The sequence below is a fragment of the Pygocentrus nattereri genome, chromosome 5 (assembly GCF_015220715.1).
Source record: "Pygocentrus nattereri isolate fPygNat1 chromosome 5, fPygNat1.pri, whole genome shotgun sequence".
NCBI classification, from domain to species: domain Eukaryota; kingdom Metazoa; phylum Chordata; class Actinopteri; order Characiformes; family Serrasalmidae; genus Pygocentrus; species Pygocentrus nattereri.
In genome coordinates this window covers 7,345,122-7,477,000 of record NC_051215.1, presented here as the reverse complement: position 1 = coordinate 7,477,000, position 131,879 = coordinate 7,345,122, and the positions used below count along the sequence as shown (strand labels likewise).

Below are 131,879 nucleotides of genomic sequence, written 5' to 3'. Positions count from 1 at the left end.
ATCTCATATCAAATGTAGTTGGTCAGCCAGGGCATGTCTGGTGTAAAGGGTATAAATAAATAATTGGATCACTGTTAAAAGAAGGTACATTAATAAATATAACAACCCCTTAAAATCCCAGACTTACTACATACTAAGGCTTATTAATTAGTAATTACATGGAGTTCAATGCAAACTGGTTGAGCTGTTCTTATGTTACAGAAGTGTGTAATAAAACATTGGGGCTGCTGCAGGTCCTGCCCATTTAAAGGGTTAACCAACCATAATGAAACTACAGAACTAATGAACCGAGACACGTGCAAATAAGTGCACTGTTACCAAATTAAAGGCCTGAGTAAAAAGTAAACTCATCGCATTTAAAAGCAGATACAGTGCTAGCAGTTTGCAGGTTATCAGGTGGTGTTTCAAGACCATGATTTTGGATTTTGTACCTATCTTGGATCACCAAAAGTCCAGAGCCTGATGGCGTAGGAGGTCTAATAAACACACAAAACAAAATGAACTTGGAAAACTGAATCCAGAGAGAAGTCGAAGTGAACAAATGAAGTGTGTATATTCTAAAGTGGGGATGGGGCCCAAAACTAGCACTTACAATGTTATTGGTCACATCATGCAGAAGTTCATAGTGCAGCCTCGTCGGTTTCTCATCGATTTGTATAAATTACGTTTTCATCCTCTGGTGGTTTCTCACTACAATACCCAGCATGCATTACACAAACAGGTCATACAACCATTTGGAATCACCCCAGCAGTCATAAAGAAATCCTGACTGCTACACTCATTAAAAAGATGGTGCTTTAGGGGTTCTTTAGTAAAGAAAATGGGTCTATATAGAACTATGAACACTCAAAAAACCCTTTGCAAGATTTAAAGGTTCTTTGCATCATGAAGGGGTTCTTCACATTGGTGGAAAATGTGCATAAATTTGTTACAAGCTTGACACTGTAACAGTACAAGAACCATGTTGGGTGCTATGAATGTGCTATAGATGGTTCTACATAGAACCGTAATGAAAAGGGTTCTATATAGCACCCAAAGGGTTCTTCTATTGTAACGAGCTTGATACCATAACAAAACAAGTATCATTTTGGGTGCTTTATGGAACTACTTTGAAAAAGGTTCTAGATACAGCCACCTACAGCACATTCTCCATAAGTCTGAAAAAGCCTTTCATGATGCAAAGAACCTTTTAATCATGAAAAGGGTTCTTTGAGTGTTCATGGTTCTAGACGCATCATCAGAAGGTACCACTAGGCGTGTTTACAGCACATGAAGTAGTGATTTTTGGCTTGAATAAAATTAACTGTAAAGTACAGGGGGATTCAAAAAGATTCGTTCGATTTCAAAATGACTTATTCCACTTGTAAATCACTACAGATCGATCCAGTAAATTGTAAATGGTTTAATGAGCATAAAGTTTATAATGTAATTTTACAAGTGGTCAATATGAACCTCCTCCAGCTGTATGGACATCAACGCCATAGTGAAATTCATCCCGTACTCGACTGAGCACGTCAGGTGTCACTGCACTCACGACTCTTTCAGATCATCCAGTGTTGTTGGGAGTGGCAAATAAACAGAAACCTTAACGTAGCCCCATAAAAAGGCCACATGGTTTGAGATCTGGTGATGCTGGAGAGCTTTTTCTGGGACCTGCTGGTACCAAATGTTCTGAGCCGTTGAGGTTCACTGCCACACTGACAGTCAGAAACTCTATGACCCCGTCTTTCAGTTGGTATGTGATTGGTTCCTAGGCACCTCTTGCTTGTACAAATATGGCGCTTTGAAATTGGATTCATCTTTTTTGAGTCACATTGTATAAATGTAAAAATATAGGATGCAATCAGGATTTTTAACCTTCTAAAATCAATATGGGCCACATTATTTTTTCTACTGCTCAGGCCTTAGTGAGTGTGTTTGCGTGTGCCTGGTCATGCAGATCTATTTATAAACCCTCTTATTATTCTTACGATAAGCTACTCTTGACTAGGAGGCCTAGGATTTGCTGGAGAGTCACAGAGGAACTTCTTGATGACCTCAATCCAGAGATGAGTTTGAGTACGTGAAGAGTATCGCCAATCCCTCTCTTCACTAAACTCTCTCTCTCTCTCTCTCTCTCTCTGTATCTCTCTCTCTGCTTTGCTTTCTTCTATGAAACACAATTACTACAAAGCACACACAGCAACAGCTCTCCCTGTTGAGCCCTCAGGCCAAATCCTTCCTCAAACTGTGTGTTTAGGTGGCAAGAAGGGAAGAAATGAGGTGTTTACTGAGCATCTTCATCCTTGGCTCCATTTGCTGTCATGAATAAATGACCACTGCACTTCTAATAGTGAGGCTTTATGTCCAACACCTGGAAGAATGAACGCAATTAGCCTATTTAACCTGGCATGCAAGAAGGTGAAGACGATCTCTCTGTACACTCTTAATATTCTCAAACTGTGTTCTCTTTCCTCACATTAGCTGAAGTTGCTAAAGGATTTGTAGGCGATGTAGAACTGTAAAGTGTTTCTACTTCACATAATACTACAGACTGCACACTACAGTACAACGCAAAAGTCAGAGACCACACGTCATATCATTTGTAGTCAAACAAGCAATTAAGTACAAGTTATTAGTTTTCAGCAACAGGGAAAAAGCAGGAAACGTATATTTAGCAGAAATATGATACCAGCAAGTTAGCCAGCAAGTTGTCCAGTGCAATAGGCTTTTAACAGGATTATGTGGATTAAAATGAGAGTGTTGTGAGGCCATAAAATATACTGAAAAGTATTAGTAGGTACTGTTTTTTTTTCCATCGTAACCAATTACCATCGTTGTAGATTTCACCAAGGGTCACTTTTTTGTTAGGGGTCGCTTTTAGTTGTCATTTTTTCATTGTTCTTCTTCACAATTCCTTTTTTAAACTCAATTTCCCACCTAATTTAAGACCATGACCATCCAACCCACCCAGAAAGAGCAAGACTTCTGGCAATAGATGGCTGTTCTTACTCGCACGAGCACACACACACACACACACACACACACACACATATACACACATTTTCTAAGCCACTTCTTCCTCAGGGTCACAGGGGGCAGGGGTGGGGGTTGCTGGAGCCTATCCCAGCGGTCATCGGGCAGAAGGCAGGATACACCCTGGACAGGTCGCCTGTCCATAGCAGGGCAGACAAACAGACATACACACTCACACCTGGGGGCAATGTAACATGTCCAATTGGCCTGCTGTTCTTACTCATGATTTCTCAATGATACAGTCAATGGTTAGACAGTTGCACCATTTCACAATTTCTATGGCAATGCCTTACGTTCATACTCCCTCTCAGTAGCTTCTCATTGGTTCCTTCTAGTGCTCAGCAGGTGACTGAAACAACAGGAAAGAACCTCTAAGTCCAAGAAAGGCAGAGAAGCATTGTCTTCACTGGCTGCCGAGTCTGCACTGCCCATGCTACTAGGCTTTTAGAGGGATTATCAGGATTAAAACGAGAGCAGCGCAAGACAATTAAATATGAATAACCGTGAGCTGACCAGAAGGAGCTCAGGGGGCGAAACAGACCAATTGGGCAAGACTGGATGACAGACACTGAGGGAATATTTCAGTCTCAAATCCCTCTAACAGCAGTTCAGCACTCAAACAAGACGCACACAGAAGATTAGAGATCAGATCATCGTGAGCTCCAGTGTGTCTGTGTTCACAGTATCAGAGTAGCTTTGATTAGCATATGGATGCATTAATAATGTACAGGCGCGTTTTACTTTATGCATGCATTTCAAGACTCCCCTGGAACGGTGGGATCTGGGATGTTTAATTATTACTGAAGGCTTTATTCATCCAAGGCTGCACACCCTGCTTCCCTTAAAACCTACACGCTCACGGCTCATATGTAGTGGACACGGCGAGAAGAACAGAATGGAAAATTTGCCTCTCTCTTTGTTAGGCTGGAGCCTCATTGGTATTCATTATGGAAATTCTTTACTCTTTATTCTGAGCACTCCTTCCAATTGTACTTTTCATGTTTGCTTTCTGGCCATAACCATGAGCTAATTCCACACAGCAAATGCCCCTTAGCTTGGGTTATATATTTAAAGAAAAAAAAATATCTCATTTACACGTTTTTTCCACTAAATGCACATGCAGTTAGTTAGCTAGAACGTGTTTAGTGTCTGAAGTTTGCTTCTTCAGTTTTGCACTGGAGCTACATTGCTTATGAGCAATGGAAGCTTATACCTCACCAATTAGCATCATGCAAACTGCATTCCTAAGTCACCAAACACTACAGACAAAATCAGAGAGTTTGCAATACTGTGGCTAAAAATATAGTCCTATTAATAGTTCATACACTGTAGAATCATATATGAGAACCCCTTCCAAGCCTGCTGACTACTGCTCACACTTAAATGATTGAATGTCTACTATTAGCGCTATAGAGCAGTAGCAGGCTACCAGAACAATCACAGCATTTTTCACAGCAGCACTTTGTATCAATTACAACAAGAGCAGAACAAGATTTATGGTCAAAGCATCACTCAAGGACTCCCAGATAGCAAGCATATATCGGCCCACTGGCTCGATAAGGTTGGCACCGTGCACACTATACGCCACTGCTGGTCCAGTCTGGGACCACCCAGATTATCGTCCTGCATACAAGGTCCAAGTAACATTTTGAATGTACATAGACATTTGCAACTATTATTTTGGGAAATAAATCAAGACAAATAGGTCACGCTTTGTGTGGATGGTCCCCTCTAGATGCTCTACTGCTGCTTAAATCATTAACAAAATTTCTGGTGATCCTCAGTTGATTAGGGTTTTGTTAGGGCTAGGATTAGGGGTTAGACCTAGGAGTAAATGTAGGTTTTGCCTTGAGCTTAAGGTTAACGTTAGGTTTAGGCTTTAGGGATAGATTTAATAAACTCTTTCACACTGACCCTCACGTTCAGTTGAATTTAAAGGATGTTTAGTTGAAAGACAGACTGAGCATTTACAAAACATCTGTCATCAACCATGTAAGTAACATTCAACTTCAAGTTCAGTGGCATTTAATGACTATTCAGTTGATTGTTATTTAAATATATACTGAACATTTACAAAGAATCTACAGTGGACCAACCACATAAAGTGTTACTGACAAATATTACAAAAAAACTCATGACCAGCCCTAATTATAACTTATTTTGTTGAAATGTTGTTGCTGACACTGTGCTACATTAAAATGATTTGCTAAGTTACAAACAACAACAAAAGAAATAAATGAAGAAAACTGAGCTTTCTTCGAAATTAGCTTTCTCCGTAGGGTCGCTGGGCTCTCACTTAGAGATGGGGTGAGAAGATCTGCGATTCAGGAGAGGCTTGGAGTAGAACCGCTGCTCCTCCACGTTGAGAGAAGCCAGTTGAGGTGGTTTGGGCATCTGGTAAGTCTGGCCTCTGGATGCCTCCCTAGGGAGGTGTTCCAGACATGTCCGATGGGGAGGAGACCCTGGGGAAGACCCAGGACACGTTGGAGGGATTATATCTCTCGACTGTCTTGGGAACGCCTCGCTATCCCTCAAGAAGAGCTGGAGGAGGTGGCGGGGGGGAGGGAGGCCTGGGCCTCTTTGCTTAGGCTGCTGCTCCCGCGACCTGGACTTGGATAAGCGGTTGAGGATGGTTGGATGGATGGATGGATGGATGGATGGATGGATAAATGAAGAAAACCAATAAATTGCACTGTGAGTGGAAAATAAACGATAAAAAGTGGCAATATGTCTAACACTCCTGGAAAACACTGAGCAAAAAGCCGCCAGCTTTGCCGTCAGTGGGCCAACAGTGGACCCCTATCCTCCTGTTATCTGGGGAAGGACAACAATAAATAAATATATTGTTAAAATATATTATATTACCTGAATATCTGCTACAAGCAGTTATAAGCATTAAATGACAATGTTTTATGCTCTGTGTCTATGTACAGCTGCTATAGTAGTCCTCTTGGCATGGTGCTAATATAATATTGTGCATCCCATAGGGTGCCTTATTTAAATCAGCAATATGACCATTGCTGCATTCATGCTAACACTAAGCAACCACACCTGTGCATTGCAAAGACATTGAAATTAAGTCTACTATTAAACTTCAACAGTATGACATATTAACACCAGCCACTCCTAATGTTCTCTACTACTACCAAAGCAACTGAACTACCATGCTCGACAAACTTCGTTGGTTTGTTTGGGGTATTTTTTGAGTGCTTGCCTGTCTTATGATGTCCTTTCCATGCGCAGCAGTGCTCACTCGCATGTATCAAAGTTGTGTCAGCTCCTTAATGACCTTGCAATTCACTAGATATCAGTGACAATCAGCGGAAATAAGTATCGAGACTGGAATCATTTGTTTGCCACAGAAAGTGATAGCGGCTATTTTTGAAAGCCGTTCATTTTTGCATTAGAGAAAACCAGCTTAGGCCTGGAGTTTCTAATGTGGGCATGACGGCAACTACAGAATGATGAACACGGTCTCTAGATAACAACTCTAGTTATACATCACAATGCATTTAACACAGAATCACAGATTGGCAGAGTGAATATACAATACAACTTGGTCCAGATGTAAGTCAGTCCCATCTAAGTTAACTCCATAGTGGGCTGGAGGTTAGGGAACCAGCCTTGTGACTGGAAGGTTGCTGGTTCGATCCCCTCGGCTGACAGTCCGTGACTGAAGTGCCCTTGAGCAAGGCACCTAACCCCCAACTGCTCCCTGGGCGCTGTGGATAGGGCTGCCCACTGCTCCGGGCAAGTGTCACTGCCCCCTTGTGTGTGTTCACTAGTGTGTATGTATGTGGGTGTTTCAGTGCATGGATGGGTTAAATGCAGAGGTCTAATAACACAGTTGGCAAAAATGTTTCTAAAATCTAAGCAGGCCCGAAGTTTTATTACACACTTCTATGACCTAAGAAAAGCTCCATTAGTTTGCATTGAAGTACCTGTAGTTACTGAATAATAAGCCTTAGTATGTAACAAGTTTGGAATGTTAAGGGATAAAATTCAATTTTTTATTCTACTGCTTTTACCACAATTTTTTGACAGCAAAAGCTGAAAGCTGCAGCTGTCCGTTTTGTCTCAGCACAGCCGTCTTTGTGGACCTTTTGTGACTTGTTTTCACAGCCTATCCCCTCCTCATTGCTCACCGGCAGCTCAACATAAGAGTTACATAGAAAAAACTATTTCATTTGTTTATATCTGTCATGATTGGCCCCTCCCGGTCCTGTCCATGTGTTCGTGTTTTGGTTTAGCCCATGTGTGTTTGTTTTGGCTTCCTAGTCCGGCCCCCTCGTTTCATGACTCCACCCCTGATTGTCTCCACCTGTGTCTCCACCTGTCGTTCATTTTCCCTCATGTATTTAAGCCCTGTGTTTTCCCCGATCTGGTTACTGGTCTGTGTTTGAACTGTTTGAACTGTTGTTTGAAGTGTTTGATATTGTTTGGTGTTTGTTTCTTCCGGCCTTCGTTGTTTGTTGATCCTGTGTTCATTTTGTCATGTCTGCTCTTCGTGTTGGATGTTTAAACCTGGACTGTTTCGACTCTGATTTTGGACTTGCCCACAATAAAAGTCGCTTGTCTCCGCACATGCGTCCGCCTCCTCGCTCCCAACCGTTCCAATATCAATGTACAAATATATGAGCTGAATTCCTTTCCATAGTAGGAGCGGCCACAAGGGGTCCTACAGAAAGAGCGGACTAACTCAAAGCATATGGCAATTTAGACGTATGGTTTGGTTATTGCTAATTAGACCTAAGCTTCCTTTACATGTTAGCTACACTAGCCTCAGAGGAAGCTTGCTTGGTTGCTGAACGGTCACTTTAATACCCCCATTATCTTCATCCCTGACACTTGTAGCACTGCCTTTAGGGCAGAGTGTACCAATATGTTTACCCTCTGGCGAGAATCCCAAGCCATCTTCTGAGCTCTTCTACCATCTCGTCTTCATCTGTAGATGAGATTATGTGCATCTGTGTACACAGTGTGTATCTGGATGGTGCTGACCTCAGAACATGTGCTGATCCTGCAGGGCTGAAAATCAGTCAGAAGACATGGTGTGCGCCACGTGCTGCTGTACTAATCCCCTTGGCATACGCGGTAGTTTGGCTTTAAGTCTTTCACTTAAACAGAAGTGTCCAGTGAAATTTTGACCTGGACCATCTTTAAAACCTGTGAATGAACATGATACACAGAGCTTGTGCATTAAGTGTGAAGCACTTTCTGCTGTAAGCAAAAGTGACAAGGGGTCCCTCCAAAGAACCGCAGGTACCTTGATTTTTAGATGCCATAGGTTCTCTAGAGTGATGCCATAGAAGAACCACTTTTGGTTCCTTAAGCAGCAGTTTTCAAACTATATTGTCAAAAAATTAACATAGTATTTTTGTTAAATGCTTCACATACTGCTTCACAATTCCATTGGCTATTATTCTTCAACTACTGTCGATATCCACAATATGCACAGAAAAGCATGTCACTGTTGTCGGAACAAAACCTTGTATCTCCAATATGACTTGACAACTTTACAGGAGAAGGAAAAAAACTGTGATTTTTATTGTAAGTCAATGGAACCAGACTTCCTTCCAAGTCATTTTGGACCATTGTTTTTGGTCCATTCTCCATGAGATTTACACACAATGTAAAGGGCAACGGATATTTTCAAATGGCAAAAATGGACATATGAGGTTTTGTTCCAATAGTGTGATGCAGTTTATCATAATAACATAAGCATCATCATATTGCCCACCCTATTTAGGAAGTAGTCGTGAGTATTGGTGGTTTTTCCTGTGTTGGGAGCTATTAAGTAAGGAATCCAATTTGGCCACTTTAAGTGTTTTTAACTACAAAAAACACAAATTGTTAATCGGAATTATTGAAATGTAAATTCATTATCAGCTAAAATGATCATAACAGGCATTACGTGAAGGAGACTTCATAGCATATTTTCCTTCTGAAACATGGTATTAGGGAGGGTCTCTGAGCTAGTGATGATAGATTATTGGTTAACATTATTTTTTAGGTTGACTTTAAATCCAGATTGAAAACTTCCGCATCGAAGACGTTAAACCTCTCATACAGGTTCGATCAGACACCTTTCAAACTCCAGGTCTCTAAAACTAGTACATTCTAGTAAAAGAGAAAGTTTGGTTTTTAAGCAGAATTTTACATCACTAGCAACATCTACTAATAGTGGGCTGAGGCCAAAACTGCAATCAAATTATATGTTCAAAAGCCAACATTTCTTCTGAAATCAAGGATATTAATAGGAACTTTGTCCTCCCTTTGCTGCAGTAACAGCCTCTAGTCTTGAACGTCAGAACATTGCTGTGAGCATTAGGTGGCAGCCACGGTGGCATTAGTGAGGTCAGGTACTCATGTTGGACGATCAGTTCTGGATCACACATGCCACTCCAGCTCATCCCAAATGTATTGGATGGAACTCCATCACCCCACAGAACGCAGTTCCACTGCACCACAGCCCAGTGGAGGCTCTAGCCGACGCTTATGATTGGGCATGAAGACCTCATGCTCATGTGTGGCTGATTTAGTGTCTCATTTTATTGCCCATGCTTTTCTATGGACATTATAAGCGCTGTGTGTGCAAATGAAAGATCAACAATGGGTGCAACTTAAAATAGAGAAATTCAGTAATTAGAGTGTCTGGACACGTTTGATCAGCATCGGTCTGAAAAAGGTTACTCGAGGCATTCAGCGTGGCCCTGATCAAGGGTAGGTGACATGGTGGTTACAACACTGACTTACATGCTCTCGCTGTTCCCACTAGCCAGGAATGCTGGAGGACAGGATTCTTTCAGTGTCAGCTGCCTGAAGCAGGTGGGACGGATAAGGGACATTGTCTGTTATCCATCCCACCCCCACAGGAAGGTTCACAGGTTTATTGATTGTTTCTAAGAAAGCTGAATGCTTAACTAAACAGTCTTTGGTGGATTGACCCTCCTTGGCATCCAGAGGTGGCCAGAAGAACCTGTCACTCCCACCCCTTTCCTATATGACCTTGTGAGACCGGGGCCGTTTGACATGCACCATGGCCTCCTTCTCCCAGAAATGCCTGTCCTCTGTTTCCCTTTGTGTTCACTGGAAAGCCACTCATGTGGAATGACTGCAAAAGAAGCAGGAATAAACTTTAGATAAGGCTGAGTGGAGCGGAAGACATTTGCTCTTAAAATACGGTTGTCTGGAGTTGTTCTCAAGGGATGAAAAGGTTTGAATCAACATCTTGAAGCACCACCTGTGAGTCATAATGTGAACATTACAAATAAAGAAACGAAGCTGTTTCTCTGCTGCAAGGTTTTATATTCTGTTCCTTATTAGACTTCAAGATGATCCATTTGCTACCAAGCTTTAAAGCTCCTCATCATCAAAACTAATCATTTAGTTTATAAATGCTGTTAAAGTTTTGAAACACGACAGCTCATATGCTCCATACATGGAAACCAGACTGCAAAAACATCCCATTTTGAACGAATTGTTTTTGTAATGTCACACCACATTCAGCCGACAACAGTTTAGCCCCGCCCATTCAGTATACAGTAGTTTAGCCCCGCCCAGTCTACAGCAGTTTAGCCCCGCCGGTTCAGTCTACAGTAGTTTAGCTATGCCCACTCTACAGCAGTTTAGCCCCGCCCATTCAGTCTACAACAGTTCAGCCCCACACACTCAGCCTCCAGCAGTTTAGCCCCAAACATTCAGCCTACAACAGTTTAGCCCCACCCATTCAGCCTACAACAGTTCAGCCCCACACATTCAGTCTACAGCAATTTAGCCCCGCCCCTTCAGTCTACAGGAGGTTAGCCCCGCCCATTCAGTCTACAGCAGTTTAGCCCGCCCGTTCAGTTTACAACCGTTTAGCTCCGCCCATTTAGCTTACAACTGTTAAACCTTATCCATTCAGCCTAGAAAAGTTCCGCCTTGCCCATTCAGTTTAGCCCCGCCCATTGTGCCCACAGCAGTTTACCCCCGCCCTTATCTGCTGAAGCTAGATTTAGACTGCTTTTTGAATGAGGTATAATACAGCCAATCAGAGCAGAGGATATTTACATAAAAATCTTAAAACTCACAATATCCTGAAACATGTGCTCAGGGATAAAGACGGGTTAGAAAATAGTCACGCATTTGATTAAAGTTACAAATCGATTTTTATCCGCGCAGGTTATGGGTTTTTAAGAAAATATTTTAGAAGATATTTTAATGTCTTCTTTCAGACGCTGATGAAGGACTAGAGGATGACCAGCACAAACGGTGCAGCTACTGCCTTTGACTTTACATCTACAAGGTGGACCAACAAGGTAGGAGTGTCTAATAGAGTGGACAGTGAGTGGGCAGTGTTTAACTCTGCTGTACCTGATCCACTCGTACCAGCACAACACACTCGAATACGCCATCACCAGGTCAGCGTGCTGAGAACGACCCACCACCCACATAACACCTGCTCTGTGGTGGTCCTGACCACCGAAGAACATGCTGAGAAACAGAGGGACAAGAGTCTGTAGCTGTGGTGCTGCAGAGTGCTCCTGTATGATGAGTGGAGCTGTGAGTTCCGCGCCATATCGGTACGTTCCGTTGAAGCCTCGTTCAGCACGTGCCGCCACGTCACGACGCTACGCGATCGGTTTCATTTGCATACTCGGCCCCGCCCTCCTGCCGCCAGCATGATAATCCATCCAGACTGGATTCTCTACAGAGGAGAAAACACGGGAAGGAAGCGCTGCCGGCCAAAAAAATTAATACATAAAAAAGTTTTCGCCCGAGTGAATCGTCGAGACAGACGTTTCGAGACGTGGTCGGAGGAAGACGGAGGTCTGCGGGCTCTGTCCCCCTCCTCATAACGAACTATGGACGCTTTAAAATCGGCTGGCCGGGCGATAATTCGGAGTCCCAGTCTGGCCAAGCAGAGCTGGACCTCTGGAAAACACAAAAGTGAGTTTCGCCTCTCCAAACACGACGTGTCCGTTTTTTTGTGCGTGTCTTTCTGTAGGCAACGTTAGTAACTATGGTAACTGTGCAAGTTTGCTGTCAGCGGCAGCAGCAGATTTCTATATTCGCCCAGTGTAAACACTAACTTGGGCTACTTCAGTGTGGTGTGAAGTTTACAGTTTACAGTAAAGTTAACGTTCGCATGGTGGCGTTGAGTGGCAGCTACCGGTGGGTAAAACTGTAAAGTTAGGTTTACGAGCACGCCCAGCTCTGCTCTTTCCGTCTCAGCTTTATTTTTAATGTTTTATTTTACAGTTCATGTACTGCCTGATTAAGTACCGCAAGCTGAAGACAGCTTTAGTCCACTTTTCTGTTCCACCTTAAACGGTGCAGCAGTTACACTTGAGCGCCTCACTATTTAAGGTGGAACGGCGAGTTCGAATCTGAATAAGAAAGAAACTGACTTAAGGGCTGACTTCGAGCTAACTTCAGCTTGTCTGGTTTGCTTAGTTTCGTGGATAATGACAGTAGCTCTCACTTCGGTGTTATATTAGCCAAGTTAAGTGAAAGCAAATTGTCCACAGAAGAAACGCTCGAGCGTGGTTAGCTTTCTAGCTAACTCGTTGAACTGGTGTGTATTGGCTGTGTTTGGATAGTGAAGATTTAGCTAACTCTTCTGCTCGTCTTTAAGTCTCTAACGTTACTGTTTACTATTCCTCTTGGTTACGTACTGCTGATATACTCCTAGGCTGGCTTCTTGGAGCAGAAAGCTTTGCTGAATGAAGACTTCACTACACCCTGGGTCCCCACTGTATACTATTCCTGTTATTATAATATTGCTGACTTGCTGTTAGCTGCCTTTCTCAAGTTCAAGCCCTGTTATTTCGAGCAGGCTCGTTTGGTTGCAGCCAGTCGTGGCTGAATCGATCCTCTCTTTGTGTGGACATTCATAGTGGTCTCCAGCTCAAGAAGCATGCTATCTGAGTCTGGTAAGTGATAGATCCTGTCTGTGTCTCACAGATCAGCTTGGGGGTCCCTCTGTTTTCATTCATCTCGCCACATCGTTGTCAAGGTTGTTCCTCATTCTTCTGGGGCTTCCTCAAAAAATCATGCTGGAGAGCCTGGGTGTTGCCTTCAGCCCAACGGGAGGTGCTTTGGAAGACCATGTGTAATCAGGACTAAAGCCTGTGTCGGGCATTTCAGATCTTTCCAAATCCATATTGGTAGCAGACATGACTTCTTGGCAGCCCAGTGTTGCTAAGCAATGCCTTTTTGGCCTTCACTGTAGGACAGTTCATTGCATGAAGGATAAGATTATATGTCGAAGCTTGCTTGCATCTTCACCCAGAAAAGCTTGGATGATATTATTCTTCGTATTTGGCATTTCCAAGTGGAGGAGGAATCCCAGGGACCATAAAACATGCCTTGTATTCACAGCCATCGAATGTAAACGCAGTAATGTGTAACTACTAAGTCAATACCGCAGTGGTGGCCGGCTTGAAAAACTCTGTTTCTGCTGCCCTGTAGGATTCAGCTAAAGCGTTTGATCTCCAGCTCTGTGTGTAAGCGCTCCAGACAGCGATGCGTGGCCAGTCAGCTGGTTGGCTCGGGTTAGTCACACTACAGCAGTGTGGCTTTCACAAAAAGAAGATTAGCTGCCTGGTGACCCTTTTGTTTGACTTGGTTTGACACATGCCTCCGCCCCTTTTTTTTCCTGATTGAAAGCTGGGGGCAGATGCTTGTGGCCACGCGTGCCACTTTTGGGTGCCATCGGCTGTTTTGTTTACTATCGCTTGCTTTTGGCTCAGGGAAGACAGCAGTCTTTTCAGAGGACGGCTGCTTGTTCCAGAGCTCTTTTAGAATAGGTGGAGGAATGTGTGGAGAGAGGCCAATGCCCGAGGCTTGTGCCAGCCTTAGAAACTATACAAATGGGTTGTGGGTGTGGTCTCTGGAAGTGGGTACCACCCGTCTGTAAGGTTAAGTTTTGGCTAAACTGCAGTCAGGAAACACTGGAGCTTGTATTGCTTGTATTGCTTCTTTTTTACATTAAGCTCAATGCGTGTAGTACTGCATATCATGGTGGTGAGGCACCCAAACGTTAGGTGTTGAAGATGGAAAAGCCCTGGTTGCATCACGGGTGACCTAGTGGCATGAAAAAAAAATTACGTCTGAAAGTCTGATGTAATTTCACCTATAGTCAAGCTTTTGTTGTACGTTTTACTCTTTCTGTATGTTACGTTTGTCAAACCAAAACAGAAAAACACACTCGGTCTCTTTCTTCCTTCACAACGCTTAACCAGAAGTCCTACCTTAACTCTTACAGACCCTTAAATACCACATTTTATTTAGAATGCACATTCCTCCTAGACACAGCCTAATTCTAGGAGAGTCAATACTGCAACACTCATGGGCACAATGCATGGATCTTCAGCTGCAGTTTCAGCACACGTCAAACAGTTTAGTGTTTTCCTTGCTGCACAGTACTTGTTTCAACTCATCAGCTAATTATCCGAGTCTTTACTCGCTGAGTCAGCCATATTAGAGCAGGGAAAACATTGCACTGTACAGTCTTGTGAAGTTGGACTCTGGAGTTGGAGAAGCTTGGTACAGCTTGGTGTACAAAGCAGGACAAGCATGCCTTTTGTGTGTGGGTGGAGAGGAGGTTGATGCCTAAGCAGGGCTATCGCTATCAGCTGTGTTGGTTAGGGGTTATAAATAGAATTCATTCTTAGATGCATATTAAAAGATTCTGAATCGATTAAAAAACGTCATAGTCAGATATTTTTTATATTGTGTCTGTGTTTCTCCTACTGTAAAATAAACTCACGGGATGTCACCGCCTGGCTTGGAGAATGAAAAGGCCAGTGTGGCTGCAGGTTTTCACTCCAGGCAAGCTGAAGCTCACCTGATGACCGCTTGTTTAATCAGCTGGTCTCAGTCTTCAGACCTACAGCCACGCCAGTCCTTTGTGGATAAGACTGCACACTCCTGAACTAATGCATGCAGGTTTGCAGTCACTGATTTTGTGTATATATAGTAAAGGGCCCAAAAGCATTGTAAATATACCCTACATTGAAAAGCAGCATTCACAGCTGAGGAGATGCTAATCCAATAAAATTCAGTTGTTTCCAGAGTTGGAGTTTGAGCAGAAATGTATGCTGCAGCTTTACTGTTTAAACAAAGTAAAAATGTGCTGAGCGTTTACCAAAGTGTGGCACACCATCTGAGGAAAATCAGCATCATACATAAAGTTTAAGGGTCTCTGCGCTTCAGATGTTGTAAAATGATTTTCACAAATGTACATGTTTTCAAAATGAAAACATTGGGGGGCTCCCGAGTGGAGCAACCGTCCAAGTGTTGGCCAGGAGATGGTGAATTCAATCCCTGGTGATGCTACAGCCATCCTTGGCCAGGAATCCAAGAGACCGCAATTGGCCTCACTTTCTTTGGGTGGGTAAGATGCAATACTCGGTGTGATGCTAGCCAGGGCAGGCAGAACTGGCATTTGATGCTTTCCTCAGAGTGTGTCAGCAGTGACGTTGCTTTAGTGGTAGGTCGAAAAGATGTGGTGACTGGCTTCACAGGTCTCTGAGGAAGCCTGTGCTTACTTTTGCCCCCCTAGCGTTGGAGGTATTGTGTGACTCAGGGAGTCCTACCCTGGGGGGGTGGAATTGGACTTGTCTAAATTGGGAAGAACATTGGTAAAAAAAATTTGTTTTTAAAGATTTTAAATATGTGATTGTCAAAATGAAAGATTTTCAATAAATCAGTCAATGTGTGTATAAAAAAAGTCTATAAGCTACATTACAATATAAAAATATCATAATGTAGGCTATAGGAAGAAATAGAGATGCACCGAGAATCATTTCATAATCGCAGGTACTTTGGTGTTCCCATCTTTAATATTAGTCTGGTCAGACAGATCAATAACAAAGCATTCCTAGCCTTTCAAAGATCCCAAAATGTTTATTGGAAAAATGAAGCCATTTATAAAAGGACCAAGGAACGCGCAACTAAATTGGAATCGTATCGGCATCTGTAGGTAGTTCCTTTAAAAAAAAAAAAATATCAGGGTCAGACTGGTGACATGTTTTTCGTGCTCTGGAGGAGAAAGTTTAGGCGACAATGGGCTGTTGCACCAAATTTTTTATTAATTTTTCTGTTTTAATATTGTAACCCTGCATAAGTGGCTTCTGTTTCTTTGTAATGCTGTTCCAAGTAGTTTTAGTCCCAATTCCTAGATCTTATAAACGTGTAGGCCCCTTATGTCGGAATTGGCAGATGTATGTCGCACAGTTTCCTAAAGCGTTCCTAAAAAAAAAAAAAAAATTAAATAGGTGTTTCCCTCAGGCTCTGTTTTTGTTTTGCTGTGTGGAGTAGATTTTAAAATATGCAGTCATCATGCAAATTGCCGACTAATCTTTACAGATTTATATAGAAGGTACATTTTAATAACTGTTTGTGTTGATAGCTGTTTAATTAAGTTGATAGCTGTTTAAAAGTAAGTGGGTGTGTTTTATGTTATGTTGGTGGTTTCAGAGATCATGTTTGACACTCTGGCCTGGCTTGTTTTTAGCACACTCTCCCCTTTTGACCTTTTATTTACTCCCTCATTTTTCCCATAAATGATCTCCTCTGTGTGAATGGATGCCCCATGAGCTCGATTGTCTGCATGTGTTTGTGAAATGTCAGGTGCCACTGTAAGCATGTCAGTAGTGGCTGTACATTTATGTGTCAGTCTGCCATAACAGGAAATGTCCCACCACAGTAGTTTCGCAGCTCAAATGAAGCTAGCATTCAAAGCCTCTTCCTTGCATGTTGGATGAACAGATCTAGCCACAAGTCAGCACGGACGCTGGTTTTCTAGCATGACGTATAGTTGCACCTGAAAATAAATGCTGACCACATTTTTTTTGTGTCTAACGTGTGTTTGAATAACTGGATCAACTTGATTTGTATTCGTGAAGACTGTCACTGGAGCTTTCTTGTGGCCGAAGTTACATAAATTATATACCAAAGTAGTTCACTGAACTGCAGGGAAAACTCAAACATGATCGTCACCCCAGGGAGTTAGAGTGCTTAAACCGTTTTAGCCGGCACATTGTTGTTTTTCACAGCGACGAGCCTAATCGGCAGGCTGTGAACATAATGGCAAAGCACATTACATGCATCACCAATCAAGGACAAATTATACTTAAATTTTTATATTATTTAAACAAGGTCATGTATTGACTTTAGGACACTTTAGGAATGTGCTGTATGTGATAAACTGGGTTCAACGGCGATAAAGATTTTAGCAATGAAGAATTTAATTTTTTTAGGAATTAACATTTAAAGATTAATGCCAAAGCCTTGTTAAACATTCATAGCGAAGCCTTTTGAAAACTACAAAGCAGCTCTAATGTCATATGTCATTATCCCACACTAGAATTTAGTTAAAGCTGCCTTTTTAGTCCAGATCTGAAGGAAATCTTCTGTTAAACACTGGACACATCTTTACTTCATGACTGTCACAACAGAACAGTAAACTCTAACCTAAATACCCTCAGTCAGATAATAATATGTAATGTCAACCTAACATTTATTACGCTACTATAAAGAGAGAACCACTGTAGAATACATAATCTGTTCTTGTTGAAGACAGATTTTTTTTCAAAAATTAACTCTAATGTAATGTTTGAGATGTAAACAACGTCATTCAGAGAAATGTCTGAGGTGAGATTATTTCATGGCTGAGAAACTTCCAGACTTTAGCTTTCTTTACAGTAGTGGTGATGGGAACGAAGGCTTGCAGAGTCTACAAATATAGCCATATAGTTTACCACCCAAAAATAAACAGTGAACCAACAGGTTCTGTAATATATGTAACCTGAATTTGTGTATTATGCTGATAATGGTAAAATAGTGGCAAAATAAATTTCGTTTGGGAACTATTACAGCACCCTGCATACACCTCTTTTAAATATATGTTTTATGCCAAATTCCAAGCAGTGTCTTAGGGGTCATGCAGTGTGTATATATAACCATTTCATGTAATGACGTTCTATGAGAGAGATTTTAGGGGGCAGTCGTGAGGTTAGGGAATTGGCCCTGTGACCGGAAGGTTGCCAGTTCGAACCCCAGTGACATGACTGAGGTGTCCTTGAGGTGTCCTTGAGGTGTCCCTAACCCCCAATTGCTCCCCGGGCGCCGTGGATAGGGCTATGTGTGTATTCACTGGTGTGTATGTGGTGTTTCACTTCACGGATGGGTTAAATGCGGAGGTGGAATTTCCCTGTTTGTAGGATTTAAAAGAAAAAAAAAAGTATCACTTAACTTTAAAGCACTAAACTCTTCAGATGTCTGCTTCCCATCACCACCACTGTGAACAATTCTGAGTTCTGATGCCGATTTCACATCACTGAGTGACTGTTTACATCCTAACTATTTAATTATTCAGAAATTTTGGAATAAAAAGGTGGAATTCCCCTTTGAGAATAGTTTTTTTTTTTTTAAACTGATTTGGCTGGTGAACATCAGACCGGCATGAGTAATGCCATTTAGTCCTCCAGAAGAATGTGAAGAATTTTAAATACCAGCTGCAACATGACGTCTTTTCAAATTAGAACTCATTTTTTTGGGTTCACGCTGCTAAAAATCCTATTGTTACTACATTTCTTCAGGGTGTTTGGTTGGATGACATACCTGTGGGTGAATCCAGCTGCTGTGATTTCAGTTGCAGTGACTGACAGGTTCCTTCTTCTCTGGAGTGATGGAGGAGCAGGCCGTTAGCACTGATCTGAAACCCACTATAGCATCACAACTTTGACAGCTTGACATCTCCAGGCATGCCAGCACTTGCCTAAACTGTCATGGTACAGTGCATCGAGTCTTTTCCTGCTCATTCTAATTCTATGTTTAAACCACTGTTTCAGCTGCTTGAGCTGTTTAGGCTTATCATTTATTAGCGCCAGACCAGGCTAATCCAAAATATTCTTTGAATACATATTAGGGAGTCTGTGGCTTCGTAGTATCTTAGAACATCTAATGTTTAGGCTAATTGAATGAATTTTAGGATGTTGAGTCTTTGCATTTATATTTTCTTTCCCAAGATCTCACATATTTATCAGTGTAATGTCACTGTATCTACTGTGTCTGATGTATTTATCTGCAATTGTTTCCACTCTTTTATACTTTTACACTCTATTCAACTGGAAAAATTACCTTGCTTAAAAGTGCTGACTATGCACTTGAAGTTGTTGCCAAGATGATGTCTTTGTCAGGCCAGCTACATTAATTCTGCAGTGCTTATGGTCTAATATTGCTTTACAAGTGATGTTTAAAAAGCTCTTAGAAAGTGTGACATTTAATTTGCCTAAACCTCAGGGTGGGCAGGTTTCCGTTTCTTTAAAATGCAGTGTTTCACATTAGCTCTCTGCATGACTTTGTTTACGATTGAATTGTGTTACATTTTTATGAAAGTAGGATAATATGTGAAATTTTGAATTGGCATATTGTATATTGTGAATTGTGTTATTGAAAATCAAGTACTGTGATGCCATTGGTCTGCAATATCGCCCACCCTTAGCTAAATAGATACCCTGTGATCAATAGCAAGTCATGCTGGTCAATAGCATTTGCCTTTGCCAGAGTGTTTTAATTCAAACCTGGGCCTGCCCGTTCCCAGCCTGCCCATAGTCTTTACTGACCCTTCCGTGGACTAAACAGATCCACTGTAGCAATGGAAAGAATGTTCTCCAAAATCACAGTAATGTTTAATGTTTGAGAGGAACATTCTTAGACCTCTTCCCTGCTTCCTGTAACTAAACATTCTCTAAAGCTCCATTCAAACATGCTTTACCATTTACCACAGTGGGTTATCAGAAGTCATCAGCACTTTCTGTAGCCATGTGCATCCAACCGTGGAGCCACTCCATGTTGAAAATGGAGCGAATTCTATTTTGGATGAACGGCGTTTGACAAGAAGCCAGGGAGGCAGAGCACTTCCTCTTATTTCTCATAGCTTGTTATTAATGTCAGTGGTAGCCTTGATTTCTAGTGTTGGTGTAACAGATTGTGTATAAATAGGGTGTTTGTACATTATGTGATAAGGTTATGGTGGCGTACACCTTTTATTAGACCTTTCAAAGTGGTGTTTGTATGAATCACAGCTCTTTTACCTTCAACTTTTTGATAACAGATTCTCCCAACATGCTTGTAATCCTAAAATCAATGTAATGTATAGCAGTGCAGTTGATACTGGGAACACTACTGATATGAACCGTAGCAGTTTGACAGCCTTGAGGTAGAGGATGCCTCTTTCTCAGATCATTACCACTACATATTAAAATATACATAAAATCAACCGTATAGAATGGCGTGTAAATGAAACGTCACCTAAACGTTTATGTGTAAGGGTGGTGGTGTTGGGGGAGGTTAGGGTGGAATTGTTGAATATCGTGCAACTTTCTCCTCTTAAAACCTCATCACTGTCATCAGCTGCTCTTACCCTTAAAAACTGCCTAATTGTTATCAGCATGTTGGTAATTCTGGTTGTCAAACTTAAAGTCTGAGTGATTATTATTATTATTATTATTATTTATTAATTAATTAATTTATTTTTAGGTTTCATTGTGTTTGAGAGCAGATCTCAACTGCACAGGATGCCCCAAGTGTAAACTACATGCATTCCATGAATTTATCAGCTGTGAATGCACTTCTCTACTGGGAACAACCATAGAGAAATGTGGTGGTTAAAGTAATAACGAATATTAAATGGGATTGTTTGCTTATTCGTTTAGCAGTATTTGGTCTGGTGGGACTTCTAGCCTGACTCTCTTGAATGGGACTCAAATTTCAGCTTTAATTCGTAGTAGAAGACTCTGAAACCCATCTGAATCCTTCATACTAGGGGTGTAACAAAAGTACATTGTGACACAAAACACCACAACACAGAAATGTGATAATGCACATTGTGGAAATAGCAGATGTCAGTTGCAGCCAACGTAACCCACATAAACATAGTCGTCTTATTTATTCATTCAAAATTTGTTAAATGTTTTGAAAGCTACATCGTACACCCAGTATAGTGAACTGACCTGAATCGAATTGTGAGCGGAGTGTGTCGTTACACCCCCACCGGCATCGGGGGCACCGTGTTCTGATTTTGTAAAGTGATCCTGGTTTAGTTATTTAGACTCTTTCCTACATTGCAGTGACTCTCTGTAACACTACCCTGAATTTTTTGTGTGAAATCGTCCGGCAAGTCTGTGCCTTGTGTTGGTTAACCCCGTTACTGTGGTTACAACCACCAATGAGGGTAAAAACTCCTTTACAGTAGGGCTGGGCATTATGATAATATTTATCATTATAGTGATGAATTACATCTAAATACGTCACTGTATGGTTTTCTGAGCATATGGTGAAAATCGTCAGTAATTTTATAACACTAAACAACTGCATGTTTCATAATAAAGAGAGCATAATTATTCCTGTTTAACTGCATTTAGTGAAGTGTCGTATGAGACACCTTGAATAAAAATCATTGTACTCATAGTTTTTGATAGTGTTTTTTTGAAAAGGTGGCACTGATTAATTTACAGATTTTTATCGCTCATAGGAAAACACTAGTATTCCCACACTTGAGCATAATTACACTTCTGATGTTGAGTGATATGATGGCCTATATTAATAAGGCGTTAATTAACTAATGTAGATGAGAGTTTTGTAGAAACACAGCTGTTGAGCTGCACCTGTATGGTATGGTGTAAGTTTTAGAATATCTCTGTAGGTTTCAGACCTCAGACAAAACAGCTTCGGGAAAAACTTGTGAGTAGAATCATGTCTCGGCTCTCGTACGTCAGCTGAAATGAGCTGTTTCAAAAGACCTCAGGTGAAGTTGCTTCAGAGAAGAAGGCATCAGGCTAAGCTAAGAACCCTCACATGGTAAAGTTTGTGGGACATTCACAATTTTGTTCTGTGTTACTACGTTAATTACAGTTTTGTGGTCAAATTAGAGATACAAATATACTACAGTCACCTTTTATTTTGTGTTCTTTCATAAAGTTCACGAAGTTTTTCCATGCTTCAGTGCCAGGCACTCTCTATGGTTTAACTGTTTGTTTTCCTCATATTTACCTGAATAAGAACAAACTGTTTCCAGCACAGGCTAGTCTTCTCATGTTAAACTTGTTGAGTTTCACACTCAATGCTCTTTTTCGTGTTTGCGTGCACCAAGTTTGGATTTGCTGCTTGGTGGTGTGGCAGCGAAATGCGTACCCTGACTGAAAGTCAACCAGAGGACTCAGTGGTGCTGCCAGGACATAATGGAGATTGTTTTTAGCAGAGTTCTGTTTTATTGGGTAGTGAAAGGAAACTAAATTTATGATGTGCCAAAGATATCTCCACTTGTGTGACTGTGAATAGGCAGAGTGCAGATCTGAAAGATTTAGACGTGTTCCAAGTAATGAAGAAAGCAGTCTGACTAGTCTGTGGGAGAACATTAGGGGGGTTTACTGGATGCTTCTTTTTTGAGATTTATCATAATCTAGATCTATATTTGGCTGAGGCATTGGGGGTGAATCAAGCTTTGTCAGCCTAGAGAGGCCCTTAAAGAGCTATTACTGTGTTTACTGCTTTAAAAGAGGTCTCCAAATGCACATTGCTGAGGGCAATTATGACCTTTAGAGAGGTATGTTAGTTTGTCTGTAAAAGGTATGTGTTTTTTTTTTTTTTTTTTAAATAACTTCCATCCTCCACATTAGTGATTGGTTTCTTAGACACTGGGTTCTTATGTGAGTTTGAGTATGAGTTTGTGTTTGTAGACTATGTGTGTGTCCAAGCACTGCCCACCTGGGGCTATTTACAGCAACTCCCCAGCCTTCAAATCCCATTAAGCAGGGGTTATTTATGGGGACTCACGGCCACAGGTACTGTGAATTTATTGACTTTCTGCTCTCCGTCATACCTCATTTCTGCCTTCCCTTTCTATCGACTCTCTGAGATCAGGTTTGTGGTCCCCAGATTGCAATTATAAGCATTCTAAACCTGGAGTGCAGTCAATAAAATGTAGTTGCGACTGACTTTTTTTGAAGTTACAGTCAATGAATTCAGATTATTGCAAGGTTTTGCTGAGGCTTTTGAGCCCAGCATGTTTGCTTTTAGTGTGATATTGTGTGCAGTAATGTTTAATCTGTTAACCTGTTACACCACACAGGTTTTGCAATATGACGTTTGTCTTTTGCCACAATACAATTCATTTACAGTTATTTAAAATATTGAAAAAAAGCAGCGTAGTGACTTCTAAAATTTAAACATACACAAAGTGTAAATGTTTTTGAGTGGGGAAATTTTCTCTTTTTACTTTTGTGGTTGTCCCGGTGATGTATTCTTAATAGAACAGTGGAAATTCTTCATATTTATATTTTATATATATATATATATATATATATATGCGCGTGCACACACACTCCCCAGCCACTTTATTAGGTACACCTTGCTAGTAAAAGTTTGGAACTCCTTTTGCTTTCAGAACTGCCTTACTTCTGCGTGGCATACTTCCAACAAGGTGTCGGGAACATTCCCGAGAGGTTTTGGTCCATATTGACATGGTAGCATCACGCAGTTGCAGATTTGTTGGTTGCACATCTATGATGCGAATCTCCCGTTCCACCACATCCCAAATGTGCTCTATTGGATTGAGATCTGGTGACTGTGGAGGCCATTGGAATACAGTGAACTCACTGTCATGTTCAAGAAACCAGTTTGAGATGATATGAGCTTTGTGACATGGTGCATTGTCCTGCTGGAAGTAGCCATCAGAAGATGGGTACACTGTGGTCATAAAGGGGTGGACATGGTCAGCAACAATACTCAGGTAGGCTGCGGCATTTAAACAATGCTCAATTGGTACTAAGGGGCCCAAAGTGTGCCAAGAAAATATCCCACACACCATAATTGCCAAATTCTGACCCTACCATCTGAATGTTGCAGCTGAAATCCAGACTCGTCAGACCAGGCAAAATTTTTCGGTGAGCCCGTGCGAATTGTAGTCTGTTTCCTGTTCTTAGCTGACAGGAGTGGCACACAGTGTCTCAGTGGTCTTCTGTTGTTGTAGCCCATCTTCTTCAAGGTTTGATTTATTTTGCGTTCAGAGATGGTATTCTGCATTCCTTGGTTGTAACAAGGGTTAGTTGAGTTCCTGTTGCCTTTCTATCATCTGGAACCAGTCTGCCCATTCTCCTCTGACCTCTCACATCAACAAGGCATTTTCGTCCACACAACTGTCGCTCACTGGACATTTTCTCTTTTTTGGACCGTTCTCTGTAAACCTTAGAGATGGTTGTGCATTAAAATCCCAGTAGATCAGCAGTTTCTGAAATACTCAGACCAGCCCGTCTGGCACCAACAACCACGCCACATTCAAAGTCACTTAAATCCCCTTTCTTCCCCGTTCTGATGCTCGGTCTGCACTTCAGCAAGTTGTCTTGACCACCTCTACATTCCTAAATGCATTGAGTTGCGGCCAGGTGATTGGCTGATTAGCTATTTATGTTACCAAGCAATTAAACACCTAATAAAGTGGCCAGTGTATGTGTATATCATAACCATAATTTAACCTCTCACTGTATAACCTGGGCCAGCTGCAGTATTGTGAGTGTCCAGTAAGGTGGCCTTAATTGTGCCATTGTGCAGAATCCATGTTCCAGTTGAAATGACACTGTTATACCAGTCAGAGTCTTTAGGCAAGACTGTGCTGCATTCACTTGCCATTGTAAATCTCGCTGTATAAGAATGTCTGTTAAATAATACAAAATATTTCCAGAATAATGTAAATGTTTACAGTAGTGGTTTAAGTTAGCTGTGTAATATTCACAAAATTCTTTAGTTTTAATCTACTTTACTTTTCTGCAATTCATATTTGGATTGCAAGAGAAAAGGAAATCTTGATATTGGCTGCAATAAAGTATTAAGTGTTGGTTATAGTTATCCACCCAGAAAGCCTGGATCAGTTCACGCCTAGTATAAATCACAGGATCTCTGGCTATTGCTATGATGCCTTTTTAATCCTTCCTCCCTCTATTTCCACATTTAGTCTTTGTCAACCATCAATGTTTCTGGTTGAAACATTGACTTATTGCACTTCAGCTCAAGTGAACAACAGTGACCAAAAATGAGCTATTTTGAGAGCTTTGTTTAACAAAGTCTGTTACTCTGTAACTTTAAGAATCCGTTTTTTAGAAATGATCTCTGAAAGAAGGAGAGCATAAGATGTTATTGACACAGTAGGTTGTTTTCCTCTTGCCTCGTGTCCGTCCAAAGCTAACCCAGCCGTGACTACAAGTATACTGGAAGTGTCATGGTTTGGATGTCTTAGCCTTCGAACTCTTACAGCATTTTTGGTTTTAATCCTGAAATGCTTTAGATTAGACCATATAAATATTTTAATAGCGCAGCACATTTGATCAGGATGTTTTCCTGCTCGCAGAAACTTGTCCCCAAGTTCGCCTAGAACTTCTAACATTTATACATTTTGTGTAGCAGCTGTACATTTGGACATCAAAGAGTGGTAGAATTATTCATCTAGGCTAATACATGTAAAAAGAGCCTTCCCTTCGGGCTGCACTGCAAAGTTGTGTTTTTTTTATGGTTGCTCCTGGTTAAAACTAGAGCAGAGTCACTTTATGTGAGCAAAGGGGAAAAAGCCATTGCTATAATAGCCTAAGCAGTGCAGCTTCAGAGTGTGTTTTGATATTGATTGATTAACTGCATGCTGGAGATCATGTACCACATGTGAAATCAGATTTACAGCTGACCATTTGAGTATGTACTTAATCAAGGTTTAACATTTATTTCAATGATTGCTTTTAGAAATTGTACCAGTATGTAACAGCTGTACAACTTATGGCAACTTTTGAATTATTAAACACCAAAATAATTACTCACATTTGAAGCGGATGCATACTTTTTGGATCTCTTTAATGGTTACAGTGTTTGAAGCTTACTTCTGCTCTTTTCAACACTATTTTCTCTAATCTTCTTCAAACAAGTTTGCCAGTTTTTAAAAACCAGATCTTATTAAAATGAATCATTATAATTGTATATAACCTTGCCTCACTGCAGCTTTTCGGTCAGCTCACTGCAGCTACACTGCAATGGGGCAAAGTCTACAGAAGCCTGAAGTTTTTGATAGATTTAGATGAGTCTTCTAGATATTCTGTCATGTTGCAGGTTATTCTTGGCTACGCTGTATGGACAAAAGTATTGGGACATCTTCACATTACACGTACAGGAGCTTCTATGGCATCCCATTCTAAATCCATAGGCATTAATATTGAGTGTATCCCCCTTTACCGCTGTAACAGCTTTCATTCTTTTGGGAACATTTCTATAGATTTTGGGGTGTGTCTGTGGGAATTTTTGTTCATTCATCCAGAAGAGCTTTTGTAAGGTCAGACACTGATGTTGGTGAAGAGAGCGTGGCTCGCAGTCTCCGTTCTAGTTCATCCCAAAGGCGTTCGATGGGGTTGAGGTCAGGGCTTCTGCACCAAACTCACCCAACCATGCTTTTATGGACCTTGCTTTGTCCACTGGTGCTCAGTCATGTTGGAACAGAAAAGGTATTTACCAAACTGTTCCCACAAAGTTTGGGAGCATATAATTGTCCCAAATGTCTTGGTCTGCTGAAGCATTAAGATTTCCCTTCACCGGAACTGAGGGGCCTAGGACAACCCCTGGGGAAAAAAACCCTAGCATTATGCCTCCCCCACCAAACTTTACAGTTGGCACAGTGCAGTCAGGCAGGTAACCTTCTCGTCCATTAGACTGACTGTAATGTATACTTTTGCCCAATGAATAGCCCAGGACATGCTAAATAAATGTGAAATACATGAAAAAAATATTAAGACTTAAGTAGATGCCCTGTTGAATTATGTTTAAACCCAAGTTATTGAAGTGTTTTCACAGTACTAAAGTTATCTGTGAAGTCACACTGTGCACAGTCATAAATGCCGAAAATAAACTGTGGGTTGAAAAACGGTGCACTGATCTTTTAAGACTCTGTCCTACAGTCTGTACTAATGGAGGACTAGATAAATGGGAATCAAATGTTGCTTTCAAGAGCTTTTTCCATTAGCCTGATTTGGAGGACATTACAACTGAAGATGGGTCAGATATGGTTTTAAATTGGATGCGTTTGCTCACACTCACCAACTCTGTCCCTCTCTCACACACATCTCACACACTCATTCATATACTCACAAATGTGCTGTTTTTTGGTTATTATCCAAAATAAATAACCCAATGTTGTTTCCGTATGATGGGTGGATATAATGTTTCCACATAATGTTTTCCGATGTAGACAAGTGTTCTAGAGATATGTGGAAGCCCTCGCTTTACCAGAAATTGTTGTATGACTGTGGACAGACACTTTGCACTGGAATGCACCTAAAATTAGGCTTTTTAACTAAGCTGAGAGAAAGCGAAAAATAGTAATATAATACAATATTTCTGCATGCTTTAATCCCAGTGTGGTGCTTCTGTAGCATGTAGCATGCAGCTGATTTCACAGACAATAATATTGACTAGAGCTGTCAATTCAGTTGGGTGATAACATGACACATTTTGACACCGTTAACACTTTCTCATAGTAGGACTCTTCAGACGCATGTGTAGTAGTTCCAGGCTGAAGCCCAGCTGCTCGAGCACTGTATGTTGCTCTGATGGAGTCTGTGATGGTAGCCCTCTCATTCAAATACAGCTTTTAAAAGGCTTTGACAGTGAGGCCTTCAGCACTTTTAACACACTATGCTGGACAGTGTTTGCAGAAGTCTGTGGACAAATCAGCCTTGTGGAATGCATTCATTAGGGTCACGCAGGCTTGATAAGGACTGTTGACTGTAGCCTTGAAGTTCCAGCTTCAAACTATGCAAGCAAATTTTGGACACCACGTCTACATCTGGGGTGCGTGGAAAATTGTAGTGAGATTTTTTTTTTTTTTTTTGCTGAATTATTTATTTCAAGAACAAACTGTTCTTATGAAATGTTTGGTCTATGGTAATCAGCTGTGTGATGCTGCACTATTCCTTTAATTAAAGGTCAGCTGAATTTATGAAGACGGATTGAAGATTGAGTAGAACAGGAATGGCAACACCCGGCTGTGATGTGTTTTATAGCAAGCTTGTGTCGCTACCTGTTAATTTACAGGAAAGAGCAGTGAATTAACCTTTTATTTAAGGGTCACAGCACTGAAAACAGTGGAGGTTTAAACTTGAGCCCGTCATGGTTGAACCAGCTGGTGCTGTGGTTAGTGAACATGTTCTTTTCTGGACCACCCAGAGTGAGGAAAGAATAATGCAGTAGAGGCCATAAAGATGCAGACTTTGCTGTATAAATACTACATCTGATGATTGTATTTGGCACATAAGGCAACAATTCTCACTAGTATTGTGACATTTCGTGTGTTTTAGCTCCACCGGCCTGTTTGCTCGTCCCCTCACTGGACATTTTCAGTTGGGGAATGGGCTTTATAGCGTGTCTAATTTCTCTCCCATTTGATAACTTCCCTCATCTGCTGGTCATTGTGTCCTCTGCCTGCAGATGTGCATGTATTCGTGCTGTATCAAGTTGTTCAGAACTCAGAAGTGGCATTGTGTGCTGAACTGGTGGAAAAGGGAGATATGCAGGTGGGCTAATGGGCATGTTGCCTTTAGACAATGCCCCATTCACTGTCCAGTGCTCTGACCGAATGCATTATAATCCTGAATCACTGCTTTTCTCACCCTCATTCTCGCTGCCCTTCTCTTCCCTACTTTTTCTGTATCTTACTGTGTCATTTATTTTGCTACTTTCTTCCTTGTGATGGTTGCTTTTCTGTTGCTTTTGGCTCTGGAACAGGGATGAGAAATTAGGCTTACTCAGCCCTTCTCCTTTTTCTTGAGTCAGTATCCTCCCACCATCAGTAATGTGGAATGAGTCGAATTTCACTTCCCGAATCGGCACCATTTTTTTGACAATCCGATTTTTGTGCATATTCCTTCGCATGAGGCTCTTAAATGTTTCACAACAGGAAATATAAGGTCATCAGAAACCTGAACGATCAAAAATACATAACTGTTTGATGCAATGTGCTCACATTGTTTTAAGTTTTTAATATAGTTCCCTCCACATTCCACTTGATTCATATATAGAAAGTAAGCCTGTTTTGAGTTAATATTTTTATATAATAAAAAACAGCACATTTACATATAATACTGTGCAATGGTCTTGGGCACCTGAGAAAATAAAATTCAACAAGCTATTTATCAGAGCAGTTGGCTTTTTTTTTTTTTTTTTTTTTTTTTTTTTTGCTCTGGGGGCAAAACGGTTATTTCAGAATATATGCGTAAAACGATTTTATGAAAAAGGGTTTTTGTTTAAATATTTCCAACCGTCCCCTTGAAGAAGCCCAGTATTATTTGTAGTTATTATCTAATACCTGGTTTGGCTCAGGCAGTGCTTCGTAAGTTCGATCAGGTTGCTGATCATGAAATTTAACAAATGAATGCAGTGACAACTTGTAGCTCTCTGGTTTGCGTTTTATATTTCGTGAGGGGTGTATTTCCGACTCCTTAAACAATAACCTTGCTATTCAGAGGATCTGCCGACGTTCAGAGCAACAATGTTCGCATAGCAAAATGTATTGACTTTGGAATATTTTATATTTCAATATTATATTTAAAATATTTTTAATATTTCCATTCATTTCTGTCGTGTAGACAGTCAGCTTAGACTCTGGCTTCAGAGGTCTGTTCAGCCTATGGCAGTTAGCCCTGCCCATTCATGCTGAAGTTATCAAGAGTGTTTCAGTTCGGACTGTTTTTGAATGAGCTACAGGGCAACCAATCAGAACAGTAGTCATTCATCTTTATATATAGTATTTATATATGTCACAGTAACAAAAACAGCCTCTTTATCAAAAATAGACCTCAGAGGAAAAATAGTGACTAAAATACCAGAAAAAGTAGTGCATGGACTCTAAATAAAGCCAGGACTCAAGTCTTTGGGTGTTGGAACTTAATAATGTTGACCTTAAAGTTGACCTTCTAGGAATTAAACCTGCCTTTTCCCTCAGGGCTGATTTTACATCTTATTCTTCAGGCTTCTTCAGACTTTGTGCTCAGTCTGAGAAAACATGATCTTACAATAGGGAGCTCTGTCTGTTCAACATGCCTACTTTATTCCCTTGCGTGGTGTTTTTTAGTTTGTACTGTTGACTGGGTGGTGATTTTTCCTGTGATGAGGCCAGTTCAGCTGCACGCAGTGAGACACATAGGAAGGGAATGGGGTCAGGTGTGATGTTGGTGATAATCTCAAATCCCTGCCTGACGTGCACACTCATAAAACGGTAAGCGTGCTTTAAACTGTAATGTGTACACTGGATCTTTGCCCTGACTGCTGACAACTGGCACACACGCATGTAGATGATGCTCCTGCATTGGCATTTAGGTAAATCAGGACGTGGGCTTTCAGACAAAATGGTTTGGTTTGACCATGTAATAGTAATAAAGTGTACAGCAGTGCTTAAAAATGTCAGATTTCTGTTCCATGTTTTGACAGTCAAACGAACACATTTCACCCGTTTATACTTTGTTGACTTTGTGCTCTCAGATATCCTCTAAACGGGTGTTATTAGCATCAGTTAGTTGGAACTAATCCTGTCCTGTAGTGTGTAGGGGGAAGCTAAGATATCGCAAATTTAGCCAAGATGCTACATTTCCAAATGCCACAGAACAGGCTTAATGTCATCTTTGTCACTCCAACAGCAGCCACTCTACTTTATGCATTGTTTTTGACCTCTAAACTTGTTTCAGCAGAGCAGCTGTTAGTCAGAATACAGCCTGTACTGTGGTGTGTGTGTGTGTGTGTGTGTGTGTGTGTGTGTGTGTGTGTGTGTGTGTGTGTGTGTGTGTGTGTGTGGCACTGTTTAAGTTACGGATCCAAACGCCACAGAACAGGTTTAATTTCGCTTTTCTGTCTCAACACCAGTTGCTCACCTTTGCTTCCTTAGATTTGAACCTTTACCAAGTTCTGGGGTGAACAGAGGTGCTATCATGCTCGCTAAGGTAATGCTAACTAGCTTCTATTTCCATTACATTTGTCAATTGTTAGATAGTTTGACATTTATTGAGTGACGGATTAAACATCATGCACTGCATTCAGTTATTTGGTGACCATGTAAGCAAACCAAAGATCACTATTTAAACTTGATTATTTTCGATGTTGAAGTAATGCAGGGTGGTCTGGCACAAAAGCTTCTTACCCAACCCTAGTGCATGGGTGCTCATGTACTCATTACATCATCACGATTAGCCTGATTGATGGTAATTAACTCTTGCGAACGTTTGAATATTGAATTATTCAGAATGAATGTCTCTGATATGTGATGGTTTGTTTTTCTGAGGTTTGCAAAATTGGAACAGACAAAGAAGCACCAGTAGTTCCACCTTTTAAGGGAGTGTTTATATGTGTTGGTTTGGACCAAGGAAAAAATGCTTTGTCACATTTTAGTTCTGGTTTGCGTAGCGTTTGTGCTGGCATATTTGGCACTGAACCAAAAGATGTAAACCAAAGTTATATGGATAAAGTCACAACTGATTGGACCGATTTGGTGACAGTAACTGGGATGATATCCAGTAAACTCTCTGAACCACATTGTACACTGGCCTGACTGATCTGGTCTTCTTTTGTCTATTTTGAGATATTTTAGAAGTAACAAGCCTCAAGAGGCTGTGTGTTGCTATGGTTTTCCCAAGCAGGCTGAAATCGCTGTAGAACATCTAAATATCTAAAGTAGTGCTTTTATGAAATAAAACATGACACTATAATACATAAAATGATTGATGTGTGCAGCGAGGGGTGTGTGTATATGGAGTTTCTAATGGCTTTGCGCCTCAGCCTCTTTTCCACTCTGTAATTACAAATTCAGTTCATAAAGAGATGATCGAATTGATCCAAGTGTCAAAACATCAGAAATTTGTTGCTCGTAGCAAAGAGGGTCTGCAGAGACAAGTTAGCCTGGTCATTCTGTGTTTAGGTGTCTTTGGTCCATATTGCATTCAGACTTTAAACAAACTACACAGGTTGTGGTCCATGTATTTCAGGCTGTTAGACGGAAAGTGCTGGTTACGGGTGGGCATGTTTTAAGAACTATGAGGTGAGAAGTTCTAATTTTGTTCCTTTCCACCTGCTGTTTACTACAGATTAAGACAGGTTAGGTGGTTGTGATCTCTTGTTTGGTTTCTCGTTTAAATCAGCTAAACCAGAAGCTGTGTTGATCAAAGACCAAAAGATGCTGCGATCACACTTAGTGCTGGGACGTATAGATAGCATTGTCTTAATCTGTAACAGTATCAGATGATGTTTAATAAAATAACATTAATTAAAAAATGAACCTATGCTTGCTCAGGGCTCTTCATACCAAAAGAATGTCTCACAAACCTGACATTGCTTTTTAAAATGGATTGTATAGTTTTCTTTTCTTAACATTTCACCACACTGGAAACCAGTTCTGTATGTTAATAACACACAGACAGCATTTCCAGGAAGGAAACTTTGTTTAATAGCTTTAAAATGTTTATATTTTTTTTAAAAACACCCAGCTTCCACATCATCAGCTTCCATCAGTAATGTGTACAAACAAGTTTATGGGCATCATGTCATGGATATAATGATCAGTATTGATCATATATATCATTAAAATATGGCTAAGACTGGAAAGGATATCATGATGTGTCAGAATCGCAATATGCCAGAGTAGATGATTTATATCCTCCACTTTCTTACGCTGAAGCTGCCCTGTCAGTCAGTGTTGTTGATATGCAGTATCTGTCAGTGGTAAGTCAGCATTAAGATTTGGGCAGCTGTAATAATATAATGCATTACTCTGTATGAGTGTGAGTGTGCAGTGTGTATCTGCCCTGATAAGCACAGTAATTGACTCTCATGCCTGGTGACCCCTGCGCACCCTGTTTACACCAAAACAAATCATTCGTCTTACATCCTCCGCTCAGCATGCAGCAACAAGGACGGCCCAACAGTGATGACTGCTTTATCATATTAGTATACAGTGTTAGTTTTATTGGACGTGATGAAATGTAAGACTGTAATTATGGAGGTGTGTGTGTGTGTGTGTGTGTGTGTGTGTGTGTGTGTGTGTGTGTGTGTGTGTGATTTCGATGGATTTTTATCCGTGATGAACTCTGAGGCTGGCCGAGGTCATTGTCAGGGGAGTGTGTGTGTGTGTGACTCTGTCTCTGGGGGTCAGGTAAAAACACCTGCTCCTCTCCTCCATCTTCTGTAATATGGAGAATGTGTATTTGTCTTTCCATCCTCATCTAATCCTTTTTTTTGGGTTCATTTTACTGCGGTTATGGATTGATGAGTGTCCTCTAAAAATAATTAGCATAGTAATAATAATGGGCGTAGAATGGGAAAACGTTTTCTGTATTTGGGTGATAATATTTTATAAATATCATTATAAATTATGTCATGATATGCAATTCTGCAAATATCTCAGTAAATAAGCAACTTCACAATATGACACATGGTGGAAAGGGTTGCCTGACAATGAAACGAGACGTATTTGACTTTTTTCTCAGTTTAAAATACTTCCTCATCCTCTTTAAAAAGACATCTGTGATGAGGTGTGGGGAAATGCTTTAATTCAGCTTTTGTGTAGTGTATTTTATGCTCAGCCATGAAGAAAGGGTTGGAAACAAAGACTTTTTTTAGAAAATTAACCTTAAAAATGTAAAAGCTTAAATACAGGAATAGGGAATGCATAAACAATGCAGAAGGTCTTCTAGGAGCTATATTATGCACTACTCACAAAAAGTTAGGGATATCAACAAAAAATGTCATTTACATTTACAGCATTTAGCAGACGCTCTTATCCAGAGCGACTTACAAGAAGTGCTTGGTCTATCTAGAGAAAGTATCTTTGCTAGTTACCAATAGGTTAGAGAGAAAGACAGTCCTGAGCTCAGATGCTGCTAGAAACAAGTCACTGTAGATACCCAGAAAAAAGGAACAGAGTTGAGCACAGAACTCTGTACCATGCAATGCAATACAATAGAATAAACTACAATACACAGTGCAATACAATAAAATATGATCTATAAGTGCAGCACAATATATTGCAAACAATACTTATAATACTTATGTCAGTGTCTCAATAACTCACGTGCCCTTTAGCATCAATTACAGCTTGACAAGGACATCTCATACTGTTCACAAGTCGACTCATTGTCTGCTGAGGCAGGGCCCACTCTTCTTGAAGGGCAGTCCTCAGGTCGTTGAGGTTCTGGGGTACAGAGTTACGAGCCTCTACACGGCGACTCGGCTGATCCCATAGGTTTTCTATGGGATTCAGGTCTGGAGAAAGTGCAGGCCACTCCATTTGAGGTACCACAGTCTCCAGCAGCCGTTCCCTAATGATGTGACCTTGATGAGCTGGAGCATTGTCGTCCATGAAGATGAAATTAGGCCTGTGTTGTTCATGCAGAGGAACAATGACTGGATTAATGATGTTATTCATTACTTTGGGCCACTCGGTACCATTCACAAAGTGTAGGGCAGTTCTGTATTGACTAGACACACCTGCCCACCACTACCATCACCACCTTGCTGTTAAGCTCCTTGTTAGAGAACAGCAAGTTGTGCAGAAAGTACTGAAACACTGAACAGCTGGACATGTGCATTGAAAAGTTAGAGAAGGTCACATTAAGTTCACCTGTAAAGGTTAGAGTGCATTTTAGGTTAATCCTGAAATTTCACCCGAAAGCCTAATATCCTTGACTTTTTGTGAGTAGTGTAGATGAGGTTCACTGTGAGGTGCTGGTCAGACCTGTGACACATGCCACAGATCACATGCGACATAGTGACATCTTCTGTTTAGTGTTTAAAAGAGCAATAGTTTGAAGCAGCTGGACAAACACATTACTGAAATGCTTTTAATCAAAGCAGTACATCAGTGAACCATACTGAGTCTTTGAAAGTGAAACTAACTCAACTACACAACTAACAAGGAGTTAACAACAGTAAGGGATGTTCCCTTCATTTACACACAGGACAGCAGGTGGTTTATGATTTTCTTCTGTCTTCACTCTCTGCTTAGTTTTGCCATGTAGATATTAATTTGCCATAATGATATTTTATGTATTGCCTATCATTATTTTAAACACAGGAATCATAATGGGTATCAGGACTGCTAGAACAATGAGCTGCGTGTCAGATTTAGGCCACTTTTAGAGAACCTATAAATGACTAATGTATATTAACTTCATAAACTTTATACTTGCATGGCCTGTTGTGCCATTGTCTTAATGTAATGGACTTTTTAAGTTGTTTAATTTTGTAATTGTTGAATAAAAGAAGTCAGTCATTGCAGGGGAGGGGATGGCAAAAACTGTCATGAGTAAAATGTAACATGCTGTTGGCCATCTGATCATATTCTCAGTGCAATGTTATCTACAATAACCAGATAATTCTCAAGATTCTTTCTAAATCTTTTCAGTGTTATAAGTCAGTTTAAAAAAAAAAAAATCAGTCAAATCTGTAATATAGCACCATTTTCAAGCATGTGACTGCTGGTGCAGTTTATTGTTTCAACTTGTGTGCAAATCTCAGAAATACTACATTTTGAGATCCATACCATACATTGTGAAAACAACCATTGTTGTATTTTTGCCATAGTGACCTTATTTTTCTTGCCTTGGACACAAACCCATATCTGTAGTGAGAGCTTGATTTTGTCATTTCTCACACCTGGCTTTGAAGATCAGTGGCTCAGAAGGACCTCATCCTCCACCTGCAACACAGCAGCGCTCTCTGTCACACCTGCTAACACCCCCCCCCCCCCCCATTCATTTACTGCCTGCTGAACTGAAATGCTGCTGTGGAGGAGACCTTTCACTAAGTGTGAGTCTCACGTGGAAAGGAGACAAAGAGAGATGAATCGAATGATTTTGCTGTGTTGCCCTTTCTTGTTGCTATGAAGTCAGTGTTTGACCTTAAAATAAAAAATATGCTTGTGTCACACTCAATCATGTGGCATGAATGAGTCAGATGAAGGGCAGCTGAGAACATGATGAAGTACCAGTCATACAATATTTTGACAGAGAAATTTCTCAAGCAAAATTAGGTTCACTTATATGGAAGTCAAGTTTCACAGTTCAGACACCTGGACCACAAAGATTTTACATGCAAAACTGCTTTGAGTTTAGCTTTGCGTCAATAACCAGCCTCGCAACTGCTTTAGCCGCATTGAGGGGTGTTTCAACTCGGGAGACGTTCCTTTATTTATTGAAATGGACATTTGGTGAAAGGAAAAGAATAATTTTTTCTGTATTTAGTCTTTTTTTTCACCTTTTTCAGCCTTCATTACAGCTTCTCTTCTGCTTGGGAGACTTGCTTTGAGCTTTTCCAAGAACTCAGCAAAGATATATACAAAGATATATATATATATATAGATTTCCATACTTCGTAATTCAGTCAAAAAGTCCGAGGTTTAGTTTTAGAAGTTGGTTACATTTTCACATTCAGTAATGTTCAGGTCTGGGCTCTGGGGTGGTCTGTCCGTTGTTCTGAGAACACCAGCATCTTTATTTGATTTGCAAATTGTCTTTTATGTTTGTCCATTTTTTTTCCCCCTCAGTGGCAGCTTCTTGACCATTACACATCCTTTCAGACCCATAGCATTGAGTCCAAAGTGAATGATCTTATCTTTTATCTAATCTGTTCTGAAGTATCTCATGAAATTGAGCATGTACATAAAGTTTGATCTCTGGCACAGTACTGTAGCAGCACTGAAAATACAAAATAGAGGAAGCACTAATTTTAGCAGCGTCCGTACATGACACTTTATTTGATACTAATTCACTCCTTTATAAAATGTGCTGGGTTATTTAGCTGATCTGCGTTAGATTTGATGGTGTAAGTAACTTTCACTTGGTGCTTTGACTGTTAATGGCTGGCAAACTGCCAAGTCTTTCATTTTTTTTTTCCCCTCTTCTCACCACACTATTGATAGCCACAGCTACAGTGTTAAGTCACTGGCCGTTAATTGCAATGAAAAGGAAGTTCCACTGTAGTTATACCTGTTTCACAAGACGCAGACTACTTGTGTGTAATGTGACTGCGGCTTAGCTCTGAAGAACACTTAGAATTTCCTCACAGCAAATGGTAAGTAAATGGTACAGTGGTTCCTCATAGGAGGTGGTTGACTTTTCAGTCCTTACGCTGGTCACACGCTTCTCTGCTCCTGTATACGCTGTGTACAGTGGGAGTATATGATCAACCTCAAGAACGTGCGCGCGCGCACACACACACACATACACATTCTAATCCGCTTATCCTTCTGGGTTGCGGGGGAAAGCTGGAGCCTATCCCAGCGGTCGCTGTGTGGAAGGTAGGAAACACCCTGGACAGGTTGATAATCCTTTGTGGGGCAGACAGACAGACTCACAGCTTGGGGCAATTTAGCATGTCCAGTCGGCCTGACTGCATGTCCGTGGACTGTGGGAGGAAACCAGAGCATCCAGAGGAAACCCAGGCAGACACCGGGAGAACATGCAAAGTCCACACAGAAAGGACCCTCGTCACCCAGCCAGCAATCTGGAAAAAATATGTCTTAGGTCTTGTAGCCCCAGTGCTATATAGAGTGCCTTGCAAAAGCGTTCGACCACCTTAGAAGTTATTACATTTGTCTGGATTACCACTGACACACAGATTGTTCTAGCCAGTAGGTTTGTTACAAGCCAATATTCTGTCAAAGTCACTTAAAAATGTTAAAATTCATTATTTGTCAGCAGATCTTTTTGGAAAAAAACTCCCTGAAAAATGCTGTTTGCATTGGTGAATGCTGAAGTATTCAACCCCATCATGCTAGTACTTGGTATAATCACCTTTTGCTGCAGTAGCAGCTTTAAGTCTGTTGGCGTAAGTTTCTGCCAGCTTTGTAAACTGGGGTGATCTTTTGCTAAGTCCTCTTTGCAGATTTGTTTGAGTTGGTTGGATGAAGCTTGTGGACTGCAGTTTTATAATGCCACAGATTCTTGACTGGATTGAGATGTGGGCTTGGACTTGGCCAATGTAGAGCCTTCACCTTTTTGTTCAACCACTCTTGTGTGTGGCTTTGTGAAAGGTGGGCACTGATTTTTGCTTCGTACTCAAGCTCAGAAAGTGAGTGCTGATTTCTTTGCATGTGTAATAATGAGGAATTATCAGTACATTCCCGTGCATTCATATATACTAGTCCAAATACACACTCAAAGAGAAAATCCTAAATCTTTTGGCTTTAGATTGATATGGCACATGTTCACGTTATGGATTTGTAACTGTAAATCAGCTCAAATTGAGCTACAAAAGTGAAGTGTTGCTAAGCTCTTTATACCCCTCTGTATTAAGCTCTTGTGGGCTGAGCTCAGGACATGTGAATGGTATGGCATTTCTGTCAGTCTGCACAAGCACGTCAGCAGCTTGCCCTTTTTGACAGCCTGAGAGGAGTAGCAGTTTAATTTTACTGAGCTTGTAAATGACCTGCTCTTGCTGCTTGGTTTTGTTGGAGCTTTTCTCTCCGTAGATTTATTTTCTAACAGTCTAGCACTGAGAGCTGAGCGAGGGGTACAGAAGCAGAGATTTGAGCTGACTCCAAAATTGGTATTGACCATGTTTAGATGATCTCAGTCTGTTCTGAGACTGTACTTTATTGTGTGGCCCAGTATAAGAATTTTATGATTTTCACTTGCCAAAAAGACAAATGAATGTTTTTGACCTTTCCACTAAAGACAGTCTGAGGCCCAGTCTTGTTTCTTATTTTTACCCCTACCCCTTGTTTTTGAGTGCCACCTTACCCTTTGGAACGGAGTTATAAGTTGAAGTGGTTGAAATCTTCACCTACGTAATGGGACCCTCAAGTAAAAAGAGCATTACTTCATTAACAGCTACTAGAGCTGCTTTGTAGGCAACTCTGCCCGTCTGCAGTGACAGCAGAGGAGGGTAAATTCAGCTCCTCACTGCTGGGCGTTAGTTAGAGGGGGACAATTATTTATTGTCACCCACACCTAATTCGTCAGTGATATGAAGCTGAAGTCAGTTATTCACCAGCTTTCTGTTTGAATTTCTCCTTCCACCATAATTGGTGCAGCAGTTACTTTCTGGTGCCTCAGGCGTCAGAATTACTGGGCTAGGAAGGTGGATGGTGGAATGGGAAATTTATCTGGCTTAGCTACCAAGTCATTAGTATACTATTAGCATTTGTTTAATGTTTCTTATGAAGAAAAGTACCATAATACATTGTAACAGCATTAAACTAAGATAATACTGTGGTTGTCATAATTTTTAATGGAGAACATTCTCACATTTGTGGGTTTCTCTGCTCATATATGCCACCATCAAACCGCTGACATAATAAAGTTAAATAACATGGTCAAATGAATAGAAAAGTGACAGAGAGAGAAATACAACATACTTTAAAAATATAAAAAGGCTGTTTAGAACATTGCATGATTGATTGCTTACAGTGTCAAATAACAGGTTTTTGATGTGTGTGAAGAAAAACCAGTGGTTATTGGGGGAATAGAATTTGCAACAGGCCATATGGAAGAATAACAATCAAAAGACAAAGGTCCAAAGAAAAGGAAGGAACTCCACATTTAATATTTAGAGTCAAGAATCGCAGCAGAGGAATAATCTGTACACTTAGCCATACCACTATGGCTTTGTGTGAGATGATGTGCTGTAAAATGAGAGCAGATATGATGTGGAAATACATTTAAAGTATCTATTCTTGATCCACCCATTGTTGTAGGAAGTGTTCAGTGCTGTAGGTCGCTCACACCCAGCTATGCACATCTTTGTTCCCTTAGAAAAAAACAGGTGTGACAGTTTAGTGGCACCCAAATGGTTTCGGACTCTAAGGAGTAATGAAACCAGATCACAGTGGCTGCTTTTGACTTTGACAACTTCATGAGTCGTCCAGTCTTTATATTCACACAGAGTTCTGCATTGATGGTGAATAATTTCCTATACCGGCTTCCATTTCTTTCTATCTGTATTTATTTATTTATGTATTTCTGTCACAGGAAATCAGCAACAGTGATGAATTAGTTTGCACCATCTGAACACAATATGAATGAGCTAAAGAAAGCATGGCTATATATCGCTGCTGTCGGAAGAAAACCTTGTATCTCCATTTTCATCATTTTTCAGTTTTTGACAATTTTAAAGGACCTGTTGCCCTTTATATTGTATGTAAATTTCATGATGAATGGAGCAAAAGAAATGGGCCAAAATGACTTGGGAAGACGTCTGGTTCCATTGACTTGCATTAAAACTACAGTATGTTTTTTCTTTCTCCTGTAAAGTTCCAATATTGGAGATACAAGGTTTTCTTCCGACAACAGCTATCTGTGTGTGTGTGTGTGTGTGTGTGTATGTGTATGTATATATATATCTCCATCCCGATATTGCCTAGACAACATCAGCCTTTTGCTCTTGTGGTGAATTTCAGGAAGTCTTTAAAACCTTTCTGTTTTCCACTCTGAGTTGCCACCATCTTACTGAGTTATTCTTTGTGTGTTGAGGCTTTCAAAAAGGGCAAAACAGCAGCAGAAATTTCACCTGTAAGATGTGAAAAATGGAAAAATGTCCGTTGTGGTGTAAAACCAACCAGGCTGAGTCCAAAAGTAGTTTTGCCAGTTTATTGAATGAAATGCTGGACAAAACAATTTTATGATAAATGAAGAAAAATATGAAAAATCATGCTAAATATATTTAACAAAGGTGAAAGAGAATAAATGAAATTGGCTTGAGAGCCGTTAAAGCGCCCGTCACCCCAGTAAAACTGAGCGTGTGCTCCGCTGCGCTCCTACTCCCCTCTAGGCCAAAACAATGAGTTCAGGCTTATCTCTCAAGTCTCAACGATCCGTCCTCCCCCAGAATTCTCCACCTCCTATGTTTTCACCCTAGGAATTTATAACACCGGCGTATCCAAAGTGGCTTCTTGGCCCAATCAGCAATCGCCACAAGACAAGCACTCATTGTCAGGGCCTACAGAGACGCTGACTGCACACTCAGAGTTTTACTCCCTTTAGAAAACATGCATACAGAGAACTCTTGACCTTGACTCTCACCTCCTGACCGGGAGCACAAGATTCATTCATACTACCTAAAACTAAAGATGAAATGTGGTCAGTTGATTTGAAATGTGTAAATATATATGTGTGTGTGTGTGTGTGTGTGTGTGTGTGTGTGTGTGTGTGTGTGTGTGTGTGTGTGTGTGATGTGCAGACTTCCTGGAGCCTGAGTGTACATGGCATTCTCCCATTCCCTTGATGGAGCGACCATGAACATCTGCTTTGACCTAGATTAGTTGGCCACAGACACCGTAAAGATAAACTCAAGGCATAGAAAACATCTAATCTAACAATTTTTTAAATAACTGGCACACTTTTTTTTTTTTCTTTTGCACAAAAAGTGTGTTAATCTACATCTTGCACCATCTCTTGTGAGCTCAAGCTTCACTTTCACAACCTCCGTTATGAAATGTAAAGTGCATTTGACTCAGCGGTGACGTGGCTCATGTAAAAGAACAAACTGAACTTGTTCTTTGACAGCAGTATGTGGTTGTGCATTCTATGGCTTCATGACAGCTGAATTCTGTGAAGCAATCTTTTCTAAAGACTGAAGAAGCGCCTGTGTGTTTTTTGTGCAATGTTTTAGTGACAGTGACAGTTCCTCCAGTCAGAGTCCACAGAGGTTGTGTGCAAACAGAGCAGCTGCTGCTTCACTATTCATGACTTCCACTGCACAGTTGTGTGAACAGCATATCTATTTATATTTCAAGTTGCGTTGCTGGAGGTGTCTTGGAAATCAAAACTTTTCTCTTTCAAGTACTTCAGTCAAATGCAAAAGTTATGAGCAAATGCATGTTGTGTGGATTATGGATTGAAGTGAAAATAATACATCCTCTACAGAGAACACAGTTCTGCACATTTTAGTGCACAATTACTGTTTATTTACTGACTTCAACCCTTGGGTGGTGTTGATGTTTTACGTGTTGTTTTTTATATTATATATTCATATATATAGATATTTAAAATATCACACGTGGTGAGCGTATGGTTCTCCTTTTAGCAGCTCTCGAGGACTGATCTGAAAGGCTCACTCACTCACTCACTCACTCACTCACTCACTCACTCACTCACTCACTCACTCACTCACTCACTCACTCACTCACTCACTCACTCACTCACTCACTCACTCACTCACTCACTCCTTTTGATGCTCTACTTGCACTATCTGGAACATTGCTGCTAACACTGTTTACTCAAGTTTTCCTACCCTAGTAACTGCTGTGTTTATGTATGTTATCTGACTGTGTGACTCACAGACCACACCATGTTTTATGTCTTTGCACCTTATTCTCACTACCTCATGTCCGGAAATGAGTGCTGTGTCGGTGCTGCACTGTCCTGTCTGTTTACTCTGTCTATTGTCTGTTTGATTTAACGTATTTATTATATTGTGTCTAGCTTAATTTTTTTGTTTGCACACAATGTCTGCACTTTGCACACATGTTCGCACTGTTTGTAGCACCGTGTTGTTCCTGGAGGAGCGTAATTTCACTCCACTGTGTACTTGTACATAGATGGAATGACAATTAAAGCCTCTTGATTTGACTAGACTTGACTTGAGCTGTAGCCAGTCAGCAGCCATTTCAGCCAGAGTGAAGGACTCAGCACCTCCACACCTTCATTCCCCACGGGTTCACCCAACACCATGTGTAATATAAATGTGTGGGGCCCTGAAAATATGTTCTTCACAGAAAATGAGCAAAGACCAAAAAATCTGAGGTTGAAGTAGTAATAGATCATTTTTGGTAGCCACACAAGGGTTAACATGTTGGAAAAGGAGTTGGGAGTTGCAAAAGTTATGACACATTTTATTTTACTTCCCAGAAACGAAACACTAAAATTTTCAGAAAATGCCATGTTGAAGTTTGAAACTTTTGCATACGACTATATGCACAACAGTACAGTGCTGTCTCACAAACTCAGAAACCTGTGACTTTCAATGCTTTTGAGAGATTTTGAGAATTATCGCTCTGTGAGTTTGGATTTGGGCCTGACAGTTCAAAACAATATTTCCAAATTCAGTGCATTATTGAAACAGTACACCGAAATTTAAATTATGATTGCTTGTAATACCCTCACTCTCTTCTGGGTGTCTCAGGCGACACATTGGTTTATTTTTATTTATAAAACACTCCCCAGCCATATTCCATCATATTACTTCAATGATGTGTCAATAAAGGTATTTATCAGACTCGCTCCAGTGGTTGGGTCACATGCCAGGTACTGAGAATTATTTTTAATTGAAAATCTGCCTTTAGTTACAGAGCACCAGAGTGGAGGTGGTTAGAAAGTAAAACTGACACCAGCAAGCTGAGCTTTAGTGTTTCCTGTAGTGAGGTCCATCTTTTTTAAACACTTAGTTTCTAACCACCTCCACTCTGCTTGCAACTGTTTTACCTGATTTTTTTTTTTTTTTTAAACCAGATTTTTACTTGATTTTTACTATTGTCTTATTTTCATTATTTTGGTTATTCCATTTTGTTGTTTAGATTTATTTATTATTTTTATTCACATTTCTTGCTTTTGTTTTAATAATGATTTATTTTATTACTATTTTTATCATTTTAGTTTCCTTTTTTTTTTAACTTGTCCTCCTTTTGTTTTATTTATCTGCTTTTGATTGGATTGAACTCTTACATTTTATTTATGCTTTATTATTGTTTTATATTTTCTACCGTTATTTGATATGTTCTTACACATTTATCAATCCATTTTTTCTGGGCTCTGCAACATTGTAAATGAGGGTCACCCTCAATGTTATCAGAGGTTAAATAAAGCTTGATTGATTGTTATTTACTGTCTTTTGTGAAAACCACTGTTGATAATCAAAACTAGGGATCAGGACACATCTTGTAAGAGTAAAGTGGGCAGAAAAGTGATTGGGTTTTTTTTTTTTTAGTTTCTGAAGCTTTATTCTAGGGCAGGGCTAAGGTCCAGTTATAGAAAATTTCCTCAAGCAAAGGTCCAGAGCCTCCCAGTGTCTAACTTGCATCACAATTCAGTGCCATATACTGCTTACTGAAGTAGCTTAGTAGTTATATCAGCATCTGATGTAGTCAACACCTGAATATCAAATCAAATAAAGTACAATTCAGTCGTATTTCAACAATATTTGTCAGTTTTCTCTTTTTAGACCCTGCCATGTGAAGTAACTTTCCTCTGGCTCACTTTCTTCTCCGACTTTGCGGTCACTCACTCGAGTCTCAGTGCTCATCGTAATGCACAGATCTGATTGGCTGTATAGAGTCTGTGATATTTACAAAACATGTTATTGGTCTGTGAGTTTACCGGGCCGCTAAAGTGGTACCGTAAAAGCTAGAAAAGCTACGCCGATCAAAATAGGAGAAGCCTGTCGAAATGAAATATTCTCCATAGTTTATCGACTATAGGTCCAGGTCCACATAGGGCAGCGTCTCGGACCGTGGTCCACCTAATAGTGACCTCTGTTCTAGGGGGTGTGGTATTTAGGATTTTTTACTTTTTTTTTGGTCACAGTGACAAACTTCTGTTTGAGAGGTTTTATCTAAGCCAAGCCAGTCTGTGTAACATGTAACATGCTCTGTATAGAGGCATACAATGACGAATGGCTATATTACCCTCATGATACAGAGTCCATATGATGAAAAACTTGATTTTTTTTTCTTCTTACTTTTATGAACTTACTGAAGTAAAAAGTTTCCAAATGTGCCGCTTACTCTTCAGTGCATATATGGAAAGGAAACTGCAAAAATAGCCCAGTTTTAAGCCACTGTTTTTTGCAAACTACTTTACATACATTTACATACATTACCCTGTTCAGCCTACAACAGTGTAGCTCCACCCATTTGGTCTGCAGCAGTTTAGCTCTGCCCATTCAGCCTACATTAGATCTGCCCTGCACGTTCTTTCTAAGGTCGTAAGGGGTGTTTCAGCATGGACTGCTATTTGAATGGTGCACAATACAGGGCAGTCAATCAGAACAGAGTTGAAAATGTAATGTGAAAGTTAATTTTGACTGTTTTTGGGACATAAAACCACACAAATGTTATAAGTGGACCTGTGGTACCCCATTACATCGGTCAGGTCCTAGTTTGGATTGGTTTGCTCCTCATGGGTCTACACAGGCTTCAAAGTGACAGCAGTGTCAGAGTAGCAGGTCATGCAGCAGACTAAAGTGCCTAAAATCAGTTTGTGGTGTAACAAAGAAAGAGAGAGGGCAGACTGGAGGCAAAATCCTTGACCCTGAACTTGACCCTGTCATGGCTGAGCTGTGACTTTGCTCATTAGAGCGAGCGAGAGACAGAACCTGGTCATTCTAACACACTGAGAATGGGGAATGTGGCTGAATCCCTGCGGGAGGCAGTCACAGTGAGACGCAGGATGGATTCTTTTTATTTGACTTGGCTTTGCCTAAAGACGTACTGTTATTTAAATTATTTTAGTCGCAATTTAAATCCAGTGTGAATCTTCAGTGTTAATAGTAAGTAATGCATTGTGTGCAAAAATGTCCAGACATTGAGCTGCTGTAAAGCACACCCTTAGCTGATACAGGCGTTCAGTGGCGTGCACTTGCAGCTTGTATAATTTCCATAGAAATGCATTACCCATAAAGTAGGATGCTCCGAAACAAATGCGCATGAACTTAAGGTCACTGTGCCATGTGTTCTCTGGAGTGATGGAGTGCAATCCAATACATTTTTGGATGAGTTTTGTGATCCAGAACTAATCATCTAACGTGACCTGGCCTCCCTAATGCTCTTGTGGCTGCATGCAGTCATAATCTCACAGCAATGGTTAAACATCTAGCACAAAGGATCTATCTGTTAATGCAGCAGAAATGGGCACAAGGTCCCTATTAATACATTTCATTTAAGACGAAACATTGCATGAGTGGGTGTCATTCAAAAGTTTGGACGTATAGAGCCAGTTTCCCAGATCCATATTTAGACTAAAAAGAATTTCCAATTCCAGTAGTAATACTTTGTTCACGTTGAAATTTAGTACGAGGCTTAATCCATGCTTGAAAAAAATGCCATATAGTGTAATTGTGGAGCACAAGATTTTCTGTAATTTGCTGAATCCAGAGCTCCTAACTAATAGTAGTCCTGTTCTAATCTACGCTAATAGAATAACAAAACCTGCTAATAGACATCCGTGCTATGGCCTTTTACTCCAGGATATCTGTGCGAGGCTTGGGAAATGACACCGATGCTTTATCCTGCAGCAATTAGCCAATAAAATGACATTACACGACCTCTTCTGGAAAAAATAATCTAGCTCCAGCAGTGCCTAACACTTACAAATAGTAGTTATTATTATTTTGTTGTACTATTTAAATGCAATTATGTACAGTTACATGATTGATTATATGGTCATGTAAGGAATTATGTTTAATGTTTTATGTTGTACATTGGCTTATTTCAGTCTGCACTGTGACCTTTTCTCTTACGTTTTGATGTCAACATATGACTAAGACCTGTTAAGAATGTAAAAAAATGGGCTTTGGAGTGTGATAATGCCACAGTTATCCGCGGCTGGGAATCCAACAGAGCATAATTGGCCTCATAATGGGGTGGGATGGCCCTCCTCATTCCCTCATCACTCATTACTAGTGTGATGCTAGCCAGTACAGGCATCTGTCAGCTGATGTAACAGATTTGGAAGTTAATATTCTCACTCAGCTGTGTTAGCAGCAGTTTGAAAAGATGTGGTGGAGATGGACTTCTCCCTCCAAGCTTGGTAGCAGCGTGTAGCCATGTCTAAATTGGGGAAAAAATTGGGTAGAAATTTTAAAAATTCTCTTCTCATTCTGCAACATCTGCCCCACATTTTAAGGGTGGAATCTGAGATGCATCCATCTTGTTTGCTTCTCTCAGTTTCCTTCCCTCTGATTCTCCCTTGCAGTCACTTTTCCTTCTTTAGGAACAGGCCATGCGGGTGACATGGAGTGAGAGTGTGTTCCTTGTTAAGCATCAATGCTTCATCTTTCTTCCTCTTACTGATGGGCTGCATACAAAAAACCCAGCGCTGGTTTTCCTGTACGTTGGCTATGGCTCTGCAGGTTTTTACCAGCAGTGCGCGTTGTGGCTGAGCCTCAGAGAGCCCCTGCTGAGCCGACTGCGATTGGCCTGGCTGTGGAGGACGAGCTGCAGTGTACGAAGCATTTCCACAGACGCGTTCGTCTTTTGTGCGCAAAGAGCGCAGGTGCAGTTAAACAGGGTCTGTTTCAAATCAAGGGGGATTATGCTGGTAGAGAGGTCCTGATTGAAGTGATTGTGTGGGGTGTTTTTCGGTTGTTTCATGTGTAAATGGTTTAGCTCGTCTAGCGTTGAGGTACATTTAGTTATTAAGGTTGAAGGGTTTTATTGCAAAATGCGTTATAGAATAGAAGAGAATATAGATTTTTTTTTTTTAAATATATATTTCTGTTGCTGGTAGTGGGCTTTACATTTACAAGAAATATCAACCATATTATGATTTAATGCTGCTTTTATTAGAGAAATAAAAATGTGTTTTCTATTAAACATCAGGTGTTATTCTTGCCCAAAAAGTGACAAATGCATATACAGCATTTGGAATAAAGTTCTTTACTTACATTCTTTGAGTTGCATTTGATGAGATGCAGAAGTGTGTGTGTGTGTGTGTGTGTGTGTGTATATGTATGTGTGTGTGTGTGTGTATGTGTATATATATATATATATATATATATATATATATATATATATATATATATATATATATATATATATATATATATATATAATTAGTATGTGTGTGTTTGTTTGTTTGTTTGTTTGTTTGTTTGTTTAATATAGTGATATTCCAAAACTACAAGAAGTGTTAATTATATCAGGATATGAATTTTTTTGCCATACCGCCCACCAGTCAATAGGCTTCATCGCAAAGCTCAGATTTTGCATGTGCGTGTTTCTGTAGTTTAATACTCCCCTTTCTCTTCCCAGAGCTTCCAGAAAACTGGACAGATACGAGGGAGACCCTGCTGGAGGGGATGGTGTTCCAGCTGAAATATCTGGGCGTGACGCTGGTGGAGCAGCCCAAAGGAGAGGAGCTGTCAGCCGCGGCTGTCAAGAGGATTGTTGCTACGGTGAGCTCACCATAGAAACAGCCCCTGACAACACAAAACAACTAATGGGATTTGACTCCTTTGTGGATTCTGTCTTTTTTTTTTTTTTTTTTTTTTTTTTTTTTTGGGTCACTGGTCCCATTTCTGTCAGTATCAGATTAGGGCACAGAGTTCAGATCGAGGGAAAGTGTTTTATTTCCCATGTTAAATTCAGTTCTTGAACTGGACCTGGTTAATTAAAAAATGAATTGGTTCAATAATGTCAAAAATGATCTGATGATTCGGTTTTAATGACATTAAATACACAGCACTGCCAGTGTCTTTAATATTTGATCACTGTGCATTGCTGTAGTAGATGATGGGAACTCTTCTAGAGTGAGCTTTAAGGCCAGGCAAGAATTTCCTGTCCATATTCCTCAATCTCTGCATTATCCATATATCAATGTCACAAACTATATACAGATTGTGTCAAACTAAACAAGTAGCTTGAGTATTGTCTATAATTTTCAATTATGATACAATTTCACATGAAAGCAAACCTTTTAAAGTGTTTTACAATGACATATTTATTACACACACACACACACACACATGCACGCGTTATCTTAGCCGCTTGTCCTTCTGGGTCGTGGGGGTGCTGGAGCCTCTCAGCAGTCATTGGGCAGATTGGACAATTCACAGAATTCATATTTTGGTTAAATACATTTTTAATTAATATTCAAAGTAACGAGTGCCTGAAAATGTGTCTTACATTTATATGTTAATATTTCTATTTTCACTTTATTACAGTGTGCAGCACTGTAAAAGTACAGTATTTGAGATTTAGAGAGCGGAGTTTTATCTGATCCATTCAGGCTGATTTCTTAGCAGCATTCAGACACTAAACAGATGTGCTTTAATGTGCTCAGAGCTAGTGCACTGGTAGGGCTGAAAGATGAATTGTTTTTAAATTGAAATAGCACTGCAAAAGAAGCTGTTTTCAAATCGCAAAAAAAAATTATAGCCTACATTATCAACATTGTTGTGTTCGCTAGTGGGGACCTAATAACCTCTTATCCTCTAAGTTTGTGAACTGCCTGTAGATGAGTTAGACCAATCAGAAGCAACCAAACACCCACATACTGAGACATCACAACCACAACAAACTGTCAGTCTGGCACATTATGTTTAGCATTCAAGGCTCAAAGCAGAAGCAGGTCTACAAGGACCCTACGCACCCCCTTCATTCATCATTCCAGTTGCTGCCATCAGGCAAGAAATTTAAGGTTCCACTAGCCAGAAAGAATGGGTACAGGAAGCATTTGGGCCCTCTGCTGTGAGCGTTCTGAATAAGGACATGATATATGACCCCCCCCTACATAGTTCATGTGCGTTGTTGCTATAATTGTTTTTTAGTGTTTTACGTATGTGTCTGTTTATTTATGTGCCAGATTGCCGAAGACAAATTTCCATTTCATGCAAATTTAGTGGGCACTAAATTTTTTCTTTTCTTATCTCATCTTAACCCAGCAGTGGTCTGATTTGTTTGTGGCCTGGTAGTTTTAGACCCATGTGGATACACATCTGTGATTTTACGACCCCTGCTATGTACTGTATGTGGTGTCTTAGTGTGAATATCCATAATAAACACACTACGAATAATCAACGATGGATGATTTGCAACCTCTTACTTGGTCTGGGTAGTAGAACTTCATTTCCATCATCTCTTTCTGCACTGGGAGAGCATTAGCAGTAGGAGAAGAAAAACACAAGGCTGATTAAAGGGGCTATTATGTTGGTAACTACAGGTATAAACCACTACTTTGTAACAGAGGTCGTCAACAGGTGGATCGCAATCCCAGCAAAGTATTTCTGGTCTGAGTAGTGAAGCGACAACCTGGCGTGTTTTTAAAAAGGAATGTCAACAATGAAAAAAAATGTGTGTAAAAATTAAGTTGAAAACATGTATTTCATCTGTTATAGTGTCTGTGGTGCATGTCCAAAGGAGAAACACTAATTGTAGTGGTACAGCAAATCAAATTACTATATTTAAAATATATGCTTATAGTTATTGTGTGTGTGTGTGTGTGTGTATGTATGTATATGTGTGTGTGTGTGTGTGTGTGTGTGTGTGTGTGTGTGTGTGTGTGTGTGTGTGTGTATGTATATATGTGTGTGTGTGTGTGTATATATATATATATATATATATATATATATATATATATATATATATATATATATATATATATATATATATATATATATATATGGGGCGTGGTTGTTTTCACCTATTCACCTTTTAATTTTAAATAGTGTAAACGGCTAGTAGTGCTTTTGGGCGGGCAGAGCTTAAGAGAAGATCCTCTCTCAGAGGTTTGGTTAGACTGTGATGGATATGTGTGCATATATTTGTGTTGTAGTGTTTCTCTGAAGGTTCTCTGGTAGTCGCAGCTAATTATAGTGAGTATAGTGTAAGTCATAAAAGTTAACTACATGCTAGAAGCACTACCCTGTCGTTATACATGCATTCATGTATAAAGTCTCTCAGCACATGTAAGCTGAGAATCGGGGTCCGCAGTTCCTTTTGAGACATTTGGGAATAACAGCACATCCGTCTAATGGTATCTAAAGGCCTTTCCTTGCCCTTTTTCACTGAGTCATGCCAGAGCACAAGCTGGAGTTTGAACAAATGTAAACATCCATTTGCTGTTGCACTAAAAGTCTTTTATTCTATTTTTATCTCGCTCTCTCACTCACTCTCTCTTGCTCTCTCTTTTGTCTCTCTCAGGCCAAAGCAAGTGGGAAGAAGCTACAGAAAGTAACATTAAAGGTCTCTCCAAGAGGGATCATACTTTATGACAGTGCCTCAAATCAGCTGATAGAAAACATCTCTATTTACAGGTCAGACTTCCAACATTTTCCCTTTCTTCTCGTATTAAGCAAGACAAGCATCTGTCTGTCAGTTCCCGATGCCCAAAATTAGCTTTATGGTCACTCAGTAGTGCACATTCATAAATTCATCGCTCAGTGAGCTATTCTAATCTCGTTTTGTGAAGACCACAGTTCAATACACAGTCTGTTTTACATATAGTCCTACCTGTGTGGGAACAGGAAAGACCCCCCCCCCCCCCCCCCCCCCCCCCCCCCCCCAAAAAAAAAAAGAAAACCTCTACTGCATGGAAATGAGTCCGTGTGGCATCAACACATGCTTGTTTCCTCTCAAGCTTGGCCAGAATGAGGGAGCAGAGTTGTTGCTTCCTCTCAACACTGCCGCCCATCATTTATGGTGTCAGACTGTCCAGTGTTTTCGGTAGAATAGTAGAGCCAATTCAGCTATAAAGGGCTACTAAGTTGAGTGATAATTACAGGGCATATGCTTTAGTCTGCCATGTCAGTGGGTGTAAATGCACCTTGGGGAAGACAATATAATGAAAAATATGTCCAAAATTTTGTAGATACCAGTTTTTTTTTTTCTAAGTCAAGGGTGTTTGTTCCCTTTTTCGTGCAGTAACAGCTTCTACTCTTGTGGGAAGGCTTTACACTAGATGTTGGAACTATGACTTAGAAATTATTCAACATTATTCATAGTGTTGGCAATAAAAAAAATTCAACAGATATTTTGTTGACATTTTTTAAAAATAACCTACACAGAGTGAACAAATGAACCTGAAGAGGGCAGCAATTTATGTATAGAGTTGTACTTATGAGATCAGATGTCGAAAGAAAAAGTATGATGAAATAAAAAGGAAAGCGCTGAAGCATAAAGTTGGCACATACAGTATATGCAAATCTGACCTTACCTTCCACAGAAGCACAGCATTACAGCAGAAAAGAGAGAATACTGGTTCATTTTAGCTTTTCCTTCATGCTGGTGCTTTGACAAACCAAACTTCTCCCTAAGGAAGGGGTCAGCAACCCAAATGTTGAGAAGAGGCGTTTTGTCCTTTCAACAAAAGTCAAAACACCTTGGGAGCCGCAACATTTTATGTTCAATTTATTGAAGTAACATTTTGTCATCTTTGCTGTAAATATGTCTCGGCATGTGCTAATGTACTAGTACAGGCTAAAAATATAAATGAAAGCGCAGACTTACTTTGCTTTGCTCTAAGCTTTAGCTCAGCTATAGCTGCTTTTCTCACATCTCCGACAGGAACATTTTCTGCAAAAGTGGAATGCTTTTGTATAAAATGTCTCTCAATGTGCAATCAGTGTACTGAAATCAGCTTCTCATTCGTTCAAAATTTTCCATTCTACCTTAAACATATAACTGCTGCACCATTTAAGGTGGAACATGGAAAGCTGACTTCAGCTCCGTGACTTTTTAGTGTTTGTTTCTGGTTGCATATTTAACGTATCAGGAAACCAACTGGCGTGTTTGTAAATGCAAATAATTCTCCAAATTATTGATGTTGGTCTTAAATCTTTCTCTTTGCCATTCTGTTAGCTACTAGCTAGGCGAGATTGTTGTCCCTGTTGCTGTGGGATCAGCAGTCTATGTAGCAATCTTCAGGGTTAAAGGGTGAATTAGCAGTTATACATTAACTCCATTGTTTAAGACCATTTATTGTTAAGATTCTGTTAGAACAATCAGCCGAGCTTTATTTTACTACAAAGGAAAATATGTTTAACTAGAAATCAAATTCTGCTGTGGAGTGGCAACAGGGCAGTAAAAGAGCATGTTGCTAAACCCCTGCTCAAGAGGAACGCAGTTCCACTGCTCCACAGCTTATGCTGGAGGCTTTATACCCTTCTAGCTGACACTTGGCATTGAGCGTAATTTTAAATAATGCAATATTGTATAGTTTTGCCATAGCATCCTCCTTTTAATGCTTCACTCTTTCATTTGGCTGTAAATGGGTTTAACCTGAGTGTTACATGAATGCTGTTAAAAGTAGTGTAACACATTACATTTTCAATTCTTGTCACATTAGTTACTGATATTTCTTTTTTTTTTTTAACTTCTAAAATTTGTCTAGTCTGTTACTCATTCAGAACGCATCATCCATCATGTTGGATTGTTTAGCATATTAGCTTATCTGATCATGCAGCATCCACAACACATCCAAAACAAAACCCTAATAACTTCCCTCAGCTAATTGCGAATAAGAGATTGGTTACTCTGCATGCTGCTACTCAGTGCTGTCACCTAGAAGGTAATAACGTCCGCTCCAGGTTTTTCCCTAATTCCACATTGGTGTATCCATGGTCTGTTCAAGTTCTAACAGGTTAGAACAGGGAGGATGAAACGCCATGGAGTGCTGTGGCCTTCCAGGGCTAGAGCTCGTCAGTCTGGATTTAAGCTGTCACAGCCTGGAGATTTTGAGAGAGTGTGAGGAGGCTGGCGAGTGCACAAGGACTTTCCATCAATCTCCTTCAGTGTGTTGTCTGTCTGAGACTCACCTGGGCCTGGAGTTATTAATAGAACTACAGACAGACAAGCACACATGGACACAACACAGTCTCAGACTTAGACACTCCCTTAGTTCCCCTGAGTCTTTCTAACACCTCTGTTTGTGTGAGTTACAGGTAGAAGTGAGCCTTAGATTCTCATGATTTTTTCAGATTGTTTTCAAATTGTTATATATTTTGTTTTATATCCTGCTATGCAAATAATATCTACATCTCCCAGTTTGATAGTAGATTAGAGATTGACACCATTTATGGTTAGTGGGCAAGATTAGCCAGCTTTTGTGTGTATGTAATGCACAGAAAGTTCAAGTCTTGGCTAATATAATTATGTGATTTGGGATGGTGTGATGTAATGTGTTCCAGGCCAAGAATAAACATTGTTTACATCTCAAGGGTTCACTTTGAGACACAGGTAAAGAAAGGAAGAGATGGAAGAGCAAAATCTTTCAAAGTCCTTTGATAGGAAATGCTCTGTTCTAGAGAAATTATTCACAGTGGAGACGATAGGAACCAGACGTCTGAAGAGTTTGTCTCAGAGACAGTTGTGATGTAAAACTGTCATGAATGCATTGCCTGATGCCTGCGGCAACATGGTTTTGAAAATATTAATAATACAAATTTAGTATATATGTGTAAAATATATATTTTTTTTATCCATTCATGGAGGAGGGCTACATTTAGGCAGTGAAATGGGTAAAATATCCCCCCCAAAAACATATTTTTTTTCTTCTTCAGATTTAAAGCTACTTCATCATTGTCAACATGGCATATAAAAATGCAGAAGACACATGTAGGTTTGCTTTTTTGGGAAGTTAATAAAATGGCTATAACATATTGTTACTGTACAAATAAAACCATGTATCTTCAAAATAAGACAAAAACATTATTTGATTTTAATTAAGTTTATGTAAAGAGATTTTATTCCAAGTAATTTTGGAGACTTTCTACTAGTCAAATCACAACATTTCTCTAAAGGGCAGCTACTGTGTTCAAGTAATGTAGAAAAATAAAATAGACAGTGCAACTTCTGGTTCCTGTATGATTCTGAATGACTTTGCATCTAAACCATTGCATTATGCACAGATTTTGACACCAACTTCCCTTTAATTTATCATATGTCAATGGTACACAACATATAGCTGCATTTCCCTCTGTGAACATACTGCTTGCTGTAAAAGTGGTAGATGCTCTGCAAAAGTACTCAGTTTAAGACAACTTTTCTCTCAAACCAAGACCTCCAAGCAGTCAATCATGAGCCATCCATCTAAATAAATCCTCTCTACCACATAAAATGTGAAGTCTATAGAACATCTCTGAAGTTGGGGAATCTATAGCACTTAGCTGTCATCCATCACTCGCCCCACCTTGCTATTTTGAGCCCACTCTTTGATGGCTAAGCTATCTGTCATTCTGTCACTCTTTCTAGGCGAAAGTTGTATTAAAATTGCTATAAAAAGCTTTTAAAAAAAGCTTACAGTAATAAAGTTAACAGTACAACTTCATAGTATTTATATGTGGAAATAAAAGGGAAAAGTAGTATTAAATGTTAAATGGTTAAAAGGCAGGCCGACAGTAAAATGAATTGGTTGAAAAACAGTGATTGCAACACAGTATAATTAAAGAAAACGTTAAATATGGATCTTGAAAAAGTGACCGTATACAATGAAAGAGTTATTTCTGCAGGAATGTTTTTGATTAAAAAGTACAGGAAAGTTATTAGAAATGGTGCAGAAACTTCTAAAACTCCATTTAAAATTCTGGATTTCTTTTTTCCTCTTTCCACTTAGAAGAGATATTACACATCTCACTTAAGGTAAAGGGAAACCTTCTCTGTTTCTGTCCATCACTGCTTTTTCCAAGTTTCTGCATAATTAAATGGTTAAAAGGTTAATGTAACCAAAGTCGTCCAGAGTGATTTGGTGTGATTATACTAAGTCAGAATATCCGCAGTGGTGGTGATGGGAGCCAGACGTCTAAAGAGTTTAATGCCTCTGAAAGATATTACATGAAATGGTTGTGAATATATTGCTTGATGTTTTACAACTATTCAGAGATAATGTTTTGACTTAAATTGTCTTAATTGACTTAAAATGTATATTTTAAGTATTTATTCATTGTGAGATACATACAGGGTGTTGTAAATAAAACCAAAGAAAATTCCAAATTTACCATTAATTTATCTTCAACATTACAAATAAATACTTAGATGTGTAGGTTTCTTGGTGTTTTTAGTTCGTAAATAAAATTAAGTGATACTTTTTTTTTTTTTTTTTTTTTTGATCCCACAACTGGGGAAATTCCACCTCCGCATTTAACCCATCCGTGAAGTGAAACACCACATACACACTAGTGAACACACACACTAGGGGGCAGTGAGCACACTTGCCCGGAGCGGTGGGCAGCCCTATCCACGGCGCCCGGGGAGCAGTTGGGGGTTAGGTGTCTTGCTCAAGGACACCTCAGTCATGGACTGTCGGCCCTGGGGATCGAACCGGCGACCTTCCGGTCACAGGGCCAGATCCCTAACCTCCAGCCCAGACAGCTGGCTGTAACACCACCACTGTAAAAGAATCTGAGTCAGTGAATCTCTCTAATGAACCATTTCATGCCAAACCAGTCTGAATCTCTTTGTTCAGATGTCAATAACTGAAGTATGCAGATTTTTTCTAGTATTCTAGAATTTTTTTAGTTCTTGGAATTCCCCTTTCAATGTACACCAATGTGACAAGGTTTTATTTCAGATTATTTTGGACCATCTTTGTTGGTTCAGATTGATTCATACCACACAATGTAAATGTTTTCAGATGGTGTAATCTACTTTTTGTTGTTTGTTTGGTTTTTTAAATGTATTTATTAAAGAGCTTTTATGACTGTGATTGTGCCCATCACAATCATGAAATTATGGCTGACAAATGAATGCTTTTTAAAAAATTTTTAAATGCAGGTATTGAAACACACCCTGAGGTAGACAAATGGTCCGATTAGCTGTCCTGGTTCGTAGCTGCTGACACTTAGTAGCTCAGTATGACAGGCACACAGCTCAAATAAACATCACTCAGTGCTGCTTTCTAGAAGTGTTAGACCGTCAGTCAGACCGTAGAAACAGACTCTTTTCCTAAGACTTGTTGTGTCTCAGTAAATGCATCTTCTGCGGTCTTTCATTTACATGCATTTGCCTCATTCCAAACTGCACCCGCTTCACATTCTGTTTTATGATGTAAACGCAGGATTGTAGAAAGGTAACTGTGTAAACTAATTGTAATTGTAGGCCTCAGAGTTAGTACCAGTCTATAGTATGGAGTTGTAAGGGTTTAAAGAGTGTGTAACTGCGTTGAGGTCATTTTGAGGTCTGGTAGACGTACAGTTACATGTGTGAAAAGGACGGCCAGCTGATGAGAGAGACAGAGGGAGAGAGAGACAGAGAGTATAGTGGTGCCTCTTGGTCTCTAGTGACGTTTGGGTGCACGACAGGGCCAAAACACAGCTGTGCAGAAGGTTTTAATGCACAATGAGGAGATGAGGTCATCGCTGTCTGCACGCACTCCATGTGTAAGTGTATGTGTGTGTGTCTGCGGGCGTGGGTGTGCGAATAGTTTTCTCGCTGGGTGTGGAAATGAGAGATTGAGGAGTTACGAAATGAGATCGCAGCTTTGGCTTAAAGGCTTAGCAGGACTAGACTTCAGAAAGCTGTAGAGATCCCTTTTCATTCATTTATTTATTTATTTATTTATTTATCTGAACATGTCTTTGTCTTTGCTACTGCCCTTTTGGTTAATGTGGGATATACCTGTATTGGTGTAATTGATTGATCGATTGATTTTCAGTTTTAGCTGTATTGCTAGATAGTACGTCATATCCATGTTAACATAAAAATGCATTGGATGTCCAAAAGTATTCAGACACCTACATTCAGCTACTTTAACTCATTGCCAATGGTACAGAACACTCTGGTGCAGCCTCACATGAGCCTCAGGTCACATTCTCTATTGAAAGGAATATGTAGTCCAAGATCAGGCTTAATCCCCTGTCCAGGGCAACAGACCAATACTCTAGCAGTGTCCTTACTGCTGAGAAGTTTATCAAATCCCTTGTGCTCAGTGGGGTGCTTCAGATTTTTGATTTTCAAGAATTTTTTTCTATGCGCATAAGTATAGGTTCTTAATTTTTTTTAACATTGGCGGGGGAAAAAAGGGAAATTATAAAGAAGCTCAACAACTAAATGTAGTGTCAGTTTTCTTAGCATTCAGTCCGTCAACTCTTTTGTCATTATTACAGCTTCTGTTCTTTCAGGACACTTGCCTTCATTTTTTCAAAGAAATTTGCTAATTTCCTTCTGTTTTTAATGGTGAAGAGGTGAGGGCTTCTTTGCTACTACACTTCCTTTCCTTTGAGTTGTCTTCTCACAGTAGAAAGATAGACAAACACCTGGGGATTTGGATCTGAAGAGTGGGGCTTGATTTTTCAATCATTCATTGATAGCAGAGCAGGCTAAAGTTCAGGAACCTCATTGCTGGGCTTTAGTTACATTTATGGCATCTTATGTCTTCAAAGGGGGGAAATGAGATAATTATTTATTATCGTCCACCCCAGATTCTTCAGCTGTTTTCCAGCTGCTAGTTCAGATTTTCCTTATACCTTAAATGGAGCAGCAGTTACATTCTGGCGCTTCAGGTTTCTGAACTGCTGGACTATTTAAGGTGGAATGGGAAATTTAGCTAGCTAGCTACTGAGATATCAGCATACTGCTGGTGATTTTTAATGCTTGTTATGAAGAAAAGGATCATAATACATTAAAACGATATTAAACTAAGATAATACAGTGGTTATACAGTGGTTAAAAATCGGGACACTCTACCCCTAGGTGTGAACATGGAAAAAGGTGGGGCTAAGGGTTCAGTGACAGGGGCAAGATGTGAAATGTCATCAGGCCTTTTAATCCTCCAGTTCTGGAAACTTGGTTTTTCACATTTTTTTTTTTTTTTTTTAAAGAGTTTTCCTTATGCAAATGGTTTATTGTGTATCTAATATCCTCAGAAATACCTCCTGAAAATGGGAAATGTGTTTGAAAAAGTTGTTGGATATTAAATAAATAATGCTCTCTAACTTTTACACAGTACTGTACTTTAATATTGAATATTATTAATACTGCCCAGCACAATCTTGATATGCTGTAGTGTTTTCTGAGTCTCTGTCTAGCCCGTGTCTCTTGTGCCTGTCTCTGCAGGATCTCGTACTGTACCGCTGATAAGATGCATGATAAAGTGTTTGCCTACATTGCTCAAAGCCAACGGAATGAAACGCTGGAGTGCCATGCCTTCCTCTGCACCAAAAAGAAAGTGGTGAGTGATTTTTTTAATTTTTTTTTTTTTTTACTCCTTTTGAATATTTGTGTGTGTGTGATCTCTAGAGAGATCGTTACATGGCCACTCCTTGCTTTTCCTTCCCTTCTCTAATTGTACTGTGACTCCGAATTCACATTCTTGAGAAGAAGGGAGAAGAAGAGGAGTATAGCGGCACCAAAGAGTCGCTAGAAATAAATATCTATTTACTTTAACTTAGATTTTTCTAGTTATAGATACTTATTATGGTGCCTCATTACTGTGTCTTCTAACCGATCAAGCATAACATTATGACCACCTCCTTGTTTCTACGCTCAGTGTCCATTTTATCAGCTCCACTTACTGTATAGGTGCACTTTCTAGTTCTATAGTTACAGACTGTAGTCCATCTGTTTCTCTGATACTTTGTTAGTCCTCCTTTTACCCTGTTCGTCAGTGGTCAGGACCCCCATGAACCCTTACAGAGCAGGTACTATTTGGGTGGTGGACCATTCTTGGTACTGCAGTAACAATGACGTGGTGGTGTTGGTGTGTTAGTATGTTGCGCTGGTCTGGGTGGATCAGACACAGCAGTGCTAATGTTTTTATCATTAATGGTGATCATTTAATGGTGATGTTCAGGTCACCCATTAATAAACCCATCCCCAACCACACCACCACCACCATACCTTGACAGACCCTGGCATTTGAATTTTATGCTGGTAAAAATCTAGATAGTCCATTACTCCTTTGGACCAGAGAACATGATATCCATAATTTGACGGAGTTGACTAGTCAGACTACAGTACACATTTCCACTGTGCATCTGTCCAATTCAGACGTGCTACAGTCCATAGAAGTGCTGTGTACAGCACAGTCTTAACTTGTATTTATGGATGCAGTGACAGACAGTGTTTATTTTCAAATCATTCCTGAAAGCATGTGGCGATATCCATCACAGACACAAGGCAGTTTTTAATTCAGCGCCATCTGAAGGGTTGAAGATCATGGACGTTTTTAGCCTTTTACTTCACATACTGAAAATTTTCCTGATTCCTGTAATCTTTTGAAGATGATGAGCACTGTAGAGGGAAAGTGGCGAGCCTCGATCCAGCCTTGCTCATTAAGGACTCTGCCTTTACTGGGTGCTCCTTTTTATTAAGTGTGATTGCATCACCTGTTTGAGATGTTTTTTGAATATTTCACAATATTCCTAGCCTTAAACATTAATAAGATAAAACATTAAATATCTAGTCTTCGCACTGTTTTTGTTCAAATACAGGTCAAAGTAGATTTATAAACCCTCTGCTGTCTTTTTATTGCATTTCATCTGCTCTCCCAAATTTTTTGGAATTGTGTTCATAGTTGGAAAAGTAATAAAGGCATTTCTTTTTATTTCTGCATCAAAGATGTATAGTAGTGCAAAAACTTACTTGTTTTCTCATAAACATATATGTTCTTCAGCTCTTGCTGCTACATATCCTGCATTCCTCCTATACACTCTTTTACATTGCTGTGGAAGGAAACTAATAAAAGTGTGAAAATATATTAACAGTCTTTCTCTCTCTTTCTCTCTCAGGCACAGGCAGTGACTTTAACGGTAGCGCAGGCCTTCAGGGTGGCGTTTGAGTTCTGGCAGGCTGCCAAAGAAGGTACGCTCTACTTGGTTGCCTCAAAGCCAGCCGAGTGATCGACATCTCATAGCCTCCCAGCGCACCCCCTTCTCTTTATTTTTTCTTCTTTGCCTTTAACTTCACCATTGTTCTAACTGTGATACTACAAGAATATCATTTTATAAGCTTTGAATACTCATTAACATTTACTTACTGGTAACTACTTGAGTATTCATTCTCAAAATCAGTCATATTATCATAGTAATGTATGGTTTCCTAATTCACCATCATTTTAATTATGTTTGTTACTAAAGTTCAAAGTATGTCCAGATGTGATAGTCAGGCTGAAGCCCTGAAGTATGTTGCTATAGGAGCCCTGGTTTTCGCCCTCTTGTTAAAATTTAGCATTTATGAGTCATTTAGACTGTAATGAATTAGAATTATAGAATTTTTTTTTTTTTTTTTTTAATCATGAAAAGCAGCAGTGAACGTGAGTTCAGTCCTAGCCAAACAACAAATATTGGAGTGGATGATTTAAAGAGCTTTTGAAGCTACAGACCTGTCTGAACAAGAAAAAAGACCACCCTGGAAACAGCAGCAGGTTCCCCTCCTCATCCACTGACATATTTAACCACGACAAACAGGTCTGAAGGTCTGAGCACCCCAGATTTAGCTTCGCCCTCACCAAAGTTGAGTGATACTCAATTAAGTATCAGTATGCTTACAAGTTTACCAACCCAGGTATACCAGCCTCTTACTATTGCAAATTTTGCTCTGAGCATTAAAGAAGGTCCGGCTCGATGTTTAGGCCTAGAATGCAAAATTGACATTATACAGATGATGATATGATGACAGTAGTAGATAACGCACTCGCATCTTCGGAAGATGTCCTTCGCCAAGAGTTCTTTTTAAATACTCTGTGTTTGTGTTCATACTGCCAATCCTCAGATTTATCCGGTTGGGGAAGGTGGCTGAAGCACATCCCACATTACAAAAAAATGCCTGAATATAACAAATTTCACATTTCCTTCAGAGAGTTCTCTAAATCTTACATTGTCAGAGAGTCTTGTATTGTGCAGTTTTAAATTTCCCACACATGATTTCTCAGGCATTTTAGCTCTTTTTGCTTCAAGGCCACTTGGGAAGTGGTGCAGGTCGCTCTCAGGTGATGAGACATGGATGTCTGAACTAAACTAGCTGTAATAACTTTTTACATATGTTAATAATCTCTGTCATTTTTAATGACCTTTGCTGATAAAATGTGTTGTAGTTTAGACTACAGTTTTTGTTGCTTGAAGAAAAGACTAAGCTTTCAATGTAATGAGCCTTATGCAGCAACAAATATGTATGGTTGATATGTTCAGGTGCAATCTATTTTGGAAGCTTTCCAGATGTGTGCAAGCTGGTGTGACTCCACTCAGACTCTCTGCATTTACAGGATATAATTAACTAAAATCGAGTTTCTGAGTGGTGTGTGTCTGTGATGCAGAAGACATTATTTCACACACTCCCCAGGATTCCCACAGGTCAAGGGAACATATAATTAACTGCATGTATGAGCACACTGCAGTTCTGTGAGCAGCCTGTGGGTATGTGGCATACAATAAAGGAGTTTATACTCTATACTGCTTTTCCTTCCTGCTCTTTACAGATCGTTTTGCAAATTTAGCAGAGAGATCAGAAACCTAAAGATGTTCCACTAGGATTTACCGCAGGCTTTTGACAGTTCCCTTCAGGGAGAAATTGGCCTAGAAATGTAGAACATTGCTGCTTGTTTCTAGTTTTTATTTTGCTGGAGGATCTTTTAAAATCATTATCACAACAGTAGCATTTCCAATATGGCCTAAGGCTTCATTAATATGTATGTACACACATCAGAGTTGGGTGGTACAATGGTAATAAGATATATTGTAGTATTTGAAAAAGAATACAGTATTTCAAGTTAGAGGGGTAACTGATTGGTGGCGTGGGAGCTCACCGATAAGTGGCAATGATTGAAAGAGGGGAAAAGTCAGAGCCAGGAAAACTTCGGCAAACAGCTGCACGTACCATGGAACAGGTTCAATTTTAACTTTGTTCCTCCGGCACTCGACATTAGTTTATCATTTCTGCTTGTTTCAACAGAGGAGAAGTTAGTCAGGAACGCCCAATACTGTGGTACAGGGCACTATTTGGGTCTGTAGTAGAGGTCTGGGTGGGACAATTTTTAAAGTCCTGCTCCTGCAAGATTTCATCCTGCTCCCACCTGTTCCCTCAGAAATTCGGTATTATGTACCTCACTACTGCTTGCAACCAAAATGTTTTGGCCCCCTCCTGCCCATGCAGTTCTGTCAAGGCCAACTGGCATCTAATATTTGACGTACTCTATTCACAAATACATTATGCTTTGGCTCTCTGTGAAGTAACTTCACCATATGATTCGTTCCCAGCAAACAAAAAGCAGGAACTAAACCACAGAGTGGTTATTTTTGTTATTTTGCTGAGCTAAGCAACGGTGGCCATCAGACTGAAGGCTCCGCCAGCTCTGTGAGCTACGAGAATTTGAATGTTGTTGACGTGATCATTTCCTTAACAACATTTAGAATGTCTTCATTCATTTTAACTGTCTTACTGTTATCATTTAAAACTGTTTGTATGTATATGATTTAGTGATTGTTCTACTTTATTTATGTTCATTAACTTGTGGGATTTCTCTTCATGTGTGCTTCAGTCCCGCTCCCGCCTGCAGCGGACTGGTTACCCGCCCACAACGCAGAAAATTAGTCCCGTGCTGCAAGATATTGTGGTGGGTTCCATGGGCTCAGCATGAATCCATGGAAATACAGGCCGCTGGTCTGTAGCCTTCTCGCTAAGCTAACATTCAGTTGACCGTTTGAGTTATAGTTGCAAACACCATGATATTCGTTGAATTTTGTCTTTCTTTAATGCCAAAAGCAAAAGAACCCCAACTAGAAGGGTAACCAAAATCACCGTGAGTACTTGGATATGGTACAGATCTGTTGGTAGTGGGCATGACAAAATGCGTGATCATGTTTTTTGTAATCTTGCCATGCTGTGGATAAACCGTATAAGCTTTTATACCATAGGCAACAAGGCATAGTCAGTAAAGCAAAGCTTAAACACAGGACAACCGTCCAAGTGATGTGGCTGTGATGCAGTGCAGAAGCAGAATGGTTAGAATATCCGGTTAAAATCACTTTTTTTTTTTTTTGACATGGAAAACAGCAACAGCAGCAACAATAAGTGGGATATTGAGATTGTAGTGGGAATGTGACAAACACTTTCATTGGCATCTTACCATTGCGGTGTGATCACTGCAACTATGTTTTGTAATACAGCAGGGCATATATAGCCATAATCAAATGAACATCAATGGTGGTATTGAAAATGCTATTGGAATTAAGGTAATTAATATTTAATGTATGGGTGTCCTACTCGGTAATCATCCAGTTAATGCTGTGTACAAATAAGAGTATACTTACTTATTATACTTTCTTATCGTTCAGCCTTATTTGCTGGTTTTCTATTTCACTCTAAATTGAGAGAGTGTATAAAGGACGAATGAAGGAGATGAACGGAGTGTCTTGGTGACGTTTTGACAGCATAGCTGACATCCAGGTAGACCTCTCGACAGACAGAGAGACAGGAAGAGAAAGTAAAGATAGAAATTGTGACAATATTGTTATCTTACATTGCACAGAGAGGGAGAGAAGCTGGGAGAGGAAAGAAATAAGAAGAGCATGTCAGGCCTCACTGACAACTCACATTGATCCCTTTCTCATTGAGATGTTGATGGAAAGACTGTTTACTTGTCCTTTAACACAACTCCCTGTTTTGCACTCTCATCTTTCTCTTTTATTCAAAGCCTTGAACGAGAGGCTTTGATACTGTTTAAAATTAGGTACATTTCCATTTAATAATTTAATTCCCAGGGAAATCAAGGCTGTAACTGGGGCTTTTTAAAAAATCGCCTCACATTTTTAATATTCAGATTAATATTTTGAATTATGCATGTCTTCTGTTTCACCTTTTCCTTCCCTTTCACTTAGTTTGACTGTCTCTTGTCTCCTTTACATCTCCTTCTTGCAACTTTTTGTTGTGATCATTTTTGTCCTTGTCATATTTTTCCCTTTCTTTCTTTTGAGTGATTGTGCTGTGTGTCTCTTTCTACATACGCGTATGAATGTGTGAGTGCATGTGTCTGTGTGACTGATATCAAAATCAAAGCCAGTGATATTGCTTTTCAGGGCATTTCTGGGCGCTACAAAGTCTCTGTGGGAAAGACTAGGACGATAAAAGAGATGATAGCACTTGGATCACTTCTGCCTTTTTGCGTATACACACATATACGTACACACAGACACACAAAACCAGCATAGTCAGTGTTTGGCTACTATTTCATGCTTGTCTTTGGCTTCAGTACTTAAAGATGAGGGAAAATGTAGCTGCCAGAAGCAATCTCGGGGGGCCAAGCACCACTTTCTGCATATGTTGAGTTCACATAAAGTCTTTGTTTACTTTTTTAACTCATACCTGGTGATAATTTTTTTTCTTTGTGATCAGTGGGAGAATGAATGCATATGGGTGGAAAGATCTTCCATGAAACAGTCCTGATTTACTTGTTTTGCTGTTGAAATTTGAGAGCCAATCATATATTGAATGTTATCAGTATAAAGCTGGGTCTAAAAGGCTAAAAACTACAATCTCTACAAATTCAATAACTACAGTTGTGATCAAATTTATTCAACCCCCAATGCTGTGAAGGGTTTTATGGAATTCAGTGCACATTTGTAATTGCGTTCATAATTAAATCTTACAAGGACTTGTTAAAGAACTAAATGCAACTAAAATAGCATCAATTGTTTTTGTCATAAAGTATTAAATGGCCTTTTTGGGATTTCTTCATTGACACAATTATTCAACCCCTTTACGACTACCACTCTTAAGAACAGAGGTTCATTCCAGTGTTTTCAATCAGGTATTAAAACCACCTGTGGATGTCAACGAGCAGCAATCAAGCATAATAAGCACCAATTAGGCAGATTTAAAAGGACTGTGATACTCAGCTCCTTCTAGACATCTACTGGTGTGTTTACAAGCATGGTGAAGGCAAGAGAATGGTCCCAGAAGACACGAGAAGAAGTTATTTCTCTTCACAAGAATGGCAATGGATATAAGAAGGTTGCGAAGTTGTTAAATATTCCAAGAGACCCTATCGGAAGTATCATTAACAATTTCAAGTTAAAGGGCACAGTGGAAATGCTACCTGGTCGTGGCAGAAAGAAGATCCTGACCGCGACTGCTGTGCACTAACTGAAGCGTAATGTGGAGAAAAATCCCTGCGTGACTGCTAAGGAACTGACAATAGACCTGTCAGATGTGGGCACCAAAGTTTCAGCTCAGACAATAAGGCGCGCACTGCATAACGAAGACCTCCATGCCAGAACTCCCAGGCGCACCCCCTTGCTGACTCCACAGAACAAGAAAAGTCGACTGCAGTGTGCCAAAAGTCATGTGGACAAGCCACAAAAGTTTTGGGACAGTGCACTGTGGTCTAATGAAACTAAATTAGAACTGTTTGGGCCAATGGACCAGCGCTATGTTTGGAGGAGGAAGAACCAGGGTTATGAACAAAAGAACACCTTGCCTACTGTGAAGCATGGCAGGGGGTCAATTATGCTTTGGGGCTGTTTTGCTTCTAATGGTACAGGAAAACTTCAACGTGTGCAGGGTACCATGAATTCCCTTCAGTACCAGGAGATCTTGGAGGAAAATGTGATGGAGTCAGTCACAAACCTGCGGCTTGGGAGACGTTGGACCTTCCAACAGGACAATGATCCGAAGCACACATCTAAAGAAGGCAGTTGCAGTGCGCAAGCCTAAGAATGTGACTGAACTGGAGGCTTTTGCCCATTAAGAATGGGCTAAGATACCCATAGGTTGCTGCAAGACACTTGTGTCAAGCTAAGTTTCACGCTTGAAAGATGTCATAACTGGAAAAAGATGTTGTACTAAGTACTAAAAAATAATGTCACTAGGGGGTTGAATAAAACTGATAATGATGTGAGCACAGAAAAGACATTTGTGGTTATTTCATCATAAATGTTATGTTATATTTGTCTAATTTATAAGTGCCTCTTTGATATAATTGTAAATAAGATGACTGAAATGATCAAAATCAATGTCAAACTGGCCAAAACACTTTATTTCAGTGGGGGTTGAATAAATTTGATCACAACTGTAAGAATGACCTATAATAACTCACGAGAGCACTAAATAACATGCTAAATGTGGTGAGGCAATATGTGTGGAAAAACATCCAAAATGGCACTGATCCCTCGCTCTAGGCTTGTATGGTGTATTTATGAGTGTGCATGAGCAGAGCCATCTGTCTGTACATGGCCCTGGGCTCGAGTGGGGTGTCATCATAGGACAGTAACGTTGGTTGACTGACTTGGATATTGTGATGTCTTTGGACTTTGGTACGAAGATCTGCACCTATAGCAGGGTTGAACCAGAGGGGCGCTGCAGAGGCAGAACTGACCATGATAAAATTGTTATTTTTACACTTTTGGCACTCAAATTTCAAGCAAGGCTGTTGAATATTATTATTACAGAACGGTACATTTCAGCCATTCATGGAAAAAAAAAAGTTACTAACTTTTTAATAAGTGGACACATTATGGCTGTAAATTCTGATCAGTTGGCATGTATTTCAATAACATTTAATAATATCTACCCTTTTTTTACCTCTTTTACCACTTAATGGCTTAAGCAGATTAATAAACTTACAAAACTGAAGTTTTGTTCAACTCAAAAAAATTGCATTGTTTGAATGAATCATTCATTCAAAGTATTTACATATTTGCATACATAAGCTAGTTAATTTACTTGTTACCCCACATGAAGTATTTTTTCTACTCACAAGCCATTTTTTGCAGTGTGAGGCCCCCATTTCAAGAACTGCTGCTTTAAAGGCTCTATATTTTTCTTTGATTTTTTTCCCCCTAACGTCCTCTTATGATGTGTATGTGGACTTATGTACCAAAATGACCCTTTGTCAGCCTCTAACCCTTAGAATGAAACAGGCTGGCTTTTTACTGTGCTTTTAAGACCTGCATGTTGTCGCTGTCCAGTGAATAACATGTATCTCCATTTGCGATTTTTACTTTTCTGCATCCTTTGAGCTCAGCAGCTGTCCTTTACATTGTGTGAAAATTTCATGATGATTGCACCAATAGAAATGGTGCAAAAAGGCTTAGAATAAAAACTTTTTCTCTCAGCTTACTTTGAAAGTAAAGAAGGTTTTTGCCCTCTCCTGTAAATGTACTATTTTGGAGATTCTTGTTTTTCCACTGGACAGCGATGATGTGTAAATGACATCTCTTTTGATCGTCTGTCCTGAATTGAGCCTTATTCAAAAAGCTTGGTCTGAAACACAAACACTACATATAACTACAATATGACAAAAACCACAGAAACAATTCATTTAAAACTTTATTTTTGTTTATTGCACATATCTTTGCTGTGTTGGCAGGGGAGCAAATTATGCGTTTTTAAGCTTTAATAATGTTTACATTTGCTAACTGGTAGGTGTTTCATTTAATTTATTGTTAGTAACATTTTTAACTGAACTTCTACTTTAACTATTTCAGAGAGGAGGGGATGGAAAGGAGCCTGGGATTTTTGTAGATGGCAATATTTGTAAATGATAATTATGTAGCTTTTATGTATGTGTGTGAGAAGTAGAGATTACCCCTCTCTCTCTCTCTCTCTCTCTCTCTCTCTCTCTCTCTCTCTCTCTCTCGTGCTCTCTCTCTCGTGCTCTCTCTCTCTCTCTCTCGTGCTCTCTCTCTCGTGCTCTCTCTCTCGTGCTCTCTCTCTCTCTCTCTCTCGTGCTCTCTCTCTCGTGCTCTCTCTCTCGTGCTCTCTCTCTCGCGCTCTCTCTCTCGCGCTCTCTCCCTATCTCTCCCTGTCTCTGTCTCTCGGTCTCTCGCTCGTGCTCTCTCTCTCGCGCTCTCTCCCTATCTCTCCCTGTATCGGTCTCTCAGTTTCTCTCTCTCTCTCAGTTTCTCTCTCTCTCTCTCTCTCTCTCTCTCTCTCTCTCTCTCTCTCTCTCTGTGTGTTATAATGCCCTTAAGCCATGGTTAGGTTGTTTGATGTCCCCTTTCTGTCAGTAATAGAGGCAGTAGATCCAGAGCTGTGCGTGTACGTGCGTGTGTGTTGTGGTAATTATGCACACTCACCCAGCTCTGCCTTTGAACACACCTTAACAAAGATACACACCCAGAAACCACAAGTTCTTGTTGTGAGCACATCTAGGTATGCATATCACAGAATTTACACTGCAGCAGTCGTTGGTTTGTGAAATGTAGTTCAGATGAGCAAAGACTTTATTCAGGAAGAGACACACCAAGTTTTGGAGTCTAGTGGTGTGCCAAAATGCATGCTTCTGTCAGTTAATTATAACTGCATGAACCACTAATCACAGCCATCTGTATTATTCAAAATGATATCATGATTCAAAATAGCTGTGGTCACTTGGCATAACCAATAGCAGCTTTACTTTATTTAACTTTTTTTTCCAACAGCATGAGGTTACTGTGCTGTACTGTACTGCCCTGCGCTGTAAACTGCTGTAAGAAGTTTGAAAGTCATTGACTGAATATTAAGGCATGTTTACTACAGACCACCACATTCTTTATAAAAGCAGGTGGGCCTGTAAGATAAAAGTAGTTATTTAAGCTGAGTGTAATCATTTGTTAGATAATTTGCCAGTCATTATATTTCAGTCATATTATGTTACAACCAACAAAATGTGAATTGGGTGCACTGGGTTAAGGCGAAAAATATAAACAAAAGAAAACAGCAAATCCGTTCATTAAGACATCATAGGACTAAAAAAGCCTTTAAATGCTAACTTGGTTCTCTAACATATTTAGAGGGCAGCACAGAGTGATGTTTGTTTATCTTTTAGGAGTGTAGCTTTGAGTGGTTGAGTGAATATTTAGGATTGGAGTCGATCTATTCATTGAAAATATTAGGTGTCCAAATATTTGACTAATGTTTGCTGCATTTTTCTTTACAGGATCTGATTCTGTCGTTTTTTTTTTAGTTTTTTTTTATTATTATTTATGTAAATGTGCTTCTGATCAGTTATTAAGCTTTGATGTCACTCTGTTCTCTTCTTTACCTCTCAGAGAAAGAGAAGCGAGTGAAGTCGGGTTCAGATGGAGGAGTAGCCAGCAACTCTCACGCAGAGAATTCAGACAGTCTGAAAGAAGGAGGTGAGTCTCTGTCTCTCTCTCTCTCTCTCTCTCTCTCTCTCTCTCCTTCCCTCCCTCCCTCTCCCTCTCTCCTGACTGTGCCTGACTGACGCAAACACAGCACCACCAACAACTGTACAGAGAAGCACACACATCTCTCCTGGCAAACCCTTCCTGCCACATCTGTCAACATGGAGTAAATGTCATGTCACCAGATGATCCATTACAAAAATGAGACAGAAAATGGTTGATAAACACAGAGACAGAAGCAAGTCCTTAAGTTAAGACAGCTGGAGGAAATACACTTGCCGAGCACTATATTAGGAACACCACCTTGGTTCTACTCTTGGTGTCCATTTTATCAGCTCCTCTTACCATATGGGGGCCCCTTGTAGTTCTACAATTACAGACTAGAGTCAGTCTGTTTCTCTTTACCCTGTTCTGCAATGGTCTGGACCCCCACAGAGCAGGTATTATTTGGGTGGTGGATCATTTTCAGCTCTTCAGTGATGCTGACTTGGTGGTGGTGTGTTGGTGTGTGTTGTGCTGGTACAAGTGGATCGCCAGCAGCTATGCTGTGTCTGATCCATTCATACCAGCACGACACACAGAACCACAACTGACCAGATATTATTGTTATCGTGGCCGATTCTTAGTACATTAGTTACATTGACATGGTAGAAGCATGGTGTTGTGCTGGTGAGGCTTTAGCTGTGTCCCAATTCGTGGACTCCATCTTTCGAAGAATGCAGTTTATGTAGGCGTGCCCTGCAAATGCTGCATAGACCCACGAAAGCTGAACCAGAATGAGACGGTCTGCTCTACAGTGGTTTTCCTGTTTGCAGCACACCGCTGTTCCCACCCTTACCGCTGTGCCACAAAACACCCTACCTCCTGTCAGGTTCTTTCCTTTTTATGTTTTTGTCGTTTCATTTGTTAGAGCTGGCAATGCCTGCACATAAGCGTAAGTTTTGCTTCAAACCACATTGGCTTTTTAAAATATTTGCATGGTGAGCTATTCAACTCAGTTTAAACCGAATATTCGCACTTAAGTGTACTCCTCAGCCACCCTTCGCTCCTCTGCTGTTCTTGAATCCTTGCCAGCATGCAGTAAACCTCGGGGTATGTTGGTTGGTGAGGGATCCACCTGTTGGATATTTCATTGCCATGGAAAAGGAGGACACATTTCTCAGCCACATACGAAGGAGCCCTCGAAATGGGACTGCCTAGTCGCACCACTGTGAACGCAATTGGCCTTGAAATGCAGCCTCCAATGGATGCATTGAATTGGGAGACAGCTTATATATTAGAAACAGTAGCAACTAATAGGCTCCAGTCAGTACCTGTAAACCTAGGAAGTTTGACAAGGTGCAACTGATAAAAAGACTGCATGTATATATTGTCAGCGTTTCAAAAAAAACTTGCAACTCACTGTAGTTGTAGGTGAAGGATTACAGTGGAAGGATTGTGAGGCTGGGCACAGTTTGGCCCTTGTAAGTGGTTCTCTTCTACATGAAACACAATACAGAGCACACAGAGACTGGCTTCCTCTGTGTCATACGAGAAGGATGACTTTGCAGTACTGAGTGTGGGTGTCCCATGAATGAGAGACAGACATCAGAAAGGTCATGAACATGAGCCATCGTCCTCACAAACACGTTTTCCCACTGTCCCAGAGAGCCAGTGGTAATTGCTCTGCTTGTGAAAGAGGAGCTGCTGAATCTAATTCAGAGATGGACAGACGTTAATATGGAGGCGAGGGAGGGATCAAGTACAGGATGCAACGCTAAAACAGATGAATGTGATGGTTAACTTTGACCGTCATCCACCCTGAGCTGAACTGCAGATGATAAGCGAAATTAGATAAAAATCCTCATATTCACCAAGTTTGTATTAATTTATTTGACATTAATGCTTATGCATGTGCGCAGTGAAAAATGGCTCTGGCTAAAGGTTAAAGTAAATATAAGGTTGTCACAACACCAGAATTTTGACTTTGATGTAGCCACATTTGATACCAAATGTAGCATCACAGTTCTCGCTTTCATAATGATACTATAGCTAACAAATTTAACCACTTGTCATTGTGTATATGCAGTTTTAATGACATTTGGTAGAAAGATGATGACTTTAACTTGAGTTAAAGTAGAGACACCCATGGTAAAATGTCACTCCAGTAAACATAGATGTTCCTCCCTTTAGACCTCCACCTGAGTAAAAGTTCTGAAGTATTTGCCTTCAAATGTACTTATCAAAAGTAAAACATTATGACTTTAATGTCCTGTTATCATTTTTGTAACAAGACTTGCTTCATGAACTCATTTTAGGTGAAAGTCCTCCAGCGTCTCTCTTGGTAAACCAGTCTTTTAATAGAACGTCATTAATTAGTGACGCTGACGTCTATTAAAATGATCATAAGCACAAAACGCTGAAGGTAAACAGTTTCATCAGGTAGAAATGAGTGGCTCTGAAATCACTTTTTGCAAACAAGCAAAGTTTCAATTTAAAACTTATTTGCAACTTAGTTACAAGTTTAAATTTAATAAAAACTTTAAACACAGATTCACCAACAAGTTTTCCTTTACTATATTGCATCTGTAGGTCTCTGTTACAAATTACTTTAAAATTACCATAAAATCACTCAAATTACTATAAAACGAAATAGTGTTTGTATAAATTCTGAAAAAAGACGCGTCAGTCTCAACTGCATATGTTGACCTATTTCTATATTGTGCTCTATTTACACAAAGTTAGGTTAGTTCATCATTTATGTTGAACAGACTTCCAAAATGTTACGTTGCTGCACTGATGTTGAACCGTGTGGTTGCACTGGGTCAGTATGACCAATAGGTCAAAACAAGCTCAAAACAAAGTGACTGCTGTGACCTGATTGGTGTTCTGGCTTTGCGCTTCTTTTGTTTCCACATGTGACGGTTTTATACATACAGAAACCAAAAAGAACGACAGATTTCACAAAATGTAGTGGAGGAAAAGTAAAAAGTCGCCCAAAATGGAAAAAACTTAAAGTACAGATACACCAAAAAAAATACTTAAGTACAGTAACTAATTACATTTTCTTTGTTACTGTGCACCACTGTACACAACTATACATGGCGTCATTCAGTATGTTCTGGAGGGAAGGCTAACAGCTAACAGTGAAAACATTTGTGAGATGATAACATGATAGAACCACATTTTTTGGGCTGTTTGCATGGCATATGAATAATCTGTAATTGACAAATACCAAAATTAACCCAGTATTCTAAGAGGTAAAACAAACAAGAAATAGTAAGTGCCTTATATCGATTGTTTCTATGAGCATACCTACACGTATGTTACTAAATACTACTCTTGTCTTAGTTATGCTATGCTGAAGGTCCATCTCTGTTTACTGGAGGCAAATTAACATATTCAATGTGGTATTTATCCTTGCCCAAGGATAAGCTCACATTTAGGAGATTGACGATTCTCTATAAGGGGGTGCTGTTAGTACTCAGGTGAATCAGTGAAATGGAAGGAACTCACTTGAACCCACACCAGCAGGATCTCATGAATGCATATGTATTGCAGGCAGTTTTAAAGGTGGTTGTTCACAGACAATCAGGGAAGTGGGTTGTTTGGATTTATGCTCTGGTTTGAGTTTAAAATTTCTACTGTCCTTGATTCTAATTGCAAGGAGAAGCAAATCAGTCATGATTTTAATACTTTGAACTAATTGTGTAATATTGAAATGATGTAGTTGCTGTATTAAAATGTTTGGATACATCATACAACACCACTAAATTTGATTGGATCTGTGACGGTAAAGTGCTTTTCAACTTTCTGTTGCCTAACACTTCATAACTCATTCACACGTTTACTGATTGTAAGTTAAAGATTAGTGATTAGTGACATTACAAAAGCTTACTCATTATGTGTGTGTGCCAATGCAAGTAAACATCAGTGTGTAAAGGAGAGTGGAAAGGGAAGTACAGGTTTTGTAACAAACGTCTGCAACACAAATCTTTATAGTGTGAAATGCATTTTCCTGCCTTTGGGGAAAGAGCTTCAGATTGTTAATGTTGATTGTGTGTGTGTGTGTGTTTTTATATTCTTTGTGCCTGTTGTGTTTAGAGGTGGCTACAGGAAATCTGCTGAACTTGGAGGAAGGAGCTATCATGGCGATGGTACACTCAGGATGTGAAGACACCCACACACACACAGCACAGAGCATCAGCACAGAAAACAACAACACTGTATGGGTAAGCACACCTTAGCCAAAGAAGAGCTATGTGTGATATCTGCTAAGGAGGTGGCAAAATTTTGGCCACTGAAATTTTGTCCATTCAGTTTTTGGCTAAAAGAGAAATATGGATGAAAATTTTGACCAAACAAACCCCAAGATTAAAAAGGCCTACAGTGAAGTCATAAAATCTGACTGACAGCTTAACTAAAAGGAGAGAACCAGAGCACTCTGAAACAGTTTGGCATCCCTCAGCTCCGCCGTCCACAAACCTGAGTGACCGTGAGCGAGCAGCGGGACGACAGCACCAGTTTACTATAATTCCCTGTGTCCATGGACCCCTGGATCTGCTGCCTTTATCTACGTGGGGACATGAACGTAGACCAAAAGCTAAACTGAACAAGTGAGTTTTCAGCCTAGATTTGAAGATTGCGACTTAGTCCTGAACATTTTCTGGAAGATCTTTCCAGAGTTTGGGGGTTTTATAGGAAAAGGCTGTTCCCCCATCTGCAGCCATATGAATTCTAGGAACTATTAAAAAGCCAGCACTCTTTGATCTGAGTAATTGTGCTGGCTTGTAATAGGAAATAAGTTCTCTAAGACTTTACAACTCATTTTACAACTCATTTTATCATGAAAAAGATAAACAGTGTTTAAATAAATGCTGTCCTGCACTGCAGCACATGCGTTTGAGCAGCAGCACGTCAACAATGAATAGGTGGTGTGGAGCCATTTCACAGTTTCTATGAGGGACAAGCGATTTATGCCAAGTATCAAGACGGAATACAGCACCCTGGAACTTCTGATGTTGTCGAGATCATTTGACCTTATGGCATGTATCATAATTTTAGTAATGTTTTTATAGAAACAGTTTTTTTTTTTTTTTTTTACTTATTGCCAGTTTTTAGTTTTTTGTTTACAGATGTCAGTTTGGTTTCAGCTAAGAATTTTCATTTTGCTGCATCACTAATATATACTGCTGGTAAATACGTCAAATAATATGTCTTTGTTTTGGTATTCCAGTGAACGATGAGTCATTAAAAACTTCAAAGGCAAATGCATCCAGGACCAGATGGCATTTTAAAGCTTTGAAACTTTCATAGTGTTTTTGTATTCTGACTTTGATGCTCGCATCTTAATTCTGACTTAGGCAAACGTAAGCAGATTCTGTTCTGATACAAGTGAGAATAATCTCATAATCATCTAAATAATGCACAAGGCCTGTCATCAGACCTGTCCTCAGGGCCTCCCAGATGGTCCTGAGGAAAAAAACACACGTTTGCCAAATGAATGCACGACTACGTGAGGAAACGCACAAACTAATTTACTTATTTTGCTGGTGTTTTAATTCTTGTAGAGCTGGAAGCTGAGAAATCTGCTGGTCTTTAATGACCAATCTCTGTAGATTGCTCCTATATTAATATGTGATTTGGGGTATTCCTGTAGGAGTGACAAATGTGGATGGAGGGTGTGGAAACAGACTAATCATGCCAACAGATTAATTTGCACGTCGTTTGCAATTTACTGTGGGTGTCATGGCTTGATAGCTGTAATCCCTTCACCTGTCTTTATTGCCAGTTGTGTGGATATAATCTGTCAGTAATGTGTGTGTATATTGTAGTTATTGTGTAAATAGCAATGTTGTATGCATTGTAAATGTTTCCCCAGAGGAATCTAATCTCTGTCTGCTGCATCTGTATCATATGAACGATTACCACTGACGGTAAAATCTATTTAAAACCTGTTTAAATCCAGTCAAAAAGCATATTTATAATAAAAGCCAATTGTAAGCTGCTTCATCATCTGCCTATTGACGTCTAGTAGAAGTCAACAGGTTTCTGATTCTTTTACTAGGGACAGAGATCAGAATTATTGTTCATGGTAATCAATGGTAGGCCAAAAAACACTAGAGTGTTTCTTTTGATAAGTTGTAGAAGTAATTAATTGAAAATGTGAGTTTGCAGTTAATACAGTTTAATTGGTTCAGTAGACTCCCTATTGACCAGTAAAGTAAACAGCTTTTGTTCCCCTTACAGGAAGTGTGTTGTGAGCCTACACAGTTGGCTATGTTTTCAGGTTAATTAGTGATCCTGTGTGGTTCAGCACGCCTCATATGGCATCAGTACACTGTAGTGAATTATGGGAAGATATACATTAATTATTTGTGCAGCTTGAGACTCATCATATGAGAAGTTCACTGATGCATCGATGAAAGCCGGTTTCATATCCATACCCTGTTCTTTCATTTCTTTTGTCTAACCCATTATTTGACTCCTGTTTTTCTGGATCAGGTTTAATTTTTCCCCCCATCTTCCACTGACTGTATTGCTCATAAGCGCAAAGCCTAAAATCACGCGTCATTTATAAATGATTTAAATGGGGAAAGTTGTTGTTGTTGTTGTTATTAGTATGGGAATTGAAATGGATCATTTATTGCCCTGTTTTTAACATTTTTAAGTTCGCAAGCACTTAATACTCTGATAACTGCAGAAAATCTGATTTTGTCAGTAATCCGATCAAGGCGTTTATATGCGCTTCAGTAATCAGGTAATGGGTAAAGGTCTACATGGTCTTCATGAGTCTGGCAGTAATCAGATTTCTGCTTTGCAACTAGCCAGTAAACTCACAGAAGAAGACGTGACAACGTAAAACTCAAACTTCATGCCGTGACTTTTATTTAAACATCGCACCACTTCAGCTGAAAATAAGAGCATACATCATCTAGAAGATGAAGAACATTTAAATCCTTCATTTCGTCAAGAATGTAGTTGGTTTCTTGCTTATTTCCGGTACAGCAGTCTGTACTGCACAGAAAGTACTGGTGGAAACACAGCATGGGCTCTACAGAAACAACAAAAGCATTTCCCAAAAACAGATGCAAGTTGCTAATCAGAGATTATTGTTATCGGCCCTGTAATTCTTTCAGTACATACGTACTTATGTGCTTTACATGAATTAGGTCATTTGCAACTGATCGTTTAATTGTCCTTAGTAAATTGCCAGCATATTAGAAAGGACTTGCATGTTTATTGTACTTTGTTGAAGGAAATTCACTGCAGTGTATTGATTTATTTTTTTTTTAGTGAAAAGGAAAAGTCCCCTTACTAAGGATGCGGTGATGCAAGAGGCCATGAAACAAACCCATTACTGCAGCTGTTCTGCTCTTTCTGTTCTGCTCAGTCATCAGCTGCTCTCCAGGATTACTTGAAATGGCACTGTGCAATCACACTCATTACTCCTTGAACAATGCTGGATTCTAAGCATCTGACTTTATCAGAGAATAACGGGAGCACCGGCCCTCAACCCCTGCTGTAATAAAGGCTTGGCTGGACAAATAACGCAGATAAAATTATTTACCTCCGGCAGCCATTAAAACCTTATCATTAGAAGCTCAGCAGGTTTGCTCAAGGCAAAACAGGAGTCATCAGACATTTTGGTGTTTGCTGGAGAAATGCAGCAGGTTGAAAGGCCAAGGCAGTCAAGACTGAGCCTGTCATAAGAACACTGGTTAGATGTGGGTGTGTGGGTGTGCACATGTACTGTGAGAGTTTTTTTAAATAACTGCTTCCTTTGGCAAAAAAAAGAGATTACCTGTAAGAGTGAAACAGTACGTCAGTTTTTGTTATGTGAGATACGTTTTAAGCTAAAAAGCATACATTTTTTTATTTTTTGCATCAAATTAAAATAATTTAATCTTACAAGTCAAAAACATCTAAATATAATAAGTATAAGTGGGTGCAGTGTGATATATTTTTATTTTTTTATTTTTTTGTCATCACTACTTTTAGGAATATAATGGGGCGTTTGTTTTTAATAGAACAGTGGAAACTGTTCCAATTTATCAGTATACATTGCACATTTTGTGTTGTTCATTATTATTTCATTACTTTATTATTGGTTTTTTCATTCTTTTTCATTTCATTCATATCCATCCATCTATCCATCCATTTTCTAAGCCGCTTCTCCGTCAGGGTCGCGGGGGGGTGCTGGAGCCTATCCCAGCAGTCTGCAGGCGGAAGGCAGGATACACCCTGGACAGGTCGCCAGTCCATCGCAGGGCATTTCATTCATATTTTATGAAATAATTAAATATCATGTGATCGAGAGCACAATAATATATACCTCATTTACGTGGATACATTTCCTGTTCACTTAAATAAATAAACAGCAATAATAATTTAGGCATTTCTCCACCCAAAGTTGGTAGTATGAACAGCCAAACATGTACATAAAGTAAACTATATAAAAATGTCATTTAAATAAACAAGATTTTCAGTTAAGTCATCTGATACGATTTTATGTTTGAAACCTTCAAAAACGGTGCACAGTGGTAAACATGACCCTGTACCAGCTTTTTTTAAATGTGCTGCTGGCATCAAATTCAAATGGGTAGATATGAAGCAATAAAAATTCTCAGTTTCAAAATATGACGTGTACTTGTCCTGTTTTCAATTAAATAAAAGTTTCCCCTTCATATACTTGTAATTGACCCATGCCTGATCATAGATTTTTTTAAAAATAGTTTTTAATAATGATTTTTTAAACGGTATTCTATCAGAGCACAAACTCTTCCCACCACTGCATAGGGGAAAAAACAAAAATTAATAAAAGTTTTGTGACAAACCTAGTTAATTGCATTATATTTATCATGTGTACACAATGCATTTAATTGTGTGCGTCTGTTTGTTCTTTTATGTGTGTCTTGCAGGAGCTTGACGATGGGCTGGATGAAGCTTTCTCAAGGTCAGTGATCAACAAATGTTTCTGAGTAGATATAATTACACTGTGCTGTTTGAAATTACAGACCATGCTGCAATACAAAGGGAGGTAATCAGTGGTAATAACATGTTTTGTCATCTGCTTAATTTCTTGCCTCTGCTGTTTTGTTTTGGAGAAAAAAATGTTTGACTTTCAAGTGTAACTGCAAAATTAAACCAAGTTGCAGCTCTTTTGCGCACTTTCCCTTTAGTTACAGTTTCTGTCTTTGGCCCCAGTTTCACATATTTCGAGGGTAATCTTCCGCTGTTAGACCAAAGTGCACAGATCACAGGTAACACCTCCAGAATCCACAATCACTTGTTGTTAGGGAGACCATAATTATTATGATGTTGCCAGAGAGGCTTCTTTAGAGCAATGCAATGAAAGAGCCACTACTGGTTCCATAAAACCCTTTAAATTGATGATTCTGAATTGATGAAAGAACCATTTATGTACATGAGATGCACTATTGGGAATCCATTTTTGGCTTTTGTTGCCCAGTATTTTGGTGCATCCCTAGGAAACTACTGTCAATGATCAGAACCAGATCTCTGGGGGGCATCCTATCAGAGTAAAGTGGTCAAGGAGGGAGAGTGGCTTATGCTATGCGTGGGCAAGGAGGGAGGGCTTATGCTATGTGTGCACCCACACTCAAATGATTGGGCTTTTTATAAATTAATAAAGAAGTTTGTAAGTTCTTTATCTTAAACCAAGCCAAAGATCTATGTTACGAAAGCAATGTAGAATTATGTTATGCAATTTTTAACATACAACATATGGAAAATTAAGTTGAATCTTGACCTCAGAATTGAAAATTGTGTATAAAAACCTTAAAATATGTCATGTGCATGCTGCAAACACGGAATATATTACAATATATCAAAATATATATAAATACAAGACATATTTAGCCATTATTAATTTTTGCTGAATCAAAAATGTTACTAGAATATAGAATTATTAACGTATTTTGATATAAAACTGAATGATTTTTGGCAATCCAATTGAATTCATTCCGATTACAGATTTACACTGAGTTTTTATGCCAAGTCAGAGTGAGACGAGTTTTTAGCTGGCATGCTTGTGTTTTTAATTGCTGTAAAATTATGACAGAAAAATGAACTTCACCTGTATTAAGGAAGCGACGAGAGGAAGACATCATTTTCTGAGACACATAATCTCCCACTGCTGTCTTTTAAAGCTCAAAGCTTAAACTCTGTCTCCTCTGAAGACCAGTTTCTGCCTCCACCTTGTTGAACGTTATAAACATTTTGCAGTGACGTGATGCACATGCAGTCGTACTTAAACTTTCCGATTGGGAATATAATCAGAAACCGGCATTTACATGGATATTATTCGTCTATTTAACAGATTATTTACAGGATCATCCACCTCGTTCAATCGAATAGAAATTGTATTCAGAATGGCCTAAATCGCAGTAGTCGATTGAGGTGTGTACATGGACGTATTTTATTCCAATTGAGATATTAGATGGATTGTTAAAGGATTATTAGACTAAAGTGATCATTAGTGGCTTATGTTCTATAAAGCTTGTTAAACCTCACAACAGTGGCCTCCAAGCATGTAAGAATACAACGCATCACACTGTATTATATCGTATCACATTTATATCTTATCCTACCATATTATCGCTAGCATATTAGCTTGTAGCTGATCAAGACACTGTAAAGCACAAAAAACAGCCGAACACGCTTGGGGGAAAGCACCACCCACCAGATCTGTTACGTCAGCTAACAGACGACTGCACTGACTAGTATCGTGTTGAGTGATGGGAGGAGAAGGGGGGCCATCCTACCCACCCAGAGAGAGCGAGGCCAGTTGTGCTCTCTTGGACTCCCGGCTGCAGGTGGCTGTAGCATCACCGGGGACCGAACTCGTGATCTCCTGATGATACGGCCGACGCTTAGACGGTTGTGCCACTCGGGAGCCCCTTTCCGGTACTTCTTAATTTTGCTGTATCAAAAAAATGTATCAAATCAGTACACTGTGTCGTATTGATTTGAATTCTAGTAGCTACAAAACAAAAAACAAAATGCATTTGCGGGCAGAGCATGGACTGTCAGTTGTTTCAAGAGTGAGTGTTGATATGCAGTAAACATGGTACTCGCAAAATTTAAAGAAACATTAAAAACAGTGGCCAAAGACATTTTGTCTCAGGAGTGTATTGGACTTGTTTTTGTTCAAGTGAGACCAGTCCGACCCCCACCAGGTCAAACCTTTGTTAAAATCTTTACCGTTCAAGGTCCGTTTCCATGGTACATTTATCCAAAATGTCAGTCTCTCCGTATTGGAGCAGGGTTCCTGAGGCTGAAGCCTGTGAGAGCAGATCTTTTGGGACTGGGTAAGAGGGCATCTCCATTAGACCGCGTCTCGCCTAAAACTTGCAGGGTCATTCTCGGACATTTCGCATCATGGTTTTTTTTTTTTTTTTTTTTTTTTTTTTTTGCTTTAGCTGCTGCCACTACGGAGGGTGAATATGAAATGTGCCAAGTTCTGTTGCCATGGTGCTGCAGAGCATGTGCTGGAGGCTGTTGCTTCGAAACAAGTAACCAATAATGCGCTCTTTAAATGGCATTTTGTCCTCTGGCACACAGTAATTAGTGTTTTGAAATGATTACTTTTTGTGTGAGGTTGTAAACAGTTGTGGAAAGCAGTTAAAAAGATAGAAATGAGGGTAATCCTTCACACACATGTAAACACACATGCGCGCACGCACACACACACACACACACACACACACGCACACACACCCCCTCCCGAGGGTGTCAGACTACACCCTTGAGGTGCTGTGTTAAAGCAGCAGGGGTTCGTCTCAGCTCCTTTCTGCACTGATTGTTCATATGTGTGCAGTAATTAAAGGCAGTGGCTCCGTAATTAAACACTTTTTGTTTTTTTTTTTTTAATCTCTGTGGTGATTAATGAGGATTCATCCTCTGAATGAAGAAGAGCTGGTCAGAGCTGGGACCAGCAAAGCTTTGTGTCACTAGAGAAGATCTGGGGACATTTTAATACTAAAGAAAGCATTCGTTCAAAGCAGTTTTCAGTGATGGATTATCTTGACAACCTTACAACCAGCACGCTATTAATGAATTGGATAATGTGGTATGTAGGAGGGGCACCAATGTTGAAAATTTGATAAATCATTGTTTCTGTGTCTGCAGTGACTAGTATTTGGGTTTCTTTCAGAATACACTTTGAAAATAACAGATTTAATAACTCAAAGTTTAGTTTTCTACTGAAAATATTCTAAAATTGACCAGATATGCTGTTTTTATGTTCATTACCTAAAAAATTCCAACATTGCTGTGCTTCCTGTAAATGTCTCTGGGCCTCAAAGATTTTTTACTGTAATCTATGATCAGGGCCATGCCCTATATCTGGTGGCCATTGTTCAACAAAGATGTGTAAAGAAGAGCACAGATTCAACTACTTTTAATGATGTACGAACTGCTCTACATCTTATTCAAGAAGCTTTCACTAGCATGGAGGTTTGAGCACAAATGATGAATCTGCTTCAATACGTGAAATCAAGTGCCAGCTTACCAGCACCTCATTTACATATCATTTACATGAAGCACGCTCTGATTTATGCAGATGTTTGGTAGGGAGCCAATAAAATGGTATCGTTCAGCAGCGCATGAGCCAATGTATGTTCTCGTAGGTGGAGTTTGAAGTCAGACAGTGAGTGCAAGAAGGGCCTAGGTTCGATTCCCGGCTGGACCAATTGGATATGCTTAATTGCCCCTAGCTGTGGGTGTATATGTCTGCCTGTCTGCCCTGCGATGGACTGATGACCTGTCTAGGGCGTTTCCTGCCTTCTGCCCAATGACCGCTGGGATAGGATCCAGCTCCCTTCAGTGACCCTGAAGGACAAGCGGCTTAGAAAACCTTTGCATTTTTATACAGTGTCATCAGTAGAAATTCTAGAAATAGTAGACATAATATTTTTATTATATTATTGGTATTAGAGATTGCATTAATAATAGTGGGTAATAATTTTAGGTTGTTAAACTATTATACTCCATTTTGGACAGACACCCCAAAGATGAAAATGAGGGATAACAAAACATGCATCTGCATCAATAAGTATCTGTATATGATTTCATGACCGACATATTTATGACACTTTAGATGGGATGATTGCCATGCTTTGTGCTTAAAAAGAAGGAGGACGCCTCTTAGGGGACAGGCTAAGACATTTGATTGATGCAAGTAAACGCAAGACGGCGATTTGAGACATCATTGAAAGACAATTGATCTTTTTTTTTTTCCATGTGTACATTCTGGTAATGTGTTGATTGTTGCACAGAAAACAGCCCATCTTGCTTTCCTCCTCATCAGAAGAGTGACTACATCATTGATATTGATTGGTCATTGATTGGTCAGCTGTGGTTGACAAATGGTGCTCAGTAAAAAAGTTTTTTTTTTCCCCCCCATGTTGTGTGCTCAGCTTAATGCAAAGCACATTGTGCAGACTGAGTGCTTTTCAGTTGCGTTGCTTATTGTTCCATAAGCAACAATGAACAGAAGGGTGCCTGAGAAAGAGAAAGTATGTATGGTGGTGCACGTTTCAGTTGTGTTGGCTTGTATTAGACCTCATTAACCTTTCCAAACAACATTTCTGCATTTGATTAAAACACCATTCTCAAACTGATTTTTACAAAAATGTTCTACCACTGAATGTTTTGTGCATATTTTTGTGATAAATTAAAAATTAAACAAGTTAAGCTTGTGATAGCCCAAGCTGTCTGTGTAAGAGCAGGTCTCTAGAGTGTAGTTGTCCAGTGCTGATTTTTATGTGTAAAAAAAGAAAAAATAATAAAAATGAAACAGACCCCACATAAAAGCCCCTTTAGTGGTTTGGTATGTGCAGTGTATATATAAATAGAAAGTATAAATAGAAATAGAAATGGAATATAAATAGAAAGTTTCTCTTGTATGAAGTTGTTTGGTCATAAATGCAGCCACACAGCACTTTGGACCTTTTTGCTCAGCCAGCCCACTAACTGACCTCCAGTAAACTTTTAGTACAAGTGGCAGGGTGTAGTTGAGACCATTAAAAAGGGACAAAATTCTGCCATCTGGTGGCCAGAAGAATATAATTTAATCAAAGAAGGTTTTTAAAGATTTTATATATTTTAATATAACTGAAACACCTGCTGATATTTGGAAAAATGTTCCATCACGTTGTCTTTCTTCCCCCTGATGTTTCTCTCTGCAGCCGCAGTTTGGATAGTTTTGAGTCATACTCAGGTAAAGAAGCATCGTTAAGTGTGTAGTGCCTAGAGCTTCCCATTAATTGTCCATCCAGTTCCATTGTCCATGGTGTTACCATCCTGCAGTGATGCACAGAATCCTTCCATTTTCTCTCATTGTGTCCATTTAGTGGCTTAGAACCCTGTTCAATTACAAAGGTACCTTATTTTTATGCTTTGTTGATTTAAAAAGCAGAGAAAAAAAGTTGGAAATGGTTCAGGGTTCTTGGCCTCTTTAGATGTAGTGCTCATTCCTGTATGTTCCTACATCTTGTTCCATTTTCCTTACGTTTACTTTTTTGTCTTGTCTTCAGCCGTCTGTCGCCCACTATTGCTACGTCAGTGAGTGCATTGCCATGACGGTGAGCCACTGCAGCAAGGATAGTGTAGTGATATTCTTTTGTGCCTGCAGAAGCTGATGAATAAATATCTTTAGGTGCGCCTCTGTGCCGTTGATGTACTCCACAAATTTGAATTCCTTTCGAGTTGGTAGAGTTTCAGCCAACTGTGCTTTTTAATTAAATCTGATATGCTAAGATGAAGATGTGTATATTAAAATGTGTATATTATATATACAGTGCTGGTTCAGTAAGCATTTAGAATGTCGCTGTTGTGGGAACAAAACGTCGTATCTCCAAACTGGTAACTTTACAGGAGAAGGAAAAACACTTTACTTTTAATGTGAGTCAATGGAACCAGACGTTTTTCCCAAGTCGTTTTGGGCCGTTTGTTTTGTCCATTTATCATGAAATTTAAACACAATGTAAAACTTAAGGCATTTCCAAATTGTATGTCAAAAACTGAAAAACAAGGAAAGATGCAAGGATTTTTCTTCTGACAGCAGCGATAAACACAAACATTAGCACAGTAAGTAGCTATTTAATGTATGTCAATGTGTTTGTTTGACCATTTCCAAATCTCTCCTTGTGGCAGCCCAGTGTTATTTGCTGCTATAATCCAACACCTCATTTGGCTTAATTAATCCTTCATTAAGTTAAACCATGTGTGCAGGTGATGAATTTGAAAGTAACTGTGTGGTAGCTGAGAGCACCAAGCCTGTGTTGTTCTAATGAGCTCATTCATACCATTTCAACTACTTTTTTGAAAAGTTGTTCTTGTTACTTTTTACTGTGTTTATCTGTCTGCAGTATTATTTCAGTATTATACAGTGTTGGTCTGCTGGCAAAAACACTAACTGCCAATATAAATACTTAAAGAAATTGCTTAGGTGCCTTGTATAGAGCTTTACTTACATCTCAATTGTTTTTCCTCAGGGTGGGAATAACTCCTACAAAGATTAAGCGCAGCAGCAGCATGTAAATGATTCAGCGATGATGTTCATGAATGTTCAGAAAGTGAAGGAATACTCAAGCATTTTTCGGCCTAATCTGTGTCTGCCGTATCTGTATAGCACTGGCGATTTTTTTTATACATAATTATGCTGCATTTCCCTGGAGCTGAGAAGAACTGAATGAATATTTGAAATATGTGACTGTAGACTACAAATTCGAAACGACAGCTGTTGAAACATACAGCTGTCTATGAATAAAGATCTTAGGATGAGAGCGGCCTGAGAGAATGTCTTAGAAAAGTTGTTTTTATTAAGTTTATCCATGCACACTCTGGCAGTATCCTGTGAAAATGCTACTGCGTTAGCAATATAGAATCACAAATTCTTCCCTCTCCTCTTGGAAAGCAGTCCCACCTCTGAAAGAATGATTTGGACAGATTAACAAGTTCTCAGGTCAGGACCCCCACAGAACAGGTACTGTTTGGGTGGTGGATAATTCTCAGTACTGCAGTTACACTAACGTGGTGATGTGTTAGTATGTGTTGCGCTGGTGCGAGTGGATCAGACACAGCAGTGCTGCTGGAATTTTTAAACACGGTCCACTCACTGTCCACTCTATTAGACACTCCTACCTTGTTGCTCCACCCTATAGCTGTAAAGTCAGAGATGATAGCTCATCTGCTGCTGCACAGTTTATGTTGGTCATCCTCTAGTCCTTCATCAGTGGTCACAGGATGCTTTTGGCTGGATAGTTTTGGTTGGTGAACTATTCTCAGTCCATTAGCAACACTAAAGTGTTTAAAAACTCCAGCAGCACTGCTGTGTCTGATCCACTCGATCCAGCATAGCACAAACTAACACACCACCACGACGTCAGTGTCACTGCATTATTGAGAATGATCCACCACCCAAATAATACCTGCTCTGTGGGGGTCCTGACATTGATATTGAAGAACAGGGTGAAAGGAGGTAACAAAGTATCAGAGAAACAGATGGACTACAGTCTGTAACTGTAGAACTACAAAGTGCTCCTATAGAGTAAATGGAGCCGATGAAATGGACAATGAGGATAGAAAAAGCACAAGCTTTTTCAAACCAATTCAGTTAACCTCTTCTTTGTAATGAAACATGCAGCTGGTCAGTGTTCTTTAGATACTGACAATATCTATACATATTTTGATGTGATGTAATGAAATTATTGTGATTGTGATGAATATTATGTTACCCACCCTTTAAGGTTTGTTTTGAGTCATCAGCTTTTTGATAAACAGACACTGCAGATAGAATTTATTGGAGATTAGGCTGTAAATCCCATTAAGTGCTGGAAATTTAACAGAACCTGTTGAAACATGTACATTCATTATACATTAGTAATGCAACACCAGACATCAGATTTTCAAAATGGTAAATTCCAGACTGTATTTAAAATGTTTGTCTGGTAATATGCTCTTAAATGCTATGCATGCTGCCCCTATTCTTTGCTGGAGAAGTGGAAAGCTGTGATTTAGCCTAGTTTGTTAAATTGCTCATTCTCTGTTTATTTGGGGCCCACAGACTCGCTGAGTGTCGCGCTAACCCCCAGGTCCTGGACATTGGGCTAAACCCTCAGGACTACAACGCTGAAGAGTGCCTGTCGCCTGGCAACTGGGACAAAGCGGATGCAGAGGCTGCTGACGCTGAAGACGCTTTTGGCTTCTGAGAACGAGATGGGTTAGTTAACGAACCTGAATGGACAGGCGAATACAAGTAAAGGGAAGGAGGACGGTCCTCTTGTTGGTGCTTGGAGATGCAACTGGGTAAAGAAGCTGAGGAGATGCTGCACAGCCAGTCTTAACACAAAAACTGCACCCAGACCAAAGCAATACAGAATAAATGACGTCTCCACCCCCCCCCCCCACCCCCACCCCCCTTTGAGTGCTACACTATATGTCCAAAAGTTTCCAGACACCCCTTCTAATTAGTTAATTTGACTATTTTAAGGTGCACCCATAGCTTGTATACAGCTTGTATAATCTCCATGGAAAAGCACGATCAATACAATGGGATGCTCTGAAGCAGCTGCACATGAGCCTAAGGTCACCATGCCCAGTGCCAAGAGCTGACTATGGGGGTATAAAGCCCTTGAACATTGGGAACTGCATTCTCTGGACTGATGGAGCTCTGTCCCATTACTTTGAGATAAATTGGAGCTGTAATGGCTGATTGCAATCAAACCCTCACAGCAGTGTTCCAGTGTAAAGCCTTCTCCCTATTAATACTCTTGGCTTCAGAAAAAGCATTGGGTCAGCAAGTGTCCACAAACTTTTGGACATATAGTGGTATTTTAAATGAGACCTTTTCTGTTACAGTCTGTAGGTTGTTTTTTGTTTCTTCTCATATTTGTATTAAGTGTGTCTCTATTAAAGAGGAATTTTCACAATATCTGCATATTTCTGTGGTTAAGATGTAAAGTCTTTCAGAGTGGTTTAAAATGTGCAGTTCTAGAGATTCAGGTTAAGATAGGAACCAGACATCAAAGCATTTAGTAGAAAGGTTATGAACACATTACTTGATCTTAAACAGATTTACAGTAGTTTTGAAATAAGGTTTGGGCTTGAAATATATGAAAATATATGAAAATATATGCGATATGGACATTTACCTGCAGTGGCGTAAGGCAAAATAGTAGCCAAAGAAATTTTTTTTTTCCTTCAGATTTACCACTATTTTACAATGATTATTACATATTATAACATAACATTACAAACACTCAGAAGACACATGTAGTGTCAGATTTATATTTGTGATCCCTGGTTCCTATCACCACCACTGTAAAGATATCAGAGTCTCTACAATGAACCATTTCACATCAAATCACTCTAAATGATGGGTGGAATTTCTCTTTAATGTATATGAATTGTGTGTATAGTATCTGCATATTTGCTAAGAACTGTATTATATGAGATTTTTTATTTTTTTTGTTTTTTTTTGTTTTTTTTTGGATTTTTTTTTGGATCCATGTTGGCTTTGCAACTTTGTCTATGCAGTATAACACTGTGTAATATTCTCTCTTAGAGAGGTCAGCACAACCCTGGTCATTGCTTAAGGTTTAAAGATATCTGTGTGCTGAGTGTGTAGGTGTTTGATGTGTTCACTGCCTGGGCTTGAGTTTTCTCTTCGAGGCTCATAAACTGGTGAATCTATTTCAACGTTCCTGCTTCTGACATGCCAAAAGGAGGGACTGCAATGAAAAGTCAAGTGAAAGAAATGAGTGAACAGGATAAGTGAATTGTGCTTGTTTGACAGGGTGATTTCATTTTTATTATTATTATTATTATTATTGTCATTATTGCTTTTCAGCTTGGCGGTTTTTACAATACAGATGAGCTCGTACACACTTTCAGCCAAGCTGCAGCCTCCCGCCAATGACCAAAAAACTTGCGGATGTGCTGTGAGAGTTTATATCAAAGACGATCTTATTTTTTCTAATAAAAATGTATTTTTGCACTCCCGAGAGGCTTTCAAAGCACATGATTTAATTTCAGGGAAATAATTCTCACAACTAATTAATCGTCATTTTCTGTAATCACTACAGTTTATTCAAGGTTTTTTTGTATAACAAAGACGTCTTGTGGTTTGGACATTTTTCGATTCATCCTTTGATATCAGCTGGTATTTGAAGCATATGGGGGACACGCCTATAACCGTAACTTTCCCATTACTCTGTATTGGTTTGAAATGTTTACTCATGCTAGTGTGACCATTAACACCAATAAGCAGTTACTGATGTTTTACCTGCTTTGTTACATAGCTTATGTTCCACAAAGCGACATTTCTGTTAGCCAGATAACTTAAGCCCGAAGACGAGGACTGTCCAATGGGGAATGTCCCTCAGCTATTTTCCTGTTGGACAGGCTTGACCTTGAGCTTAAGGTATCTAGCTAAACTGAGCTTTGTGGAAAACACCAAGATCTAATGTTTGGGGTTTGGGTGAGACGGTTTCACCCAAGCTCACCTCTCAGTGTTACATTTTGGATTGTTTTGTTACATCTTTTGCATTCATTTCCGAGCTCATGAGGTTTGTGTTTTTGTTTTTTTTTGACTGCATCATGTAATTCCCTTTTTAATTAAAGAACATAACCTATGAGTGTGTTGAACTTATTGTGAAGATTTGGTGCCACAGAAGAACCAAAAAGTCCAATCAGGAATTCTTGAATTGGGGTTTTCCACAGCTTCTGCATGAACAAAGAATTGGTTATGAATCCCTGCCTGTACGTCAGAGACACGTTTTATGTTTTATGATGGTTTTAATCTAAAACATTTTTTTAATCCATTCGTGGCAGTGAGGGCCGTCCAGTGTGCTGTAAAACAAAACAGTCCCCAAAGAAAATGATTTTACGATTTACCAGTATTTTACCATTTACAGCATTACATGTAACACTAACAACCGGACACGTGTAGGTTCACCAGTCGTTTTGGATATCAAACACAATGGCTGTGTTTCAATTCAGTTCAATTCAACTTTATTGTCATTATACAACACGGGGTAGTACAGTATAACGAAACTTTCCAGTGCAGTAATAAAAGATGCATAGTAAACAGTGCAAAGACAAAGACAGTAAAAGACAACCAGACTTTGTGTTGTAGACATCACGGCGCACTTTTGCTCTTATCACCACAACTGTACAGAAATCTGAGTCAACACATTTTATTGCAGTTAAACATTTCACAACAAAATGTAAAAATCTTTGTTTGCATCTCAACTATTTAATCATGTAGAAATTTAGAAATATTGGTGGAATTGACCTTTAGGAACACTGCAGCCTCCACATACAGCTGCAATTAAACATGAGGACATGGTGGATGAAATGCATTAGTCTGAACTCTGTGCTAGGCTTTTGGAAATGGGCCTAATGTAGGCTTAAAGGGAAAGTCCACTGATTTTTCAGAGATGTTACATTTGTCATATATGTCAGAATTGTTCACAGTGGTGGTGATAGGAACCAGACGTAAGAAGAGTTTAATGCGTCTGAAAGCTCCGTCAGAGAAAGCTGTTACATGACGTGGTTAGATGTCTGATGTCTGATGTCTGACACGTTGTTTTATGATGTTTTTGTGATAAAAGTTTGTATTTCAGTCCACTTACAGTCCAGTTAATCCATTCATGGTGGAGGGATGCATGCATGGCTTTCTGAGGCAAAATAATAGATAGTAGATATATACTAGATAGTAAATAAAATGCCTATATTGGTATTCTTGAAACGGTGATTCATGATTCCCTTCACCACCAGTGTAGAGTCTCCGAGTTATCTCTATATCTGAGTAATAAAGACATTCTGAAAAATCGGAATTATCCTTAATGGTAAAAGAATAAAAATAGAAGCGATTAATTTAGTAGCCAAACTGGAAAAAAATAAAAATAAAATAATAATAATCATTTCAAAATCGAATGCGATGTGGCTTAGCCAATCAGAGGCGCCGCCGCAGACCGAATGTTATAAATAGGAGCTCCGGCGCCTTTTCACTTGTGGATGACGCCGCGGGGTCTGATCGGCGGATTGAAGTGGCGGTTACTCTGGTGACCAAGATAGCAAAAATAACTTAGTCTCTAAAATCCCTCCAGCACTTCTGAGGTAGACCAAACCTTTGCTGTACACGTTCTAATGAAAGTAAAGTCCGCACTGAACTGCCATAAAAACAACTGGTCGACTTATATCCTTAGAACTAGCTGGTTGGCTAGCCTGGTTAGCCCTTCGCTGGGTGAAGCTGACGCGCCTGCGAGCTTAACGTTAACGAACAGAGATGAGGGCTTAGTTTAGCTAACTGGCTAACTAGTTGGCGTTGTTTACATTTGTATATGTGTAAATAACTTCTGGCTAAACTACATCTGATATTGCCTGACGTTACAGTCTGACTTACTCTTACAAACCAAACTTGGCCTACGTCAGTTTGTGGAGATAACGATAGTTGGCGTCATATTCGCCAGGTTTCTGTTAACTGCTGCACTGAGCTTCGTCTGAGAAGACGACGCAAACGTCGAAAACTCTGTAGAGATTTTTAGTTTAGTTCAGTTTTTTTGGGGGGGGGCTGTAAATGCGAAGATTAACTACATTTGAATCTTAACTTCAAGTAGCTAAGTTGCATCTTAGGCTTGTTTATCAAGTAAGATTTATTTGAAAGATGGTTTTCATAATTGATCTAAAAGGGGAATGACACCATTTTTCAAATGTTCTGAATAATTCAGTCCTTGACATGCAAGCAGTCATGTAGAGTGGTTTGGTGTAAAATTGCTGATTGTAGAGACTCAGATTTCTGGGTTGCCACATCTGCAACACAAATATAGCCGTTTTATTTACTGACCAAAATCAGCAGTAAACCTACACACGCCTACTGAGTTTTGTGTGTAATGATGGTAAAATAGTCATAAATAATAAAAAAGCTATGTTTTTGCGCGATCCAGTTTGCCTCACAGCGCCCTGCTCACATCCCTCCTCCATAAATGGGTTAAAATACATTTTTAGCCAAAAACGTGAGCACAAAACTATCGTTAAGCAATGTGTCAGACATCATACAGTAGGTATCTTACCACTTAATTTAATAATTTTATGTGATGGTGCTTATAGAGGCATTAAACTCTTTAGACATCTGGTTCCTATCACCACCACTGTGAGCAATTCTGACTCTGCATTTCACACCAGACCACTCTGAATGACCGTTTACATCTCAACAGTTTATGTGGAATTTTTGAAAAATCACTGGAGTTAACCTTTAATTGGTAACGTACCGCTAATCATGCTGTTATTCAAAAATCTTTTTCATAAAAAATGCTTAACTTCAAAAATATGTTAACATTACTGTCCAAATGTTTGTAGACACCTGCTCATCCAGCATTACTTCTGAAATCAAGGGAATGCTTTACACTAGATTTTGAAAGATTGCTGTGTATTTTTCTTCCAGGACTTAATCTCACAGAGGCTGACACTTCTTCAGATGATCACATCATAGTACAATTACCTAAATATGGCCGACCAAAAAATACCCCTCAAGACCATTTTCCATAGTCGTGGCTCAGATAAGACAGAGTTTGCCCACCTCCGGCCCCTCTCTGCTTACTCTCGGATGATCACTTGCGAGACCACCGATACCAGTTCGAGTGATCTGTCGTCGATTCCTAACAGTCCGTTCTGCAACATAAAAGTTGAGATAATTAACAGCCATGCTTTTAACCTTAAAAGGCGGTTGGACGATTCCTGTCTTGATGAGACTTATGAGACCCCTCTAAAGAAAAAACCCTGCCTTGCTACATGCCATTCCCCAGATCTTGCCTGCGTTTTAGATTCTGTTTTACCAGATCCGAAGAACATAACTCCGTCGTCATCTTTAGTAGCAGAGAAGGTGAACAATGCAGAGAATAGTAGCAGTAATGAGGAGACTGACCCACAAGTAACAAGCCTGAAGTCTTCAAGCTTGGTGTGGCCTGAAAGCAGTGATGAGAGTGATGGTCAGAGCAGCCCATCACTTTCGCTTAGCAATGACCGATCAAGCAGCCCTCCGATTCTAGTCAGTGGGGACATGGGGGACCTAGGTCCTGCTTTCGACTTTGATATCGATGAGATAATGTGTCTGAGCCCCATTGACCGTTATGATGAGCAGCCCAGCAGCGATGGCCTGGATGACTTTGTTCAGAGCTGTCAGACTTTCTGTGAAGAACAACGGTCGTGTAAACATAGTGAGGCTTGTGAGGGACATGGCTCATCCACAAAGGGTCAAACTTCAGAACAGGTGCAAGGTGTGATGGACATGGGGGTAGAAAGCGATGAGGGCTATTTTACAAAATCTTATAAAATAGCTAAGCTGAAGGGGTCAAAGGATGTATCCCCACCTGAATCTCAGACTGTAACCCCAGTCATGTCCACCCCCTTGGACAAACTCAGACAGCTTGTAAAACGGTCCCCCGTACTAAAGAAGCTGTGGAAAACAGGGCAGGGCTCTCCTGTGGTAAACCAGGAGCCTCTGGGGGCCTCGTCTCCGATAACCTTGTATGGCTCTGTGAGTTTGGATGCCTCTAATACTGAAAGCTTTCCAGAAACCCTGTTTCTGGACCATAATGAAAATAAAGAGGGTGAAGTTGGCACCTCAATCCAGAAGTTTTTAGGGTGCCATGCGCAGCAGGCACCAGTTGTCATAGTTGTAGATAGCCATGCAGAGAAGATGAAAGATGTACCATCGGCCAGTCAGAAGGTCGACCCCAAGTTTCAAGTGACGTTCCAGGAGGAAGCGGACAGCTCAACGAGTGTGGAGAGCCCATCACCTCTTCAGGTCAAGGTTTGGCACCAAGTTATTCTGTCAGCTTGTGAGCTACGTTATATTGAGACATTATGCTGTGTGAAACAGGTGAAGAATTGAAATATTAAAATGAAATGTTGTGATGTCAGACATACTTACATAGACTGAAATTAGTCTTCTTTATTTTGCTATAATATAGTTATAATATATTATTATATATTATAAAGAACCTCAACTTAAAATTCATAAGACGTTCTGTCTAAGAACACACTTATTTTTGCTAATTATGCTGTCACCACACCAAAGAATGCAAATTACTATTGTTATGCATATTGTATCCTCAAGCAAATAGTTTATGCTCTTCTCTTTTCATTTGTATTTAAAACACATCCATTATGAACTAGTTTTGTGTTGCAGCCAGACACTATTTATTGAAATGTGTATCTGCTTGCTTGCTACTTGTTGCCTTCTTCTTTCCCCTGACTTTGATCAGTGTCTGTTGTTTAGGTAAAGTCAAAGGTGGTCTTGCCCAGCATCCAGATACCACAAGTAAAAACTAAACCTGCAGTCAAAGTAGCAGCAGAAGCGGCAGCAACAGAACAACCAGAGGAAAAACCCCAGTCTGGGGACACAAAGTAAGTCTCCAAAGACATCCAGAGGTACTGTACTTGGATTAGCTGTTCACTTACCCTCAAGGCCACAAATCTTAATTTTCAGAGTAGTGCAAAAACAAGGGACTACCCACAAAGCAGCATTTCAGGATGTCCAGTAGGAGAACAGGTAAGGGACAGCTAGAATGTGTGAAACCACAAAGAATATACTTAATTATCCTGAAAAAAAGAAGAGCATAAATGATTATTCTCAAAATAATGATTGAAACACTAGTTAAACAAATGTACACTACTGATTAATGTCTAATACTGTGGTTTTATTGACATTTTGATAATTGTATGTGATTTGTGATAATTTTAGTATGAAAACAAATGAATATGTCACAGCGTTTTACATTGTTGAATTGACTCTATACCTGTACATTTTCAGAATTTTATGTCCAGGTGTGCTGTTAACAAAAAACCCTTTTTGACCAGTAGAGGGAGTAATGTCTCTATTTATGTGGATAAATCCAAGACCATACTGAAAGACCTAATGCGCTGTAACTGAGCTGTTCTGTGGAGGACCGCTCGCTCAAGGATTTAAAGGTTGTCGTGGTTTATGCTGGCATTAACTCATTAGTGTTGATATTAATGAAAGGCTAATTGTCTGTTGGTCCATATGTTCTTTGAGCTTGCCTGAGCACGTTGGACCATATGGCTGAAACAAGAGTTCATATTGTTTTTTATAGTAAATTTAGTCTTTTGCTCACTCTGCTGGCTTTTAACAAAACTCTTATTGGTATAGTGTAGGGTGTTTACCCAGGTGGGGATTGAACCCCAGTCACAGCATTCGCTGGAGGTTATAGAGGTGTTACCCGCTACACTATGCCAACCGCAGTTGTGAAGAGTAGTATGAAAATAACCTACAGGGTATAACTATATGAAATCATCACTTCAGCTTAACTGATTTACATAGATTAGTGATATTGGGCCATTTTATAGAAAGTATGTTGTAGTATTAGAAGTAATAATTTAGTACAGTCCATTCTCCATATATTTGCAATAACACAAGAAATGTTAAAGCTGAATGTGCATTTTCTGTGTGCGTGCGTGTTACAGGCTGGTGGTGTTTTACGAAGAGGAGGACTGGGAAAGAGAGAAGACCGTGTATGTGGACTCAGTAATCAGACATATGAAGGATAACACAGGAGCAGGGGATGGTAATCTTCAAAAGCCTTATTTCACGGCTTATTTTCACTCTCAGAAACTGAGGATTTACAGTTATGCCTGTGCCCATATTACAGTGTTACTAACTAAGAGGAATCCCTTCGTCTTGGCAAACTTTCTCATCATATATAAAATGCATAATGGCGTTCTCAGTAGTCTCATTCTCATTTTGTGCCCTGAAGCTATTAATTTTTTTTTATACAGTACTGTGCAGAAGACACCACTTTTCATTTATTTAGTTTCCAGTTGAAACTGCCATTAAAAAAGTTATACCTTTTCAGGAGGTGTTTGACACTATTAGATATAAGGTGATGCACTTGCAAAAGGTAGGGGGAAGTCAAAAGAAAATAAGTGGAGGGAGGAAAAAACACAGGAGCTTCAGAAAACGATTAAAAGATACAGAAAATGGCAATCTTAACTGTGCCCTGGTAGACCACTATAACTGTCACTGTCAGGTGAACAGTGCTCAGAGGTATCATCGCTGAGAGACTGGATAAAATGAAGCTTCACTCTTGCCTCTGAAAAAATCCACAGGTGCTTTTAGGATATGTGGCCAGTGGAAACGTGCGTTGTGGTCAGTTTTTCAGATGCTGATCATCTGTATGTCGTCAGGACTTGTAGAACACTTACCAACTGCAAATTTCTTTATAAAAGGAGCAAAATTAGTTCAATTTAACTGAATTTAGTGCAACATAATTTGAATTATTCAACCAAATGTTGAATAAAACTCATTATATTCAGTTTTTGATAGTATTGTTTAAAATCTTTTTTCTCTGTTCAGCTGATTAGATATTTAAAAAGATAAATATCATCACATGACTTTCTTGAAGTATTGTGATATTCTTGTTGCCATGTTGCCCATCTCTAGGACCATCCATATCCATTCCCTCAGGGGGAAAGCACCAACCGCCAGATCTGTTACGTCAGCTAACAGCCGACTGCACTGACTAGTATCATGTTGAGTGATGGGAGGAGAAGGGGGCTATCCTACCCACCCAGAGAGAGCGAGGCCAGTTGTGCTCTCTTGGACTCCCAGCTACAGATGACTGTAGCATTACCAGGGATCGAGCTCGCGATCTCCTGATGATACGGCCGACGCTTAGACGGTTGCGCCACTCGGGAGCCCCTCACATGCATTTATTAAGGAAGCAGCGAGAGAAAGACGTTGTCCCACCGCTGAAATACTCAGATGCTGTTAGCCAGCTTGATTACTTGGATGTGTAGATGGTTAACATGGTGATAAGTACCTGCTTTTGGCAGTGTCATGATTTTTTATGATTTTTTTTTTATGCTTAAATCTGTTTTTATGATAGTGTTTTATGATTTTTTTTTATGATTAAGGCTGTTTTATGATTCTTTTTTGATTGGTGTTTTGTGATTTTTTTTTTTTTTTATGATTAAGGTTGTTACATTTGCTTAATAGGTGTGATGACCGAACTTTTGAACCTTATGAACACTGTTGCCAATCAAGGGAATGGAAGCTATGGGAGACCTTGGCAGCACCCCTCAGACCTTACCCACAGGTAAACCGCGTTTTATTTATTTTTTTAAACGAATATATTGGTTGTATTATATAATAATACAATAATAGGATTTCTGCGGTGCATCCTCCAATAAACTCACAGAACAAGACATGGCATTAAATCTATAACTCCCAAGAAACCATGCCTCAGATTTTTTAAACATTGAGTCACTTTATCAGAAAGTATGACTATACACCATGTAGAGGATGAAGAATATTTGAATTCTTCATTTCATCAAGCATGTCGTTGGTTTCAGCATCGCTTCAAAAAGTACTTTGTTGCCATCTCACGGTTGCTGTATTAAACGCTGCTTACTGTTTCTGGGACACCGCTGTGTTTGTGCAGGCTAAGAAAAAAAAAAGAAAGAAATCAGAGCAGGAGCATACATGCAGTGAAAACCTGACGACTGAGCTCAAGTCCAGGTCTTTTAATCGTATTTCTAGAAATCCAACAACCTCCTTCATGATCTAAGAAATCAGAGTATGCTATTTACATGACTGCTTGAAAAATCAGACAACTGCTGAAATCCAATAATAACTGTCACATGTGTATGAGTGCATGTAGATACACTCCGTGATTGAGTCAGTAGTGAAGACGTATGAAAGTGAAGAAATATGAGATTAAGATATTAACATACACATTTCTTGTGTAGAATTTGAGTCTCATCTTAATCTTAATTTGTGTTCCATGCATTGGTACAGTGCAGTAATTGTATTACGATGTGTTTTTATTCTCTCTTTCCAAGAAACTACCAGCCACGTCACAGCGGCCATTTATTCTCCCTGGATGAATGGCAGAACTTGAACTACCGCTACCATCGCCGTTTTGCTAAAGTGCCTCAGCCGTTCATCCGGAGTCCAGTGCTTTGATTTCAAACATTCAGAGCCCACAGATCTGCCTTTTTCTCTCTGTATTCCTGGGACTGCACAATATCCTCTTAGTACTACTTGGTATAGTGGGTCCCTAGTGGAGATGTGGCCTGTTGCACTTAAAAGCTAAACTGTAAGTGTTTTCCTTTTATACTTTTACACTTCTTTTGTTTGTGTATTTACAAAGAAGATTGCTGTGATCTTTTTTGCACGTGTTGTGTGTTTGATCAAGATCTTAAATGTTGTTTATTTGGTGCTGGAGTAACAGAGGTCGACAAATTAAATTCACAGCACTTCTGCCTCAAGAAACTGGCCAATGGGCCTGGCTGGACATTTAGTGTCTGCTTTCTGAGTTAGTGGTTTGTCTGCCTTTGAACATCAACTTCAGCTTTTGGTTTTGTTTGTGGCTGCACTTGCTTTTGTATGTAAATATGAGTGTGTTGAATTGTGAATGTTGTGATAGAGTGTAGATCTGGCTCGTTTTACCCCCTTCATTCCTGCCAATTATGTCCTTTGACTTTTTGTCCTGGTTTCTGCGAATAACTGAGAGGATGCAAAAAGAAACTTATTCTTCTTTTCGCTCTTAGGTTTGTACATTTACCAAATGGACCTTTGGTGTCCAGACTGTAAACTTGTTTCCACCTTTTCTTGCATTTTGGGACTTTTTGGTAGCTTTAGTTGGGAGCGTTAAAGTTTGTTTTTTCTTTGTTTTTCCTCTGAAGTGATAGTGTGACGTGTTAATTTTCACTGACTTGTAGAAGTCTTGTTTTAGGTACTTTTTGTATATCTGTTTGGTTTAAAAGGAATATTAAATTATAGAAAATCTCTCTGAGCTGGATATCGTATGTTTAACATCTGTGCCGATAGTACTGTGATTGACATGTAGCTCTGTGACTGCGGGTCAAAGTACAGTTGCTCTTCAGTCAGTCATGGAGAATTTCACTACTGCACAGTTTTAGTGTTTCCCTTGGTTTTATATGCCTCTTTTAACTCATGCAGAGTTTGGTTGTTAACTCTTGTTCAATCAGGTGTGTGAATAATGAAAGTTTGCATGCAAAACTCAGGACTGGGATCGATAAACACCATAACTGGCCTATGTTGGCTTTATTTGGCCTGTTTTAGCTCATCTTTGTGTGGGGATTTGGTGACTACAGGTGCTGGAGCTATAAACCAACCTGAGTCGATAGATTTTGCATGAACATCTGAAAACAAGCCTTTCCGGGCGGCCATCGGGCGGAAGACAGGTTGCAGTCTATCGCAGGACGGGCGGGCGGTCAATGTAGCATGTCCAATCAGCCTGGCTGCATGTCTTTGGACTGTGGGAGGAAACCCACGCAGACTCGAGGAGAGCATGCAAACTCCACGCAGAGAGGACCCCGGTCAGCCGGCCCGCTTTAAAACATGGGAACTCTAATAAAAGCAGAGGGTGCACAAATTCAAGTGATAAAAATAATATTTAGCTTTTGTGTACTTCTTTATTATCTATATGTTTTCCTGACACTGATAAATGAATAACTTGCATTTTAATGTTAATGATAATTTTGAGTGGAAATGAAATAAGGGTGATTACTGACATTTATTTATGTTTTAGTGAGGTGTTTATACAAAAAATAAAAAGATATTGATTGTATTTAATGAAACATCTAACACCCAGTAAACATGCTGGGTGCAAGAAACAAAAATGCATGACCTCAGTGAATGAGTGCGTTTATATGCGCTTTACCTGATAACTGCAGAAACTCAGATTTTGTCAGAAACTAACAAGTTTAGATGCACTCGGGTGAACCGATATTGCGAAAAGTTCCGGGTCTACATTAGCTGTAGGGGAGGGAATCTTTAGGCATGTCACGATTCGATTCGATTACGATTCGGAGGGCTGCGATGCGATTATAAAACGATTATCAATGCATCTTGGTGCATCTTTTTTTCTATACAGGTTTTCTTTTTTCTCACTGTGTGTGCTAGTTTTAAAGCAAAGTATTTGTGATGATCCATAATGCATTTACTTCCAATAGCTTTTATCAATAAATCAAATGGAAGTGATCTAGAAGGCTCTCATTCACTGCTCTTGTTTGAAACGCTGCTGCCACTCATCTGAGATAAAATGTGCTGTTAAGGTGAAATAAGATCCTGTGGTAGTGGATGTCCACGCAGCACGTTACAGCCAACCTACCCGCTTAATTCAGTGACTTTATAACTTCGGTTTTGGTCTTGTAGAGAGTCAGAGAGGTCACTGTGTCAGTAAAATATCTTCGAGACTAGACGCTGAACTTGCTCCAAAGCGTGAAAGCCCTGGTTCTCAACGACTGAGAAATGTCACACAGCAACCAAGTCTCGCCTCGCTAGTAACGTTAGCTACGAAAAGGCAGACAGAGATTTAAGACAAACATTTGGAGACGAATGGATTTAGGTTTACAAGACAGCAGTGCGTCCTGCTATGATGTATGGTTTGGAGACTGTGGCTCTGTCTAAAACACAGGAGGCTGAGCTGGAGGTGGCGGAGATGAAGATGCTGAGATTTTCGTTGGGAGTGACAAGGATGGACAAGATCAGAAATGAGCAGATCAGAGGGACAGTGAAGGTGGAGCAGTTTGGAGATAAAGCCAGAGAGGCCAGGTTGAGATGGCTTGGACATGTGTTGAGTAGGAATAGTGGATATATTGGTCAAAGAATGTTGGAGATGGAGCTGCCGGGCAGAAGGAGAAGAAGTAGACCTCAGAGAAGGCTTATGGATGTAGTGAAGGTGGACATGGAGATGGTTGGTGTGAAAGTAGAGGAGGCAGTGGATAGGGTAAGATGGAGGCAGATGATCCGCTGTGGCGACCCCTAAAGTGAGCAGCCGAAAGAAGAAGAAGATTTGTAGACGAATGGACTTGTTCGCATTTATAAGCACCTTAGTTGGTTTTCTAGAACGTTGAGTCTGCAACGGGAGACTCGAACACTAAAAAGTTTCAGATTTCTCCATTCCACCTTAAATGGTGCAACAGCTATATTCGGCGCCTCCGGCAGAATTTAAAGTAGAACGGTAAAATTCGAATAAGAAGCGACTTCAGCCTCGTAAATCAGCTGAACGTTGAGAAACATTTTACAATAAGCTGCTCTACTGCCAAGGAAACGTTTTCTGGCGGAGACGGGAGGAAAGCCGCTAAAGCTTAAAGTAGAGCAAAGTAACGTTGAATCTGCGCTCTTTTATATTTCTAGCCTATACTAGGACATTAGCACACACCGAAACTAACTGGACATTAAATGTTGTGGCTCCCAAGGTGGTTTGATTTGTGTTGAAAGGACAAAATGGCTCTTCTGAACACTTGGGTTGGACTCCTGACCTAAACTAGCTTTTATCACAGAGCCGGTCGGATTTCTCGCTCATCCAGTAGTGTTTTTGTTAAGTGGCGCCACAGACTGTCTGGGCGCTGCACTTACCCACTTCTAAGTTCTGCCCTTTGCGTTCTGTGAAAATTAAATATTTAGAAAATCGATTTTTGACATTTCTGAATCGATTCAGAATCATTCACGTCCGCATCGCGATGCATCTAAGAAGACGTGACATAAGCATAATGTAGAACTCAAACTCCACGCTGCAGTTTTGAGTCCTGCAGATTTCTATGAAAACCAGAATGTGAGTCTCTTTAAGACATGGAAACTGTAATAAAGACAGAGGGTACACACATTAAATAGTGACAAAATGATATTTAGCATTTGTATACTTATTGATTCGTCCTCTTTTCTTGACCCTGATGAATTAATACATCGTAGTAGTGATTTATATTTTAGATATTTTTATTATGTCAGCTTTGACAACGTTTTCTTTTCCCGAGTTCCTAAGATATAGTATGAACAATACATACATTCCAACATAACAGTACTGAAGCTACAAAATTACATTTGTATATACAAATTAAATATATACATGTACAAAAAAGCTTTTTTTTTTTCCTTTTGCAAAACAAAGCCTTCTCTTTTAGAGCTGAGAGATGCTTTGATGAATGTAATTTTAGGTTCCCTTGATGTTTAATAACCTGTCAGTTTTAATTGTTGCTTACACCACTTCATAAGTGACCAACGAAAACAAGCGCAAACAAGAAAAAATCAAAAACCACCATGAGCAGCATTTCTATGATGCATCTAGTCCAAGAGGGATTTTAAGGCACAGGTTTAGGAGATATGAGGCTAAAAACATAAGCTTAAATACATAAGCATTGTAAATACTACTAGCTTACCCCTTCAAACTGCTCTTCAAATAACAGGTTTCTTTTCCCTCCACAAATGTAAGTTTAGTCCCAAACGACAAATCAAACGGAAGCTTCCAGTGAGTATCAGTTAAAACTTTGTGACTGAAGAGCAAGTACTGATCGATTGCATTGCCTCCTGTTCTTTAAGCCTGCTCTTATCATACATGTCTATGGTTGATTCGGGGTAAAGGGACAGGTTTGCTTTGCAGGCTATGAGCGTTGTAACGTCAGCTGGGCAGCAGGAGATTTTCCGGCAGGAGGGGGACAGGCAGGGGGTGCTGCAACTGGTGCCGTTTAGGACGGGTTCTCCGAACTCCAGCTGAACGGTCACACTGTGGATCCTGACCCTGTGGCACACCTCTCTGATCTGTCGGTGGAGGGTTATGATTCCAGAGTGGGAGCTGTGGAGATCAGGGGTGACTCTGACATGGAAGGTGGCCACATAACGTCCCTTCGTCAGCTCCCACATATGGGCCTCGTGAACACTGAGGACACCGTGCAGCCTGCACACATCTTCCACTGCAGGATAGATGGAGAAAAGGAGGGAGATTGGAAGTGTTATTGAAGAAGGCTGAAGGGGAATAAGATTTTCTTTTTGTTATTCGAAAATAATATAATGAATCAAGTAGAAACAAAAGTAGTCTGGCGAAAACAACTTGAGAAGGAATAAAAAGAATCAGATGAGGCAAAACTACTCGTGCTGAGTTCTCTATGGAAGTGCGGCAGAACGTCCCTTCAGCATAGGAGCTTTAGTTCCTTAGGAGTTTTTCTCTTTTTTAAGGGGATTGTTTCAGATACAGAAGCAACAGAAGCAACTCCCTTCGTACTCACCGACACCTCTAAAGTTCAAGTCACGAGGGATCATGTGCAGCAATATGGTTGCTGTCTCCTTGACCAGAGGAGCCCCAGAGGACATGACTATAGCCACCATCACCAGCGTCAGACTAGGGTCCACGTAGCACTGCCAGTGGCAGGGCTCCCCGTTGTTCACAGGCCATGCATAAAAAAGACTCGCGGTCACCACCACCACGAGTGAACCCATGGCATCGTTCAGCACGTGGAGCAACACTCCTGGCAAGAGTAACAAAGATTGTATATGTAAGCGATGAGAAGCACAGCGCTGGTATGACAAGATCTGTTACAACTGCTTTTCCAGTATGAAGCACTAGACGTGGCTTTTTAGAGCTCAGTGACTGATGTGAATCAAACTGGAAAAGAACGCTCAGTTTACCGGCTAGTATGTGGATGGACTTACCTCTGATATTGAGGGGTTGACCATCTTCCTCACTTGGGTCTACTTCTAAGTCTGTCTGTTCTGGATAACCTGTGGATAGACACAAGCATTGAGTTCAGACCTGTCTAATATACTTATATAGACATTTTCAGGATATAAAGTGTTAACCTTAGTTTGATGTCACTAAACAAAATGTCAAGACAAGCATCGAGAAAGTCATCTTTAGGGCATAGCTTAATACTTCAGAGGGCCAGATTATGAGATGTGCATGTCAGGTCAATCACTACAAGTTTTAAGTGGAAGCAAGGTTACCATTTATGCCAAAATGAGGTGGTTGGACAACTAGCCACACTCATAAGGACCTCTGTCCTCTTGGCTCCAGATTGGGTTATTGGTGCATATCAGGTCTGATAAATTGTACCTGAATTATAATTATTATTATGCTCATAAAGATCATTCGTGTACAAGCCAAGATAACTGACATGCATCATTTGGCTTATCAGGTATAATAAAACAATCTGAACTGTATATCAAAGAGTTATTGTAGTAAGTAAAATAATATAGATAAACACATTTCAATTTATTCATGAGCTGTGACATCATTTACATCATGAGAACACTTTTGCCCTGTCCAGTCGCGGACTGGAGGTCAGAGAACCAGCCCTGTGACCAGAAAGTTGCTGTTTCAATCTCCTAGGCTAACAGTGTGTGCTCACTAGTGTGTATGTATGTGGCTGTGTTACTGCACGGATGGGTTAAATATGGAGGCCTAATTCCACAGTGTGCCAAACACAGTTGGCTGATGGTTCTGAATTCAATTCACGATTCAGTTATATTGACTCCAGCCTGGCTGTCCTTCGGACCTTTGCCACGTGTGATGGCTAGGCAAGACAGGCATCGTGTTGGGCCGACACCTTGACAACACGCATAGCTACCATAATAACAGCATCTCTCTGCCAAGATAGCAGACACAGACTTTTGCACTACCTTTTGATGACGCTTGCAATAAAGTTTGTGACACTTTGCCTAATCGCCTACTTAAGACAGAAACGGATGGGAAGGACTCCAAGTGGAAAGCTGGCCTGCACATATTTAAGCGTCCCTGTGAATCCTTTCTGGGTGTATGATTTTGTCCTTTAGGTTGTTTTTTTTATTATTATTTACAGTTGGCTCTAAACTGATATGTTAACATAAGCAAAAGTAGCCCATTTCAAATGGCCATACACAAATGAAAAGAGAAGCGTTGTCTTAGTTTTATAACTCATTTTAACACTCATTCAATCCCTCTCACATCATTCCCTTCATAATTAATACATGTATGTAATAAACCAAGCGATTTTAGCCACTTCATGTTTTAAACCAGTCGCACCTGCTTCTCCATCCACGCTTGTCTGCGTGTCCTGCGATGCGCGGCGCCTGGTTCTCCTGCACAGCCAGCGGCAGTCCTGGAAGATGAGAAGCCCTACTATGTTAATGCCCAGACCTACTGAGCCGACCACCAGCACCAGCTCCGGCTTGTCGATGGCCTCCGGTGAAACAAGCCGCTTCAGCGCCTGGACGCAGATGGTGAAGCAAAGCGCAGCCAAGAAGACGGCGTTGGCCAACGCACCCACGACCTCCACTCGGGCCAAGCCGTAACTCCAACGCTTTGATCCGTTACGGCGCCTAACGCGGGCGGCTAGCAAGCCGACTGAGAGCGATATGATGTCTGATAGCATGTTAAAGGAGTCCGAGATGAGGGCAATGGAGTTCCCGATGTATCCTGACGCTATTTCGGCCGTGAAAAACAACGACATGACTGTCAGCAAGCAAATCAAGCGACAACTTTTCCCAGTGTAGCGACCCATTTCTAACCGTCCGTCAGTGAGACGCTGAAAATAAGAGCGGTGCTGGCGGCTCACGCACTGCGCTGCTGGAGGAAAGAACCAACGTAATGCGTCTGTTTCCACACTGTCTGCTAAAGCCTAATCAGACTTTCCTCTGGATGCAAACCGTCCAGAGGCTTTAAGAGCTTGTGTCTGACTTGAGATGCGGTTTAGTTTTATCTCTCAATTCTCGGATTGTAAATCCTTGAATCCAAAAAAAAAAACCACACACACGCAACAGGCATTGCCAGGTATTCCAGCCAATCATATTCCAAGGTCAAACCACACACAATTGAAGGGGTTATTATATAAGGAAGGTAAGCCAAAGTTTAAGTGAAATAGCCCGTGAAGCTGTGAGGTCAAAACTTGACAGTTACTGTACTTCTACTGTATCAGATACCTTTATCTCTTGTTATCCTTAAAGGCTGATATGCTGTATTGTGTTGTAGATTAACTATTTACAGGTGAAGTACCGAAGCTACTCGGTCCCAGAACCGTATGCTCTTGTTTTCCAGCTTGTAGTGTGTCCAGCTTTCCCTTTTCCATCAGGGGAGGGGTCACAGGCCTGTTGCCATTACAAGTAAGTTTTTGATGATTCATGTTGAATTTTTTAAAAATGTGTCATCAACCATTTTCTCTCTGTGTGTTAGCTCGGCATCCAAGTGTTGTGGATGGCCTGTCTGTATTCAGTGACGGACGAAGTACACAAATCATGAGCTAAAGTGGAGATACTTTACTCAAGGTAAAATAAGTAGAAGTTTCTCCTTTTAGACCTCCACTTGAGTAAAAGTACTAAAGTATTTGCCTACTTAAGTATCAAAAGTAAAAGTACTAAAAGAGTAATTCTGGCTCTGATCTGGTCCTATTATCATTTTTATAACAAGACTGGCTTCATGAACTCATTTTAGGTGAAAGTCCTCCAGCGTCTCTCTTGGTAAACCAGTCTTTTATTAGAATGTCATTAATTAGTGACGCTGACTATTAAAATGATCATAAGCACAAAACACTGAAGGTAAACAGTTTCCATCAGGGAGAACCGAGTGGCTCTGAAATCACTTTTTACACACAAGTAAAGTTTCAGTTTCAGATTTATTTAGTTCCAAGTTCAAGTTTAATAAAAACTTGCTTTAAACTCAGGATCACAGATGAGCTCCTTTACTATGTTGATCTGTAGGCGTCTGTTCATAAACATAAACCAGCCCAAACTAATTTACTATAAAATGAAATGGTGTTTGTAGAAATTCAGAAAAAAGCCGCGTCAGTCTCGACTGCATATGTGGACATATTTCTATATTGTGCTCTATTTACACAAAGTTAGGTTAGTTCATCATTTATGTTGAACAGACTCTCCCAAAGTTTTACGCTGCTGCGCTGACGTTGAACCGTGTGCTGCACTGGGTCGGTATGACCAACAGGTCAAAACCAGCTCTAAACAAAGTGACCGCTGGGCCCTGATTGGTGCTCTGGCTTTGCGCTTCTTTTGTTTTGACATGTTCTGTTTTTATACACACAGAAACCAAAAGGAACAACAGATTTCTCAAAATGTAGTGGAGTGAAAGCAAAAAGTCGCCCAAAATGGAAAAAACTTCAGTACAGATACACCAAAAAAAACTACTTACGTACAGCAATGAATTACATTTACTTCATTACTGTCCACCACTGCCTATATTTTCTTTAAACACTGTACACATATTGCATGAATCAGAATGTGGTTCCAGCAGAACACATTTCCTGTAATAAAGACCAGTAGGTCAGATTTCTGGACAGATTCCACGTTAATGAGAGGAGTGTCTTATTACATTATATGAGATGATGCATATGGTACAAAGTACATTTTAGCGGAGTATTCCGCTAAAGCATGTGTCCTTATATGCCCTTCGCTCTGATCATCATATATCAAAATATTACACTATGCTGCATACTGCATAAACACAATATGGTGCAAAACTCAGAGACCATGCTTTACATAATTTCAACTAAAAAAAGCAAATACGTTATTTATGTGTCAGTGTTTTTGGAAACTTTCTCTCTTCTTTCTGCAGGTGAATTATCTTATATCCACTCTCCTCAGAAATATCTCCAAAAATGAACATGTTGTGCTTGATTGCTCACTCGAGATTAAATTAATAAAATCTCTGGCTTTTGGACAGTACTGTAAATTTTCACATATTTTACAAATATTTACTTTTTCATCCTCCTGATTTGGACAAAGAGTATAAAATTTCATATCTATAAATATGTAGATACAGCAGAGCTGCTGGAGTTTTTAAACACCTCAGTGTCACTGCTGGACTGAGAATAGTCCACCAACCAAAAATATCCAGCCAATAGCGTCCTGTGTGCAGCACCCTGTGACCACTGATGAAGGACTAGAGGATGACCAACACAAACTGTGCAGCAGCAGATGAGCTGTCGTCTCTGACTTTACATCTACAAGGTGGACCGACAAGGTAGGAGTGTCTAATAGAGTGGACAGTGAGTGGACACAGTGTTTACAAACTCCAGCAGCACTGCTGTGACTGATCCACTGATACCAGCACAACACACACTAACGCAACACCACATCACTGTTACTGCAGTGCTGTGAATGATCTACCACCCAAATACTACCTGCTCTGTGAGGGTCCATGGGGGTCTTGACCAGTGAAGAACAGGGTAAAAGGGGGGTAACAAAGTGTGAGAGAAACAGATGGACTACAGTCTGTAACTGTAAAACTACAAAGTGCAGCTATACAGTAAGTGGAGCTGATAAAATGGACAATGAGTGTAGAAATAAGGAGGTGGTCATAATGTTGTGCCTGATCGGTGTCTAAAGGTCTAAACAGGCTCAAAACCTACTTGCAACAGAATGTAACATGTAGAATAATGCTATTGTAGTAAAATCAGCCCATGATTAGATCTTTCTAGTGCTGTATACAAAGGAAATAACACTGTGTCACACTCATGGGAGAGATACACTACACCCCCAAAAATGGACCCTAAACAGGGGTGTGGTGTTGTAGTTGTACTGCAGGGTACATTTTCTCAGTTTTCCACCAATGGTCATTTTCCATTGTAGGTCACCCCTTACTTGTAGGTCCACCCTTACTGTCGCAACATCTGCAAGGTTCAAACTACGAAAAGGTCCACTTGTCCACCACTCCTGCCTGATCATTCAGTTTAGTTGTGCTATTTGGACTTTAAATCAATATGTATGTGCTGTTTGGACTTTATAACACAGGTGAGGAGATATACTGAAGTCTAAAGAGGCTTCTGAATTTCAATAGCCTGTACTGATATCTGTATGCCGGCAATTAATCTTCTGATATAATCTGTATGCCTGGCAAATCAAGGTCTGCTTGAGCAAACCATGTATGAAGCTAACGTGACATATTCTGACATTAAACAGAGGAAATGAGAGCTGCTCTTATGAATATCACTAATCCAAAACAAAGCAGCTTTGTTATTTACAGAACTGACACTTGAGTTGGCGCAAGAAATACAGAAATCCTGTAATATTTGGTAGTAGAGAATCTACTGACATCTCTTTGATCTGATGATGAATGAAAATAGAATATTGCACAGGAAGATAAGATTATTAACTATTAATAGATAGTAGATTAGTTGGCATCATGTTTGTTGGTGGCCTGATGTTCTAAGCATTCCAACTCAAAATTGCCAACAACCTCTCCTGCGTGCCAAGGCTGTAAATGAATGCGTCATGATATGCAAGTCCACTGTTTTGTTTTTTTCACTGCAATTGTGGGTTACAATGGCAGACAGACAAGAAAAATACTGTAATGTATAATAGCAAAATAAAAGAATGGAAGCACAGAAATACATTTGGTACAACATCAGAGCTGCAATGAAAGATGTATTAAAGAGGGGGGAGAGAGAGAGGAGAGAGAGAGGAGAGAGAGAGGAGAGAGAGAGGGAGAGTGACAGAGAGGTAGAGAGAGACAGAGAGAGAGAGAGAGAGGTAGAGAGAGGGGGAGAGAGAGGTAGAGAGAGAAAGAGGTAGAGAGAGGGAGAGAGGGAGAGGGAGAAAAGAGAGAGAGAGGTAGAAAGAGAGGGAGAGAGAGAGGTAGAGAGAGAGACAGAGAGAGAGAGAGAGAGAGAGAGAGGGAGCACTCAGGTTGCTGTTAAAATGTGATCTATGTCCCGCGTTGAGGACTAGATTTACAAGAATTTACAGTGTCCGTGATGATTCTCATGAAAGGTTTACTAGTGGGAGAAGATGAGAAAGTGTGTCAGATGTACAGTGAGTGCAACACTATTCACTCTTTTGTTTTTGTTTTTTAGTATACTTGAGTGCACATATCTGCTACAAACTTAAAGGTGTTTTAAACAAAACCTTCATAACATTCACTGATGTTTTCTTATTTGCAGCTGTTCTTTAATCTACAATCATTCAAGAGCACAAAGGTGTGAACAGTCCTGAGGTGTAAGAAGGTGATGAATCAGACGTAAACTGTTTCTTAGGACGTTTCTCAAGAACAAATTAAAGAAAGAACTTTGGAAGACATTGGAGAATGAGACCCAATATTATTAAACAAAAATCAAAGACAAAAGTTACAGAGCCAAAGCCAAGACCTTAAACGTCCCTATCAGTACAAATCGGTTTGATAACAGAAAGTTAAAAAAGAAAGTTAGTGGAACCACAACTGGTGCTCCTCAGACAGCCGTGCAACAAAACATTTCACAACACACTCTCGGACTGATAATGACGGTAAGCAAGAAGCCCACAATCACTGAAAAGAGCTGCAAGATGACCTGAAAACACACGTCAACAGTTCTTTAGCAAATTTGCATGAATGTGCTATAGATGGTTCCATATAGAACCTTTTGAAAAGAGCTCTATATAGCACCCAAAAAGGGTTCTTCTATTGTCAAAAGCTTGACATCATAACAATAAAAGGACCCTTTTCAAAAATCTTCTACTTAGAACAAAGCAGCACATTTCCCATCAGTTTGAAGAATCTTGTCATGATGCTTTAATCATGTATAAGGTTTTTTTGAGTGTTCATGATTCGATCAAATCAAATCAAGTCAAGTCAAATTTATTTGTAGCGATTTTTACAACTGATGTCACAAAGCAGCTTCACAGATTTCCAGAGAAGACAAAGTTTTAACAAGAATGTAAAAACCCCCAGGTGAGCAAGTCAGGGGTGCCAGTGGCAAGGAGAAACTCCTTGAGAGCTGAGGAAGAAACCTTGGGAGGAACCAAGGCTCACAAGGGGGGGCAGATCCTCCTCTGGTCAAACTACCTACAAGTGATTATACTACTAATATTAATAGCAGTAGTATTAGTAGTAATAATAGCTAGGAGTCCATGAGAACATCAATTTAGTTTTCCGGGCAGCTAGTCCAAGGTAAGTGGCGGTAGCTGGGGTGTTGTCAGCTGGTCTGAAGTGGGTAGCAGGAGAGCTCAACGGTCAGTCATCCTTCAGTGTCCGGCCAGACAGGTCGTCGGTCGTATACTTGGAAAAAAGGTAGGGAGACGGAATTAGTTTTGTTCTGTTTGTTTGTACGTAAAACAGGGAATGTGAACATTTACTAATGACTCTAATGACTCAGGCAGATCTGACTATGACAGCTTAACTAAAAGGCGAGAACCAGAAGGACACACAGACACGGCAGCACTCTGAAACATTTGGCATCCCTCAGCTCCGCCGTCCACAAACCTGAGTGACCACGTGCGAGCAGCGGGACGACAGCACCAGCGTTTCAGTTTACTACAATTCCCTGTGTCCGTGGACCCCCAAAAGCTAAACTAAACAAGTGAGTTTTCAGCCTTGATTTGAAGATTGAGACTGAGTCCCAAACATTTTCTGGAAGATCATTCCAGAGTTTGGGGGCTTTATAGGAAAAGGCTCTTCCCCCAGCTGCAGCCTTATGAATTCTAGGAACTATTAATAAGCCAGCACTCTGTGATCTGAGTAGTCGTGATGGCTCGTAATAGGAAATAAGGTCTTGTAGTTACTCAGGAGCGAGCCCGTGTAGGGCTTTATATATCAATAATTTTATAATCAATAATTTAACAGGCAGCCAATGAAGTAATCATAGCACTGGACTGATATGATGAAACGTTCTAGTTTTGGTGAGGACCCTGGCTGCGGCATTTTGGACTAGTTGAAGTTTGCTTAGACTCCTGCTCGTACATCCTGACAGTAGTGCATTACAATAGTCTAGCCTAGAAGTAATAAAGGCATGTACTAGTGTACTTTCTGTATAAACACTATATTCTATATAAAACCATATTCACACTGAAGAATCCTTGAAGAAGAGTGTAAAGTACAATAAACAGCATCACAGTCACCTCCATTCCTACATCCAAGAAAAACTGTTAAATAGGAAGCAAAAGGATGCATGTCTAAAAAAAAAGGTATTGTGGTTGGAGCATCATGAAATGGGGCTGCTTCTCTGTAAACAGTACTGGGGCATTACGCGTCATCAAAGAAAACATGAATGGAGTGAGGTACCGGAACATATTAGAGGAGAATTTAATCTCCTTAACCAAGTAACAGCACTGCTGTGTCTGATCCACCCAGACCAGCACAACACACACTAACACACCACCACCATGTCAGTGTTACTGCAGTGCTGAGAATGATCCACCACCCAAATAGTACCTGCTCTGTGAGGATCCATGGGGATCCTGACAACTGAAGAACAGGGTAAAAGGGGGTAACAAAGTATCAGAGAAACAGATGGACTACAGTCTGTAACTGTAGAACTACAAAGTGCAGCTATACAGTAAGTGGAGCTGATAAAATGGACAATGAGCCTAGAAACAAAGAGGTGGTTATAGTGTTATGCTTGATTGATGTATATATATATATATATTTTATATACATATATATGTATATATATGCCCTGCGATGGACTGCCTTCCTGCCTTCCGCCCGATGACAGCTGGGATAGGCTCCAGCACCTCCCCCCGCGACCCTCACGGAGAAGCGGCTTAGAAAATGGATGGATGGATGGATGGATATATATATATATATATATATATATATATAAAATTAAAACAATGTTTTACTTTTATATAAATGTTTTTTTTTTACTTGAACTGACTAAACATTTTTCACTGTGTATCAGAGCACAACAGAACAGATTATATACAGTCCTGTACAAAACTGTTTGAGTCAGTATTACGTACAGTACTGTGCAAAAGTCAAGAGACCACCTTTCATTTATGTAATTTTCAGTCAAAACTGCCAAAACCTAGCAGTACAAGTTATTCATTCTTCAGAAAAAAGCAGAAAACATACATTTAACAGAAGATTTTAAAAAAGGCTCACCTGTAAATATAATATCATATTTTCAGTATTTATTGTGTCCACATTTTACCCCATTACAGCTTCTTTGTTTGATTTGCAAATGGTCTTTTTTGTCTATTGTCTCAATAAGGGCTTCTTTCAGCTACATATCCTTTCGAATTCATAGCGCTGAGCCTGTGGATTGTTTCAGGTATGAAGTAAGAGAGGAGCTTGATTTTCTCCTCTCTCAAACACGAATGCTTTAAGTGCTGTTTAACTTTCTCCTTCCTAATGCAAGTTGATCTTCTATCTAATCTCCTCAAAAATACCTCCTGAAAAATGAACTTGTATATAATCAACTGAGAAATGGAAGAGTTTGCATACTTTTTGAACACTAGGATGATATCATCTATATCCACAAAAGAGCTCATGTCTTCTCCATCACCACATAAAGATATGTTTCAATTTGTCCCAATTTAGTGCCATCAATCATGAAATCTTACTCAATACAGTGAATCATCTGAAATTCCCCCTTTAGTCTTCACATCTAACCACCCAACCTTTTAAAGAAAGTGTTTCACTCAGTGGCAGCAGACAGATCACTTCACTTACGTTGGGCAGTTTTCCTAACAAATTAAAAACTGCAGTTGAGAAGACTCTTAAAAAAGAAAAATCTAGAAGCAACTCTATTGAATAGCTACAGACCAATTTCAAATCTACCTTATTTAGAATTAATTATTTAGAAAATTGTCTTTAGGTAACTTACTGGCTTTCTGTCCTCAAATAATGGTCTAGACAAGTTTCAGTCAAGTTTTTGGCCTAATCATAGCACCCAGAAAGCTCCAATTAAGGCTATTGAAAACAGATTCTGGTAACTCATCTGTTCTACTACTGCTCAATCTCAGTGCTACCTTTGATACAACAGACCATAAAATTCTCATAGATATACTTGAGAACTGGGTTGGCCTCTCAGGAACCGTCCTACAATAGTTCAGTCCAATCTGCAAGGACGGGCCTACTTTGTTGAAATAGAAAATAATGTTTCTGTGAGAGTGCCAGTGACCTGTGGTGTCCCCCAGGGTTGAATTCTTGGGCCACTCTAAATGCTGCCTCGACAAGACTATGGGATATCTTATCACAGCTATCATGACACACTTTATAAGTGCCCTGAGCTCATCACTAACTGGATGGGACAAAACCTTCTGCAGTTGAATAAAGATAAAACAGAGATTGCTGAGAGGCACAGGCATTGCCTATCTAAACAACTAGGGTAGTTACTAAAGGTAACTACCCTAGTCAAGGTAGTTACTAAATCAGCTTTTTACCACCTTAAGAACATCAACAAGATCAGAAATGTTCTAACTGAAGCAAACCTGGAGAAACTAATCCAAACCTTTGTTTCCAGCAGAATTGATTACTGTAATGGTCTCTTAACTGGACTCCCAAAAAAGATAAACAGTTTCAGATGATTCAAAATGCAGCTGCCAGAGTCTCATTAGAAGTAAAAGAAGGAACACATCAGCCCCACCCCTTTTAAATCCTTACATTGCCTGTCAATCTGTTATGGAATAGATTTTAACAGACTATTACTGGCTTATAAATGTCTTAATGGCACAGGAAGAGTGTATTTATCTGATAAGCTGCAGAGATATGAGCTGAGCAGGACTCTCAGATCATTAGAAAACAGTCAGTTAGTCCTGCCGAAGGTAAGTTTTTTAGTCCTTTTTAGTCCTCCTCTGTAACGGCACTTTATCCTAATTGAATTTTTTTATTTGACTTTTTAATTAGGGCGGCATGGTGGTGTGGTGGGTAGCGCTGTCGCCTCATAGCGAGGAGGGCCTGGGTTCAATTCCCTGTCCGGGTGACCGGGGCCCTCTCTGTGTGGAGTTTGCATGTTCTCCCCATGTCTGCGTGGGTTTCCTCCCACAGTCCAAAGACATGCAGTCAGGCCAACTGGACATGCTAAATTACTCCTAGGTGTGAGTGACTGTCTGTCTGTCTGCCCTGCGATGGACTGGCGACCTGTCCAGGGTGTATCCTGCCTTCCACCCGAAGACTGCTGGGATAGGCTCCGGCACCCGGCGACCCTGACGGAGAAGCGGCTAAGAAAATGGATGGATGGACTTTTTAATTATTCTATTCTTTATTTCATGGTTTTACTCTTTTAAAATCTATTGTTTAGTCATGTTTTACGTTTTAAAGAACTCTGTATTGTCTCATTAGTAAAAGCACTTTGAATGACAGCAGTGTACGAAAATTGCTATATAAATAAACTTACCTTGCCATAATGGTCATTTTGACTGGAAATTAAATAAATAAAGTTTGGTCTCTGACCTCTGCATAGTACTATACATCAAATCTTTATGTCTTTACCTTTACCTTACCTTTAAGCCCACCTTTTTCATCTTTACATCTCTTACATCTCCCTTTACTTTCTTTGGACAAAGACTCCAAAAAGTGTCATAGCTGTAAACCTGTAGATAAAGATCTGAATTAGGAGGATTAAACCAAGGTCTTATCTGTCCCAAATGCATATCTTGAACACATATAAGCAATATATGACTTGAGATAACGAATAATTCCATAGACATGTGGTCTCAAGTGTTTAAAAAAAACATGTCAAGACTTCTTTATATATATATATGTGTGTGTGTGTGTTTATTTAAATTTTGAGTACAATATCTATGCAAAATGTTTCTTATAACATCGATTTTAACATTAAAATCTAACATTACATAATTAGTATTATATAAATTCACCTGGGTGTGACAGACACCAAGATATTTGAACCCCACCATTTATATCTTCCCCTGTGACACCGTGGAGGCCAGAGATTTGCTAAGATTAATTATATACCAGTTATATACCCGCTATATTCTGATAACAGGTTAAGAACTATATTTGACAGAGGTCTCTGGGTTGAAAGAAAATAAATTCCTGATTAGAAAAAAAATCATTGTCAGCTGTGGATGTAAGTGCCTATGCAGCTAAATGTCACCAGGCCTTTATTGACCTTGAGGTTTAGGAGCAGATAAGATCAAAAGCATTCTGCCACACCCGAACAAAAGAGGGATGCTTACTCAGAAAAACCTTCCATATTCTGACAAATGACATTAAACATAGGCCAAAAACCATGTGGTGATTAAATGGTAAGACGGCATACCATGGTGAGTGGAAAAATGAGATTACCTCAGAAAACATAACACAGCACGGCAGATGCACCCAGTCGCTCACGTAGCAGAGTGCTGGAATATCCTCAGATAAAGTTATTCATATAAAACATTCAGCATCATTAATAATGCTTGGCATCAGTTTACTACCTTTAGACGTTGCGGGACCAGTGTGCGGTGGTCTTGAAGATAGTAGCACATCGATGGCTACATGCGCCATTGAATGAGTTTGATATGATCTTTTCTCCACTCACTCAACTTTGTGCTTATATATCTGCTAAACGGGTGTCATTTTAGCATCAGTTGGCTGCAACCAAGCCTGTGCTGTGTGGCACGTTTGGCCTGCTAACTTAAACACTACACTACCAAACTCCACAGAACAGTTTCAGTTTTGGCTTTCTGTCACTGACTTTTGCTCTCTGACATTAGTTTTTGTCATCCAAACTTGTGCCAGCAAGATCCAAACCTTTATTTAAGCGCTATTTGGGTCTGCAGACCACAGTATGTTAACGGTGTTAGCCGATCAAGCTACAGATCCAAACCTAAACACAGGTGTAATTAGAGAGCCTGAAAAAACACTGTGTTATCTCTCATACTTCCTCTTATTCTTCTTCCACACTTTTCTGCAATTAATACAGCCCAGACCCTTAACGTACAGACTCCATTCAAACTGCGTTTCGAGGGTCTCGGCGCTGTGACTTGTGCTATGTATTCTTGGACTCAATCAGATTGGTAGTTTTTAATAAAATTAAGTTTAAAAAAGAAAAACCTCCCATAAGAATGAACGGAGGAATGTTCAGAACTTCACATTCTTACTGACATCGATGACGTCACAGCAGGCCACTCAGTCTCACAGACACAGCTGATCATGCAGGGAATCTGCTTTAAAATCCTTAAACTTTCACCTAGAAACTCCATTTCAGTTTTAAATGGTAGAGAAACTCATACTTCTCAACTTCTGAAACCTCAAAAAATCTCTTCATTTTATCAATTAGCTTTAGAGTTATGAGCATTTGTTTGGCACTAGGCACAGAAAACTGCCCCATTCACTCCCATGTAAATTTCTCAAAATCAGAATCTGCTTATTTCAAGATTTTCTCTGTGTTTAACTCGTCATAACTCAGACATTTTCTTCTCAATACAAACAAAATTACAAGAAAATAATCCTCAAGGGGTCTTATCTCACACCATCTATTCAGTTAAGTTATAGAGTAAACACTTCCCGAGTTATGACTGTTTGTTCAGAGGGTGCAAATGGGACTCAAACAAGGCTTCTCCACTAAGAGCTGCATAATAAGAGTGACAGTTAATTTGAATGAATCCTCCCTCCCCCCTGAAACACTTACATCTCTCCCTCTCACAAACGCGCACACACACACACACACACACACACACACACACACACACACACACACACACACACACACACAAACAGACACATAGGAGGTGTTGCTCACGTGCACAGAAACGCACACAAACGCACACTTGCATCTCTTCTCAAGCACTCTTGCAGTTCCTTCAGGAAATGCACATCTAGTTTCTCCTTACTGTCGACTTCGCTCCCTCAGAATTGAATCTTGTATTGGTGCTTTAGTTAGCCAGAATCAACCATGTTCAATTGTGAGCAGAGCTGTTATCATGCTAGCTAAGCTAATAGCTAACGCTAACCAGTGGCACTTTCCTAGATTGCAGCACTGTTTTGCATTTCAAAATTGTTAGATAGATGGTTCATCATTTATTGAATTGGTGATTGGTGATCATGTAAACCAACAAGACTTTTTCCCCTGATTAACATAATGCTGTATATGGTGGGAATATTTGGAAAGTTTGATGGTATAAAAAACCCAATCCCAAACTCTTAAAAATAACAAAGGCAAATGGGTTCTTTGAAGTTATGCCATAGAGGAACCATCTACCATTCCCTGAACAGCTCTTCAGTTTGTGTTTTTTTAATACTTATAATATATGCAAACTATACAAGTTGTGTAGGGCCTTCACAATAGCCAGGGGGGTTGGGGTGGGGCGGGGGGTAGATATGTTATTTCATTGTTATCCATATGGACACAGCAGCTGTGTCAGTCTCGACAGGGTGGCTTTGGAGCAGCATTATCTGATTTGGGCTAAAAATGGAGAAAAAAAAAAAGCAGTGAGAAAATAAGTTACCGGTAGCTATGCTGTATCAGCCTTATCACTGTGTCCTCATTATGGTGTCTCATTTCTTTAATATCCACCAAAGAGCTCATGTCATCTGAAATTCCCCCTTTAGTCTTCACATCTAACCAACCAACTTTTTAAAGAATGTGTTTCACTCAGTGGCAGTGGACCAAAAGTATTCGCTCGTCTGCCTTCACACGCATATGAAATTTAGTGAGATCCCATTCTTAATCCATAGGGTTTAATATGATGTCGGCCCACCCTTTGCAGCTATAACAGCTTCAACTCTTCTGCAAAAGTTTTACACAAGGGTTAGGAGTGTGTTTATGGGAATGTTTGACCATTCTTCCAGAAGCGCATTTGTGAGGTCAGACACTGACGTTGGCCGAGAAGGCCTGGCCAAACTTTACACTTGGCACAGTGCAGTCAGACAAGTATCATCCTCCTGGCAACTACCAAACCCATGTCATTTTATGTGGCCGACCACTTTGTGGCTGAAATGCTGTCATTCCCAATCGCTTCTACTTTCGTTTACTGTGGAATATTTAGTAGTGAGGAAATTTCATGACGGTACCACGCTGGAATTCACTGAGCTCCTGAGAGCGACCCATTCTTTCACTAATGTCTGTAGAAGCAGTCTGCAGGCCTTGGAAGTGATTGGAACACTTGAATTCAATGATTTGGATGGGTGAGTAAATACTTTCAGCAATATAGTATACTTCAGATAAATTAAAAACTGGAGTAGTGAAGACTCTCTTAAAAAGGAAATGCTAGAAGCAACTCTATTGAGTAATTACAGACAGATTTCAAATCTATCTTTTATTGGTAAAATTATTTTTTAAATTGTCTTGAAGTAACTGGCTTTCTGTCCTTAAATAGCAGTCTAGACTAGGTTTTCGGCCTAATCATAGTACCCAGACAGCTCTAATTAAGGGTATTAAAGACATAAAACACAGATTCTGGGAACGCATCTGTTCGGCTACTGCTCCATCTCAGTGCTACCTTTGATATAGCTGACCATAAAAAATTCTCATAAATAGACTTGAGAACTGGGTTGGGCTCCCAGGATCCGTCCTAAAATGGTTCAGTTCAGATTTGCCAGGATGGGCCTACTTGAAATAGAAAACAATGTTTCGGAGAGAGTGCCAGTGACCTGTGGTGTCCCCCGGGGTTGAATTCTTGCCCATTCTTATTTAGTACATGCTGCCTCTTGGCCAAATACCACAAGACTATGGGATATTTTATCACAGCTATCATGACACACTTTGTAAGTGCCTTGAGCTCATCACTAACTGGATGGGACAAAACCTTCTGTAGCTGAATAAAGATAAAACAGAGATTACTGAGAGGCATTGCCTATCTAAAAAACTAGTACATAGGCTTGGTGTACTACTAGTTGTGGTAGTTACAAAGCCTTGGTGTACTAATGGTAAAGAAAGCTAGTAAATCAGCTTTTTATCACCTTAAGAACAACAGTTGTTTAGTTGAGAAAATGGTTCAATATAAAACTAAGAACACTCAAAGAACCCTTTGCATTATTAACGGGTTCTTCGCACCATGAAAAGAATCTTCAGACTGATGCAAAATTTGCATGAATGTGCTTTAGATGGTTCCTTTTGAAAAGAGCTCTATATAGCACCCAAAGGGGTTCTTCTATCGTTACAGGCTTGACATCATACCAGTAAAAGAAACATTTTCAAAAATGTTCTATATAGAACCATCTAGAGCACATTTTCCATCAGTCTGAAGAACCTTTTCATGATGCTTTAATCATGTAAAAGGTTTTTTGAGTATAATAATTCTATATAAAACCATATTGACACTGAAGAATCCTTGAAGAATCATCATTTTCAAGAGTGTAAAGAACAATAAACAGCATCACAGTCACCTCCATTCCTACATCCAAGGAACTCCTTTCCAGTGTATTCTATGGTATCAGCCACCTTTAGCACCTTGGAGAAGTGCCTCCACAGATGTTCCTGCTGTCAATACATGAATGCAAAGGAGTGAGAAAGTCTGGTAGGAGACTCACCAACACATTGAAGCCATATTACGGAGAAACAAGGAACAAGCAGATCGTCGCAGGAGTGAAAGCCTCGTGTTTCAACCCAGAGACTGAGTGTGGTTATCCACTAAAGACTTCAGAGTCACAGAGGGAAGTAGGAAATTACATCCCAAATATATTGGAACTTTTACGATGTTAAAAAGAATAAATGAAGTAACTTATAGATTAGATTTACCCCTTTGTTTCAGAGTCTCTTGCTCATTTCATGTTTCTCTCCTGAAACCTGTCGTTGCAGGTCCATTGGATGAAGCCACGCCAGATGTCACACCACCTCCCCCGGAGGAGATAGATGGGGCACCAGTCTACACTGTCCACAGGCTGCTGGACTCCTAGAGACATGGAGGTAACCTCCAGTACCAGTGGACTGGGAGGGATACGGCCCGGAGGAGCAGTGTTGGGTGTCAGCGTGAGATATCCTGGACCCTGGTCTCATCACACACTTCCATAGTCAACACCCTGACAAGCCTGCTCCTCACCGTAGGGGTTGTACAAGGAAAGTGCTCACTAGTTTGCTTTACAACGCTGTGCAACCCTCAGATGCTGCTGCTGCTGCATAATCATAAATTAATATACTAGTAATGTTTGCTATCCGGTGACGACCGTAGGAGGATGGGTTCCCCTTCTGATTATAGGTTGCTCTCAAGTTTTCTTCCTCCTTAGGGAGTTTTTCCTTGCCACTGTCGATGCTGGCTTGCTCATGGGGACTTGGACTTTTCGTTTCTTTTCTTTCTGTAATACTGATTGTTCTGTAAAGCTGCTTTGTGACAACATCTGTTGTAAAAAGCGCTATATAAATAAATTTTGCTTTGCTTTCCTAGTTCACGTCCTGTCCGTCTATGGGGTTGTCGCAGACGAAGCCCGTCGGTCCAGCGCCTCGGCAGCTCTGGGTCTCGGTGGGCGTAGTGGTCCCAAGGCCATCCTGGACTCTTTTGGGGGTGGGGGGGGGGGGGGGGGGGGGGGTTTACTGTTACGCACCCCTCAGGCTCTGACACTCACTCAGAGATCACATGACTCCTGTAACCTCTGTGTCACAATTGGCTCCTCCCAGTCCTGTCCATGTGCGTTTTTGTTTTGGTTTAGTCCAGCCCCTTGTTTTGTGACTCTGCCCCTGATTGTTTTCACCTGTCCCTCGTTTTCCCTGTGTATTTAAGCCCTGTTTGCCGCTTGTGTTGGCTGGTCTTTGTATCTGTCTTTGTTTGATGTGTTAGTCTGTGTTTGATGTTTGCTTTGTTTCTCTGTGTTATTGATTGTATTCTGGTTTTGTCATGTCTGCCCCACGATCTCTCCATATTGGCTCAATGACCGTGGACTGTTTTGATCACGACCCTGGACTTGCTCTCAATAAAAGTCGCTTACCTCCGCACATGCGTCCGCTACCTCGCTCCACGTTACACTCTGACCTGCCTTCACGCTCCAGTCACCACTTTCACTCTCCTGAATACTAATTTGGGTCACTTATGACTTAGGGCATGTGATAGCTGTAGTATAGTTTATAAGCCTGGGCTTTAGAATAGCCAAACTGTGAAGCATTGTATCATTATTCGACCTACTGAGCATTTTCACTGTCTATCTGCCTGATTGTTTATGACCTTTTTGCCTGTTTTCCAATTACATCTTTTGCTTTTCCCTTTGGATCATCTGCCTTTAGTGATGTCTCCGTGTTCTGACCTTTCGGACTGTTTTCTGGACTTTGATCTTTTGCCTCGTCCTTTGGATTGGTTGTTTATAGTTATGTTTGCTTTCCGGCTAAGTTGTTTGGTTTTGACCCACGCCTTCTTTGTGACCACGAGCTAGGATTACGTCTAAATTAGTAAAAGTCTTTCTTGTTCATTTTTACCGCAAGCGCCTGATTTCATCTGTGGTGTTACACTGTGACACTTTGATTGGCCAGAGATTTGCTAAGATTAATTATATACCAGTTATATACCCGCTATATTCTGATAACAGGTTAAGAACTATATTTGACAGAGGTCTCTGGGTTGAAAGAAAATAAATTCCTGATTAGAAAAAAATCATTGCCAGCTGTGGATGTAAGTGCCTATGCAGCTAAATGTCACCAGGCCTTTATTGACCCTGAGATTTAGGAGCAGATAAGATCAAAAGCATTCCGCCACACCCGAACAAAAGAGGGATGCTTACTCAGAAAAAACTTCCATATTCTGACAAATGGCATTGAAAATAGGCCAAAAACCTTATAACTTTAAATTAATTTGTGGAATATCCTCAGATAAAGTTATTCATATAAAACATTCAGCATCATTAATAATGCTTGGCATCAGTTTACTACCTTTAGATGTTGCGGGACCAGTGTGCGGTGGTCTTGAAGATAGTAGCACATCGATGGCTACATGCGCCATTGAATGAGTTTGATATGATCTTTTCTCCACTCACTCAACTTTGTGCTTATATATCTGCTAAACGGGTGTCAATTTAGCATCAGTTGGCTGCAACCAAGCCTGTGCTGTGTGGCACGTTTGGCCTGCTAACTTAAACACTACACTACCAAACTCCACAGAACACTTTCAGTTTTGGCTTTCTGTCACTGACTTTTGCTCTCTGACATTAGTTTTTGTCATCCAAACTTGTGCCAGCAAGAGCCAAACCTTTATTCAAGCGCTATTTGGGTCTGCAGACCACAGTATGTTAACGGTGTTAGCCGATCAAGCTACAGCTCCAAACCTAAACACAGGTGTAATTAGAGAGCCTGAAAAAACACTGTGTTATCTCTCATACTTCCTCTTATTCTTCTTCCACACTTTTCTGCAATTAATACAGCCCAGACCCTTAACGTACAGACTCCATTCAAACTGCGTTTCAAAGGTCTCGGCGCTGTGACTTGTGCTCTGTATTTTTGAAGTCGATTGGATTGGTAGTTTTTAATAAAATTAAGTTTAAAAATGAAAAACCTGTGTTTACAACACATCTATCAGTGATCTTTTAGTTTTTTGTTGAGATGCCTCCAACTCAGAAACTTGGTGCTGAGCAAAAAAAAATACTACTTTCCCACTAGGATGACATTGTGGTGGCATAACTATATTTCTGACATGACTTGAAGGCAGCTCCAGTGTTTGAGTGATATAATATCACTAGTATATATCATATAATAGGCACGGTGGCGTGGTGGGTAGCGCTGTCGCCTCACAGCGAGGAGGGCCTGGGTTCGATTCCCCGGCCGGGTGGCCAGGGTCCTCTCTGTGTGGAGTTTGCATGTTCTCCCCGTGTCTGCGTGGGTTTCCTCCGGGTTCTCCGGTTTCCTCCCACAGTCCAAAGACATGCAGTCAGGCCAATTGGACATGCTAAATTGCCCCTAGGTGTGTGAGTAACTGTCTGTGTCTGTCTGCCCTGCGATGGACTGGCAACCTGTCCAGGGTGTATCCTGCCTTTTGCCCGAAGACTGCTGGGATAGGCTCCAGCATCCCCCCGCGACCCTGACGGAGAAGCGGCTTAGAAAATGGATGGATGGATACCATATAATATGATTGAACTCTTTACCTCCAGGAAATGTAGTAAATGCTAAAGGTATTTCTTCATTGATAACAGTTATTATTATCAGCAGATGACTGTAAGGTGAATCACGGCGATTATGCAAAAGGTTCCTGTTATTTTGATAAAGATGAAGATGTGCCCTTTAGGTGGAGGTGGGAGGGGGCAGCGTTCTTCAATCTTATCTTGAAATGACAAACAAAATTTCCTATCATTCATACCACTGACAGCCATTTGTTTCTATTTTAAATGTGTTTAGAGTCTGATTTATTTACTAAGCACAGCAACAAGCCTGTTCTCTGTAATCAGTTGTACATGCGGCAGATAAGAGATTTTACATTGAAAAACACTGGAGTACTTCTCTAAAGAACAACAACATGACAAAAGGCTCTTCAGCCAACCAAATAGTACAGCCCCAAAGAACCCCTTTGGCTGCTATAACCTCGATCACCTGTCTGAAGGAAAGAACTGGGGCAGCCTTTACCTCACTTGCTCAACTTTTGACAATTATTCATTAATATGAGTGTGCGTCATTTTCCACAGCTGGTTTTTCTTCCTCAATCTAAAGCATCTAAATAAACACTGATAAGATATAGTATGAGATCAAAATGACAGCATCCAATCAAACTGACAAAAACAAGAACGTCCAGTCTACTCAAGGTGAGCAGAGTATCTAGGCTGCTGTGAACTCAATATCAACAGGTCAAATCTATGGTTGAAGTTACTGATAAACATATATGATACCTGGAAGAGTTACAGTAACCTTTGACTTGCACTTGTCTTTTCTTCATAATTTGTGTTTCTATTTTCTATTTTGCCTATTTTGCAACAACTGCAATCAGCAATTTGTATATATATATATATATTATTATTATTTTTTTTTTTTACATTTTGATGAAAGCCTCAAGCCTCTCTACCTCTGTCTAAACCTGTAAAGTTTTTGCAACACAATACCCAAAGTATTCCTTCATATAATAACCTACATTGTTTGCAATTGTTTGCAACAATGCTTGACCTACATTGTTAAATGTTTTGCGAGACCTATAACTTTTCAAACTGGTTAAAATACATAAGCCTGTTCTCTGTATTGTAAATAAATTTCTCTGTGTTTTTTGCAGTTGGAGTTTAAGAAGCAAGGCTTGGTTGACACTCTTGTTTTTGAGGAAATCATTTGACAAAGTCATAAAATTTTAGTTAAGGCTATTAAAGATTTTTAATATTTCATCAGAGACAATCAAACAGATTAAGCCTTTTGTGTGAACCCTTTGCTTGATTAGAAGGTTCTTTGCGTCGTGAAGAGAGTTCTTAAGATTGATGCAGAATGTGCTAAAGATGGTTCTATATAGAACATTTTGAAAAGCTTTCTGTACAGCACCAAAAAGGGTTCTTCTATTGTTGTGATGTTAAGCTTACCTTACCTGATGTTAACACCCTTTTTGGTGCTGTACAGAATCATATACAGTACCTTCTTGAAAATGGTTCTATATAGCACCCAAAAGGGTTCTTATACTGTTACAAGCTCGACGTTGTAACAATAGAAGAACCCTTGTGGGCGCTACATACAGTACGATCTACAGTACGTTTTCCATCAGTCTGAAGAACCCGTTCACAATGCAAAGAATTCTTTTAATCATGCAAAGGGTTGTTTAAGTGTTCATGGTTCTATATAGAACCCTCAAAGAACCCTCTTTTTAAAGTGTGTATACTGAACAAGTCCATGCTTAAATTATATATATATATATATATATATATAGAGAGAGAGAGAGAGAGAGAGAGAGAGAGAGAGAGAATGTGATGTATCTGGTTCTATATAGGACCATGTCTTTTCAATAGCGATAGAGGAACTCATTTTGGTCCTACATAAGGTTCTATGTAGAACTGTATGCAGTACACTCTCCAACAATCTCAAGAACCATTTAAACATGCATATGGCTCTACACAGAACTCATGGTTCTAAGCAGAACTGTTGTCTTTGCTAAAGAACCCCTGAAGAACCTTCTTCTGTGTGTAATTTCTAACTTATATTTTTCATGTAAAATCTACAAAAACAGCATGAACATCGCTGCTCCCAGAAGAAAACCTTGTATCTCCAAAATGGGAACTTTACAGGAGACAGAAAAAACCTACATCACTTTTAATGCAAGTCAATGGAACCAGAATCTTATCCAAGTCATTCTGGACCCTTTCTTTTGGCCCATTCATCATAACCTTTACAGTACTTAAAGTTTTAGGCATCTAAGCAAATTTTTAAACAATTGACCTCAGCAGTGAGTTTATCACAATATACATTAGAATAAAGTCGCATTCATAATTCAAATAAACAGAAAAACAATAAAAAGTAACAAGAATTTCTTGGGTCCATATTTTTCATTGACGCCTTCGCAGCCGCCACATAGACTCATTAATATCATCAATTATTATTATTATAAAATATCAATTATTTTGTAGTAGTTCTTTGATTTCATTGAAATGCTTCTACTGTTTAGCACTTTGAGATTTGCTTAAAATGTAAAGTGCTTTACAAATAAAATTCATTATTATTATTATTATTATTATTAATTACATCATGTGCTCAATTTACTGAAGCACTGACTGGTCAAACCAGGAGCTGCTTTTTAACTACATATAATACTGGGCTTCCTCGAGGAGAGGCTTGGAAATGGTTAAACACACAAACATCCAGAAAATCACTATTTATTATTGCATATATATATATATATATATATATATATATATATATATATATATATATATATATATATATATATATAATCATTATTAATTAGTTTTCTATACATTTTGTTTACTCAAATATTAGCACTTTTCTCAGTAAATAAACTACACAAATAAACAGATTTTGAAAATGTGTCTTGGGTGCCTAAGACTTTCACACAGTACTGTACATGCAGCGTGAAGGGCCACGTGTATTTTCAAACTATGTTAAAAACTGAAAAATGATATTTAACATATTAGGTGATATTTGAGGTCACACTCTTCTAACGTATTCTCTAATATTTTTTGTTGACGAATCAGTTTCGTTGCCTCAGAAATGTCACTGCGCTGACAGTAACTCAGTCAGGAACAGCTGATCTGCCGCACGCAGTATCGTTATGTAGTTAGGACGCTGACGCAGCGCTAGAGCGGCACCCCTGATTTTTCACATCAAATATGGGTTTTGAACATATTTGCTCATGTTTGTGCGAACAGACAGTAGATGAACATCAGTCTCAACCATCCACATACGGAGCGCTTTCAAACAGCGGACTGTGAGAAGATACTTGTCTTTTAAACGTTAGAGTAACGTTATTCTGTTGTTGTTGCTGAAGCCGTTATTTTTTGTAAATCCACAGTCTGAACTTCATAGCTAAGGATTTTTTTTCTTTAAAATGTTGGCATTTTTGCAATATCTCTGATTTTTTTTTTCAATTTCCGCTCCACAAATACCAAATAAAATAATAAAAATACTAAATACTAAAATAAATACCATTACTAACCAAGTCGGCAGACTCACCTGCGTCAGCATTAACACGTCACCAACATTCGAAAAATAACGGATTTCTGTAACTTAACAGTCAGAATCGCGGAAACTCGCCAGACTCAACGCAGTAAATGGGCCACTGTTTTAGTTTTAATCCCTCTAACGCTGCGAATACTGACCACCCGAAAAACACGACTAACAACTGGTTATTTCACCCTTTCTGCGAAGTCTGAAACTTATTTGATCGACTTCTCGATTGTAGTGTCTGTCGTTCACTCACAAGTAGCGTAGCGCCATCTGTCGGCCGTGGCTAGTGTTGCACCACTTACGTTGGCTTAGTTGGGACGTTGGCTTAGTATTCGCCAGCTTCTTATTCGACTTTCCCGGTCCACCTTAAGGGATGCAGCAGTGGTCGTAATGGTGCGCCGGCGCCAGAATGTAACCACTGCGCCATTTAAGGTGGAACGGAAATTTGAATAATCAGCTGACGAATAAGGAGCCAGTCTCAGCTTCGTCCTCTTTTCCACAACGTTCTGTGAAAAGCGTTGTTATTTTGTTGTTTTTCTTCCTTTTACCGTTTCTAATCATTGTTTATTGCGACCCAAATCGTGAAGAAAACTCTCGCAACAGAGGCTGAGCAGCGCTGACATCGTTTAAAGTTGGTGATTAAACGAGCTCACACTGCTGAAACTCACTCTCTCTCCTGTGATACACACTCCTGCGTCAAAATGCCCAATGAGTCGACTCCAAGCATTTCGGCTTCCCAGTCGTGCTGGAGTCGAAGAATCGATTCTTTTCGATTCTTTCTCTCTCCATCACTAGTCAGTAAGCTAAAGTCCTCTTTACAACAAATCCCTAGTACATCATAAGGGTGTTGTCTTCTAAGATTTGGAATAATAACAATGGCATTTAGTCTTTCTGTACCAAACTCACAAATCAGAAGTCTGTTAGAGTGTATACAGTTATCTACGGCCTACTGGTGTCAAATTGTCCTACTTTACTTACAGCACTGTATACAGAGCCCTGCTGATGAAACCCCATATAAATAAAAATAACGGCTTAGTAAAGAGTGGAAACAAGATCCTAAAGCGTGTATACAATTTAGTAAGGCATGGGAATAAGATAATTAAGCCTTGACCACAGCATAATAAGGCATGATCTCGTCCCCACCCTTTACTAAGTTGTGGCCACGACTTACTTGTCTTGTTCCCACATCCTACTTAGTTGTGGCCACACATTAGGATCTTGTTCCTATGGAGCCCTGCTAGTGACAAATTAAAATAATGCATGGCCGCGACTTATTAAGGCATGGGAATGTGATAATTAAGTTGTGGCCATGACTTAGTAAGGTGTGGGAATGACATCATTACTAAGACCTTACTAAGTCATGGGCACTACTGAATAATCTTATTCCCATGCCTTACTAAGTCATGGACACACATTATTTTTAATTATACAAGCTGTCACCAGTGGGGCTCCGTATCTGTACATAAAATTGTAAGTATAATATTCTGACAGCCTAAATCACTGAATCAGGAAGTGCTACCAGCAGTAAAACTACAAGTGGGATATTTAACCTCTTATTCTCCAGGGTATATTTTGGTTTTTCCATCTGAATTTACGTGAATAAATCGTAAGGCAAATTATTTAGTAACTGCATGAAATGAATGCAAATTTTTATGTTATTCATTTGTTTATTTTTAAAGCTTCCTCAGATTAACAGATCATGTGTTTTAACACTATATGTTTACAATTTACTGCAGAAAGCTGAAAATCTTAGATGCTCTTTTTATTATTTTATAAAAAAATAATGTTTACAGAGCAGATCACTGAAGAGACACCATCTGTTTACAGTTTAAAGCCCAGATTTGTGGAAAAATGGTTCGACTTTCAGTAGAAAAACACTTGTAAATTCAGCTTCTTTTATTATAAGGGTTTAAAATGACATCACCCATCTATTTGAGTGAAAAGAAGACCGTTACAGCCTCATACGACACCCACCTTTTGAATGTAGCTTATGAAATATGAAAGTTATGAAGAATATGAACGAGTGCGTTTTTGAACCACCGGTGGTCTCAAGGAGCTGAAGAGGTTAAAACTATAGGTTAGCCAGGGAGGATATTTTACCAGCCTAAATAACCCTATCAGAAAATGCTGCCAGCATTGATATGAATTAGTAGGATATTTTTACATTCATCTCCATATCAGAAAACATTACCAACACTAAAAGAATAAGTAGGATATTTTGACAGGCTAGGTCACCTTATCAGGGGTAGAAATACAAAGCTGTACAAGTGACTTAAGGCTAAATGTACTTTAGAAACACAATAAACCGTTTGAAACATTAACTCCACTATAGATAAATATATAAATATAAATGATATTTGAATGCTTGGTAGGACCCCGGAACAGATTCCCATAGAAATAGGCCTATTTTAGAACTAACCTGCTGAAAGAAAACATGAATAAACTACAAAATACCATCCACCTGCTTTCCTCTTCTTTCAGAAAGCTTGACCATCACTATAGGAGCTGTGGTGAAGTCTAATGAAGACACATATACATGTTTCAAACATCCATTTCAGTTCATTATCCCTCAGTAACTGTTATTCTAACTTGACTCAGCTCTGTTTCTGAACATTTGTGGGCCCCAGATGTCCAATCTTGTTCTTATGTATGCAAGAGTAGAGAAGAATTACTAGTTTATTCATTTTGATCAGTGAAAAATAAGCAGATCTCTGGACTCGCACTGCTTTTTCAACAAATTATATTGAATGATTTTTCAAAAAGTATGTATTTGGGGCCCCTGGTGACATGGGGGGGGGCCCTAAGTCAGGCATATCAAACTGGGGACCTTCAAGGCCAAAGTGCTACAGAGGTCACCATTTACCCTCATCAAACACTCTGAATTCAGTCCATGAAGGCCTTCCTAATTAGCTGATTAGCTGAATCAGGTGCGGTTAATGAGGCAATGAGCTGCAGTCTGCAGTGTTTTGACCCACAAGGACTGGAGCCTGATACACGTGCCCTAAGCAATTTCTTTTACTACTTACAGTAGGAAATAACCCTGATTCTACCAGAGATCAGGCCAGATTTAAGAACACCCTAACTAAAGATGCCATTTTGAACCAGTGATGTATGGAAAATAGTAAGGCACAGGAATGAGATAATTAAGTTGTGGCCATGACTTAGTAAGGCATGGGAACGAGAGTTGGATGAGTTTCTACAGTTTTGCTACACAATACACTATATTCACTCACCCATGCAAATAATTGAATTCAGGTGTTCTCATCACTTTCGTCAGAGGTATTATAACAAAGTGGAAGTGTTTGGGAACGACAGCAACTCAGTCACGAAGTGGTCGGCCATGTAAAATGACAGAGCGGGGTCAGCGGATGCTGAGGCGCATAGTGCGCAGAAGTCATCAACTTTCTGTCCATCACTACAGACCTCCAATCTTCATGTGGCCTTCAGATTAGCTCAAGAACTGCCTAGAGAGCTTCATGGAATGGGTTTCCATGGCCGAGCAGCTGCATCCAAGCCTTACATCACCAAGTGAAATACAAAGCGCCGAATGCAGTGGAGTAAAGCGCCGCCACTGGACTCTAGAGCAGTGGAGACGTGTTCTCTGGAGTGATGAATCACGCTTCTCCATCTGGCAATCCAGTGGATGAGTCTGGGTTTGGTGGTTGCCAGGAGAACAGTATTTGTCTGATTGCATTGTGTCAAGTTGCCAAAGGTTTGGCAATATGGTATACATTAGATACTGGAGACTCTGCTCCAAAAAAACTCATGTTCAGTACTGACCATGTTACCTCTCAGATACACTTTAATCCAAAAAGTTTGAAAACAATCTGCTCTTCCAACATTTGAAGGTACTGATCAGAGAATTTGCTGCAGTAATTTGCTCTGTTCCTCTGGGAAGACACCTTTCTGAAACATTTGACTGCCTTCAGCCAAAAGAGCTTTGGTAAGGTCAGGTACTGATGTTGGACAATGTGTTCTGGATCACTGCAACTCATCCCAAAAGTAATGGATGAAGCTCTTGCTGATGCTTGGAATTGGGCATGGTGGTCTTAGACTCATGTGCTGCTGCTCCAGAGTGTCCCATTCTATTGACAACACCTTTTATAGTGATTATACAAGATGTGTGAGCACAACTGAACACCTGTGTCAACCATGGGTGCATATTAAAGTAGCTGAATTAAATTAAAGTGGCTCAATTTAATTAAAAGGGTGTCTATAAACATTTTTGTGACATATAATGTATGCAAATTCATAAATGGCCTCGATCCTCACATCATTATCATGAGGCAATTTTATAGAACATGTAAGAATTGGCCTGAGCAAATGTTGTATGGTTGAACTATGGATATATTCTGACTATTTGGCTTCATAGGAAGCAGTTCTTTGACTGGGTGACGTCCACCATGTTACTAAAGAAGAATGGTGAAGAAGGCAGACCTGTGTTTACAGGAAAGCTTCCATAAAGTCTCATTCATAGTGCTGTAGGGTCCCTTTGACTTTGTTGTCTACATTGTTTCTCACAAAGTTGAGGAACAATTAAAGATGAGCAGCCAGCAGCTCACTTGACATTTTTCCTTTGAGACACACCCACCTTCAGATAAACGCTGTTGGCTGCACACTGGTAGATAAGGCAGATGGTGTCCTTCAGTTGGAGATCAACTTTAGAACAGAGTGTAATGCCAAACTGTGTAGTTTAAATACAGGCTGCATGTGAAGGATCCTGTGATCTAAGGTGTCCCCAGAGGTAGTACTACTATTACCTCTACATACAAAGAAAAAACGGAAAACATTAATACAAAGCAGAGAACATTCATCTAGTCTTTTGTATTTCTATTTTGTCTATTGTCTTTGTATTTTACTTGAAAACAATTATTTTAATGGACTTGAATGGAATCCATGAGCCTAAAACATCTTAGGCATTTGGCAGTGCATTTGTAATTGTTTCATTTAATTACTTTCTGTGATGTAACTTTTAGAGGTTTTAAATTCTTCGGACATCTGGTTCCTATCACCACCGCTGTGAGCAATTCAGTTTCTCTAGAATGGAGCATTCGCATCAAACCACTCTGAATGATGGAGTATATTTTATGGGATTAAAATGAAAGAAAATTAAAGACGCCCCAAAGAAAACTTTTTTTTTTCAGATGTATGCCTATTTTATCATC

General features: G+C 39.8%; 3 protein-coding genes across 6 annotated transcripts; 2 read left to right on the top strand and 1 right to left on the bottom strand.

The window, feature by feature from the left end:
- The first annotated feature begins 11,674 nt into the window (after nt 1-11,674).
- ldlrap1b (low density lipoprotein receptor adaptor protein 1b) lies at nt 11,675-87,173 on the top strand. 3 transcript variants are annotated; one of them, XM_017695468.2, is made up of 11 exons: nt 11,675-11,946; nt 48,035-48,177; nt 50,924-51,036; nt 58,769-58,883; nt 60,442-60,514; nt 69,676-69,762; nt 73,855-73,982; nt 78,672-78,706; nt 83,964-83,995; nt 84,312-84,359; nt 86,843-86,922. In XM_017695468.2, exons 1-10 carry the CDS (start codon nt 11,862-11,864, stop codon nt 84,341-84,343), a joined length of 843 nt encoding a protein of 280 aa, XP_017550957.1. In that variant the 5' UTR covers nt 11,675-11,861; the 3' UTR covers nt 84,344-84,359; nt 86,843-86,922. The 3 variants fall into 3 exon arrangements, with proteins under 3 accessions (XP_017550957.1, XP_017550956.1, XP_017550955.1); XM_017695467.2 differs by lacking the exon at nt 84,312-84,359 and having other exon boundaries at nt 86,843-87,173; XM_017695466.2 differs by lacking the exons at nt 83,964-83,995; nt 84,312-84,359 and having other exon boundaries at nt 11,677-11,946; nt 86,843-87,173.
- Nucleotides 87,174-90,809: 3,636 nt separating this feature from the next.
- On the top strand, nt 90,810-98,483 carry LOC108426109. Of its 2 annotated transcripts, none has more exons than XM_017695374.2 (6): nt 90,810-90,900; nt 92,225-93,592; nt 94,061-94,188; nt 95,266-95,366; nt 96,797-96,896; nt 97,642-98,483. In XM_017695374.2, exons 2-6 carry the CDS (start codon nt 92,288-92,290, stop codon nt 97,763-97,765), a joined length of 1,758 nt encoding a protein of 585 aa, XP_017550863.1. In that variant the 5' UTR covers nt 90,810-90,900; nt 92,225-92,287; the 3' UTR covers nt 97,766-98,483. The 2 variants fall into 2 exon arrangements, with proteins under 2 accessions (XP_017550863.1, XP_017550862.1); XM_017695373.2 differs by having other exon boundaries at nt 96,776-96,896.
- A 3,135-nt stretch (nt 98,484-101,618) lies between these two features.
- LOC108426098 (zinc transporter 10) lies at nt 101,619-105,266 on the bottom strand. Its single transcript, XM_037538492.1, has 4 exons — nt 104,601-105,266; nt 103,253-103,321; nt 102,829-103,068; nt 101,619-102,516 (listed from the first exon to the last, which is right to left on the bottom strand). The coding sequence occupies exons 1-4, from the start codon at nt 105,076-105,078 to the stop codon at nt 102,086-102,088; spliced, it is 1,218 nt and encodes a 405-aa protein (XP_037394389.1). The 5' UTR covers nt 105,079-105,266; the 3' UTR covers nt 101,619-102,085.
- Nucleotides 105,267-131,879: the final 26,613 nt, after the last annotated feature.

Coding starts and splice junctions, on each gene's coding strand:
- LOC108426109 (XM_017695373.2), top strand. CDS start 92,288: ATGGCCGACCAAAAAATACCCCTCAAGACCATTTTCCATAGTCGTGGC. Junction 93,593..94,060: donor CATCACCTCTTCAGGTCAAG/GTTTGGCACCAA, acceptor TCTGTTGTTTAG/GTAAAGTCAAAGGTGGTCTT. Junction 94,189..95,265: donor CCCCAGTCTGGGGACACAAA/GTAAGTCTCCAA, acceptor TGCGTGTTACAG/GCTGGTGGTGTTTTACGAAG.
- LOC108426098 (XM_037538492.1), bottom strand. CDS start 105,078: ATGGGTCGCTACACTGGGAAAAGTTGTCGCTTGATTTGCTTGCTGACA. Junction 103,069..103,252: donor TCAACCCCTCAATATCAGAG/GTAAGTCCATCC, acceptor TACTCTTGCCAG/GAGTGTTGCTCCACGTGCTG. Junction 102,517..102,828: donor CTTGAACTTTAGAGGTGTCG/GTGAGTACGAAG, acceptor TCTATCCTGCAG/TGGAAGATGTGTGCAGGCTG.
- ldlrap1b (XM_017695466.2), top strand. CDS start 11,862: ATGGACGCTTTAAAATCGGCTGGCCGGGCGATAATTCGGAGTCCCAGT. Junction 11,947..48,034: donor GACCTCTGGAAAACACAAAA/GTGAGTTTCGCC, acceptor TTCTCTTCCCAG/AGCTTCCAGAAAACTGGACA. Junction 78,707..86,842: donor CTGGATGAAGCTTTCTCAAG/GTCAGTGATCAA, acceptor TGGGGCCCACAG/ACTCGCTGAGTGTCGCGCTA.